This window comes from Periplaneta americana, chromosome 6 (assembly GCF_040183065.1).
Source record: "Periplaneta americana isolate PAMFEO1 chromosome 6, P.americana_PAMFEO1_priV1, whole genome shotgun sequence".
Taxonomy (NCBI): Eukaryota; Metazoa; Arthropoda; class Insecta; order Blattodea; family Blattidae; genus Periplaneta; species Periplaneta americana.
This window is the reverse complement of record NC_091122.1, coordinates 17850266-17963478: the sequence shown is the minus strand read 5'-3', so window position 1 is coordinate 17963478 and position 113213 is coordinate 17850266. Positions and strand designations below refer to the sequence as shown.

Genomic DNA, 113213 nt, shown 5'->3' with positions numbered 1-113213 from the left:
AGTTTTACCATAGTAATTAAAATTAAAGTAATTGTTAGTTATATTTTGTGTAATAATAGGGTCAGTGGTAGCCCAAACCCTTCAACCAGTATACGCCACTCAAGATAGAAACATCTAAAGGCTGGGCCTATGAGTTTTATGACGAGGAAGGTGAAAGAGGAGCACACCATTTTCCCGAGATAATCTACCTTATAATTTTTTGGAATGGGTCGTATAGGTGGACATACCACTTTTTTCTATGGCAGGTTCGAGTGGCAAATAAAATGTTTGAGCTATTCAACAAATAGTTCACTGTTGATGTAACCTGACTCAGAGCAAACAAATAACGATCCTGGAGGAGCACCAGCTGATAATGTAGGCTGCACTGTTTGACATTTAAAAATTATCATAGGTGGCACAAAATACAACACACACTTGTTATATTAACGCCCTTTTCACCACTTGATATTGCACCCACCTGATGCATTCCTCGTTGAGTTAAAATTTTTGGGGCCTTCTTTTGTACGGCTAGAATTGCTACAGTTGCTCATATCGCACCGGTGCGAATTAGGCACCTACAGGGTGGTGCGAATTGAGAAACTACGTCATAAGTTATTATTTCCTTCATTCTAGCCTATAATCACCACATGTTCGAAAATCCTACTAAGTTAAATGTTCTTTAACATTTCTTTAAACGAATAACATCTTAAGATTGTGGATTCCTTTGGATACAAATCCGTTATTTAATTACAAAATGTTAACTAAATATACATCCACCTGAGCGATTATATTAGATACGCTATCACCACGCTGCTGACACAAAGAAGTGGCAGAAATCAAGTGACATGGTGGAAGTTCATATGGTAGATTGTACAATACTACCAGATGTCACACTACAACAGTAACTTGTTTTAAACTAGCAGTGGTGCCATTTAGGAAGCGGTGCGATTTATGCTACTCTATCCTATATTTTGATGCGTAAATGAATCGTAATAGGCCTACTTAACAGTCTCATTATTGTTTATTTTGGTTCAAGGGTAATAGTTCTTTGGTCCAGGAATACTAAGATTCAAGGATAATGTTTTTGTTGGTCCAATGAAATATAGGCTATATCAATAGTAACATTATTCAAGCAATGAGGAAGATGTACAATCCTAACGAAATAATTTGATTGCCGATTACGTTGAGATTCTACCGAGCAACCTGATGCTGTGGGTCCTATAATGCGTATGCTACCTTTCTTCATTTCTGATGCTGAAAAAGTGGGTTTGGGCTAGGGTTCTCGATATTTTTTTTTAGAAAATACAGGAGACTAAGGAATCGACAAAATTTCACATAAGAAATTGATAAATTAGTCAGTGCAGTTACTAAAAACAACTTTATTATACACTTTGGCAGTTTGGCTCAAATTAAGAGTATTTTGAAACAGATTTTGCCTCGCGTAATAGTTTTTCATAATTTTTAACAAATTATTTAAAGACCCATACTATCCCCAGACTTCATCCCAACCTGTTTTATACTATTGAAGATGATAGATTAAATATCGGGCTGGTGAAGAACGTTTGTGAAATAAAAGAAGAATACGTGAGTGCCGCGAGAAAAATTCGCTGAAAAGTCTGAGTCATAGACGCGGTCTTAGGTGAGATTAGTAAAGTGTGTGTGTACATAGATCTATATACACATAGCTTACACATATAATATATATCATATATGGTATATAGGCCACTATTAAACGCTAGTATGTGTCATATTTACTGTATTTCCAGAGCCGTGTCCTTGGGATGATTTCTTTTTAATTTCAATCCTGAATACTTTTTTTTTTTTTTGTGGATTGGGTAAAATATCAAGCTTTCGGCATTATTTCACACACACGCGTACACACAGTTAATATATATAATTATACTCTAGTAGTAGTAACCAATAGTAACGCTGTTATGCGTTAACAAACAGCTGTATCTTCATACCCATTGAAAACTGGACACAAGTTTATATGAACTTTTTTACTCAGAATATTCCAGACTACTGATCTCTAAAATATTCCTCCTGAATCATTCTGTGTAAGTACAGCAGTGGCAAAAAAAACCGGACCGACCCTTGTAGCTGATTTCAGAGCCTTGTTCACTCCAGAGCACGATAGACTGGTACCGGTACTTAACTAAGTCTTTCATGGTTCGAATCCTGCCTGAAAAGGAAACTTTTTTGTTCCTTATTCAAATATATTCCCAATACTTTTCGATTGCAGCGATATTTTACTACATAATTAACTTATTATCACCCGAACATGAATTTTACCAGCAATCGAAAAGTACTGTTAACAATGTGTTGTTTTCTAATGCCAGGCGTTTGACAATAAAGTCATTTGATCTCTTGCACTCCAATATTTTTAAAAGATATTATCATGCTCAGCCACTGAAGCACAGATTTTGAGGTGTTCTGAATCCATTTCTTGGTTTGAGTTGCACAATGGGCAGTTAGGGGACTGATATATTCCAATTCTATGCAGGTTAACAATGTGTCACGTAAAGGTGCGTACACACTAAGCGAACGAACGACAAACGATTGCATTCGTTGATTGAAATCGGTACGTGTGTACGTCGCAACAAAGGCAAACCGATCGTTTGGTTTGCCTTCGGAAGTGATCCGTCGCTTGTCGGTACATCAAAGGAAGTTGGTATTCGTTGTGGACGGGATTTGCCACTAGCTTGTAGTTCGTAGCAGAACGCAGCACTTAGTTCAATTTCACTAACAGGATGTCGAAACTGGAGTGGACGGAAGGCGCTGTTATAAATCTTATTAATGCATATAGGGAGCAGGAAACTTCATGGAATCCCAAGCATCCTACTAACCACAATAAAGTAAGAAAACATGATGTTTGGGAACCTATTGGAAAGATGTTCAGCTGCAAGATAGGCGAGTCAAACACGTGCAAAATTTGAAAATTATTTTTGTTTATTTACTTTCAGTAGATATATGTTTTTTTTTTTTATTGTAGGGAGCAGAAGTCAAAAAGAAAATTGAATCCCTACTGACATCATTCCGGAGGGAAAGACAGAAGTCCACAAAAAGATATGAAATGGAGAGTGATGAAGTGTACGAGTCAACTTGGTTCGCGTATAAACATATGTCGTTCCTTTTGGACAAATTCACGCCCAGAAATAACAAAGTTCCAACATTGTGCACACAAAATAAATTATTGGCACTGAAAAGTGTCTTTTCGTAAGCATGATGCGCATACGACAAACACAGAGAAATCTCTCTTTTTACTATTTTAAGATAATTATTGTCAGTGAGGTATCCGTGTACTGAAAAAGTAATAACATTAAGTAATATTATTACTGTTCTGTTTCATAGAAGTAATAGTTAATAATATTATTTATTACTGTAAACGCTCGTATTATTACTAAAATAAATAACAATATTACTAAAGTGTTTCATAAAGCAGCAAAGGTAATTAAATTTATTAATAATATTAACGTTAGTTCCATGACTGTATTTTAAGTAATAGTTTAATAATTTGTAAAAAGTAAATGCCAATGTAGGGTTAGATTTTGAAGATAAAACCGTGAAAACATTTGAAATGGACAATTCTGACTCAAATAGTGATTAAGAGGGAGTGTTTGTCCAACGTCCAAGAAATTTTAGACAACGAATATCCTACAACCTTATGCAAGAAAGTTACGAATATAATGAAATAGTTGACCTTTCAATTCGAGAACTTTTCGCAAAAAACTCTGTTTCTTCAAGTTATTTTCACGTCTTTTCCCCATTTTAAAAAGCATCACAGACAAAATGAATTATTAACAAAGTCCCTCTCCATACTTACAAATACTTACAAACTGTCATAGGCGCCAATGTAGATGGACCAGGCTGAAATTGAAAACTATCTTATCTAATTGTAAAAGAGGAACAATTGGAAAGGGTGAAACCTAAATTAAATTCAATTACAGTATAGAACTGTTAGAAAGTAATTACTGTATATGTTACATTATTTTATGTTATTTGAATGATTGAACTTAACGTTTTTTCCCTCCTTTCTCGTCATTTTTTAAATTATAATAATTGTTCAGAAATATATGCCTATGGGACATTTACATCACAAAATACAGTAATATTAATATTTTCTGTACCTATTGAAATGTTTTTTCAATGTATACTTGTGACAACCTGAATCTATATACTCTTCACTAATTAACATTGTGAAGATCTGGGTGAGCCAAAATCTTTTGCAGACATATATCAACAAGTAGATCTATTACACATCACAATCTCTAATTAGAACATATTTGCATTTTGTATAGTCAGGTAACTTCTTGAACATACTACTTACAACATAATCAGCAATAAAAACCCATTAAGACAATTTCAGTATTTTTATTAATTTCGTCATAACATTAATCTTCTACAACATCCACACCTTCAAACTCAAACACGATATTTTCTAGGAACGACTTCACCGCGTAAGTACTTATGTCGTTATTGCATTCCTTATTTATTATTTTTTTTTTGTAAAAGAGTAATTTTTATGTGTATTTATTTACGCTTGCACCAATAAGTATTTGCGCAGTATTCCGAATTATAACGGAACTTGAAAATATCATACATAAGACGCTTTGCAGGGTCCACCAACCCTGTCGTTAACACTGTCCTTAAGGTTGGTACAATATTGTCATCAAAAGTTTTCACTGCTTAACATGTTCATATGGTACTTCTTTAGATAACGAGGTGCAAGTTTTACACACGCGCGCGCACACACATGCTTCTGTCACTGATACACTGTTTTTGTAATTGCAAACGTTACAACAGCAGAGACGTGAACAATTAGGAATGATAAATATCTGTTCATAATATTTTAGATTTATCATATTGTTTCTTTTACTCGTAAATCAACTGACTCAAATAACAGAAACAATAACTTCGAGTTGCAGTGATTTACAATCTTATCTGAAATAAATTGTCTCCCAAACCTTCACACATATTACGACTAAAAGCGGCTACACACGACCCAATCTGCAGGGTCCGATTTGCAGGGCGGTTGGGTCGGACGAATTGGTTCTGCTCTCCACACGACCCAACTTGCAGTAGGCTGATCCGCTCCGTTGTGAAAAGATATATCATGGCTCGTTCACTTTCCAAGTTTCAAAAAGTTGGAATTGCATTGAGTTTGTTGTTACAGAACGATGAACAGGTACTATATGAAGAAAATTTTTTCCGATTAAAAAAATATTTAGGCATATATATATGCCTAAATATTTTTAGTTATGAGGGAAACGCTTCATCACTGCACAGTGAACTCTCAACATTTTTAATCTTGAAAAAAAATATATATATATATATATATATATATATATATATATATATATATAAGAATAAATGAGAATAAAGTGTTTAGCAAAATATTTGGGGCTAAGAGGGATGAAGTTACAGGAGAATGGAGAAAGTTACACAACTGCATGCATTGTATTCTTCACCTGACATAATTAGGAACATTAAATCCAGACGTTTGAGATGGGCAGGGCATGTAGCACGTATGGGCGAATCCAGAAATTAACTTAGAAAGCATGCTGTAAATATTCAGATTGTCAATGTTAATACAGATAATACAATATAATATTTGTTTTTTCAGTCTTATGACAAATCAATTATTAAAACAATGACTTATATTTCATAACATGTAGTCATTGAGTTTTATACAAATAAGTTACGAACGTTTTCGCCCATTCAGGCATCTTCAAGTTCAGTGTACAATATCTCATTATTAAAGTTTAATAATGAGATATTGTACACTGAACCTGAAGATGCCTGAATGGGCTAAAACGTTCGTAACTTATTTGTATAAAACTCAATGACTACATGTTATGAAATATAAGTCATTGTTTTAATAATTGATTTGTCATAAGACTGAATAAAACAAATATTATATTGCATTATCTGAATCCAAAAATGCATATAAAGTGTTAGTTGGGAGGCCGGAGAGAAAAAGGCCTTTAGGGAGGCCGAGACGTAGATGGGAAGATAATATTAAAATGGATTTGAGGGAGGTGGGATTTGATGATAGAGACGATTTATCTTGCTCAGGATAGGGACCAATGGCGGGTTTAAGTGAGGGCGGCAATGAACCTCCGGGTTCCTTAAAAGCCAGTAAGTAAGTAAGCAGAAGGACAGTGTTTTATACATATTAATTTTCATTATTGTACAAGATACAGTAATGGAGGAAAAAAAAATGTTTAATATTTCCAAAATTTTACTGCTGTAAGCTGTACCTAACCTCTTAAAAATAAGAAAACATTTAAACTCTTCTCATATTTTCGACAAAGCATAGGTGTGCATATTGATAACGTTGATCCTATTGTGTTGGCATGCTGTGCACTACATAATTTGTATTTTTCGAGAAGAATTTATAAAGCCTGATTACGCATATCTCTGTTCAGATAATTTGCGTTTGAAATGTCCCATAAAAAAGGCATATCTTTATACAGTTCAAAAATATCCTTCCAGACTTTTCTCCTTTTCCTTCATTTCACGTGGCACTCACTGTCACTGCCCTCAGTTCTTCATAAACGCCACTTCTGCAAGCTGCAACTGACAAGAAATCGGCCCGATCGTGCTACACACGACCCAACTTGCAGGGTGTTGGAGTGGGGGAGTCAGCAGATTGGGTGGCTGCCCGAACCAACCACCCGACAAGAGGTTTGTTGTCTCTGCAAGCCTACACACCACCCGATCGGCAGGGTCCCTGCAAATCGGACCCTGCAGATTGGGTCGTGTGTAGCCGCTTTTACTCTGTTGTTGTTATTAAAGATAGTACTTCAAAACTTATTTCATTCAACAACTGTTAACAGAGAGAATAATATAAAGAGCTCCAGAGTGCAGACCAACTTGGTTATGTTTGTCAGCCTTAACCTCAAATCATCTGGTTACTGTACGTATTTTATGACTCGTGCAAAACGTTTATGAAACAGAATTTAGTCGGTTAATAAAATTGTTTTCATGACTGTAATACTATTACTTAATATTATTACTGTGTTTATGAAACAGGCCTGCACTTGCTATAATTATATTTTCGTCTGCCTTTGTAGCGGACAATCAGCGAATGTGAATGTTTTCTGACAATTTGTACGTCGCTTCAAACAGCGAACGAACAACGAAGTTTTGCTTCATCATTCTTTCGTTGTTCGTTCGCTAAGTGTGTACGCACCTTAAGACATTCGTTTCGTTTCACATGATAGTTACGATAATTGGCTGAGATGGCGTGCGAACAAGAAAGACACTGCCATCTATGATTTGAAAATGAAACTACAATATCTAGAACCAAGAAAATGGCTACGTCGGTTGGTGCGAATGGTTGGGAAGGTAATGATGACAGCTCAGCTAATTTCAATTATGTTGACTTTATTGTAAATAAATTACAATGTCATTTCATTTGTGCACTCTTAGTTATATGTGCAATTTTAGAAAGTCGAAGATACATGTTTAGAATTATATATATTCAATTTTAAGACGTAGTACCAAGCTGTTCATATAAGGAAAGTGTGTCCAAAGCAACATACTATCCTACTTCTGTCTGTGTGTAAATTGTATAGGAGCTGTACATTCTCCAAAAGTTTTCATATTGTCTCTATTTCAGATCTCCGAAAACAAGCTCGGCAGCTCGAGAATGAAATTGACCTAAAGCTTGTATCTTTCAGTAAACTGGGAACTGGACATGGAGGAGTGGGTTACAAATCTGACAGGTTGGTTTTAACCTGTGTTATAAATTTGTATGAGTGATGTGGTTCAGTATACTCCTCACTAATGTTTAGTGGAAAATAATGCGTGTTATAGCGTTAAGAATTGTACACTTAAAACCTGGGAGATACGTGACATTGCAATAAGGATTACACTGATACAAACAAAAATAGAAGCAGTGCGGTCAATGTAGAGTATCCACCGCCCACTGAACGAAGACACCGACGCACTTAGGTTAGGTTAGGTTAGTTTAGGCTTTTATTATCGCGTCAAGATGAAGGTAAAAGCGATTGAGTGTGATTTTTTGTTTTCTATGTTGGCAGTTCAAGTGCGTCGGTGTCTATTCCAAAATCGGCGGAAGTCGCTCAACGCTCGTTTCACCATTAATTTTTGGTCCTACGGAATATATCTTTACGGTTACAACTGTTATTAGAGGAGGAAAACCCGTCCTGGTACCGGGGATCGAACCCGGATCGTTGGTTGTACGTACCAAGTGCTCTAACCACTGAGCTACGCCGAAATTCAATCCACAGCACCGGATCGAATCCCCCTCGTCTAGTCTGTTTTAGAATTTTGAAATGAACTGAATGGAGATGAACCATGCACTCTGGCTGATATACCAGAGAGAGCAGATCCTGCAGACTGATCCTGCTTCACTGATAGACTGCTCACAGATTCACTCTACAGAACTCAGTAGTCTAGGCATTGCGTGGACTTGAAATAGCTACAGTATAATGAAAATGTAGATCAATAACTCAAAAGCATTCACTGTGTATTAGTGCAAAATGACATGGACATGAAACAAAATAAAAAGGATGTACTTGTTATAGTAGTAATAATAATAATAATAATAATATTATTATGTATTATTTCTCTGTGTTGCAGCCCGGACACTGTTCCATTGCTGAGTGGTGAGCACATGTTTGAAACAATGGCTTTGGAAATTGAACAGCTGTTAGCTAAGGTAAGAGAGCTTTTGAGTAGTTCTTGATGTTTGATTTATGAGCTATTGCCAGAACACCATATGTCACTTTGTTATAATAAAATTGTTGTTGTCTGGTCACGTGAATTAGAGACGATTCTTGACCTCATTAACAATTGTACTGCTCTTCACTGAACTTAGCACCATAGTTGAATAGAACATCACAGCTATTCGTGATTAACCCTTTCCAGCCCAATGATTCGGTATGGCATCATACATTTTACCTGCTCTGAGAATGCATGTAAAATGCCAAATGACTCCATATGTTATCATAGCCATATTCTTAGTTATTTTTTAATATAGCTGGCACCCCTGAAATCCCGAAACAAAACACTATCGGGCAGTGTTTCTCCTTATGTCAAAATATATATATTTTTTAAATTTTCAATTTAATTTGGGCTGGAAAGGGTTAAGCAATGTTACCTAATTGTAACCGTCTGGCATTAGTCTGGTAATTTAAATATTATATTCTCCCAGACAAAATACCGTAGCCTCAAAGAAGATGAATGTTTGTATAGATAGACCGTTATTTCCTGCACATACTCCTTCTAGGCCAGATTTAATCTTAACAGTGAGTGTCTTTGTTCCGGGGCCGGGTATCGATCCTGGGACCTCTGGCTGAACGCACCAGCGCCCTACCGACCGAACTACCCGGGAACTCCACCCAATACCATCTCAATTTTTCGCCTTATATCCACATACCTCAAGTGGGCTGATGAGATGCCAGAAACCCACATTGAGTGCACACAAATTCTGTGTGACTTGGAATTGTTGTTTTCTGTTTACATACCTACAGTAACGTATATATTATGCAAATCTAGCTTTCAGGCAAAGGTCCCGGGATCGATACCCGGCCCCAGAACAATTTTTCCCTTGAAATTATTCAAGTCTGCTTCACAGGGAGCTTTACCTGAAAGCCAGATTTGCATAGTGAGTGTCTTTGTTTTAATACCTCTTTTAACCCCTGTTAATCATAAATTAATAGCTTATGAGATCAACATTTGAGTCGATAAAGTTTCACAGACACATTCCTGACATGAGTCACATTACCTGCCCCATATGTTATCACGATTCAGCCTTTAAAAAGCTGTGAATTTAGATAGCTGTTTGGTCCTGGTTGTGTTGGATATTAACTTCGTTGTGCTAACTATACAAAACTAGTGTTTTACATATACAGTTTTATGTTTATATTACTATTAGTGATTCATTTTAGGAAGAAAATATTCCTGAGCAAACCAAGCACTTATGCAATTAATCAAGGAGTTCTTCGTTTTCAAGTGCTAAAAAGCCTGTACTAAGTTTACAAGATGGTATTCATTCTGTGGAAATATGTATTCTTCTGTCCAATTATCATATTCTGCACAAGATCAAACCATACATTTAGGTTAGGGCTGTCTCCAATATGCTCCGTGATTACGCACTAGTTTTGAGTGCCCCATATTTGGACATTGTGCTGGTTAACTTTCCCAGGTAAATGGAAAGTTGCTTCATCAGAAAACATAATATGACTAAAAAAATCTTAGTTTTCATTAATATGCTTTAGAATCAGAATTGCAAATTCTTTTGTGCAAAGATTTGTCTGGCTTGCTTTCTTGAACAATTTGTATCTTACAGGGGTGATTCTTATGTAACATAATTTTATCATCAACAGACAATCACCAGTGCCATCCACTTCAGTGACGAAAATATTTGAGTTGAACTTTCCAATAAAAACAATAAAAATTTCCTTGCACCTTTGGTCTTCCTTTGACAAACAATCAAAATCAAGGAAGTTCGAGAGGACCACTCTGTATATTGATAAATTTGCACCGTACAACTCATATGCTGTTCATAGAAAATTATTTGCAATTCGGGATTGAATGTATCTGCTTTTAATAGTTTAATATTAATGCAGTTGTCGGTGCTGAATGAGAGGCTGGGTGAGGTGTCCTCCACACAAGCAGCTCCACCCAGCTCGGCCTTGCAGCACACACTGCAGCGACATCGTGAGATCCTGCAGGACTACACACAGGAGTTCCGCAAGACACAGTCCAACTATCGGGCACGCAGGGAGAGGGAGGACCTCCTCAACACTGTCCGCAAAGATATTGAGTGAGTCATGATGTTAGATGGATCAAGGTCAGCAGGTGCCAGGCAAATCCTTTGAGGTTTTTGTTTAATAAAGTAGCTGAAGGGCTGTTTTTTCTGAGTACTCTAATTCCCCATGACATTCCCTCTGCAGCACATTTGAATTTTAAACAACAATTTTAATACTTTATCATGTCGTGGCACAGTACAGCTTTTGAAGTTGGAAAGGGATGTTAACTGCATAATTAGAGTTATAGTTATCTCATAACTTCTTATTGTCATCTGTAGTTAAAAGGCACAGTTAATAAGAAATGTAGTTGTAATTCTGTAATAGAAAATAGGGTGTTCACTCATCTGCAGAACCAGGAATATCGGGAAATATCAGGGAGTTTGGTAATTTTGGGGAAAGTAGGAAATGTGAGGGAATTCTGGAAAAAAATCCAGCCTCTTTATTCCGTCTCCTGTTAAATAATAATAATAATAATAATAATAATAATAATAATAATAATAATAATAATAATAGTAATAATAGTAATAATAATAATAATAGGGGGAAAAGAACTGGTCACCCTAATCCATTATCTCCTGGCTTAGTTACCTCATGAGTGATACCTTATTGATGTCATTTATGAGGTTCATGCCTGTCTTCGGACAGTTGACTAAATAACACCAATAATAATAATAATAATAATAATAATAATAAATGTTTTAACCACTTAATTCGGTGGATAACAATACATATGTTTTGTTAATATTCTAACTTCAAATAATTGAGGTAATTTTTGCTGCATTTCAACCCAAAGAGTAGCGAATACAATAGACATTATCATAAACATAGGTTTACCAGGCAATGCAATAATTTAAGAAGACTGCCATCCAATGAGGAAGGACTATTACATTGTATTAGCTTTGACTAAGGACGTTGGTTTTGTAGGTATACTAATAAATATGGCGGAGTGCATATTCACCAGCTTCAATTTTAACTGCTGTATTCTTGTTTGATACACTTCATATTCAAATCTATCTTCACTTCTCCGAAATGTTTGTTATATAATTTGTAAAGTTATTTTTATATATTGCTAACAGTTATTCTATTTACTGTGTATCAGTTTGCTATGCATAGGTATTTAATATGGGAAATCAATTACATTTTGTAAGTACTATCTTCTATGTATGTTTCACAGGAAAATTTTATAAGAAAAAATGTTAAAGGACTAACAATACATCGAAATGCACTAATAATTATTTTATTTTCTTAATATGTCCAGAGAAATTAATTAAATTAAATTATAAAATTTCAATCATGAAAATTTCTTCCTTAAAGAATTTGGACATTACAATCCTCATTTTTATACAAAGTTCAGGACAGTAACTCTCTTATTTGTTTAAATGCAATACAATATAATAGGTAACTTTACAATTAAATGAGAAAATCTTGTAAAACTGTATTGTTAGTGTAATTTCGGTGTGTTTATCTAATTTATTTTTATTATACTTGCAAAATACTAGTATAGCTGTGAATAATGTTGTGCATCAGATAAAAAGAAGAAAAGGCAAATTAAAATTGTAAATCTGTATATATTTTTAAATTCTGCCGTATAGTTTGGAACTTTCTAAGCTCTTCATTGAGTAATTTTAATTTTGTAATCTGAAGATGACCGAAACTAGTCACTAACTGAGATACATTACAAGCACAGTTTCAAATTAACACAGAAAAATTGTTTAAAAAACAAATTTACCAAATCTTTCGTAATTTTGTTTAATATACATTTCAAATCCTGCAGTTTCAACCTTTTTAAAAAAGTTCTTTTACATGTTTATAACATTACCACTTCAAACAACCAGATGTGGTATAAAAATTTCAAATTACAGTTACATACATGAAGGATAGTCAATTACTGAAATTCACAATGAAAGAAAATTAGAAATATTGGAGAGCAAAAGAGTCTGTGGTTTTATTGCCAAGAATTGAGCATTAATTAACAACAATAATGAAAGAAAAACAGTTTGAAGGGATGGAATCAGAAAATACAATTAATTGTTGGATCTCTTACAGAAATGTTCTCTCTTGCTCTTTCTTTCCCCCTCTCCCTTCCTCCCCACCTTTTGGGTAGGCTTAATTGAAAAAGTTATTTATCATGGTTTAGTTTTTCGTTGTAATCACAGTGATGTACTACAACTTCGGTTCTTTAACGTCATTTGAGGCCATAGGTTCTATTGTAGATTTATTTTTAATAATTATTCAAATAGCTTTGAACCAGTGTTTCAAATTTTTTCTAAAAAGTATTTTCATACATCAATTTATTAAATCATTTTAATGTTGCGAATGCTTCTCTTTGAAAGACACCGTGAACTGTAATCTCTAGACTACAAAGACATGTGTTATATTTTAAAATATTGCAATTATTCTTCCTCTTTATCGACCTCAGTCTGCAATTAACTGTAAATATTTTTGTTCGCAGCAACTACAAGTCTTCTTCAGGGTTGAACAGAAGGATGGATTTGTATTTAAAAGAGAATGAACATATCCGCAGGTAAGATACGTTGTCTACCTAATCGGCATGCCACAGCTTGAGGATTGCTTTCATTGTGATTTTTTCTTGTTATTCTTATGTTCTCACTGAAATAGACGAGGACAAAATCTGACAATACTAGACAAGTTGTAAACAGCAGACTTGATTTGAAGAATTAAAGTAGGCTACCATTTCCTCAACGTGATTATGTATTGACTTTGTCAGCAGAGCAAATACCTGGTATTATGATGCTACCCAAAAAAAAAAAAAAATAGATTGTCTCAAAAATAAGCATTTTCAACATTCCTGAAACCGAAAAAGTCCATGCATTCTGCCTGTCCATTCGCCCTGTTTACAGCAATTTTTTCTAAATTATAATACGGATTTTGTTTATATTTAGGATCTACGAGTTAATTTTAATTTATCTGGGAATGATGCAAATGAAATTTAATTTTTATAAAAAAATTAATTTCTCATCCACATGGCATTTCCAAATTATTTCTGCACTCCTGTATTTTGTCAGTAGTAGCATAAACAGTTAATTCAGATGTAATGTCTTCATTCCTTATGTTATGGTCTTGGAGAGTGTAGCTTATGACATCTTAGAAATTTCATTTCAGATGACTGAATTTTGTTCAAATCCTTTTGTGTAAGTACCCAGCTTTCAGATCCAAACAACGGCAATGGAATTGCTAATATTTGTAAAATTTAATTTGTCTCTCCTTTAATGTGCAAGAAACTAGACTGACGAAAAAATATTTAATTGCAAACCAAAAGGAAATAGAGACATAGGAAGAATGGAAGAGATTGGTCAACCAGTGAAACAAGAACAGATGCATTCACCCAAGCAGCCCCATCTTTGAGTGATAGGCTGAAACTGTAGCTCTTTTTGCCACCATAGGCATTGCACCATGGGAGCAAACTACATAGTACCATATATTGTTGAAGATGATGATGACGACGAATCATTAGATGACTGAAAGAAAGTAATAGTCTCTTAAACTTATACCTTAGATCATATATATAACAGATAACTCATCGCTGTGTTAAAATCGGCAGCACTTTGAAGAGAACAACCGCCAGGATCGCCACCCGTCTGCCGTAAACGAACACGAGATGGCAGTACAGCCGCTAATGCAATTCAAATGGGAATTATGACGTGACTTCTTATGTAACAACTAGTTGGCAGCGTAGTAAATTTGACTAAATTTGTTAACGTCAAAGCCTATAAGGCCGATCTATCTGTTACATATATGATCTAGGCTTATACTGTAGTAAATTAGCAATTACTTCTGCATCAAGAGTTACTGTAATATGAATTCATCTTGAGCGTCTAGAAAATAATTACAAACAAGCACTGCAAGAGTATATTTTGATGATGGTGGTGGTGGTGGTGATGGTGACGGTGATGGTGACGGTGACGAACCATATACAAATAGATATTTTATCTCAGTTTGTGCAAAATTAATGTACCTACATTTAAACCATAGGTACATTTTATAAATGGAATCAAATGTCTTACTTTTCGGATTATAAAAAATATTTTTGTTCAATCTCGAAAACGAAATGTTTATCTTCCTGTTTGGGTATACTACAGTAAATTATATGAAGAAGAACCTCATTTCGTCCCTGTTGTTCCAGATTACTTCTTGGTTTTGAAAGCTACTTTTATATATCTATCACCTTTGGCCAAACATCTGCATAGAATTGGAATATATCAGTCCCCTAACTGCCCATTATGCAACTCAAACCAAGAAATGGATTCGGAACACCTCAAAAATCTGTGCTTCAGTGGCTGACCATGATAATATCTTTGAAAAATATTGGAGTGCAAGAGATCAAAATGACTTTATTGTCAAACGCCTGGCATTAGAAAACAACAACAACAACATATTTATTACCACTAGAGAACTAGACTGATAATCCTATGGATCTGAATTCGATCCCTGGTATACCCCCAATTTATGACTTGTCTTGGGCAAGTTCGTGGTCCAGTTAACAAGTAGACTTTTTCTGGGTGCTCCGGTTCCTTGTGGCAACCCAATAAATCTCCATCACCTCATCTCATTGTTGGTATAGTATAGATCAGCCTCCTGTAGTACACCCTCGGAAACAACTCTGTTGGTAAATTGGTATGAATGAATGACGAACAGTGAAGTACACGCCATTAGTAAAAAAAAAAAAAAAAAAAGATCACATTCTTGCTGTGTCTGACATGACTTCAATTTTCTGTTGGTGTTATCAGCATATAGGTAATTAAGTATGAACACTTCGCATCTGTGCCTTTGATGTAGCCGGACTGATTTCAATTACCTTCAAGCCAGCTAAAGCGTGAGATTCTGCTTTCTCCCTAGAGTTGGCGCTGACATCACACCGGCTAGCAGTCGACACAGCGGAAATATAACACATAATTAATACATCTAGGTACATTATGTACTCAAATAAAATAAATCGTATCCATAAAATAATAAATCCGTCATTAACTGCAATGTCTAGACTCTAGAGTTTCTTTATAATGAGAGTTGAGACGTTGACCCCAACAACAATTAAAATATGTAATGATTTGATAGCACTGAAAATGGAAAAACAAAACTCTTATGAGAAGTAAAACCATATACCTATATTATATTATAATATACAAATATTAAACGAATTCGATACTTAATTTTATAATGTGTTATATTATTTTATAATATAATTTATTATATCTGAAATATAAAAATAATATTATTATAACTAGTTTGTCACTGAGAAGTAAGGAAAAGCTATTAACTTGAATTTATTTGAAGCAAAGCGTTACTGGATTATGCAATAAGGTAGGCGATGTTTGGATCCTGTGTCTCAACTCTATACTCAGTTATTATCTTAGCGTATGCTCGGTTACACTAACCTCTAGCGCTTGAAAGTGGAACCAAACACCAGCACACAGAGAAACAAAACACAGGAAAATTCGCTCAGTGTCCATTCTTTATAATCCCTATTTGCTGGTGTTATCTTCTCTAATAACCTTTAATGTTCCCACACTTTTCTTGGTAAGCAGCAAGTTCCATTTGTATTTTACTCCAGAGTGAGGGTTGCCATGTCCATCTTCATCTGTGAATCCACTGTTGTGGACTTTACCATTAATCCTATTCAGGACCCTCCATAATTACGATTTATGGAGAGAGGATGTTACTTATTCTCATACATTGACGTGAAGAACTTAGTAATGATGCTAGAAGATGATGATAAATTATGTATTTATAATAAAGTTTAAGAGAAGGTATAATAACAGAAGTTTTATAAAATATTTGAAATTATGAGCAAATATAATATCATTAATTTTTTCTGTTGGTATTACAGCTCCGACCGATTGCTGGATGAACAAATTAACATTGCCGTGGATACAAGAGACCATCTTGTGTCCCAGCGCCTCACATTCAAGAGATTACAAACCAAGATCAACGACATCTCCAACCGCTTCCCAGTTGTCAATAGCTTGCTCCAAAGAATCAACATTCGCAAACGAAGAGATTCTATCATCCTTGGCCTGGTCATAGGAGTGTGTACGATATTGCTTCTGATGTATGCGTTCCGTTAGTATTATTGACAGCCATGCTGGGGTCCAGGCTCTCAATAGGTGTGAAAGCCCATGAACTTCTGTCAGGTTGACAGAATTTGAGTTAATGTTATGTATTTAGATAATAAATACATTTTTATAGCAATATTACGTGAGAGTTATTTAATAATGATGGAAAATTGGTTCATAAATTGTGTTGAATGAGATGTGGGTAGAGAAAGGCATTCAACTATTAGCAACTTCTTTGTTTCCCTTCATATTTGTTATGTATAAGAGGTTGCTGTTGCGTAGTTTTACCAACAGATTGGACATTCAGAGGACTGTTATATGTAAATAATAATAATAATTTTGAAGTAAAAGTGTGGGGCAGATACTGCCTCAGGTAATTGGTAAGCAGACTATCATGAAGAGAAGAAAAGAATGAAATAGTTTCTCATCTTGACTCATGTTGTGGCAAGGTAGTAGCTAATGCAGAGTGGTTGGCTGTTCATATTTTTATAGAGTTTTTGAACAATTGTCTTGGTTCACCATCACCTGTGTGAAAATGTGGTTATACCACAGTCTAATATATACAGTCACGAAGCTTGAGTTGTGAGGATGCTAGGAACAATAGACTGTGCCGGTACTATTTTGCATTGTCTGTAATGAGGCGATATTAGCGATCCTAGCGGTTAGCAACTATCTATGGATGCATATTTACTACATATTGAGCTTCGTGACTGTATATACTAGACGGTGGTTATACAATCACATCTTCTATAATATTTAATCCTCACGGTGCTGTGGTCAGAGCTTCTGGCTACAGTTCATAAGGGCCTGGGTTCGATTCCCAGTGAGAGCACGGGTATTTTTCCTTAAAGGGGGTTGTTCCTGTGTTCGTCCTTGGTCTGGAATTTAGTTATGGTTAGATTTAAGACCTCTCCTGGCTCCATATAGTTATATTAGTTTTTCTCTCCTATCACTAGGGCAACATAACTCCGCCTTCCAGGTGCCCCAACCTCAGAAGTGTGTTACATGTAAGCCACTGCCAGGAGAGATGATCAGAAATGTCGATAGATAACCTGGTGGCATTAATTAATTAAAACAAATTTTCTAATTAGCTACAAATATTTAATAGTTAAAGTAATTAAGTTCGGTCATGTACAGAATTCTGTATGTTTACCAAATATGTTGCTTACAATCATTATGAGACGATCTCCAGATAGCTGCTTGTCACCTTGAAAATACTGGAAAAAAAAGTATTCTTAAAATATGATGTATATTGTGCAAAATTGAAATAAATAACAGACTAGTTGAAGACGTTACAAGTTTTGAATACCTGCGATTCAACATCTAATTTTTTTTTACTGGGTTATTTTATGACGCTGTATCAACATCTCAGGTTATTTAGCATCTGAATGAAATGAAGGTGATAATGCCGGTGAAATGAGTCTGGGGTCCAGCACCGAAAGTTACCCAGCATTTGCTCGTATTGGGTTGAGGGAAAACCCCGGAAAAAACCTCAACCAGGTAACTTGCCCTGACTGGGATTCGAACCCGGGCCACCTGGCCAGACGCGCTGACCGTTACATCACAGGTATGGACTCAACATCTCATACTGCTAGAAACAAAAATAAATTTTACATGATGACATCATGGATCTTGAAATACAATAAACCGTTAAAAAAAAAAAAGTGGCAAACAATATAACTGAACAGTGGATTTTATATTCATCTTGAAATTGTCATAATCATCATTTTTATTTATTTTATATAAATTTTATTGGGAAAGATATATGTAGATGATGTAGAATCTTTATTGAATCCTTGATTTGGTCCAGTATAGTATCATATAACCAAGTGAGAGGAATCTGCAAATCTTTTAAATATGTCTGTTAATTTTGAAACTCCTATCCTGCTACCAAATAGTAAATCAATGACTGTCCATCTGTCTAATGATAGGTTATATCATTATGAGAAATAGAGCAAACAGGGCTGGTAAATTGTTTTCTTCTCCTTGTCAACTTCAGTTGCTTGATTTAAATTTCCCTCAAAACGAATTGTTGGATCAATGACAAGCACTTTTTCTCACACTTGTTTATCACAATATCAGCTCTACTGAAAGACCCAGAACATAAAGGAACAATAAGAAGATTGTGAAATATGGATGATAAACTGTTCAAACTTGCAGATACGAGATTTATACATTCAGTCGCAGAGTACACTATTATGGATTAAAAAATAAATACAAATATTAATAGACCATCTGTTTGAGGAACTAGGTCAGTCTTCTTAATGTAACAGGAGGAAGCTGACAACATAAAGTCGACTGTAGTCTATTGCTGCCTCCTCCTAACAAATGAGTACTTTGATCTGTGTTCATTTTAGATACACTGCACTGCTACCAGTAGCCAAAAGTTGAAGTGTGGCCATTGTGTGTTGTACTTGACATTTTGAGAGGACGTAAACTTGTTTAAGTAACCAGGAAACTAAGAGTCAAAGAATTATTAAAAACTTCAGGCCCATTAAATCACCAACTTTAATTATCTCTTGCATTGTTTATTAAATGATCTCAAAATTTGAGAGGAAAATATTATTAAAGAGGTTAGACAATAACAGTGATGAATTTAGGAGACTTTGAAGCTGCAAAATTAGCAAAAAAAGTATTTACTTGTATGCTGAAGAATATGAAGAGTCCACTGCAAGAATGATGGATGTCACTTTCTTGTCGAAAATGAACCAAGACTGTCAATGCATAGCTTAAGACATATAGAATGTACATAGAGAGTTATATGGCATTAACACTGATAGTCATTGTCCAGTAATGATCGGAAAATCACAGTTAAACTTTGAGCGCTAAGCATTTCAAACTTTCAATAGCTTCTCCTGCAAAATGTATTCCAAATGACATCCATCATTCTTGCAGTGGACTCTTCATATGATGTAGTGTATTGGTCTGATAATGGAAACTCAAAACTGAAATACTTGACAACTGTCCAATTTGTTAGTAAAAGTTAGTCTATTATAGTATGAGACAAGCAAGGACATTTTCTATAAGTCAAAATATGGAAATAAATAAATTTTTTAAACTCAAATTCTGCTAACCTTTAACCCACTGAGGTCTCTTTTGATTATGTTCCTCCCTGGCATCGAACAAGACTGAATCATGTAAGGCATCTCTCACACTGAGTTTGAAAGAAACTAGTTTCATGAAACTAGTCAATAGGAATTGTGTTTTCATAAATCTGATGTAGTGCACATCACTGAGGAAATAACAAACATTTCACTTTTGTTTCATGAAAGTAAAATTTTAAGTGACTGAAGTGTTCGTTTTAAACAAATTTAGTTTTCCCTTCTAAGAAAAAGAGGCAGGGGATTTGTAGAATCCCTATAATTGCATGGAACGTTTAAGTAGTTGGTGGTTGTGTGATTTCAAATGATTTTAGGTCACCACCTGATGAGATTATATTAGTGCAATTGTAAAACAAAAAACTTTAACTTCTACTGATTATCACAATCAGTGCAAGAAAATAAATGCAGCATTCACTGCTCAAGCCACTAGTAATATCTTGACCACCATGTGCTTGGACGCGTCTGATGGCTGCTTGTACTGCCTGCTCATAAGGCCATTCTAACAATGCTTTCACTGAAATGATAGGTGGCAGCACCAAATATACTATGGTCTTCGTCAGTTTTTTTAAGAACAAAAATAATAACTTAATCTTACAAGTTCCATAAAAGTCTTACTAGTAGCTAATTTGCAATTTTAACTTGAAAACTGTTTTTAATTCTGTCACATTGCAGCTTTTGTAACTGAGCAACTCATTGAATAGAAAAAAAATTGTTGCTAGATGGCAGCTCTTAATGGTCAGTGAAGTCACTTGTGGATATAGGCATATTAGGTCATGTTACATGTTTGACTACTGAATGAACAGGCAGTATAAGCAGCCATTGGATGCATGGATGCGTTCAAGCAGGCAGTGATCGTGACTGTAATACATATAGATGATATTTAAACTTCATTTATATTTCCAATGATGGTATGCTGTGGGTTGCTAAGGAACAAGATGCGTAGATGTTACATATTTCCAGTACCATTTGATAATGGACATTTTTTCCAAATAAGTGCCCACTTAAATGTTCCATGTAAAAAAATGTACATCTGCATCTGCAGTGTAGTGGTTGAATAATGGGATTTTGTTCATTTCATTATATGAATATGAAGACAATCTGGTCTTCCAATGCCATTTTGGTGGAAGCCGTGGAGAAACATCTCTGTCAGAATTCTTACAGTTTGAAGAATATAGTATTCGAAATGTTACTCTTGCTAGAATATAGTATTCGAAATGTTACTCTTGCTACATAGAAGCAAATGTTGAAATAAATATTGTATTTGTGTATTTTGCAAACTATTAAATTGCAGTTAAAATTGATTATACTTGTTTGTGTATAAGAAACGTGTTATAAAGTATATAATTGAGAAAATCTGAACATGCAACTTTATTCTAGAAATACTTAAACTAAAACAGTTGTAAATACATCATTAAGAGAACGAAATATTCTTCAGAAAAAGGTAACATCCTTCAGATTAAATTTTATTGGTCTACAAATTGCTTTTGAGGAGATGTTGTTATCTAATAATAAATGGCAATAAAGCCATTAACTCTCTTGTTTTCCGATATAGTGTCACAAGGCTTAAAGATAATCTTGAGCGAAGTTTCAGAAATGAGGTTATGTTTCTCAGAATATTAAAGAAGAGTTTCAATAATGTGAGATAATATATGAAACTAGTTAAAGCTGTTTCATAAAACTAAATGTATGAAAGCAATTCCAACTGTGTCAGAGATGGCTAAGAATTAAGACTTTATCTGTAAGATATCCGAGTTTGAATTGATGCCAAGCAAATAACTATAAAACTGTCACCTGTCATTTTTTTCATCCCATAAAAATATTTATTATATACTTTCTCATTATACCAAGTGTAAAAAATAGGCTTCGAAATTTTTTGCGGAAATACAGTTTTCACCATCCATGATACCAAAAAAGTGACAGTTGATTCATCAAATCCCTGTAACTGCCTTAAAAATGTTTATGCTTTTCGCATGTGAGCATGGTGGGTACTATGAGGATGTTTGGGATTTGAAATTAAAGTTTGATATTTCTTTTCATTTCTTCACATTTAAATTTAATAAAGCAGAGCTTTCTCATTAACTGCTTCGTTATTGCTTTCCCATTCCATGAGGCCTAGTCTCGAGACAACAATGCAATTGCTAGTCGAAATGATTCACATATCATTATGAAGCCATTGAGTTGTTTGAAATTGTAATTAATAATAATAATAATAGTAATAACAATAATTCCACACTTTAAGTACCGGTACATTTCTATTTCTGTCTTTATACTTCCCACGTTTATTAATCATCCCTATTTGTATACGAATAATATTAAATTAAATTAAAATATAGTTGAATATTTCGTGAAGTTTTTGTTATTCTCGGCCTGAGTGTAACAGCACAGCTCTTATCACTTGCATGACATAGCATACTTGGATGACATCACTGTATTAACAACTGAAGGGAAAAAAGGATTACTTCTTACATTGGCCGAACCCATCAGTGGTTACAATACAACACAAATAACTTTTTTCTATATTTTCTGTTAAAAGATTGCGCCTTCTGTCAGCTAATATTCGTTTTTGTGTAAAAGATTGCTCCACTGGATTCGAAAGAACGAATAAAAGTGGAATAGGAATCATTTATTTTGTTTTGATTTCTCGAATTCATTGACGCTACGAGTTACATGATTCTGAAGGGGAAATATAGAGATTTCTCTTGCCTTTGGGAATCACGAAATGCTAGTGGAATAGGTAGCTTGAGTTTTTCAAATGTTTCCTGTAAAAGATCTCTTTTGTCTCATAATACAGTATATGGAAAGCCTAGTTCAGTGGCATTTACGAAAACATTAATGGAAGAAGGAAAAAAATTGTGCAAAATATGAAGAAAAAAATGAAGATTTTTATGAAATAAGAAAACTTTACCAAACATCATGAAGTATGATTTTTTGCGTTTATTGCAGTCTACAAATCGTGAACTGTGAAATCCTTGTTCCCATACTGTTAGCAGGCATGATTTAGAATGTGAAAATTCATATATATATTTTTTTGTCTGTCTTTGGCCTAATATCATTCGCAACATGGTAAGGGAATTGAATTGTTATGAAAGCATAATGAGTAAGTATATGTTGTTTTTGTAAAATTTGTTTTCCTTCACATGCTCGACTATTGTTAATCAACTAACAATTTTTCGCTCCACAGATATCTCTGTCTGAGACTACAATAATCTGTGATGCTTAAATCAGATCCTAGTCGAAAAACGTATTATTTGTCTTGTGTTAAATTTTATATTACCTTGTTAACATGTTTCAGCCTGCTATTGGCCATCTTCAGAATTTTACGTTTTCCGAAGTGATACAATGTTAAAAGTTGTGTAATCAAGATGTACAGATCCTAGTATTGATTCAGAGGTTCTGAAGTCAAAAAATGGCGGAACTGGAATGTTTTCAGGGACACGCAAAAGCAAAAGGTTGATATACATAGAGATTCATGTATCACTCCGAAACATACTCCGGGCCTCAGTGGGTTAAGTAATTGTCATATAATTTATCAGCTTCTTTATGTACGAGAGTCTGGGTTACATCACAGCATGGCGATTACTGTACTCTTTGGTGCTGATCTTGTGCAAAAGGCTGTATAACATACCATCAAGTTCAGAGAGCCTAACGATTCATATTTATGTTCTACCGGTCATTCCCAATGTATCATATTTGTATAACCGACAGCCCTATCTTCCCTGACGTCATTACCAGGGAATTCCTTTTTGTATGTAATCATGTGATTTACTTTTTGTATACACTTACATTTGAAATTTTTGGGATGCACCATTTTTAGATTAGAATTAAAATCTATTGTATAGTGGTCAAAGGTTGTTTCCTGGCACATCTGGTGTTCCTCTGAAGATAAGTAGATTGAAAATGAACTGTTTAGTATTGTATTACATTCATCACGTTTAGGAACAGTGCAGATGGTATTAATTGTTACATAATTAGTTGTCTGAACCTGTGGCTGCTTGTTATATATACAGGGTGTAGCAGGATAACCTCAACAACTCTTATAGAATTGATGTGATCAAAATAATTGTGTTAAGGCTGTGTCTCAAAGCTCAAGTCCATACTACACACTAGTGACCATAGACAAATAACAGTGACTAGCAACTAGGTGACTTGTAAACTATACACTAGAGAGCTTTGGAAATGTATGCTTGAAACATGGCCTTCTTCATAGATTATTTTTCTAAAAACCATGACATCACAGTGCAGCACTAAATTAAGAAGGCAGTGTCCTAATGCAGTTTCATTAGAGTTATATGGAAAAGATAAGGGCTTAATATTTAAAGTAATGTTTAAAACATTGTACAGAAGGTACTAACAATGTCAATGTTCAAAGTTAACGTGTTATTCTACATCATATTTGCATTAGTTCACTTCCAAAGCATTTTCAGATTTCATAACCCCAATTGCTGATGACGTATCCATGTTTGTTTAGTGAACAAGTCAACAATCAAGCAAGCATTTTCGTTGACTGGCTACTACGGACTTGATTGCTATGCATTATGTAGCTTCGGATCATGACTTCTGACGTCACATCCAGCTATTTAGTCAACAATCTAGTTCACTTCAGCTGAAAATGTAGCTTTGAGACATGGCCTAATATCTTACAAAGAATTCTTATGTTCAAAACGAAGCTTGTTAGGATCAGAAGGCTAAAATTTTGCATATGTTTGTCTTGAATAATGCTGTTTATTAAACATTGTAGGATGCAGTATCATTAAATTTCTTGATAGGGTCGTATATTTTGGCTACTTTTGAAGAGAAACAAGAATATCTCTTTGATATATACTTCGTTTTCTTTGAGTTGTTTTCTTCTAGTGGGTTTATCATAAATCCATATTTGAGTTTTTTTCCGACCTGACACTAAATAGATACATGGGATTGTATGAAACTAATCAATATAATACTGGACATCATCTTCTTTACCAGGGTACTTAAAAATGGTTTTATAGCAACTATGAACTTGCATATGAATATTCATTGATTCGTTTAAATTCTCAGGAGTAAAAAATGTCTCCATGGTATTTCACTGACTTCATATAACCACAGTCTAGTATATACAGTCACGAAGCTTGAGTTTTGAGAGTGCTAGGAACAATTGACTGTGCCGGTACTATATCGCATTATCTGTAATGAGGCGATATTAGTGATCCTAGTGCTTACCAACTATCTATGGATGCATATATACTACGTATTGAGCTTCATGACTGTATATACTAGACTGTGATGTAACTCAGAATTTTTAATGATGTTTTCTCTTTCCATATCCACACAAGGGGGTCATTAGTTATATACACAACTTGTATGTGCCTCTTCAGTATTCCTATGACAGTGCTTCACGAAAAGCATTTCCGAATTTCTTAAGATCTGTCACCGCTCCAAATCCAGTCTTTGTGAAAGGCCAGTAGAAGACTGTGTTCCAGTAGCAGATGTTGGAGATCACTTTTGGTCAAAGCATCACCAGGGATGGTTCACCTGTAACGCATCCCCCTTCAGTGTCAGAAATGCTTATAATTATTCATGTATCAAGTACTAACCATTATTAAATGTACCACAATTCATGATACTTTTTCAAAATGTAATGTTTTCGGTTTAGGTAATAGCAGTGAATGTTTTCAGAATTATCTGTAGCTAGGCATTGTCCAGATCGTGGCTTTCAGGCACTTTGTTGTTCTGTTCTGCTGGTGCTGGCAAAAGCCTACCAGTCCAGTAAAAATATACACACAAATTCCACAATTTGGGACATCTGGCCGAAATCTATGGCTGACCACTAGGATCCAGAATACAAACCAGAGGTTAAATTAAAAATATAATATGATTGCGAAGAGAATATGGAACAATGATGAATTTAAAAAAATAAAGTACAATTTGATTTCGGAGAAACATGAGATGAAAATACATTGAAGAGTAATGAAATGAAGTGAAAAAAAAAAAATTACATAGTATTATAAAGTGATTGTGTAAAATGGATAATGAATCTCTCAATACCATTAGACAAATTTTGTTAATGTCCTCAAGTTCCCCTAGCGCCAAAAAGAAGTCCTTTCACTTCCCATGTATTAATATTCATTTTGTATCTCTCACTGAAGTGAGGAATACATGGCTTGTAAATAGACCTCTTTTCATCGCTAACATTATTGGCTTGTTGATCATCCTCAAAACGGACAGTGGGGTCAAGAATGAGGCTTCTTTGATTCCGGCATCGATGGCTATAATGTCTGCTCTTCTCATTGACCCATTCGCAGCCAAGCAGTGCACTTCTTCGTAAACCTCCCACTTTGCCTTCCGAAGAGTGGTTGTGATGGAGCTTCTCACTTTATGATGGCGATTGTTCCTCAGTAGTTCTCCTTTAGGGCAATAACCCAAAACATGCCCAAGGGTTTCTACTTCACTGCATCCTGGATGACGACACTTTTAATCTTGAAAGGAACGACCTGGCACCGATCGTACTGCTGCGACGTTTGTGGACATCTTTATGGCATTGGTCCACTCTGAGGATGATATCCCTCTTCTATCAGTATTCAGTTTTTTTTTCCATAACAATTAACACTATCTTTTGTCGTTATGTTAATTTTGTATTTTTGTATATAGGCCTATGGTGTTCTCACATTTTAAGCAGAATGGATAGTTCTAATTCAATGCAGGCTCTGAACAGAAATAACTTTTCAAGGCCGACTGTTGATGAAAAAATTTAATTAAAATCTCCAGGTAGGCCGATTCGTGTGTTTTCTGTGGAAAAGCAAATTAGAAAAGAATGAAAGTCGTGGTTTCAAGAGGCAGCCCAAGTTGACAGATGCTTACAACAAGAATGACGGAATTTGCGGTTGTTTAAAAAGTAATTTTTCTGCTTTCCCTGTTTGTTGTTTGTGCCTAAGGCAAATGTTGATTGCTGGTGAACAGTGAAAGGTTTGAATGATATAAAACACTTAACACTAATTTTTTATTAGTTATATGATATTTTATTTCACACACCATGAGTGATGCCTTATTGGTGTCACTTATGAGATTCAAACCTGTCTTCAGACAGCTGACTAAACAACAGATAACATATGACTTAACAGTAAAGTGTAAAAAAACCTGAAGTGTCGTTGCATCATATGAACAGTGCAGTTGATTGTTGATTTGGGACATTCAATATTCCTTCTAATTTGAATTCATCGTGTAAAAAAAATATTAAACAGCACAAAATTGAAGTGAGTAAAAACAGGCATATTTTGAAATGGTTAATTTCTTGCATCAAGTTTTGTGATGTTTTTGAACTTGCCTTATGTGGGCATGATGAATCGGTGACTTCTTTGAATCCAGGAATTTAATTTAGAATCCACACTGTAAGATCCTATATTCCTATTTACTATATGAATTATGTCTGGACAGTAAAAAGATTCTTCAAAGTTGTATGTCTTACGATGTTACACCCTGTATTTTTACTGTAAAAACAGGTCAAAATAAATTTTACACTTTTTCTTGTCTTTGTAAATTAAAGGAAATATATACTTTTGTATCACAGTATCAGATCAGTCAAAAAATATACATTTCGTTTATGCAGCCATGGGTTTCTAAAATGTCCAATTTAAAATGTTTTTGTATGGTTATACATCTCCAAAGTTTATCTGATCACGCAAAATGGGTCCAGAAACATAGTAATACAGTATTTCTGTGTGTGGGAGTACCGTGGAATACACTGCATAGAGTACCTGGTTATAATGAACTGACTTGGCCAGTCACATTTGCAAGACGTACTTCCCATCCTCAGGGTAGAATCATTGATATTTTTCTCTGTAATTTGTTTGTATTAAGATAACATGTCAGTGAAAAAAAAAAAAAAAATATATATAATTGATCAATCTTAATCTTCTGTTTTCATGGTACCACGAATAGTGTCAAACTTTACAGAAAAAACCTTTAATGTCAAAACATTACAATTTTTCTCTCCTTGTAGATCGAGTATAGATGTTTCAAATCAAAATTATGTAAATTTGAGGGTTATATTAATTGATAGTTTATGAAAACGTGTTTGAATATTTATGAGAAGTTGTGAAGGAAAGTTCCTGAAATTTCCTACTGGTCCCATCTTGAGGGAAAAATAGGTAATTCAGTTGCTTTACACATTTTGTGTGTATGTGTGAGCGTGTAATTGTCTCCTAGAAATATGAAGAAATATAATATATCTACTCTTTAAGAATTTCTTCAAAAGGAAAGTTTGGTTTCCCTACCACAAAGGAATTCTTACTTCTTATCAGTGGTGTGGTGGTGGCAATATGATCTGGGTAGACTATTAAAAAAAATTTATATTTTTTTTTACATTATTTCATATAGCCTATCAATTTTGTTAGCTTGATGCCTAATAACATAGTATACAGTAAATACCAGTACTGCAATTTGAATTTACTACTTTTAGATATTATTATTATTATTATTATTATTATTATTATTATTATTATTATTATTATTATTATTATTATTATTATTATTATTATTATTATTATTATTTGTTTGAAATTAAGACAAGGTACTGGTACTCATATTTTCTTGTATACAGGATGTATCTATATATGTATCCATAAATGTGGGGTCGTATTCCTGACACCAAAACATAACAAAAAGTTCATATGAACATGGTCCCGCAAACCCTTCGTTGGGGAGTTATGAAAGGAATTTCCTGTAGTGACCTGATTATGTGATTCACCTCAAACTTGCATTTTTCCCCACTTTCTTCATTACAGTTGGTCATAACATTTGTTTTGTTTTGTCTGATTGCCTTTTGTTTTGTTTTGTGTTATTCACAGTAACATTCATCACATCACAAGATGTATTCAGTGAGAGAGATGACGGATATGCACTACAGTTATTGCCTAACAGATGGGAATATGGTAGCAGCACATCATTTCATCAAATCTGTAACACCCCAGGACATTAGCACAGAGTACGGCAAGGCATGGAACGCAGGCTCAGGGCATGCATCGGAGCAGGAAGTCACTTTGAGCAATTTTTGTAAATGTGTGTTGTTAAATGTATCACATGTACCATTACCAATAAACCCATAACTCCCTAATGAAGGGTTTGCGGACCCATGTTCATATGAACTTTTTGTTATGGTTTTGTGTCAGGAATACGCCCCCACATTTGTGGACACATATATATACATTCTGTATAAGCTCCAAATGGCGGTTTTTCTTCTCAGCAAAGATGTCAGTCACACGCTCCTTGAAGGTATGGTCACCACACATTTCACGTAATAGCTGTTTTTCAATTGCCTAAATACTGCCGGTTGTGACATCAATTGCAAGAGTTTAGAGGTCTCTGTGTATACGTCATCTAAGCTATTGTCCACCAAGTAACGCAAAAGCAGAGAGGGTGACAGATGCATTTCTGTATCTCCGTAAACATAATTGCTAGTTCACCCTGAAATTTTTCAGAATTGAAGAATGGGTACTATTTAGTCAATTGAACTAATTTCATTTTTGGAAATTGGGTGCTATATTGTGGATACAACTTTTCATTCACCAGTTCAACGAATTGAAGCTTGGGCAAATCCTGATATCTTGTTTCTAATTGAACAACTAGAGAGTCAAATATTTCAAAGGACAGGCATTGCAAATTTGATTTGTTAAATTCACTGAACATTAGTTTTCCAATCAGTTTCTTGCTTTTATTAATGCAATCGGTGGTGATGTCCTCTTCCCTCAGGTTCTGTATATTTAATATTGTGGATTTGATTTGATTTTGACAAACCAAAATATTTGAAGTAGTTTTGCATCGTAGCACATTAAACAAAATGTCAACAAAAATTAAGATCATTTTATATAATGAAGATAAACAAATTTAAGATCATCCAAGCGTCTTTTTAATCTAGTAGCACAGTTGAATGACTTTGGATTCCACGACTATCTGGATCATCAATAATTGCTCTAAATATTTCATGTAATTCTTCAAAATGTGTTATTGTCAACACAACTCTTAAATGAAAATTGCAATGTGTTGTATTTGCATGAGGCACCTGAAACTCTTTTCTGTTAAAAGAGCCGTGTGCTTAGATGATTTGCTGAAACTATGAAATGCCACAAGGTCATAAATGAATATGTGCACATCCTTAATGGTCTTAGAACCATGCAGTAACACAAGATTTAATTGATGCACGTAACAGTGTAGGAAGAGAGCATTCAGACAAACTTGCTTAATCAGCCCCTTGCACTCTTCACTTCTTGGCAGCCATTACAACAGCACCATCGTATGCTTGACTGACCAATTTCGAATTAATGTCCCATTCTTTCAAAACATTTAAAATTATTTCAGACAGACATTTAGCAGTTTTGCCTGTAGATACATAAAGAAAACCTATAAACCTCTCCCCTGCTCTGTCAGCTATGCAATATCAGAATATGATACTTAGCTGACTCTTGCATGAGACATCCAATGTTTCGTCTGCTTGCACAGATACAAAGCAAGCTTCTTTCATTTCTCTCTGAATCTGTTCATTTAGAGCTGATGTGATAATCTCAATCAGTTCATTCTGGGTGTCTGGCGAAGTGCGTTTGAAACAAGAAGAAGAAAAGTGGTCCTTCATAAATTCTTCTTCCTGTGCAGTATAGTCTAACAATTTAAAAAAATTGCCCATATTGTTTGATTCCGACCCTTCTTTGTGTCCCCTGAAAGCTAGTTCTTGTTTTCCTAAGAGAGCTACAGTTTGAACAAGACGACCTAATATTTTGCGATTAGCAGACACCTTTTCATAATGGCAGACAAACGTGCAATTTCAGATAAAACCCTACTCAGCAGTCGAAATGATTCCCTATTATGAATATGTCTTTTAGACGCTTCATGTTTGCATGCTTTCCTTTCAATATTCTTTATACTTGATATTCCACTTTCACTCCACTCTTTTTCTCTCCCAAACAATAGACATATAAATCAATACAATTTATTTTGAGTATGACTGCCGGTTAACCAATTAAATTTGTCATACCACGATGTTTGAAACATTCGCTTTTGTGTCTTCTCATGTAAGATAATGTCAGGTTTAGGAGTTGGTCTTTTACTTTTTAATTCGCACTTTCGTAAGACAGTGTCGAAAACGGCATTTTTAATAGTCAACCAAATCGATAGAATCGTCCATACTTCCAAAACAATTAAAATCAGAATATTTATTTAACACTTGTGCCACTGCAAACGACCACATTTAGTAACAGCACACGAAGCAGTCGAATCACTACTAAGCTTGGTCAGTGAGTGAGGGATATTGGCATATTCAGCCGTCCATTTCCCACCCCCATTGTCACTTCAAGAGAGCAGGCAGTTAAAGACTAAACCCTCAGAAAGAGCCCCCAGTCTCAGATACTGCGTCTTATGCTATTTATGGAAAACAACTGAACTCTGTCTTCCTTCAGCGGGCAGGTCAAAATTCAATGGGAAAAGCTATATAATTCACACTTGTATGAGAACTAGGACGGTTCCAGTTTATAATCGACTGTAGTACCACATCAAATAATTTGAAGACTCCCTAATCACATAGCACATGAGTTGGACACTCGTAGTTTTTTTATTTGTTTATTTATATTTTATTTTTTCTATCAGTTGACTTTTTCTGTAGACTCAATCTCAAAGTCTCCCCCGACACTATGCCACTGCTTCTTATACTGCAAGCAATTGAGGAAGAAAGGGGAGAAATTGTGAAATTTTATTTTTCACAACTTACGAGTTCTCCAGCATTAATGAAAGACAGTACAAGCTGTTGATACTGTGAAGCAAGAAATAGTATCATAAAGAAGTGTTACATTTCTTCCATTTGAAATAAATCAGTTTTTCACAACACGATACAAGTTATAGGCGACATTAAGTTATTTACAAATTTCACAGATATGTTATCTTAAAGTCTCATCTTTATGAACGTAGCTGTATTATTTCAGCTGTTGTTATAATCTTGCAGACAGAATGACGTGTAACTATTTTAGTTCAGTTCAGAGATTGGAATCTGCAGTTTTATGAATTAAAATTCTTGTTTTCGTGTATTGAAGACAATGACGACTAAGAAAGTGATGGATGGTGAATGTACTCCATCCACAACACTTTGTTAATGTGATAAATATATATATTATATAAATTACAGTGTATGATTTAAAACAGAATAAATAAATGTGACATTGGTAAACTGCGTTGTTCTTTAAAATAATTTTAAAAAACCTGTTAATTGCTTCTTTTTATTCGATTTTCGTATAAATATTGAACTGGTTTTCACCTTTGAAATTCGCCCCACCAAGACACAAAGCAAGAAGAAATCAGAAGCGCAAGACCTCACTAGAAGTTTGATAATGTCAAAGTTCCCGCCGGAACCAATCACTAAGGTATTGTGACAGCCACGTCGAGGCTCGATTACGCATCCCACAGAGGGCGGGGCGCGCGTGAGAAGACGGACGTAAGGGGAACGTCTGCATGCTGAGAGGACAAGGGGAGGTGCACTGTGGCGCGACGTAAGGGGAACGACGGCATGCTGGGCCGCTGCAGAGAGAGAGAGAGGGGGGGGGAAGTAAAGCAGTTGCGACTGAGGGAGAAATCCAGAGAAGTCGAGAGGCGCCATCTTCTCGGCATCTGTAGAAATTTCGAGCATCGTATTTTCTCGAAACTATGGTCTAGTGATAAATAGGAGACCCAAGTGAGCTGAGAGCTGTCGTTGCTAATTTTTGGACAGCAAGCCAGTCAGTCTTGTGTAGCAGTGAAGCCAGCTTTGAGACCGGAGTTCGACTTGAGTGTGTCCGCAGCTGTGGGAGCGTCCTGGTCAGTGGACTGTCGCCGGAAGTCCTGAGTTCGAGTGTAGTGGACCGCAGTTGGGGGACCTGAGTTCGAAGTTCAGTGGACTGTCTCTGAAGGTCTTGGTTTCGAGATACTGTGAACTTGAGTGACTGAGCTAGAAGAACTAGCCAAGGCAAACGAACTGTGAACTGAGAACTGACAGTTTTGTTTTGTAAATAGTGCTTTGTGAACATTAGTTGAGATTAGGAGTACATTGTTGTTCGCAATAATCCAAGTGAATTGTCATTGTCATCTGTGGAGTGCAATAACGAATACTGTGTTGATGTGTGGAGTGGAAATCCCATTGTTGACGGGAGTGTTTAAATTAAATTGTAGAAAGTGGTTATTGTTGTGAGAATAAAATTACATTATTGTTTTGAATTAAAAGTTACACACCACAATAGTTTAATTATTTAACGCAGTAAAGTTGTTAATTTAAAAAGTTTAACCATATTATTAGTAGCATAACAGAAAACTGATTAGTTGTTCCTCACCCATACTTTCCTCTTGAAGGAGATTATGTTAAGGAAAACAAGACAACTTCCACTCAATTTGATGTTTCATCCAGTGGCTTCTGGTGGATATTGACAAAGGTATGTTCTAATAGTTCACTGCATTTATTTAACTATTATGACATTATTACAAAAATATAATTAAATTTGTACATAAATTATATTTAAAAAATATGTTGCGTTATTGTACATCGTATCAACTGTTCTCTTATGATATGTATAAATGTTTATGAGATTTAAGGCTTCCAAGGCGATTATATTAGAAGAGTCTCTGGGTTGTGCAACTTGTATTGGGACTTTGTATCTTCAAAATTTGGAAACTACCTGCAGGTTCCATCTAATTTTGCATTTGGCCTACTTGCTGAAAACTTCATATTACATTCTTCAATATGTAGTTTAAATCTGTGATTGTCTTCTTATAAATTCTCAGCTCATTGCATGGTTGTCCACAGATACAAATACTGTCACGTAAGTGGTGATGTCGGTTTTGGAGCAAAATTTTAGTTGAAGTGTATTGTGCCAAGAAATTAATCTATTGTTCAAAATAAAGCCCATTACATTCTGTGGTCGTGAGCGAATTTTTTTAGCGAGGTTTGTTATCCTGCAATGGTGCCAGTTTCTGGTTTTTTATGCAAAGAATTCTGTGATATCCATTTCTACGGCTTCCAGCTTTTGGAAATTTCTACCATGCAGAAAGAGGGCCATGAATCGAAATTGATAGTAATCTGAAGGGACAAGATCAGGGCTATATGCTGGGTGTAGTAGCAGTTCGATTCCTCCCAATGGTTCTTCAAACGGTATGGAATCTCACATTGTCCTGTTGCAAGAGAATCCTATTTTGATTAATTTATTTCAGGTACCTCTTTCTCATTACTTCATGAAATCGTTCTAACTGTTAATAAAGATTCGCATGGACTGCACGTCCGTTTGGAACAAACGTCCAGTGAATCACACTTTCAAAATTCCACCAGACATATAAAATTACTTTGGGGCCGAACTGGGGGATCGAACCACTGTTTTGAGATGTCAGGGCTGCAGTAATATACCCATTTTTATCACATGTGTGACGATTCTCCTGATAATTCTATCATCTACTCTGCATTGAGCCTGTTCATAAGGTACAGATCTACAAATAAGCCTACTGAATGATTTTCTAAGCGGTTTAATGTGGCGAAGAAATGGATCTTTTGAAGTACAATGTTCTTCTGACACTCTACGAGTACCGTCCTGTAAATTTCACAGCAAACTTAAAAAGCCAACATTACGTATGTGGTGACCTAATAGAAATAAGCGTTCATAGACCTATGACAAAATTCGTTTATGCAAATCTGGCTTTCATGCAGATAATACATTCGTTACTGGAGGTACGTTAACAGAAGGCCACACTTTAAGTCACACAGGATTTGTGTGCACTCATAGTTGAGTTCTGGAGTCTTGTCAGCTCATTTGAGTTGTGTGGATACAAAGGAAAAATTGTGACGGTGTCGTGTATGGTTCCTGGGGTAGCTCAGTCGATAGAGTGTTCGTGTGCTAAGTGAAGGGTCTCAGGATCGATACCCGGCCCCGGAACAATTTTTCCTTGAAATTATTCAAAATTCGTTTATGGTGATGACGACAATGATAATAGAAAGAACGGAGAATTAGAAAAATTGATCAATGACATGAACAACTAGATGTCTGTAAGAGTAGTGAGTCAAAGACCTGACGGGTCAGCCACTCTGTTGTGTCCATTACGTCTGGGTCCTCTTGTTTGCATTCATTTGACTGAAGAGTTTACAATTTTGTGATTGTTACATTGTGTAAAATGTTTATTTGTAGTAACAATTCTTGGCGTTTACGACTTCACAGTTTAGAACTCAGCCTCGTTGTGGTAGTTGATTGGTTATACAGAATGTCTTGGAGAATGTCCACAACTTCATGGGCACAGCCCCAGCTTAGGGTCACTCCACTTCCACCATGTCCGTAGTTATGGATTACCTGGAAACATAAAACTGTTTGTAAACATTTGATGTAGTAAATAAAAGTTATATTTACTTAGAACATTTTCGAATTCACTTGAAGCAAAAAGTAACAATGTAACATTATAATCAGGACATCGAAGAAAATGAATGGGCAGATATCGTGACCTAAAAGGGAGGCAGTATTCCTTTTATTGGTCCACAATTGCTAGGGGTATAATAAATTAATTGACAAAAACCAGTAGAAAACATTGGTATATCTACTTATTTAATAAATGCAATAAAAAATCTGTACAGAAATTCTGTAGTACAAATAAAAACGGAGAACAATTATCACCAGGATTTTATGTGAATAAAGAATTACGTCTTTAAGGAAGTCGTTGTTTACTCCCGATTTTATTTAAAATCGTTTTAGAACAATTGGAAGATAGCAGCATGAGTGTTATGGTAGATACAATAATATATTCTATACCTCTACAATTTGCAGATGACCAGATCATACTGGCAATGTAGTGAACTAGAATTTATGAGTAGGAAATTAATCGAAGAATATTATCAATGGAGTTAAAATTTAATTTTCAAAAGTCAGAGTAGGCCTACATGGTAATTAGATGGAAAGAAACAAGAGTTCACCGAACAAGTAATAACTGCTTTACTGTTAATATTATGATAAATTACTTGGCAGACATCGATACTAGACAGCCAGGTAATTTACCATAATATTAACAGAGTAAAGCAATACAGTGATTATACAAGTGTTAAAAGAGTGTATCCAAGAATGAAAAAATAAGATTTAATTAGAGAAATACCTGCTGTGTATAAATTTAAAAAAATTGCTTCACATATATCATTCTAGTTAAACTATGTTATTACAATATGAGGAGTCTTTCAAATAATAAATGTTCTTAATTTGCCTTAAAAGTCTTCTCAGATTAGACCAGGATTTTATTTGTGTACTTTATCTACTTCGATGTGACATGAACAAATGTTACTGTTTTATACATGTAAATTATTTTATATGAATTTTAAATTTTGACAAGACTCGTAACATCTTTGATGTTCTGGTGGATGACAATAAATATTCTATTGAATATAAAATAGTTATTAAATCCTGTATTATAATTTTATCAGTTATGGAAGAAAATATACACAACATAGAAAATACATAAAGAAGAGAAAAACTACTATATCACATTTCAATGTTGTCCTATGGGATAAACAGATAAAAAAGGGACAAAATTAAATCTACAAGTCTATACCGATAGTCGAAAGCACAGCTTTATATGCATCAGAATTTTGGCAGTTAAACTGTGTTTATAAACACAAACTGTTGGCAATGGAAATGGATTATTTGCACCATTTAGCTCGAATATCACGAAAAGATATGCTTCGAAATACTATTATAGGACAAAAAATGCAGGTTAAAAATGATATTCTGTAGAACATTACAACAAAAATCTACCCTAATATGGTGTGGACATTTAATGCTAATGAATGAGAAGAGAATTCCTAAATTGCATTTGACTGGATTCCGTCAAGAAGGATAAAAGGAAGACCTAGAGAGACATAAAAGAGGATAATTTTAGAAGCTATGCAAGAAACCCAAGAGAAAATCAGTGGACGGACTGAACAGAATGGTCTTTAGCATTTCGAGCCTAAATTATAGTTGTGAAAATTCAGGATAGGATTACTTTTTTAATTAAACACTTTATCCAAAGTTTATTTTCATCTGGATTTAATTTTGTTAAATGTATAAAGGCTGAGCAAAACATTACATTTTTATTTTGAATGAGTAATACGTTTGATCAGTGAATAAAGATGAGTATTTTTCCTGGACCAGATAATAAAATTGTACCAGTACTTTCCATTGTAGAAAAAAAAATAAGCAAATGAAAGGCAAGTAGACCTATTTTCCATGAAATTATTACTTCACGTACGCCTGTGTACAACTGGCCTTGATTTCTCGCACCATTACAGCAATTTTCAGTTACTCACCTGTATTCTACAGTCCTTTCAAAATTTTTATAAGGAAAACGAAATTACCCCATTACTGAAAATGTAATTGGAGGTGCAGTGTAATTATTTAAGTTGTGTCATGTAATTAATTGAGTTTATGTATAATTAAGCTGATATGTAATTAATTAAGATGATACGTAACTTAGTTGATATGTAAATGAATTAAGATGATATGTAATTAATTAAGATGATATATAATTAAGTTGGTATGTAATTAATTAAGATTATATATAATTAAGTTGGTATGTAATTAATTAAGGTGATATGTAATTACTTAATTGGTAATAGTTGGGTGAAACAGAAATACTTATAAGTTAGATACTTTTGCTTATCGTAGGCGTTATTATAGAATAGTTTTTATTTATAGCCCTAGGTTTATTGCATCTACTATTTATAGATTTACGTTTATTTTCTTTTATTTCATTTACGTTTATTTTATCTTATTTCATGTAATTATAATTATTGTATATTATATATCACTACCACCGGGTGTATACCCAATTGTAGTGTTAATAAATACATACATACATACAAACCTGTTCCAAACACAGTCTTTATCCACTACAAATTCCATTTGGACTCATCAGGTTTTTAATTCATATCAATGATATGGAAAGCAGACTCTGTTAGCTCTTTGACTACATTAAAATTTGACATTCACAAAATAATTTAAATCTAATGAAACTGTAGCTTACTTTAAATGCAATAATATCAATAATATCTATATAGTGTTACATGTAGGTCTACCTGTAATGTATTTCCATATTTGTCTGTTATAATCTCTCGTTCCAGGCGAACTTTGGGTCGGCTGGGGCGGAGACCTGCCCATTCGTTCACCACTACAGCTTCCTAGAACATAACAATAACGTATTCTAATATTAAATTATTATTAATTTTGCATCTGAAATGAAGTTAAATAGTTTTTCATGTATTAACCCTAATATTAAAACGGTTTTTATGTTAGCTTACAAGCGATATCCATTTCTCTCCTTAAATATCAGCTAATAAATGTGAAAATAAATAATAAATTTAGGAATGCAGTTATAGTGTCAGACTCCAAAGCAGCCATTCTATCAATCATCTCCAAACATACACCTTCATCTCAAACAGCACAAATAACTAAAATGCTCTCTCAATTAATATCACTCAATAAAAGAATTGTATTCCAATGGATACCATCCCATTGTGGAATCCTGGGAAACGAGAATGCGGATGCTTTAGCAAAGAAGGGCAGCACTGCTACTTACAGACCAGTTACTAAATCTACGTATTACTCTGTGAAGAGATTTATTAAATCTACATACTTAGACTTCAACAAACAAAATTTGATAACTCAATCCCAAGGGAAAAAATGGAACTCTCTGCATCAAAATCCACAGTTAATTTCCGATTTACCATGAAAATCGTCTGTAGCTGCATTTAGATTGGCAACAGGCCATGATTGTTTGGCCAAACACCTGCATAGAATTGGAATATATCAGTCCCCTAACTGCCCATTGTGCAACTCAAACCAAGAAATGGATTCGGAACACCTCAAAATCTGAGCTTCAGTGGCTGGTCATGATAATATCTTTGAAAAATATTGGAGTGCAAGAGGTCAAATGACTTTATTGTCAAACGCCTGGCATTAGAAAACAACAACAACATAAATGTGAAAATAAGGAAATACCTTTAATCCGGGGATGAGATCACAGCATCCTTTGTGTATGGAAATGGAATCAGCGGGATCTGGCTTCGTATTCCAGTTCCCCTCTTGCAGGGTACCGCCCAAAATTACAGAGTCCTCACTGAAATGAGACAATAATAATGTTCATATTGTGAAGAAATATGCAGTCAAATGTGTATACCCTATTCATGCCGCTAAAAAAAAAATTGATTCTGACACCTTCTATGAAGGTGAAAAAGAGAACTTCCAGCATGTAACTTCCTTGTCCTCTTAGTATGTTACAGTACCTTTGTTTATCAGATGTAAAACCTGTGTCCAACATTTACATTTTACTTCTAGGTGCAAAATGAGTTTGTCCCACTTTTTTCCCCTTGATTTCAAAAGGTTTGTAACTTATTCTTATGCTGCCTATGTAAAACGTTGAATTTCTAGCATTGGAAATAACGATCCCACTGTTACTAATATGTACGGTACCATATTTCTTTTTTATTTAGCTGTGTCTGCATATGAGGTAGGTATTCGTATGTTAATTGTATGGTTTAAGTGGATGTGTGTAATTAATTTTGTGCGAGATCATGCGTATTTGCTTGGTTTCCGTACAAAACCAATCCGTGGAAAGTCTAAAATTCCACATTCAGTATTCCCAACTTAACACACATAACAATTTCCCTCTTCTTACCGCTTAAGTGACATATTGATTTTACTGCTTTAGGCTATTAACATATTATTTTTAGAGACGTTCAATATAGTAATAATTATAAATTGGAAACTTACCACTGCAATTTCACCTAAATTGTACTGTTAATTATTGTTTTTAAATATTTGCAAAAATTAAGTAAACTCTACAACTCCACTAAAGTTACTGCATTCGTGATGCAAGTAACATTAAGGAAGCCGTGAAAAAATCAACAAGATTCCAGACTCATCATAGACTGGGGGAAAAAAAAGACAGACGTATATCACGGTACAGAAAACATTTTAAAGCAACAATGTTGAAGAGATATTTTTATTTTGCAAATTTGCCGTCATTGAACAGAAACCAAGATGGAGATTTCATTGCAACTAATTAGAAATTCCTCTTTCAGGTATGTAATAAACGATCTTCGCACAAAATTATGTACGATACACGAGCGGTATGTTTTCTTTCAATTCTCGGAAATTAAAAAAGCTCAACTACGTTTCGCTTTTTCACGAGCAGTATGTTTTCTTTCAATTCTCGGAAATTAAAAAAGCTCAACTACGTCTCGCTTTTTCAAACTTTTCCTCGAACATGAAAACTTCAACATAACGCTCTTGTAACGCATATTATTATTACACAAATTCACAATACGGTATTATAACCATGACATGTTTTTACCAAAATTGTTAAAAAAATTGCGAAAGTAGGCCAAAGACCGTCTCAATTATGAATACTGTTTGACTACGAGTTTCTTTGATTACTTCTCTATTGTTCCCTCTTAGCAACTAGATTACACTGGACCTTTACCCTTTGTTCGCGCCATTCTTCGAAGTACATTCATCTCTCCATGTCTTATCTGAAACGGTATTTCATTGGAGTAGACCTACTCTCATGATAGTAAAAATATATCACGTGTCCGCAATTGACCTTGGGGAACCAGAACAATTTAATGCTGTATACTTGCTTTTATCTGTTTTTAATTAATGTGACGTGCACTGTTATCTAGTACTGAGTACTACAGTACTAGATTGCACAAAATTACACAACTATAGATAAGGATAAAACAGACAGAAACAAGTCCAGTCTAAAGGCTGTTTTCTCCTTATCGCAATATCTGTCATAAAAGGCAATGTTACAAAACATAATTAATCTTAAAAATGTTAATAAACAAGTCTGTAGCCTTATATAACATCATTGTTATTTCGTGTCAACAAATTCGTCTGTTTTTATTCCCATGTAATTATACTTTATGTTTGCTATATAAAGAAATAATTGAATTCTTTTATTGTCAACAGTCATATTTCAGATTTCTAATTGTCATCAGAATATAGTATTTTGTATTTTATATGTATGTAACTGAAATGATTGACTTTTCTATAACTTTCCAATTGTTTACTTATGCGATTTGCTATGAAAAGTCTATAATTTGGATTTGTTTCTAGATATTTCTAACTTCTATTTCAAAGCAATACTATACAATAGTTGTAAGGACATTCGTAATTCATGTTATGAGCTGCAAGAATTACTTAGGTTAAGTCATGCGAGCTGAAAAATAAATAAAATTTGAAGATGTGTTTTAAATTAGATACCGATACTGGAAAGTAAAGTAAGTCTAGGAACTTACTTTGGTATAATGTAACTTCCATCTTCTTTTTCTTGTGACACCACATGGAACAACCAAGGGGCTTTCACCTGTATATGAAAATGCAAAGAAGTTGAGTTTACTATTAAAAAATCTCTATCTATAATAGTAGCATTCATGTCTGGCTCAATTTACAAATATTTAATATCATACTTTTAATTACAGAATCATAAATATAACAATTTATATCAATTTATGGATCTTCTTTTATTCCTCCAGTTTGAGGTGGTAGTATTTATTGCTTTCCTTACTCGATTAAATCTACTAGTATTAGGTTTCAATTTTTATATTTTAGTACTTCTATTGCGTGTAGGATTTTTACTTCTTCATTTTCTCAGTAATCTATCACCTTCATCAATGATAGATAAGTAAATAAATGAATAAATAAATAAAATGAATGAATGAATGAATGAATGAATGAATGAATGAATGAATGAATGAATGAATGAATGAATGAAAAGTAAAGAAGTTGTTGTTTAGTCAACTGTCTGAAGACAGATTTGAATCTAATAAGTGATACCAATAAGGCATCACTCATGAGGCAACTAAGCCAATAACTAAGTAAGTAAATAAGTACTGATCATTAAATAATAGAGAAATAACTAAGTAAATAAGTAAGAAAGTAAGTACCAGTAAGTAAATAAATAAATAAATAGTTTTTTGGTTCTACAGAATTATCTGTTATGGTTACTACTGGTTATTAATGGAGAAAAAATTCGCTCCAACACTGGGGATCGAAGCTGGGACCCTCATTTCTCTGCACTGGGCACTCTAACCACTGAGCTATTCGCCAACAGTGTCTCGTATATACTGTGGAGTCCCAGCCACCAACGTCACTCCTTGTGTAATGACAATTGACTTAATATATGTGTCAATATACCCAGTATATATGTCGAACATGGAGCCTTTGGGCCCCTTCTCCCTACGAGAGAGAAAGAAAAAGCCACTAAGAGAAAGTACCAAATTATAAAGATTCGATCTGGTGCTGGTGATTGAGCCTTGGTGTAGTTCAGTGGTTAAAGCACTCAGTGCGTAGAACTGAGGGTTCCAAGTTTGATCCCTGGTGCCAGAGAAAATTTTTCTCAATAAAAAATAAAGAATAATTCATTAAAAATAACATAAGTGATAAATAAAAATAGTCCATGCACTCCAATTTCAGAAGCAATGCTACATCGTCTTAGGATAAGACACTGAGCCACTCACCCTGAGCACCTGTCCCCTCACAGGCCGCACCAAATTGTCCCCTACGAGGTTACGCGCCTGTAGTCCACTGCAGTTGACGATGACGTCAAATTGCTGGTTGAACAGGTCCTGCAGGCTATCTATCTTGCGCTTTACAATTTTCCCTCCCCTCTGCTTGAACTTCTTTGTCAGGTAGGGAAGGAATCGAGCCGGCTCAAGTGTGAACGAGATGAAGTGTATTCCACCCCTGCAGTACATTACCAATTTATGTTCCTTCTCTGACTAACGTGTTCTCTATCCTCTACAGTTTTGTCTCAAGTGGAGACACAATAAGGTTTCGTGAAGTGGGGGCAGTATACTGCCAATACTACATAAAGCAACACAGGATGCATACAAGAATAAATATAATTTCTGCAGAAGTAACTATCTCTCACTATCATAAATAAAAATGTCACCCACGACTAATACTTAATGGAGGAAAACTACAAACAGGACTTAATTTCAGGGGGCTCAGTTCCGGAACATCTCACCAATGATGAAAAAAAAAAAAAAAAACAATATCAGTTGTAAACAGTGTTACAATCTCAAGTGTCGAATGTGAGAGATAGTTTTCCTCAATGGACCTGATAATTGCCCCTATAAGAGTGTCTCTTCACTTAAAAATCCTGTGTGATTTACTCTTTATAATACTCTTTATAAACTTGTAGGACCTCCAACCTATAAGGTTTGCAAAATTGTGGTTCCAAGGAGACTTCGCTCTGGACACTAAATCCAAAGAACGAACATAGAAAGAATATATGAAGACAAATATGTGTTATGGAAATATTTTTCATGAACTTTATATCATATGAAGAGTTCGCGGGAAAAACGATGAATATCACAGTTTTCTTAAGGTTGTTGTCATTATCTAATTCAATGGATCACTACGAAATTTAATGTTATTCTTATGAAAAATGGTAAAAAGGAGAATTATCACCACGAATACAGTAATCCTTTCCTTTATTTTCTATAGAAACAGCACTACATCTTGCAGTTATAGACTCAATTAGAGCATTATCTAATCCTTAACAGAAATGTGACATTCATCGTTTTTCCCGCGAACTCTTCATATGCTATTGTGTATGTAACATGTATGTTAATATCTCCTGGTCCTTGTTGTGTAACAATGAGTATTTTATACCGGTAGCTTATGTAAATCTTAAATGCTTAATAATTTAAAGGAAAAATTGTTCCGGGGCCGGGTATCAATTCCGGGACCCTTCGCTTAGCATACGAACGCTCTACCGACTGAGCTACCCCAGGAACTATACACGACACCGTCACAATTTTTCCTTTTATATCCATACAACTCACATGAGCTGACAAGACGCCAGAACTCAACTATGAGTGCACACAAATTCTGGGTGTGACTTAAATTGTGGCTTTCTGTTAACGTACCTCCAGTAACGAATGTATTATACAAATCTGGCTTTTAGGTAGTAGCTCCCTGTAAAGCAGGTTTGAATAATTTAAAGGAAAAATTGTTCTGGGGCCGGGTATCGATCCCAGGACCCTTCGCTTAGCGCGTGATCGCTCTACCGACTGAGCTACCCCAGGAACTATATACGACACTGTCACAATTTTTCCTTTTATATCCACACAACTCACATGAGCTGACAAGACGCCAGAACTCAACTATGAGTGCAGACAAATACTGTTTAAATGCTTAATGTTTCAAATTCCATAAAATATAGACATTGATTAACTATTAAGTTATTTAAATCAAATAAATGACTTGGTTTGTTAACATTTAAATTCTGGTGTCATTTAATTGAGAGATTACATAAATCGGGTGTGCTATTTCTTATATGCCTAATGCAGAATAGTGGATCTCAAAGTAACAATGGCTCACGAAATTGAATCTGGATTTGTACGTGAATGAAGAAAGATTAATAGGAATTGAGTGACTTGAAAGTTACGATCCATGTGACAAATATTTTCAAATGGATACGCCTCGTACTTGAATACTCACGTGATTTTGGATTTGTTCCCATAGCACATTTTCTGGGCTTGGTCCCTGTCAAGAATCTGGTATGCAACCGGGACCTTGGTCCACTCAGGTTGCTCCTTGTCTGCCCCTCCAGGTTTCTCTGTCAGCTGGTACTTCGGGATCAGTGACACTCCGATCTCACCAGCATCTGTATCTTGCCACAGCTTCTGCATGTATGAGTACGTTTTACTGGACCAGCGTCTGCAACACCACGTCATTAACAGTAGAGAAACACAGCAAACAATGCCATCTTTCTCTCCCTCTATCCTCTATCTTTCCCTGCTTTCTCTGCCTTCCTGTCTCTGTTTGTCTCTCTCTGTCGCACGCACGCACACACACACACACACAATATATTTTTTTCTCTTGCAGTCATGGCCACTCCAGAAACTGGTTTTATCGACTGATAAACCTCATCGCATTTCTGCTTGTATACGCTCACTTTCAGTCCCGCGCTGTAGCGTCGTGGTCTAAGGCATCCTGCCTAGGACTCGCGTTACGGAATGCGTGCTGGTTCGAGTCCTCATGAGGAAGAAATTTTCTCATGAAATTTTGGCCAGTATATGGGACCGGTGCCCACCCAGCATCGTGATGCACTTGGGGAGCTACGATAGGTAGTGAAATTGGGTTGCGAAAGCCAGCTATAATGGCTGGGAGGATCATCGTGCTAACCACACGATACCTCCATTCTGGTTGGATGATTGTCCACCTCTGCTTCGGCATGTGAGCATGAGGCCAGCGGTCGGCTGGTCGGTCTAGGCCCTTCACAGGCTGTAGTGCCACGGATTATTATTATTATTGTTATTATTATTATTATTATTATTATTATTATTATTATTATTATGCTCACCTTCATGTTCACTGCATTGGTTGGACGTAAGTTCTTCCTTCATTCCATTTCTTTCAGGGTCTTCCCTGATTTCGATGTCCTTTGGGATTATAAAAATGGCTCTGCTCAAAGATTCTTCCTTCTGGCAACCTTTCTACAAGTTCCAGCCATTTTTTTCGTATTTCTATTAATTTTTTTGTATATGGGACCTATTAGTAATATCTGTATGATATCTTCATTTCTAGTGGGGTCTAGTATAGTTTATCCTTTCACAGATCTCAAATATTTCATTTCTGCAATTTGCATTTTGTTTTTATCAGAGGCTTTAACTGTCCACATCTTGCTTGCATAATAATATCTACTATTGTTTTGTAGAATTTCATTTACGTTTCTTGGCGTGTTTTGCAATCTTAATGTCTTTCTTAAGGTTATCAATTTTATTTCATAGTGAGTACCGGTACTATCTTGTATCATAGAACTTATTCGAATTGATGTCCATCTGTAGGCATATATTGACATCGTTTAGTGAAATTTACATTGACTTGCAAAAGTTCTAGAGCGGAGTGGGATTTGGACATGAACCCCTTGACTTATAAGCTCAACGCACAAGCACTGATCCACCATGAGTCGGACGTGGTAAGATTTTTTTTTTTACCTAACATCAATCTTGTTTTTATTTTTCTTTACAATTCTATGGGTGGCCGGGTAGCTCAGTTGGTAGAACAGCTGGCTACGGACTGGAAGGTCCGGGGTTCGATCCCAGATGGTGACAGGATTTTTCTCGTTGCCAAACTTTCAGAACGGCCCCAAGGTTCACTCAGCCTCCTATAAAATTGAGTACCAGGTCTTTCCCGGGGGTAAAAGGCGGTCAGAGTGTGGTGCCGACCACACCACCTCATTCTAGTGCCGAGGTCATGGAAAGCATGGGGCTCTACCTCCCCAAGTGCCATCATGCCATGTGACGGGGATACCTTTATTTTCTTTTTTTTTTTTACAATTCTATATCAATTGTGTTTGCTATTAGTCATCCCAAGTACTTAAATTAACTTTTTCGTATTCTTGCTCATTTAGTACAATTACTTTTTTCTTCCATTTTGACTCTTGCGTACACTACTTTTAACACTTGAATATAAATAATTGATTAACTAGCGGACTCACTCTTGTTAATTATGTAAATTTGTGCGGCTTACAGCTGTTTCGATGCTTCATCACACCATCCTCAGAGCCTACTAGATCCCGGCGTCATCTCGAACTTCTCTGCCTGTTATGTGGATGTGTTTGATTGTTGAAAGGTGTTGAAAAGTGGAGTCAAATAGTGTGTGTGTACTGAAATTGATCTGTGTGTTGAGAATTTGATCAGGGTGTGTTTTAGTGTGTTTGTATATTTCGTATTGTTCTAGTGTGTTGAGTTTTTTGTTCTTGGGTTGTATGTGTAGGATTTCCATACATACAATAACATAAATGCGGACATGGAAATCCTACACATACAACCCAAGAACCAAAAACTCAACACACTAGAACAATACGAAATATACAAACATACTAAAACACACCCCGATCAAATTCTCAACACACAGATCAATTTCAGTACACACACACTATTTGACTCCACTTTTCAACACCTTTCAACAATCAAACGCACCCACATAACAGGCAGAGAAGTTCGAGATGACGCCGGAATCTAGTAGGCTCTGAGGATGGTGTGATGAAGCACCGAAACAGCTGTAAGCCGCACAAACTTACATAATTAACACGAGTAAGACCGCTAGTTAATCAATTATTTACTTTTTTCTGTTATTTTCCTATTGTTCTGGCGTTCTCACTTCATCTTTTTTCCTTCTACTTCTTTCGTTTTTTGTTGTAATTATCTATTTCTCACCTTCTTTTTTCTTGTCTCATTTCCTTTTTCCTTCCTTTTTGTGTATTGTTTTCCTTCCTTCTTATTCTTTCTTTTTGTCACCTACACTCTTTTCATTTCTCATTCGTGTTCCTTTTTTATTTCTTTCCTCTTCTCTTTTTTAATTTTTTTCTCGTATATTAAAAATTCAGGTATTATTTACATGACTCCTCATAGCTAAAAGAGAATGTGGGTTGAACGTGCTTACAAGATGTCGCTCTGTGGAGTGTCCTTGAGGCAGTGTGGCTTCCAGAGTCCTGCCGAGCCATCGCCTGTGGTGTGAGGGCTGAACTGCTCGGAGATAAGTGTGATCTGCAGTCCTGGGATCTTCTCCTGCATCAGCACAGCTGTAGTAAGTCCCACTACTCCCGCCCCAATCACAGCGACATGTGGAGACATGTTGAAGGATACACTAACCTGGAACCTGGTCTGCTGAAATAAATTGTATGAGTTCAGTTGATACTTCAGGTTATATTAGCTCACTTTTTTTTTTAATATATTTATGATAATAACTTTCATGTGTTAAATGTAAACTAAGTTTGTAAAGTTTGTAACTTTTTTTTATGAGTCCTAAAAATTAAATTAAATTAATTTTTGAAACATTAACTTTCTCTTGAAAGTAATTTGATATAATGGCTGCCTGATAAGTAAAATAGCATGAAAAATGTATATATTTCAAAATAAATGAGTTTCCATAGTAATCCGTAAGTGGAATATCAAATTCAAGGGTTTAAATAAATTAAAACATCTGTCATGGAGAAAAATATGAGTGAAAGTTACTTCAAGGGTTGTAATAAATAGAACCGATTAAACAGGTAGACAAATTTAAATATTTAGGAACTACAGTCACTAAAGCTGGAAATGGATCTGCCGATGTTAAGATACATATTGAACAGACAAGAAAGATCCGGATCCTTGAATCCAATATGGTGAGACAACAACATATCAAGAAAGACTAAAATGCCGATACATATAGGCAAATTCTTGGTTGAGACTATCCTTTATTACAATAGCGAAATATTGACTGTGAATGTAGAATGCAAAAGAAAACTCTTAGATGGATTACTTAAGTGAAAAAGAATTAGGAATGAAGAAATAAGGAGACGAATGAAAGCAGAGAAGACTGTTATATATAGAACTGAAAAAAGGAATTGAATTGGTTTGAACACCTCATGAGGTCATATCAACAATGATGGCCTAAAAGAATGTTTCAATTTTTGCTAGCTAGACTAAGAGTATGTGGCAGACCAATAAGATCATGGCATCAGAGAGTCATTTCTGCCAAAGAACTGAAAGAGAAAGATTCTCTATGTCGAGAGAGGTTGAGATTAGTAACGGTAATATGGCAGCAGGTGTAATATTTCTGTTACTATTGATACTAAATATAATCCATTTTTAATTACTGATATTTCCCAATTTTATTGATTTCGTGATCGAATTTAAATTCGAAACTGCTATTGTTGATTGTAATCTGTAAGTTTTGCAGGCTGCAGAGGCAGGTGTTCTCCCTAAAATTTATTCTTCTTATTCATTTCATTATTGGAACAGTAGGTATGTTAGATTGCTTGAACCATCAGATATAATTATCTTGAAAAGATCTATTGGAAATCATCTTTTCTAACCGACTTTTTTTTTTTTTTTTCGTATGTTTAAAATCCATCTAGAGATGTGCACAATGACACAAAAGCCACAAACCAAAAATATTTCGAACTATACTTCACTACTTGTATTCTTTATAAATATTGTATGCATCAATGGGCACAGTAGAAGATAATGGAAATAGGAATAGTAATGTTGAATTGTATCTTGTAAGGAACTGACTTTTTTAGTCATTTTCTATATTACTCGATGCTACAATAACACACTAATGAAGACAAAAAATACAATACAAATCAAGCACAAATGAACAAAAATTATAATAATTTTAAAAGAAACATATTGTTAGGCAATTGCTACTAATGAAAGTATGAGAAATCGTAATAGCAAAATTTGATTATAGTATACTGATACAGTTATTTGTATTTATAAATGTATATTTTATATACGACATTATAATATGTATTCATATTTCTAAATAGATATTCACAAACTCTTCGAAAACTTGAAAAATTTATGCTTTTAGTATGATAATATTTTTACAGGAAGTATGTATATGTACCGTACACTTACACAGAAAGGTAGAGATTTTGTATTATTTCAGGAATACACACCAGCTAACCATTGGAAATATATCTGAGTGGAAGGAGGCAATTTAAGTGTTAGAGCAAGTGTCATCTGCTATGCCAGGTCTGTCTCAGGATTGGCTCCCAGTGCAGACACTGCACTGAGATAGGAACCTTAACTCACATTCTGGGATTTTGCCAACACGGAACTCTCATTCGGATTACAACTCACCATGCAGTACAAGAAAGTGTTCTTTCATTCTACGAGGTTCACCAAGAAGTGCACTGCCTGAAGATGGAAGAGCAGACTGAAGGCTTTAGACTTTCCTTTGGATCACGGGGAACAATTGCAAAATTCTCAGTTGAATGTTTTAAGATTTCAAGTCTTTTGGAATAATTCCTTTAAAAACTTTGAAACTTATTGCTGTAGACATAATTAAATATTCTGTTCACATTTTACAAAATCACATGTATTCTTAAGTGACTTTATATAGCACAGGTAGCTGATTATAAATTATCAATAAACTTACCCTCTTTAAAAAATAATACAATTGTTATTTATTTATCTATTTAAGGGGAAGTAGAGCATGGGAAGTTCAGACGTTTTTTATTGCATTTTTGGTCCAAAGAAAATACGTACCAGTACTCGTATTTTATGAAAATACTGCCATGTCTCACTGAAGTATAGCACCTTAAATATTAAACTTCATTTGCACAAAAAAAAAAAATCTTTTATAAATTTGACGATTTTCACTTCCAAAATCACATGAACTTTCCGTGAGCTAGTATAATCTTTATTTAATTTGTTGTGTCCTTTAGTAACCTTTAGTGAAGGGTAACATTCTTGTGGGATATATATCTTAATAAAGTTTCTTGGTTATTGTATATATGCCATAATTGTTATGCTATCTTTCAATATTGCACACAGTTTCATAATTTTATAAAGAGGAAGTTAAATAACTAACCATCCATATATCTGATATTGGTATATGTAGAAATTCAGACATTACATGGCGAAAAAATTTACGAGTTTTTAAAGAACAAAATAAAATTTATTTCTCATACCTCTAACACTTGATGTGTTCACACTCCGTCTTGATACTTACTGTCAGTGCACTGAATGGTTGTTCAACTTCTAAGAAGTATTTGTAACAGCAGCTGATACGATATGATGTAATGTGATCCATGCACAGAGAGCTATCAACAAGTATGCAAGTTCAAGAAATTAACGTAAACATATTTGGTTGTCATGACTCCATGTTTATTTAACTTAACAGTATTAATCTTAAGCCAATATCCTGTTTTAACTAGTTTCTTTTTAGTACTTAATTATGAATAACTCTCAAGTTATGTGAACACTAACCGTTCAGTAAGCTAAACTTGGCCATCAGATGCGAAGTCAAGGTCAGTGCTGATAAAAAAAAAGAGTAAAGAGCGGAGGCTTTAACAAACATAAATTTTTCTTTTCTATCTGATAACTATTGGGTAATTTGTACTGATAAGACTTGAACATCGATTTCTCAATTTGACAGGCTAGAGTAATAAAATATAAATGTAATTTAAATAAAAAATAACTCATAGGGCTATCTCTTTCTTGCAGTATACTGTCATTGTATAGCCTATTGATTTTTACCGGTACTTAAATATAAATTTAATTTATTATTTATGTTACACAGTTATTTTTATGATAATGTTATAATTTAAAATGTAATTATGGAAACTAGATTTGAAATTGATTCATTTTATGTGTTAACTCTTATATAGTAATAGTTGTTACTGCCAATCAATTACATAATTGATTAAGTACATTAAAATAGTGATTAACTAAGAATTATTGAACAGCACATCAAATTAAATATCGTCACAATCAGCAGTAGCAGCAATTTTTTAAATGGAGGGGGGTATTTGTGTGGACAGAACTGCATTAAGATGCAACCCTTCTTTCTTCTGCTTCACACCACTGAAGTTTTTATGGGAGCAGATTGTTGTATGTATGTATTTATTTACACTGCAAGTGGGCAAGCACCCGGCGGAAGTGGTATACACGATATAAACAATACAAAATAAAATTTTAATACGAAATAAAATTTGAATACAAAATAAAATTTGATACAAAATAAAATTTTAATACAAAATAAAATTTTAATACAAAATAAAATTTTAATACAAAATAAAATTTATACAAAATAAAATTTAAATACAAAATAAAATTTATACAAAATCTATATATATAATTTGAACTGGTAATGGAAATTACGGGAAATCAGCTGGACGGATTTTAATAAATGACCCCTCATTTTGAAGCTTGGAACTCAAAGTTTTTCGGAAAAATATTAGTTTTCAGTGAAATGTCAATTTTTAAACATAATTTTCCTACTTTTCAAAATCCATTTGTCGTCAGTTTTGAGAACTAGCTAATAGCATTCGCGGCCGACTTGATATTCCCTTCGCTTTTTCGTAAAGGAGAAGCGAAGCGAGCATCAAGTCGGATGTGTTGCATTTCAGAATAAAACAAAACACACACTACAGTAAACAATATTACACCAAGGCCATGATCTGCAAGAATGCTGACATATTTAGAGCTCAAATTAAATTGGTTATTAAAAACTTAACTTACTAAAAATAATTTGCAGGTTCGATTCTGTGGTGTGTAATTTTCTGGGTACAGCTGTGTATTGGATATTGAAAACTACAAAACTTGAGGTGGTTTGATGACATTATTACCATTAGAAATGAAATATTATTGTAGTTAATGCCATGATGTGGCTATTTTTCATTAATTATACATATTAATGCTATATTGATGATATGAAAGTGAAACGTTTTGGGGTTATATAAGTAGATGTAGAGAATAACTTAAATTAGATTTTGATTTCTATATTTTACTGAGTGGTGGCTATATAGTATATGTTACTGAAAGCTATAATACTTACGTAAGATAATAATATTATTAAAAATCGAATATTTTTATAATTATTAATCAAGTGGGGTTGGGTCTTTTTCATATGTTCAATGGCGGTGTGGTGTAGATATTTATATGCGTGGTTCTCTTCAGTATTGGCTCGAGAGAAAGTATCTTTCATTGTTATGGAAACAAATAACTTTCCGAATGTCTGGTATTCTTCATTGAAAATAAATCTGAAAAATGTTTATTTGAACGTCTAATGAACTTAGTTTTGCAGCATTTGCTGCACAAGCCACTAGTAAAATTTAATGATAAAGGAAAATGTTTCAGATATTAAAATCAATCCTGATAGCATGATTCATTTACTATTTGCATAAAAAAAAAGAGAGAGAGAAGATCAATTTCAAAGAAGATTGAACACATTAGAACATTAATATTGCCGGTTTATGCACAGCAAAAAGAGAAGCTGTGAAATGACTACGGTACTAAGGAAAAGCTGTGAACTAAATACACACAGTAGTAATTGGTACTAACTATTGGATAAATTATGTTGGAATTGTTCTGAAACAAGATCTAGCTGTACAATATATTATAAAAAGTTTGCGTGGAGTGGGAGGGAACAGAAGGTTGGACAGGGGGTCTCTTCGGGTGGGCACTAACCCATCGAAGGCCCTCCGCACTTCTGGCACACTTTTTCACGATCATCACCATCATCATCTATTTTTAAGGATTGGACACTTTGATCTATTCTATCTCCACTATTGTGTGGATTTTAAATAAATATTAAACAAGTACGGTAGCGATGTTTCTTGGTAATGTGGGCAACATAGTGCAGAGATACTACTTAGAAAATAAAGGACAAACATAAGACAAAAAACGCGCATTCGTTTCTTATTGAAATAAAAAAACTCTCCCCTTCTTTGTGTGAAACTGACGTCATATTTGCTGTATCTAGAGTTATAAACACTATAGCAGTGGACTCAATTTATATACAGGCCCATTTGTATTGGAATATATACTGTAATACGTTTCTCTCTTTAGAATTAAAATGTAATAAATGGGAATTGAGGAAAACTTGACAAACACATATGATGATGGATGAGTGGAACAGAGAAAAATTTTCTCTGGTACCAGGATTTGAACCCGGGTTTTCAGCTGTATGTGCTGATGCTCTAAGCCACACCAGATTCTCATCCCAATGTTGGTTTGAATCCTCTCAGTTTAAGTTCCACCTCTTGGGTTCCCTCTAGTGGCCTACCCTCATGCACTGCGTCATAGATGTATGACAGTGGCACAATGTTCACACATGTGCAGAGGTGTACTTGTTATGAGTGACTAAGTGGCCGGGATCCGACGGAATAAGCGCTATCTTAAATCACAAATCCGGCGTATATAGTCACGAAGTTCAATACGTAGGGAATATGCATTCAAAGATAGTTGAACTTTAATTGCTAGCCACTAGGATCGCTACTATCGCCTCATCACAGACAATGCGAAATAGTACCGGCACAGTCTATTGTTCCTAGTACTCTCAGTTGCTAACCGCTTGGAGCGCTGTATCGCGAGACATGCAAAACATCACCTCAAGCTTCGTGACTGTATGATATTAGACTGTAATAATACGATAAGATTTTATCTTTGTACGCCAGTGCACAAATTGTGACGAGGACATTAATTTATTAAACATATTGCAAAAAAAAAAAAACTTTTAAAATCATGTCAAATGATTTACCCAGAAATAGTACAAGGATATTTTTGAAATGGTTTTGTTATAGAAGCTTCTGCGAGACTTGTCGTTGTACTATGTTGGCTACATTGTTAAAAAAAAAAAAAAAAAAAAGAGACACGATTATATGTTATGGATGTTGTAGTGAGTGCTGTGCAGTGTGTGTTTTGTGTTATGTGTATGCATTTCGTGTTTTCGCCATGAAAAGTAGCCTTTCATAATGGCCGCTCTACTAAAGAAAAGAGCTCTTGCTGAGTACAGCCAGGTTATTCAGGTATGTTTGGATGAAGTACTGATCGTCATTGCTATAGAATGACTTAACCTCGAAAAATTCATAACCTCACTTATGAATTTATGATTGAAATAGAGAGTTGATTTGAAGGTGAATATATGACTGTAATGTAATAATGTAAAAAGAAATTCTTGTCACTGGAAAGCGTCTTTTCATAAACATAGTGATGCACATTCGACAACATGGGCAAATATATTAAATGTTGCTAATATTTATAGAAAACCCATACTTGATATTTATGTTATTAGGAGCAGCCGAAACCTCTGAAGAAATTACGCCTTGTAAAGAAGCTAATTCCTGGTAGTTCAGCTGCAGCATATGTAGGACTACTAGAAAAGAGTAAAACAAGTAATGATGCATTGCAAGTACTTCTCAGAATATCAGATTCACTTAAGTTTCAGGTACCGTAGAGATTTTCTGTTGAATTTATTAGCGTGTAGTCAATATGGATTGCGCAAGTTGGTTTGAAGAGCTTTCAGAAATAAATGTTACAGGAAGAAGATTTGGCCGATGTCATTAAGAAATTAGCTGAACATTTTCAGCAAGAAAATGAATCCGCTGTTCGTGCAAAAATTTTATCTCTGTTTGGAGATATTGGAAAAGAATCTGGAGCCGATATACAGGTAATTTACATAATATTTATTCAGAAGCCAGAAATACACAGCTTAAATTTTAGATAAAGAACTTTTAACTTCCAGTGCATCCTTCAGTAGGTAGTTTCTTCCTAGCCAGTGACCAGCAAATTTATTTTTCTCTTAATCAGTTTCAGCATTATTCTTTCTTTACCCACTTTTTCTAGCACAGCTTCATTTCTTATTTTGTGTATTTCACATTCTCCATTCTTTTCCAAATCCACATTTCAAATGCTTCCAGTCGCTTCTTTTCACTTCGTCGTAATGTCCATATTTCTGCCCCACACAAAACACTTCACTAGTCTCTTCCTTATTTATTTTTTCAGAGGTCTGTAGAAGATGCTCCTTTTTCTATTAAAAACTTCCTTTGCCATTGCTATCCTCCTTTTGACTTCTGACAGCAGCTCATGTTATTGTTTATAGTACATCCCAAGTATTTGAAGCTGTCCACTTGCTCTACTGCCTCATTTAGAATTCGTAAGTGTACCTTCTTTATTTTTCTTCCGATGACCATGGTCTTCATCTTGTTTTTATTTATCTTCATCCCATACTGCTTACAGCTGTCATTTAGCTTCAGTAACATATCCCTTAATATGATCTCATCTTCTTCTAACAACGCCGTATCATCAGCAAATCTTATGCACTTTATTTCTCCTACCATCACCCCTCCCATGTTATGAAAATATTTCTTCATTAAATCCTGCAAGTAGGTGATGAAGGACATCTTTGTCGTGACTTACTCCTTTCTTTTGATTTGGTTCTCTTTGGTCAGACTTCATGATTCAGCACCATGCAATAGTATGCCTTCTGGTTTGGATTATTATTGTTATATGTAATATAAGTTTCAGCTGGCATAGCAGTCCAATGTCTAGGGCGTTTGAATCATAATCCTGTGGACCTCGGTTTAATCTCCTGATTTATGACTTGTGTTGGGTAAGCCCATTGTCAGGTAACATGGGTTTTCTTCGGGAGTTTTGGTTCCTCTGTGACATCCCAACAAATCTCCATCATCATCTCATCTCATTACTAGTGTAGAGTAGACCAGTCTTCTTGTAATAAATTAGATGATAGCTGTTTCTGAATAGCTTAAAAACTCTGTTTGCATCATATAACCTATTTAGGAACATATTTCCTGTCATTGCAAAATATCAAGATATGAATTAAAGATTCGTACTTTTGTCAGATAAACAATTTTACTGTGTTAAATTGAAACTAATATAGTATTTTACGTTGATTAGTGATTAGTTTCGTCTTAATATCTGCCATCTTCAGATTTATAGTCTAGAACTGTGAAGATAGTGGCTAGAAGCCAGAACTGGTCACTAGTCACGGTAAAATACGACATTAGTTTCAAATTAACACAGTGCGAATCAGTAGTAATGTTAAAAGTGTATAATCAAGATGTATACATGAATTAATCGTCTATCTTTGTACTAACTTAATGAACTTTGTTTGTTATTCAGTCCAATTTTTCTAGTTTTAATACGAGTATAGTTTAACATACTCGTACAACATTGTTTTTGAGCATTAATTGTCTGACAAGGAAACTCTTAATAAGTCCACTTGGAAACCTCTGCTCAAATTGCGCATATTGTTAAATCTTACAACAGATAGACATATACAATAAATTAGCTCGTACTAAGGGAAGAGTGTAAGCATCAAAGGTTGTAAGCGTACAGAACAAACTTTTTCAGAAGAGACAAAAAACATTTTTCTCCATCTATATCTATGATTGCGTACATCAGACGTCTCCAAAAGCGTACCCACGAGTAAGCCCCTGAACGGAACCGAAGCCAGTACGTAATGAGCGCGCTCCGCCTCACCCATCCCCACCTGTACTGTACTCAATGTTTATAAGCAAACGAAGAGCAGTGGCGGACTGCCATTATCATTGTGTTGGTCGGAGTGTTACACCGTGTCTTCTAATCATGGACATAGTACATTCAAGGATGAAAGGGAAGAGAAATTTTTTTGAGTTAGTGGGGAGAATGTGAAATGCTTAATTTGTTCGAAAATTCCTAAGGGTGTGTTAAAATTCAACATGCGACGACAATGCTCGACCCTTCACAAAGAATATCATACAATTACAGGCATGTTGGACATGTGAAAATAATTTATTTTGGGGCTATCTGTATAACTGTTGGTTATACATAATAGTCAGTATATTACAATATTACAATACATTTACCCTCAGTTCCGCATGACAACATATAGTTTTTCTTTTAATTTTAGGTGAAATGCGTAGGCCTACAAATATTTTGATAAATATAAAACAAGAAAATACAAACACAAATCACATACGTGTCCTCAGTCTTAAACAAAAAAAGCTTCTTGCTAGCTATGTCCTAGCTTGAAATATTGGAAAATCAATGAAGCCCTTTACAGAAGCATCATTGTAAAATCGTGCTTAGACCTACAGGACGTTACTAAAATATTGTGTCCAGAACAAAGTCAAAGTTTAAGAAAATTAAAGTTTTTCCAATTACAGTTCAGAGAAGGAATTTCAAGATTGTAAATATAATTGAATCTGAAGTCGAAACCACAATTAACCAATTTGTAGCTTACTCACTTGAATTGGACAGATAGAAATGACAAAGCTCTCCTAGCCATTTTCATCCGAGGAGTTAATGAACATTTTACTGTGACTGAATGTCTTCTAGATGTAATTAAAAATACAACTGGAGAAGATCTTTTCCAGGCACTGAAAGGCACCATAGAACAGAAGAGGTTGAATTTGCAATGACTGTGTCAATAGCAACAGATGGGGCTCCAGCTTCATAGTATGTCAAAATAATATACAAACGTATGATATTTCTTATTCTTTTGATGTTATTATTTGTAAATATAAGGAGACCGTTGCCGCGATCCCCCACTGATCGCTCCCATCTGTTGAGGTACAAGTCTCTTCCCCTTGTCTAGCCTTACATCACACTGTGTTTGGGGGGGCAGCATTGAGAGCACGAATGTCGATACACTTTTTGGAGACCTCTGGCGGTACATTATCTAGGGTCTATTTCCATTTTGAATTCCAAAATATGACTTTTGTAGATTATTTGGCTTCACACATATATAATCAGTTTTGACAACCGCTTAAAAAACTATAAAAGTGACTCTTACAATCTCTGTTGTTTACACTCTAGAATTGAAAACCTTCCCAGAAAAAGGATGTAACATCAAATTAATGAAATGTGTGACTTAAGTGGAAAAAGTAATTTTGAAGCATTCTTTTATATTATAACAATAAATGATTGCATCCAATAGCTGAATAAATTTGAATCCTTGATTAGTCAAATGGTTCTGCTTGCTTACTTACTTACTTTCTTTAAGAAACCCGCAGGTTCATTGCCGCCCTCACATAAACCTGCCATCGGTCCCTATCCTCTGCAAGATTAATCCAGTCTCTACAATCATATCCCACCTCCTTCAAATCCATTTTAATATTATCCTCCCATCTATGTCTCGGCCTTCCCAAAGGTCTTTTTCTCCTCATTCTCCCAACTAACACTCTATATGCATTTCTGGATTCGCCCATACTTGCTATGTCTGTTCTGCTAGTAGCTAAATATATGCCTAACGAAATATGCCACTGAAATTTTTTCCTTTCCCCTGAAATGATGTACAGTATTATAGATTTTTGGTTACACCTTTGTTCTGGAGAGGTCTTCAATCGTAAAGCTCGAAATTAAAGCTTGGATGAAATATGTTGTTGTTGTTTTCTAATGTCAGGCGTTTGACAATAAAGTCATTTGACCTCTTGCACTCCAATATTTTTCAAAGATATTATCATGACCAGCCACTGAAGCACAGATTTTGAGGTGTGCCGAATCCATTTCTTGGTTTGAGTTGCACAATGGGCAGTTAGGGGACTGATATATTCCAATTCTATGCAGGTGTTTGGCCAAACAATCATGGCCTGTTGCCAATCTAAATGCAGCTACAGACGATTTTCGTGATAAATCGGGAATTAACTGTGGATTTTGATGCAGAGAGTTCCATTTTTTCCCTTGGGATTGTGTTATCAAATTTTGTTTGTTAAAGTCTAAGTATGTAGATTTAATAAATCTTTTCACAGAGTAATACGTAGATTTAGTAACAGGTCTGTAAGTAGCAGTGCTGCCCTTCTTTGCTAAAGCATCCGCATTCTTGTTTCCCAGGATTCCACAATGGGATGGTATCCATTGGAATACAATTCTTTTACTGAGTGATATTAATTGAGAGAGCATTTTAGTTATTTCTGCTGTTTGAGATGAAGGTGTGTGTTTAGAGACTATTGATAGAATAGCTGCTTTGGAGTCTGACAATATAACTGCATTCTTAAATTTATTGATGTGGCATAGAAGATTCCTGAGACATTCACTTATTGCAATGATTTCACCATCAAAACTTGTTGTTCCATATCCAAGAGATCTATAAAGTGAGAAGAGACAGCACGTAACACCTGCACCGGCCCCTTGTTCTCTGGAGATCAAGGATCCTTTGGTGTATAAATGAGGCAGTTTTGTGGAGGGTACCTAATATTAATTATCTCTAAAGACAATTGTTTCAGTATTTCAGTGTTTACTTCTGATTTCAGTATTTCTTCTGTTAAATTTAGATTATATTCTATATTTAATAGAGTTAAAGGGTTTGGTTTTAATTTGTAAGTTTTCTTTTAAATACGGGATATTGATTTTCTGTTTTAATTCTTGAACAATGGATATGAAACTTTTTTGAGTTTTCAATCTACAGAGAGGACTGTATGAATGCCAATTGTTTCCTGGTAACATGACTATATTAACAGTTCATTTGTAAGTATAAAGCTAACTTCCACTGTCTCATGTTTTTTTCCCCCTAAATCAGAGTATAATAGAAGAGACTGTTCAGTTACTGAAGAAAGAAGAATCCCACAAAGTGATAGCTCAGGGAATATCAGCACTCCTGAGGCTGGGGAAGTTGTTACCTGACAATGTGACAGTGCACCAGAAGCTTGTGCTCGTTGCTAAGCAGGTAAACGAAAGTATCTTGACATTAACCACTTGCTGTCGGTATTTATGCAATGGACAAGTTAGACTTTTTGTTATGTGTTCGAGTCTGTGATTGACTACACTGTCACCAATTGATCTAGCTCCCACGTAAAAGTGTGTAAAAATATACTTTATGAAAAGAAGTGACGCATATTTGAAAGGTTCAGAACCATAGTGGGCCAAGCACCATTTACTAAAACTGTAGAAAACAAGGGTTAAAATGACGTTATTACCATAATTCAATGGAAACGTATAGCAAGTAATATAAAGTATACACATTAAAACTAAATGATATGTCAATCTTCATTAAACTGTGGTATTCACTTAACTTTAACCCTTGCTTTCTTCGTTTTTAATAAATGGTGCTTGGCCCACTATGGCTCTGAACCCTTCATTTCTGTGGCCGGGAGGAAAAAAGTCTTAAGTCAATTTTTTGTGAAAATGAGATTTTTAGATATTCTGAAAGCGGAAACAATTCTCTACAATCTGATAAAATGGCTAAAGTCAAATAAGACTCCTGACTGGATTTATAGAGCATTAACTTACCAAATGTCCTAAGTACTTTTTGAATCGAGCATACACAGAATAAAGGACTTAAGAATATTTAATACTTTATTCCTTACAAACCATCACATGTTTACTTTCCATGCTTCCCTATTAAAAAAGTCTAATTTGTATTTTAGGCAATTTATCACATACTGATGCCCTTTCTTTTTAATACTTTAAGCACCAGGGTAAACAGTCCTATAATTGTTTAAGACCTATTTTGCATTCCTAATAATTTACATTTCTCATTTACTTTGACATGAAAAAGGTCTTATGTTTAAATAGTCCCTTTTACTCAGTTTGAGTTCTAGTCTTAAAAGGGCTTAAGTGCGGCTATTTTTGGAAATAATCGAGAAAATTGTTAAATGAGCAACATTACCTATTTTAGAAGAAATATAAACAAATAGTATCCAGGAAAAACCTCTTAATTAAAAAGCTCTATAATTCATATCAATTTCAATCTTTCTACTGCTCTCCTGAAAAGTATAAAATTTTTACTTAAGACCTTTTTCCTCCCGGCCACAGATTTGTAAATGAAGGTTTGAAGATTCAATTAGTGTAAATTGTTTTGTATTTTTTTATTTGTGGTAGATGTTATATTCCTAGAGAATACATTTTTTAGTAGTGTGTGTTTTAATTTAATTTTAGTGATTATTTTTCAAATAACGAATATAAAAAAAAATCTTTTTAGAATGTCTTTAGAGTTAATCAAAACGAAGTCCATCCAGTCGGAGTTAACTGTTTTCCTATTGACTCATAGTAGCAGAGTGCAGTACAGCAATGCATTTAAAAATTGTTCTTTTCTTGCTGGTGCTCCACCTGTTCCATTTCACGTGAAATGACAAGTCCCAAACAAAAGTTCTGCTTCCTCCCCATCCTCCCAATAGTTGGAAAATAGAGGAAGAACATGCCAAAGCAGTTTGGCTACCTCCATAATTATTCATACTAAAGTCGAATTTTACAGTGAACTGTATTTGTGCTCACTTTTGTGGTTTTGTCTCTTTCAGTACCTGACAGACACAAGTCACTATGTAAAGTGCAAATGCCTGGAACTGATTGGAGAGTTGCTGCCTGTGGGTGGACCATCGGAAAGCAATGCACAGTCCATGATGAGGTACGTGGGAGACTACACCCACAGTGAAGATGCCCGTGTTCGAAGTGCTGCCTTCAGAACAATGGTGAGCTGACCTTTCAAAACGTCGAAATTGAATTTCTTAGAAAATTTTGTCTATATGATCATACTACCATATCAATGAAGTGTAGACCTTTTAAGGTAGTTTTTGAAGCTATCCTTGCTATATAAAAACATAAATGAAGGATGGGGTAAATTTTTTATGTGGGCCACTTAGAGTGACCAGCTCTGCCGTATTTTTTGGTAACTCCCATATTTGAGCTAATTTTTTTTAGATCCTCTTGACTCCCATATTGATCTGAACCTCCTATATATTTTTTGATTGCTAGTTTTTAAAAGTAATAATAATAATAATAATAATGATGATGATGATGATGATGATGATGATGATGATGATGATGATGATAATTACTTACTGGCTTTTAAGGAACCCGGAGGTTCATTGCCGCCCTCACATAAGCCCGCCGTTGGTCCCTATCCTGAGCAAAATGAATCCATTCTCTATCATCATATCCCACCTCCCTCAAATCCATTTTAATATTATCTTCCCATCTACGTCTTGGCCTCTCTAAAGGTCTTTTTCCCTCCGGCCTCCCAACTAACACACATTATATGGATTTCTGGATTCACCCATACGTGCTACATGCCTGCCCATCTCAAACGTCTGGATTTAATGTTTCTAATTATGTCAGGTGAAGAATACAATGCGTGCAGTTCTGTGTTGTGTAACTTTCTCCATTCTCCTGTAACTTCATCCCTCTTAGCCTCAAATATTTTCCCAAGAACCTTATTCTCAAACACCCTTAATCTCTGTTCCTCTCTCAAAGTGAGAGTCCAAGTTTCACAACTATACAGAACAACCGGTAATATAACTGTTTTATAAATTCTAACTTCCAGATTTTTTGACAGCAGACTGGATGATAAAAGTTTCTCAACCGAATAATAACAGGCATTTCCCATATTTATTCTGTGTTTAATTTCCTCCCGAGTATCATTTATATTTGTTACTGTTGCTCCCAGATATTTGAACTTCTCCACCTCTTTAAAAGATAAATTTCCAATTTTTATATTTCCATTTCGTACAATATTCTGGTCACGAGACATAATCATATACTTTGTCTTTTCGGGGTTTACTTCCAAACCTATCTCTTTACTTGCTTCCAGTAAATTTCCTGTGTTTTTCCTAATTGTTTGTGGATTTTCTCCTAACATATTTACATCATCCGCATAGACAAGCAGCTGATGTAACCCGTTCAATTCCAAATCCTCTCTGTTATCCTGGACTTTTCTAATGGCATACTCTAGAGCAAAGTTAAAAAGTAAAGGTGATAGTGCATCTCCTTGCTTTAGCCCACAGTGAATTGGAAACACATCTGACAGAAACTGACCTATACGAACTCTGCTGTACGTTTCACTGAGACACATTTTAATTAATCAAACTAGTTTCTTGGGAATACCAAATTCAATAAGAATATCATATAAAACTTCTCTCTTAACCGAGTCATATGCCTTTTTGAAATCTATGAATAACTGATGCACTGTACCCTTATACTCCCATTTTTTCTCCATTATCTGTCGAATACAAAATATCTGGTCAATAGTTGATCTATTACGCCTAAAACCACATTGATGATCCCCAGTAATTTCATCTACATATGGAGTTAATCTTCTCAAAAGAATATTGAACAAAATTTTGTACGACGTCAACAAAAGTGATATTCCTCGAAAGTTACTACAGTTAGTCTTGTCCCCCTTCTTAAAGATAGGTACGATAATGGACTCCTTCCATAATAATAATAATAATAATAATAATAATAATAATAATAATAATAATAATAATAATAATAATAATAATACTCGCCAAATGCAATATACTATTTAGATATAAACTGTCAGTAACATCGATAATATTGTAAATACCAAACAACACAATTCTGTTTCGATGACCCTGTAATCTTTGGTGCAACTGTATGAACATATGATTGTAAAGATTTTTTTTTTCAGTTTGCATAGCAAGATACAAGATGCAGCATCCTGTTGACAAATATAGATAAGTTAAAACTAAGTTGTTTGTTGTTCAGTCAACTGTCCGAAGACAGGTCTGAACCTCACAAGTAATACTAATAAGGCACCACCTATGAGGCAACTAGGCCTAGAGATAATGGGGTAGAATGGCCAGTTCTTCTCCTCCATTGCATACATCGCCAACTAGCTACATATTACACTAATCAGACTTCAGATACATACAAAAAATTGTTCTTCCTCTGACACATATCGTCAAGTGAGATTTACTGTCTGATAATATATGTACATATCAGTCAGAACCTTAATCAGCGGTATTAAAACTAAGAAACATGAATATTTTAAAATATTATTGTACTCAGTATTGTGACCCAAATCATATTTGTAATATAATTAAATGTATAGTTTTATCTTATAAATATAAACCATTTCATCAATGAATCCTGACTTCACATCCCAAAAAATTGCACTAAAATTTGTCTTGATCAAGTCTCCCATATTTTTGTGATCAGAAATGAAAGAAAGGCATGAAAAGGATTTCGTTGAAAACACTATAATGAAATTACACTGACTGGGGGAGGGAAAGAGAGAGAGAATGCCTCACTTGATAAAAATTTAATTATCATAAATGAACGCATTATAGGATGAGTGTTACTGTGTTTCAGCATTTTTCTCCTGCCCTTGAATTATAAAGAGAAGATTGTAATCAACTCTTGAATATTTGTCGGTTTGTTTGAGTCGCTTTCTTGTTAGAATATTTTTATAAACCACTAATATTTCCTGTCACTTTTAGATACTAATTTTAATAAATAAAAATACATACCAATAATATTAGAATTGATTACAATATAAAACCGTCTATAACTATTACATGTAAAATTTTACAAATTTAATTACATCCACTTAAACAGTACCATTTATAAACGAAGTCAGATATCTTGTTTTGGAATTATAAAAAATGCGTTTTGTGTGCAATCCACATAACGAAAATTTATTTTGTTGTTTGGATAGAAAGTTAAATGATTAGGCATACTTTTATGCACTTCTTTTGAATAATAGTTGAAGAATTTCATCTGGAACATAATAAAGAAACTAAAGTATTGCACATATGATGAGTTAGCTTGTGTTCTTTTGTAGCTGACAGTTCATGAACGGGGTTTGAAACTGGATTCATCTGTGTACTCAGAAGTGTGTCTTGCACTCAAAGATGATTACGAGATTGTAAGACAGGTGGCACTGAAGCTGGTTTGGATACTTGGGCAGACTTACCCTGAAAAGTGAGTAGTTCTTTTTTTCGGTATATTTCGAAAAGAAATCAGATTCATTACATGCTATTAGACATATTACACGCTAAGCAAAAGCCAACAGATGACTTGGACAATGGTTGCATTTCGTATCTGTCCTCACAGTGACAGGTGATAAAGGTTACTTTTGTAATTACAGGCTAAATAAAGTAATTTCATTGTTGCGGAAGTCTGTCATGTGATTTTACGGAATATTTTAAGTTTTGCTGGTACAGTGTACCTCTCTAAGGATTATAGGAGGGGGTACAATGATAATCGAAACTCCATTATAATAATAAAATACCGGTAATAGATAATTGTGTTATAGTATATGGATATCTAGAAGGTGAGCTGATGCAGATAAACAGAATGTACAAATTTATTTAAAAAATGAACAATAAATCATGGCTCTTTTGTGTTACATGATTTTAATAGTTAGTGCTATGTTTTACGAAGGTACGCAGTCTTATTGAATTGATCAATATCTTATTCATATAATGTATTACTTTTAAATAATGTATTGATCGATCAGCGCATTTAGCGCTGTACAAATCATTTCTAAATAAAATATAAATACAATACATGATACTGAATTGAGGGCACCCTAGATTGGGCTCCTCAATGAACAAAAATAATTGTTAATAAATAATTATTTACATAGGTTGGTGTGATGATAAATTTTGATTATAATACGAGGTCCATTGGAAGTCGGCTCTTGATTCTGGTGGGAAATGTGGACTTTCTTCTGAGAGAGTAGTGGATGGCGCCTGGAACATTTTCTAGGTTGTTATAGAACTTCTTAGCTTGTGAATGAATAAACTGTTTGATTGTGTCAATACCAGTTTCTCTGTGTAGTTGGCTGTTACGGACAAACCAAGGAGAATTGAGTGAAATTCGTAGGACTTAATTTTGAAATGACTGGATGTGTTTAATTTCACTTATTCCAGCTCCTCCCCAGACAGGACAGGCGTAAAGCAGTAGAGGTCGTAATAGAGATGTGTAAAGTAGCATGCAATTTTGTAGCTTTAGAGATGATTTCTTGTTGAGGAGCGGATATAATTTAGTGAGTCTTGAGTAGGCCAATTTAAGTTTGTTGTTGATGTGATATTTCCATGATAGACAGCGATCTAAGTGCACTCCAAGATATTTTACAGCTCCATCCTTTGGTTTCCACGGTATCACGTTGGTTGAAAGATTTATGCATGGAGGATTAGCAGGACGACACAAAGTAAATATCATTGCTTCACATTTATTGTAGTTCAATGCGATGCGCCAATTTTCAAGCCAAGGGCATATGATGTTTAAGGCTTCCTGAAGGTGATTTGAGGCTATGTTAATGTTGCGATGGGTTGCATAAATAGCTGTATCGTCTGCATGCATAGCAATTTGTGCAGTTGGTGTTGCAGAGATGTCCGAAGTATATACATTGAATAATATCGGACCTAAGATAGAACCTTGTGGAACGCCAGCACTAATGGATATTATGTATTGAATTTCATGTCCAGTTCTATCACATTGGCTGAGAGTGATGAGGAGATTCGATTAATAGATGATGCCTTTGGCAAAGTCTGCCTGATGATCAATGACCTGTCCATGAAGGTCCGCACTTTGGCAGCGCAGTTCCTTGGTACAATGACCCTTGTGAGTCCCAAGTTCCTTCAACAGACTTTGGACAAGAAGTTGATGTCCAACATGAGGGTAAGTTCGTGTAAAAATTCTAGCACATTCAGACACCACATGATAGTAAACTAAATGAATACAAACATAACTAGGGTAGGAGCCTGCATTCTCTTGCGTAATTTTTAGTTACAATAAAATGTTCTATACTGTTTTCGCTGAAAGAAAAATCCGAATGTAAACATAAGCACGTGGCTGTCATACCAGTGATTGGCTCCCAGTCGAAACACTCACATGACGCAGGAAAATATAGTTCGTATTTGGAAACCACAATCTTGTATTATTTGAAAATAAAAAATTGAATTCTAGTTGTTAAATACGATGAAATATTTAACTTCACTCATATGTAAAATGCTATGTAAAAGAAAAGCTACTTTTATATGTTGTTATGTACTATGAACGCGGATGAATACCAACAGTAATACCGAGGTAGTCTGTTCTTGTAACAAGCTGGCGTCACTTGAGTTCGTACCGTAGTTCACGTAAGCACGTGGTACTGAAGTATGGCTTCTGTACCCTCAACTGTCCATTGTGAAGACATAAGACTTAAAAAATAATTTAATTACTGTAATTATAAAGTAAATGTTTCCTAAGCAAATGAATGCATAGTAGTGAGGTTAGGCCTACTTGACGAGTAACGGGAAATGTTTAACATGAAACAGAATGTACAACAGTAGGCGGGAACACGTACTGAGAATCTATGGCGCCAAACAGTGGCCAATGATGCCTCACTTCAGTCATGTGCTGCTGTTTACATTAGGATTTTTCTTACAGCGAAAAGATTATAGTTATACTGTTTTCGCTGTAAGAAAAATCCTAATGTAAACACAAGCATGTGGCTGTCATACCCGTGATTGGCTCACAGTCGAAACACTCACACGACGCAGGAAAATATAGTCCGTATTTGGAAAGTATTATTTGAAAATAAAAAATTGAATTCTAGTTGTTAAATACAATGAAACATATAACTTCACTCATATGTAAAACACTATGTAAAAGAAAAGCTACTTTTATATTTTGTTATGTACTATGAACGCGGATGAATACAAACAGTAATACCGAGGTAGTCTGTTCTTGTAACAAGCTGGCGTCCCTTGAGCTTGTCGTTCATGTTAGCTCGTGGTACTGAAGTATGGCTTCTGCATCCTCAGTGTGTGTGGTTATTAAACATAAGAGTGGAAACCCTCACAAAAGCGGAGAAAAACAAATAGTCTTAAATATATATAATAAGTTATGAGAGTATTAATTAGAGTAATTATAAAGTAAATATTTCCTAAACAAATGAATGCATAGTAATGAGGTTAGGCCTACTTGACGAGTAATGGGAAATGTTTAACATGAAACAGAATGTACAGCAGTAGGGGGGGACATGTACTGAGAATCTATGGTGCCAAATAGTGGCCAATGAAGCCTCACTTCAGTCACGTACTATTGTTTATATTAGGATTTTTCTTACAGCGAAAAGATTATAGCTAATGGCGATTAATTGTTTATTTGTTCTTCCTGTTGTTAGGATTTAGTCCACACAAAGTAAAAGGTGTTGATTGTTTAAAATTTCATTTTTGGTGCATATGGTGCAATTTGTTACTGTTGTGTCTTCAATCTATTATGAGCACCCTATTATTAACAAATCCTTTTCGTATTTATACAGACGAAGTTCTAGGATGATAGCAAAATCAGTTGGGAACCATTTTTAAAACATTCCTCCATAATGTGAAGACTCACAGGTTAGGTTACTCGTTTGTTTTATCACATATTAAATGTTCATCACTAGAATAGTTATTTCGAAATTGCTTAATTCATTGTCACTCAAATTTTTTATTATTCACCATAGTAAAATTTTTCCACGGCATGGCGCGTCCTCAGGTTGCGGATCTAGGAGACGGCCTCCAGATATGGAGGGTAGCTGTGAATATATTGAATAAGCAGTCGCGGACAGCCAATGAGGGGTGGTCCTCCAGCTTGGGGTTGGGCGAAGGGCTAACAACCCTTCACTGTAAAAAACAGCTTGTTACGAATCCTTCAAATAAGCCTCGGAATGGGACTGATTCTCTGGCACGACCAATGTAGCACGTATGGGCGAATCCAGAAATGCATATAGAGTGTTAGTTGGGAGGCTGGAGGGAAAAAGACCTTTAGGGAGGCCGAGACGTAGATGGGAAGATAATATTAAAATGGATTTGAGGAAGGTGGGATATGATGATAGAGAATGGATTAATTTTGCTCAGGATAGGGACCAATGGCTGGCTTATGTGAGGGCGGCAATGAACCTCCGGGTTCCTTAAAAGCCAGTAAGTAAGTAAGTAAGTAAAATTTTTATTCCATTGTGCTCTTAAGCTTAATGGAAATAAGTTACTTTGTGTTTTGAAGGCACATGCAGTTTCAAACTCAAAAGATAATTCTTTAATTCAAAACCATGTAGATCTGTATTCCATAACTGTAGCAAGATATGCATTTCGTAACACTGAAATTTCTCAAACAGCCACATCAGATTTATTTAACCTGAATATATATTTTCAGTTTTAAATTTATTTAGATTTATTTATCTAATATTCCATATGCATTCTAGTGCCTTGTATACTTTCACATAGTCATACAGTACTTTTGTTAGTTCATCATGGAATGTGTATGTTTGCGTATTCTTCTAGTCTTTTTGATAATGTATGTTTATGTATTAAAAAAGTCACTGGCAGTAAATGAAAAAGTTCCAAGTAATTTATTAAGTGTTTGTAATAGTTATTTGGTCCCACCTATTTCAAAGTAGGTTTTGTATATGCATGTCATTATTCTTTTTTTTTTGTATTTTTTGGCCATACAGCCATTATCATAATCTTCTGACAGAAAGTGGGAGAAAGAAACAAGGGAATTTACAGGTAACTTAGTATACAGGACGTGATTGTTGCAGAAAAAATGCTCAGCACATGAACGTGCATGGGAGTCAGTTACTTCAGGAGAGTGGGCAAGTGGCAAGAAATGGGCTGATGACGCCCCCAGGGAGCTCGTGGATGCAGACTCAGTGAGTCTCATGAGCAGTGGGTCATGTGGGGCCTTCGTACATGGTCTAGAAGACGAGTATCAAGGTAAATTATCAGTCGAAATTTAGAACTATTTGACAAAAAAATGTTTACTGACAGAGTGCATCTTGTTTGATAATATTGGCACATTTTATTAAATGTTTTGCCCTCTTGTCTTGGTGTAGAATTTTCTCTTTCTAACTACTGAATAAATATTGTTTTATTTTATTTTCATGAGTGTACAACATTTTATTACATCTCTGCAAGATCCTGAAAATGATGTTGTAGCAAGGGATATATTTGACTTTATTTTCTTTCTCGAAAAGTTGTTGTTGTTTTCTAATGCCAGGCGTTTGACAATAAAGTCATCTGACCTCTTGCACTCCAATATTTTTCGAAGATATTATCATGGCCAGCCACTGAAGCACAGATTTTGAGGTGTTCCGAATCCATTTCTTGTTTTGAGTTGCACAATGGGCCGTTAGGGGACTGATATATTCCAATTCTATGCAGGTGTTTGGCCAAACAATCATGGCCTGTTACCAATCTAAATGCAGCTACAGACGATTTTCGTGGTAAATCGGGAATTAACTGTGGATTGTGATGCAGAGAGTTCCATTTTTTCCCTTGAGATTGTGTTATCAAATTTTGTTTGTTGAAGTCTAAGTATGTAGATTTAATAAATCTTTTCACAGAGTAATACGTAGATTTAGTAACAGGTCTGTAAGTAGCATTCTCGTTTCCCAGGATTCCACAATGGGATGGTATCCATTGGAATACAATTCTTTTATTGAGTGATATTAATTGAGAGAGCATTTTAGTTATTTCTGCTGTGTGAGATGAAGGTGTGTGTTTAGAGACTATAGATAGAATAGCTGCTTTGGAGTCTGACAGTATAACTGCATTCTTAAATGTATTGATGTGGCATAGATGATTCCTGAGACTTTCACTTATTGCAATGATTTCTCCATCGAAACTTGTTGTTCCATACCCAAGAGATCTATAAAGTGAGAAGAGACAGCACGTAACACCTGCACCGGCACCTTGTTCTCTGGAGATCAAGGATCCCTCAGTGTATAAATGAAGCCAGTTTTGTGGATGGTATCTAATATTAATTGTCTCTAAAGACAATTGTTTTAGTATTTCAGTGTTTACTTCTGATTTCAGTATTTCTTCTGTTAAATTTAGATTATATTCTATATTTAATCTATATGTTTAAAAGTGTAAAAAGAAACCCAACAAATTTTAGTGGAAAAATTAAAGCTTCCTTCATTTCCTCAGAAGGAACAGACCATTTGGCTGAAGTCTTCTACATTGCGACCTCAAGTTTATTGCAATAACTAACCCCTGTGGAAAGAAGGAGTGAGATAAATGAGTCTATACAGTTCATGTTGGTGTAACTAGATTATGCAAGGTGGTTGCATTCATTTGATACAACTTGTGTGGTAATGTTTTTATGTAGGTACATAGTAAACATATACATTGTTGTCCTTCATTTTTCTTGTAGAGGTTCGCAATGCGTCTGTGGATTCACTTTGCTCCTTGTCTCTAAACAACCCTCAGTTCGCACAGATGTCGCTTGATTTCCTGGTCGACATGTTCAACGATGAGATAGAAGATGTCAGATTGAAAGCCATTGACAGTTTGACGAAGATCAGCAAGTACACAGTGCTCAGAGAGGACCAACTAGAGACCATTCTGGGGGCTCTTAAGGTAATTTGTTACTAGGTTAAGACTAATCAGCTCTCTGAAGAGTGTTATGTTCTAATAACTTTAAGATTCCTCATGAGCAGCAGTATACTTGTTCCTGCCACTACACTTCATCCATTTAGATATCTTATAAAGTCAGTTAGCATATATAACAGTTTCCAGTAATAGCATCACCATTATAATTATCACCACCATCTTAACTACAACTGCTGTCACCAACTCCACTTTCATCATCACCTGTTTTACTGGTGCCACCAGCACTCCAACTGCCACTACTATCACCATCTTTGCTGACACCGTTAACATAAATTTCAATGTTCCCAACTTTGCCATTACCCCTATTAGCAACCCTTCTATCAGTATCAGTACCAATACTGTCCTTACTACCACCTCCACTGTCTCTATCATCATCAGTGCCAATGTTGCCCCTACTGCCAACCCAACTAACACCACTCACCACCCGCGCTTACTACCACCACCTCTTCTACAATGATCCATCGCTATTCCCACTATCAAACCCGTCACCACCATCCCCAGTATCATCCATCCTCACTGCCAGCACAATCCCAAATAGGAACACTTTTCCCGTCTGCCACCATCAACCCTAACATTACTATCACTTCCATCACTATCACCACTACCATCCTCATTGTCACCACCATGTTTATACACCACTCATCTCTACTGCCACCATCAAATTTACAAATTTAATACTAGTACCACAATAACTGCTGACACAGCCACTACCACCACTATGTCTGCTGCTGCTGCAGCAGTGTCTTTGACAACCACTACAGTAACCACTTTCACTGCCGTCTCTTTCACCACTTCCACAACCACCACATACGAGGCCTGTCTAAAATGTATCCGACCTTAAATTTTCCCGCGCAAAGTAGTGATTCTAAGGCAGTGCCACTGTGCACGGTGGAAGGAGGAACCGTAATGCGCATGCTTGAATTTTTTCACCGCATTCGCTTGTGCCAGTCACTGGCTGGTGGTCGCCAAGTAAGGTGCTGTTCTAAGTGTTTGTCGGATTTAGTTTTCTCGCAAGATGACTGAACGAATTGAGCAAAGATACTGCATCAAATTTTGTCAAAAGCTTGGTGATTCTCAAAGTCATACAATTCGTAAGATTCAGCAGGTGTTTGGGGAAGATGCGATGGGTGTAACACAAATTAAGGAGTGGTTCAACCGATTCAAAGATGGCCGCACATCAGCGGAGAGTGAGCAGCATTGTGGCAGGCCCCAAACTGCTCGGAGTGCAGCTGTTGTTGAGAGGGTGCGAAATTTGGTGATGGCAGATCGTAGTTTGACCGTGTGGGAGATTGCCGAAGAGGTTGGAGTGAGTAAAGATTCTGCACATGCAATTTTGCGTGATGATTTGAACATGAACTGAGTGGCTGCGAAATTCGTGCCCAAGTTGTTGTCCCCGGAACAAAAAGACCTCCGTCGTGACGTTGCACAGGACCTTCTGGACACCGCCAACACTGATCCTGGGTTTCTGAACACCGTGATAACTGGAGATGAGTCATGGGTGTATGGGTACGACCCAGGAACAAAAAGACAGTCGTCGCAATGGAAGCATCCCGAGTCTCCAAGGCCGAAGAAAGCGTGGCAGGTGCGAAGCAAAATCAAGGTGATGCTGACTGTTTTCTTTGATGTCCGTGGAATTGTGCATCACGAATACGCACCGGAAGGACAAACGGTGAGAAAGGAGTACTATCACGATGTTCTCCGGCGACTCCGTGATGCAGTTCTGCGCAAAAGACCAGACATGTGGACGGCGAACAACTGGCACTTGCATCACGACAACACCCCCGCACATTCATCCCAATTGATCCACACTTTCTTGGCCAAACATGGAATTACAACCGTTCGCCAACCTCCCTACTCTCCAGACCTGGCTCCTTGCGACTTCCGGTTGTTTCCAAAATTGAAGACACCACTGAAAGGATCCCATTTTGAGAGTAGAGAAGAGATAATGCAGAACGCGACGACGGAGCTGAACACCATTCCAAAAGAAGACTTCCAGAGATGTTTCCGGCAGTGGAAGGATCGGTGGGCTAAATGTATGCAAGCACAAGGGGCCTACTTTGAAGGGGATTAGGGTCCCAACCCCGTCAGGTATTTGAAATATTTTTTCTGGCTAAAGGTCGGATACTTTTTAGACAGGCCTTGTACATCAATAATTGGACTTTTTGACCCATAGAATCCTCATTGTTTTAAGATTTTAAGCGGACACTAGACATGGAACTCCCTTTAGATGCATTCAGCATGTGTGAGATTACCATTCAAGGACAAACTGAAGACATGAGACTCCTCTAGTTCACCTCTGTTTGGGGTTTGTTACTTCCTTAGTGTAATTTATGTTGTAGCATAGAATTGCACTACTCTAGCTGTAGTATGGAGAGTTTAATTGTCCAAAAACTAACAACCATAATATTAGTAATTATTAAATCTTATTTATTACCTGTTGACAGGACTTCTCAATTGATGTTCGAGAAGGTCTGCACAAGATGCTGTCAGCATGTCGACTGTCAAGCAAAGGCTGTCTGCAGATGTGTGTAGAGAGTCTACTGGATAACCTGAAGAAGTATCCAATGGTAAGAAGAAATAAGTTTACTCAGGGTTAAACATGTCTGGTTCAATTGAAACTCATGTAAATATGTGTAATGGACTCAAATTCCATTTTATATCCAGTTTTTTTAAATGAGTACCATGTTACTAGTTTGGGTTACATTGGGCTTGCAGATTCTGAATATGAATAAAATCCATCACATAATTCAGAAAGAATCTGTATTCACTGACAGATGATGTGCTAAAAACCCTGTTTCAACATCAGAGAAGCTACAATCATGTATTTTTAGGGACATATTCAAAATTTCTCTTTGGTTGAAGAAGATCACAGTACTTCCTGAATTTTTATTACCTTCAATTTTTTTCTAACATCTTTCGTGAGCCTAACTGTTAGTACAGTTGTGTAGTTTTATAACTGTGCTACTCTTTCTAATCAAGTGTATTCATTCTTCTTTTTTTAACATAATAGATTGTATTTCACTTGAGTGTGGACTGGACTGAAACTCGTAAATTTTAATACATTCAATTTCCAAATTCCTAAGATTAAGATTTGTTTTCATTCCACAGATTCTTTGTATTATACCGATGGCTAAGAAGTAATACCACAGTCTAGTATATGCAGTCACGAAGCTCAGTACGTAGTAAATATACATCCATAGATAGTTGCTAACCACTAGGATCGCTAATATCGCCTCATTACAGACAAGTGAAATAGTACCGGCACAGTCTATTGTTCCTAGCACCTTCACAACTCAAGCTTCGTGACTGTATATACTAGACTGTGGTGATACCTTGTATCTGTGAATTTGCAGGTGAATCAGAAAACTGTTTTAAAAATTAATTTCTCTCAAAATAGACAAACTGTTTATATATGTTTCTGCTTTGCAAGATATTCTACTCGAGGATTTAATATTAGTTAACTTTCCAATTTTGTGAACATAATAATAATAATAATAATAATAATAATAATAATAATAATAATAATAATAATAACAACAATAACAATAACAATAATAATTTATTTTTATTCATTTACTTATATTTAGTGTGCTGTACAACAGCCAGAGGCCAATTACAGTTCAGCACAAACAATGTAACAAAAACATTAGCAATAATTTACAATAAAAGTACAAAGAAATAATTAAATTATTACAAATGAAATAATGGAATCATATAAAATAATATTACAAAGATATACAAGATTATAATACGACAATAATGACAATGAATGGACGGGATAAAATGGATGACTAAACTACATAGCATAATGAGCGAGAATAATATTAAAATACATATTTAAACAAAAGATATAAATGAAAACTGATATAAAACTTCAAAATATATACTACACATTAAATGGATCCAAGCTTGATCCATGGAGATTAGCATATTTTATACATCTGCAGACCGGAGAGAGAGATTTAGAACTTCTATTGTAAAACATTTTATGATATCTTAAACCCTTAGCAGGAATACGAAGACTGATATTGCTTAGGAATAATAATAATAATAATAATAATAATAATAATAATAATAATAATAATAATAAACGTAGTTATTCAAAATAATAATATAGTTAAACTAAATCTAAATTACTATTTCTGTAGATATGAGATATCACTTAGCCATCAATATAGAATCCTGTAAATATGGTACATACGCTTGTATCAAACTTAAACATCTACCTAATGGTCCAATAGAGGAATAGTGGAACATTCCTTTCCTAAACATTGTACTGTAGAGGAAATTTTATTATAAAGCAAATGCCCAATTATATGTGCCTGGGTCATTGAGTTTGCCAGTTTTCTGACTGGAATTCTTCCTTTTTTTAATTTTGTTAAAAAAGAAGAGAGAGGCAATGGAGCATGAAAAGTGCTGTTGTGAATGGAGCTTAGAATGTTTTATTCTGAGGATATTCCATCCTTTCACACCCTTTACCCATGCTGGTCCAAATCACCTCTGCTGAGAGGTAATTAAAGTTTGCTGTACAATTAAAAGAAATAACATCAATATAAATCCCTTGTTGAATGTCCTCTGCCCGCCACACATGTTAATTTAAGAACATAGTTGTGTGTAAAGAAAACCTGTAAGCTCAGATGGTAGTGAGTTGGAAACGAAACCTGAGGCTTTTTTCAGGCGTGAGTTGGTATCCGTTTGTGCTGATTATCTGGTTGGGTTTTTTTCCCCCTGAGGTTTTCCCCCAACTATAAGGCAAATGACAGGTAATATCATAGCGAATCCTTGGACTTCAATTACACCGACAAGTATAATAAGTCTTCAGGCTACAGTGTGCTTGGAACAGAGAGAGTGTGAGGAAAAAGAGAGAAAGAATGCAATTATTGGCAATTTGAGAGAGAATAAAATTGGACGATTATTTCATGAAAGCAAAATGGAAGTAAAGTGTCATAGTGCAATGTGTTCTGCACTTCATAGTATTTATGCCATCTACGTAAATGTTTAATTTTCTAAAAAATTACTTGTTTTTGATTATTGGTCTGTTTCCTTTATCTGCACAGATTTAGATCCCTGTTAACGTGGATAGTCGGAAGTTTGCAGTAAAAAACAAATTATTTTATAAATAATAATAAATAATATATTAGTTGTAACTTCAATACATACTAAATTCTCCCCTATCCTTATCCCCTTCATTGCTTAAGTTGTTGATTTGTATTATAAACGTCTTTCAAACTTGTGTTAAATCCGTTTTAGGATGACTTACAAAAAAATTGAAGTACTAGTATATTATTTTCTGCAAAAAGGATATTGTAATCAAACCAAGTTCCTTCCCCCCTAATTAAGGATCATAGAATCTGCTTAAAGAATAAAAAATATATTGCATATTCCCCCATTCCATAAAATCAAACAAAACTCCTCTGATTTTAATTAATGTTGATTAATGTGTTTTCTTTTCTTATTGCTTGTCTCTCAGGATCGCAGATCAACGTGGCGCTGTCTGCAGAAGATTGGGCAAGCTCATCCAGAACTTACACTCCCACTTGTTCCAGAACTTCTGGCAATTCATCCCTTTTTTGACACTCCTGAACCTGATGTGGAGGATCCAGCCTGTATCCTTATTGTCTAGTTATATAAACAGTCAATATACTTTGCTGAAACAGAACTCACGGGTAATAGAAATTTTCATGAAATTAGCGCTTCTCTCTCTCTCTCTTTTTTCTACGAGGAGATTTTCTCTAAAAGTATTTTGGTTTGTCTTTCAATTGCTATTCTGCCATTCCTTTGTCACTGCCCTACTTCTGACTCTGAAATTTAAGAGCTCGTTATGTACTGTAAACAATTATCTTTGTGTCAGTAAATTGACAATCATGTTTTTGACGTCTTTTGGATAAAAACATCATCAAATCTGAAAAAAATTGAGATCTAGAATACATAAATAATACAAAAAACCATTAGAAGTGCTTGATAATTTCAGTAGAAAATCCTAGAAATACTAACTAAAGTCATAGAAACCTAGTTTTCATGCAAAGGTACTCTGGGGGCTTAAGTTTTAAATTTAGATGAATGCAAAGGATTAATATTACAAGTCCTTTTTGTTGGTATTCATTCATTCATTCATTCATTCATTCATTTATTTTATTTTATTCCATAGATCTTACATGAGCAATGAAGCTTTAAGATGTGGAACAAGTCAAAATTTTACAATATTACAATTACAATTTGAAATGAATGTAGATCACTTGAAGACCTGTGAAGCATTAAGATCAGAAGAAACTACAGTTCAAAAGTATTGGAAAGCACGACTGCTAATGGCTTCATTGCCAATTGCAAGGCACTAGACAACAACAACAATAATTACAAATTTTTATAATTTTATAATTTAGTAATTTTGTACAATTTTTACAATTTTGTGCAATTTTTTACAATATTTTGGCGAGATGTAGTGAGATGAGGTGAGGTCCGAGGATTCGTCAAAATATTACCCGGCATTTGCCTTTCGGTTTGGGGAAAACCTCGGAAAAACCCAACTAGGTAATCAAATCAAAGGGGGGTAATCTAATCAAAGATTTATATTACTGTCAACATTACCTCCCTTCTGTTCCCTCATATGTATCCGAGTTCTGTTTTCTGTGAGCATATTTTGTTCATAAGGTTCCTGAATTTACAGCTAGAGATAATTCTGCATAAATAAACCCATTTCTGCTCCTTATCACTATATTAGGTATATTTTATATTACAGATTTATTTGTATTTATTTGATGATTTTAGAATACTATTTCTTGTTCATCTGTGTGAGTTATTTTTTCTGCATTTATTTGTCAGATGATTGTATTTCATATGAGAGGTCAGTTGATTTCCTGACATGAACACAGACATCTGCATTTTGATCCTCGTGTTTAATTCAGCCCAGCACTGCCCCACCATGTTGCAGCTGTTCGAGGAGCACACTCTCAAGCACTACTCCTACCTGCGTGACACCATGCCCAACTTGGTGCCAGCCCTTAGGGTGAGTGCTTATAAGGTTGAGATTATGTACTTGTTTCTAAGCTTTGGTGTACATATTTTCTTATATGTGCTATAAAACATCTTTCCACATACAATGGCCAATAATGTCCCTGCAACTGTACTTGGTCCTTGGTTTTGAGCCACTGTGGAGTGAAATGATTTTATCCCATTTTCCTAAACAACTTGGGGTCCAGTGCCGAAAGTTACCCAGCATTTGCTCTTAATAGGTTGACGGAAAATTCAACCAGACAACTTGTCCCAACCAGGATTCGATCCAAGGCCCCACTAAGTTTCTCAGCCAGACATGCTGTCCACTACTCCAAAGTGGTGAACATATTATATTTCCTGTGTGTTATTCCCCAATAAATTGACTTGTAAAACTGGATATGAAAAAATTCATGTGTGTCATTCCCCAATAAACTGATGTGAAACTGGGTTTGTAAAACCTCTATGCATTAGTTCAGGAAAAATTTCTGTTCAGATAGACAGACAGGCAGCATGATAGAATCATATTTCCTGTATCAGGGATGCTGAAAACGTTTCTCGAAGATTTGTAAATAGATGTTTTGCAGTGTGACAATACTACTTGTTTCTTTATGCTCGACCATGTCGAAATGTAGTAATTATACACCTGGTAGCAGCCCTATAATGCATGTCATTAAAGTACACCTATTCATTAAAGTTCAGGTATTCAATTATTCTTGGATATGCAATCAAAAGACGAGGGAAACGTCACGGAGGCTGGAAATCCAATACTGTCACAGAAGGTTATGTTCTGTTACTATAATAATTAGCGTTAATTGTAAATAATATTCAAATAAATTCAATTTGTCATCTCGTTTTTCAATTCTAAATCAATTTCCAGGTTATATCAAAATTAGTTCACGTTATTCTCTAGATTATTTCAAGGTCAATGACATTATTGTTCCTCGGAAAAAATCAATACTTTCGCGTCTGCGCACATCTCACAATTTACGAGCTATGCACAAGGTCACTTCCCCTCTTGAGTCAGATACGAATAAAATGAGTACTTCTGAATAATTTCAAGTTAGAAATATGGTCTAGCATAAAAAGTCGTATGAAACTTGCCTATAATGGTAATTAAGACGCTCGTATGAAAATTATGAAACTTGCTTGCGCTCGTTTCATAAACAAACATACTCGCGTCTTAATTACTATCATTATAGGCTCGTTGCATAATGTACTATTATGCTTCAGCCAATGAGAAAGGATAAGGAGTGTGTAGGGTATTTTCAGCTAGGATATGATATTCATATCACACTCCCTATAACTCAGTTATCACTCATCCCTGTTTTTATTACTTTCCAACAGCTCAGTGGCTCCAGACGATCTGCAGATCTGGTGTCAGTGGAGACTGGCACGGCCCAGTTTCTGGATTCGATGCTGGCCCGTGTGGAGGCGGCCCCCAACCCACGGATAAGGGAGGAGTTGCTGGAGGCTGCACAGAGGGACTTGAACAGATTAGCTACGATCGACAGTGCAGTGGCAGGGGCGGCCCAGTTCTCAGCGCTGTACATCGGCAGCCAGCTGCTGATAGGCAAGCTGCTGTCCAACAGGCTGTGGGCTAATCCGTCCACACTCGCCACACAGCAGGGCAACATCATCCGCAACTCCATCACTCAACTGCTGCAGCACTGCCTCAAGTACATTCCTTGTGACACTCTGCATGAAATGTTGTGTCATCATAAATCTATATGAATTACACTTTTTATTCCTACACAACATGCTATGTAAACACCTGAAATGATAGGTGATGCATTTGTTTGTATCTACTGCCTTACTGGTAATTTAAAAAGGGATCAATACTGGGAAGCAAAGCATTGAATGGATAAGTGAAGTTCTATTCAGTGTACCCATCAGTTGGATGTAAATACAATTAAACCCTCTTTTACACTTTTCAAGGGACTCTGAAAAATGGTGTAAATTGAGGAAAATTGTAAATTATAGGAATTGGTTTATGCATACTAGAAGAGTAAGGATACAATATTCAGTACATATAGAATAATTTGTAATTAATGCTTGGAGCTTTTATAACACACAGGACTATATTAAATATTATAATTATTACATATTTAATTTAGAAAAGGTAAATTATTGTACATACTATTTTAATCACTTTAAAATCTCTATCACACATTTCAAAATGAAACGTGACAGTAGTCCTTTTTCCAAAAGAAGTGTGGTATTTTTCACTGTTTACATTTCTTAAGTCTCAAGTTTTCTATTTGCTTCTCTAGTTCATATATAATTTATAAAAAATTGAATCATCTCCTTTTGTAGCAGAAAGATACCTCCTCACTGTCTCTGATGCTACAAATGAATAAGTAAATAAATAAATAAATAAATAAAAGGTGGTTAGGATAGGATACGTGATTACAATTTTTTTATACTTGAATCTGCGTAATTTCACTGTATTCATAACAAAATTTATGTTGGTAGTCTTAATTTTATGTTCCAATTTTTCACATGGACACCCTTTTTTTTTTTTTCATTTGGCGAAAATAATGTTAAGCGCGGAAAATTTGAAATTACGACAGCATAAATAAGGGAGAAAATGTATAATAATAATAATAATAATAATGATGATGATGATGATGATGATGATGATTATGATGACGATGATGATGATGATAATGATAATGATAATAATAGGAAAACTGAAGTGAACAAGAAAATGCGTTGTAAATGATGGGAAAACATTAATTGCAGGAATGTAAAAGCAGGGTTCCACTGTATTATTAAAATTGACTTCTTTTCAGTTATCTCCACATTGTGTTCCTTGGTAAATGTTGGCTTAAGAGAAATATAAATTTCATGCAGACATTTATAATGTTAAAATCCATCTGCAGGCTGCAGCACTTGTTTGTGGGGCTGAAGGAGGAGGACCTGGCAGCTGTGAAGCAGTTCAAACTGAAGGCCCTGGCCCTTCAACTTGTGTACATCGTGAGGGCCAGCAACTCATCAGCCCTGGCGCTGTGTGAGCACTTTCTGGAGCAAGTGGAGGATACACAAAGGTTCGTATGATAATTAAGTGTAAGGCTGCACTGCAATGATTTATTTGTACAGAAAATCTGTCTTGTGACCATTAAATTAAGATGATATACATACATTAAGGCCCGTATGCACAGTCAATGCCAAGCTAGTCTCAAGACTGCTCCAAGACCAAGAATAGGTCAAGACTGGTCTCAAACTCGCCTGTGCATACGGGCTTAAATCATTTACTGTACATTTTAATAAAAATATTAAATTGGGTTGCACATAAAAATAAGACATTTCACTCGATTTATAAATTGTACTATTTAGGTAACTAATTTTGTGCAAAGAAGCGTTTACAGTTGCAGGATAAAGCTTTAAAGTACAGTGCCATAAATCAATTAGGTAACCTAACTACTTTTGATTTAGTAACATTTCTTAGAAAGAATTTTAACAGTTTCCATAATTTGAACTAGTAAGTTTTTGTGTCATTTATTCATGAATGAAGTCCCATGAAAGTGAAGCTATTTAGGTCTATTTATAAAGAAAATTCATCTTAAAATTTCAAGATTTCGGTGTTATTTTAAAATTATATGCAAGTTGTATAATCTGGTTTAAACATGATAATAGTGGCATAGGCAGCAGTTTCAACATCAGTTTCAGATTTTACAATTTATATTGTAACCCAGTAGCTCAGTTGATAGAACAACTGGCTATGGACTGAAAGGTCTTGAGTTGAGTGGTGAGGATATTTTCTCGTTGCCAAAACTTTCAAGAATCCTGAGATTCATTCAGCCTCAGGTCTTTCTCAGGATTAGGCAATCAGAATATGGTGCTGACCTCATTCTAGAAAGCAGCTGTACCTTCATGCCCCTCAAGCACCTTCATGGTGTATATAGGGTGTTTCAGAAAAACTTCGACAAACCTTGGAGGCATGTTCCTCGCACCAAAACAGGAAAAAAGGTTCATATAAACATATGTCCGAAAATCCTTAATTTTTTAGTTATTAATGAAAGAACATAATGAAACATCTGTTAGATACTGTCAGCTTGGTAGCAAGTGTTGCAACTTTAATCAATTCCAAAACTCTTAACAAACGTTCAAGATGTTCTCTTGCTTCCACACACGCATGCACTAGTGGGATCATGGACCCTTGGCAACACATAGCCATCTAGGATACAATGGGTGCATCAGCAGACTTGTATCAATAACGTCATTCGATTATCTAACAAAATGATACAAACTTAAGTTGTTGGATTGTATCTCAAAACGCGTTGAATGTGAACTTTCATTGTTATGAGTTTCTGAATTGATTAACGTTGCAACACTTGCTAGCAAGCTGACAATATCTAACAGAGTTTTCATTATGTTCTTTCATTAATAACTAAAAAACTAAAGATTTTCGGACATGTATGAACTTTTTTTTCTTGTTTTGGTGTGAGAAACATTCCCACAAGGTTTGTCAAAATATTTCTGAAACACCATGTATAGGGTTATCTTTGCCTTTTTCAATTCGTATAGATTTCAATACACATCTGTCTTTCATTTGTTGACAAAATGGCGGAACAAAATGTGCCATTGAAAAAAAAAAGACAGAAATTATGAAAATATTACTTAAAAATACATTATTGTTAAGATTTCGTGGATAAAACAACAAATATTGCTGGAATTCGTTAAAAACTTGTATTATTTTTTTTTTCACATTGTGAATTGCAAAGATCTAACTGGACTGTACTGAAAAATAGGAAAACTATCAGTGCAAACCAACATTCTAGCTTTTTATAAATAATACTTTTTTTCTTTTAAATATTCCGAATCTTTGGTTCTCTCTTCTTTTTTCACTTTGCATAACAATACTTGCAGATATAGTACACTGTTTGAAGTGATCTGTTTCATGATGCAGGTACTTAAGCGAGCAGGGTCTACAGCCGGAACCCTTTACTGCATCAGTTTTCAAGGAGATGGGCCAGCTGGAGGATACGAAACCAGGACCTGTAGCACGGAGTCTTCTGCCCCTTCTTCAGGTGTCGTCGCCTGCACCTCCCCCACGCCCCAACATTGCAGTAAGTGCTTTCCATGTTTATTTTCCATCTGAGAAGTCTTGATAATGAATGCATACAAAATCACTTTGAGTAGAAAAATGTAAAATATTTAACTTAAATTGTGAAATAATAGTCCATTATACAACGAGTCTATAATGATAATAATTAAGACGCGAGGATGTTTATGAAATGAGCGCAAGCGAGTTTCATAATTTTCATACGAGCGTCTTAATTACCATTATAGGCAAGTTTCATACAACTTTTTATGCTCGACCATATTTCTAACTTGAAATTATTCATAAGTATTCATGTTACTCTTATGTGACTGGGGAGCGAACTGACCTTGTGCAATCTCGTAAATTGTGAGATGTATGCAGACGCGAAAGTATTGATTTTTTCCGGGCAACGAATGTCGACGACCTTGATATAATCTAGAGAGTAAGATAAACGTTAAGCTTGATATAACCTTGAAATTGAATTCGACATTGAAAAACGAGATGACAAATTGAGTTTATTTGAATATTATTTAGAATTAACGCTAATTATTATAGTAACAGAACATAACCTTCTGCGACAGTATTGGATTTCCAGCCTGCGTGACATTTTGCTAGTTGCCTTTCGATTGCATATCCGAGAATAATCGATACTTGCGCTTTCATATTGCTACAATGGTGTTTTCTGATTGGTAGAACACCTGAACTTTAATGAATAGGTGTACTTTAATGAGGTCCATTAAAGGGCTGCTACCGGGTGTATAATTACTACATTTCGGCATGATCGAGTGTAAAAGAATTTAGATACATATTAAACTTACCATGTATACCGTATATACGTGGATATTCCACACATATTGTTTCCTGAATTTATATATAGGTACATTAATTTAATAATGGAAATTCCACGAAAATATGCAGTGGCAACACTCATTCAGAGCCATGATTGTCACAATAAATATTTGCACAAGATTTAATGTTCTGATAAAAAATATCACTTACTATCTGCAGGTACGGATGTCGACGGCTGTCATCACAGAACCAACAGGAGAGGTCGATGCAGCACTCAAGTTCACAGCTGGTCTGGTAGTAGGCGTGCCCCTCGACGCAGAAGTATGCAATGTGCGCAACACTGCCACTCTGCGTGTCAAGGTTAAGTACCCTGATCAGCAGACACAGCTGATTGTGCCAAAGCGCTCTGACTTCCGCCCCATGCTCCTCTCAGACTCGGAGGGAAACAACGTGACAAGCGACACATCCGACACCGACTTCAGACTGCTCACAACAGTGCTGGTGTCCCACCAAGTGTGGACCGAGGCTTGCACCATCGATGTCAGCCTGGCGCTGGACCTGACTGATGTGGAAAGTGGGCTGGGGTTGGGGACAGGATTGACAGGCAGGAAGGGCGGTGCTGCAGGCATCGCAAAGACAGATGGCGACCCCTGTGTTATAGACCTCTGCAAGCCTGTGAAGGTATATGTCTCGCCAAAACCAGTCAAACGAGGAATTTAGAAAATGAAGAATAAATTGTTATTCCATGTAAGATTGCAGGTTGTGCATTACTTCATTAAATATCATGTCGTACAAGTTCGGCCCTGATGTAAAGAAAGGGAAGGTGTAATTGCCTGTCTCCTATTTCAGCATTACAGACCAATGTGCGTGTATATGCTTGGTGTACACTCACTAGATATACAATGCTCCTATTTTTGTTCTCAAGTATTATTGAAGCTGGAGGAATTAAGTAAGGCTGAAATCAAAAATGATATAACGTACTTGTAGCTTTTAGGCACAAGAGTATTAAATGATATGAGATTCCACAATAACATTTTTTGCATAAAAACACCATCACAGTGTTAAGTCTTAAAATATATCTACTTCGTAGTGCATGAAGCACAACCAATCTTATTGGGCTGAAACTTGATTCATTCATTCCCCTACATACAGACTTAAATATGAAACCAAAGAAATAGTGTCTGTATGGTGTTGCAAGTTACATTTTACTTCTTGTAGTCCACACCTGTGGAGTAACAGTCAGCGCGTCTGGCTGCGAAACCAGGTGGCCCAGGTTCGAATCCCGGTCAGGGCAAGTTACCTGGTTGAGGTTTTCCGGGGTTTTCCCTCAACCCAATACGAGCAAATGCTGGGTAACTTTCGGTGCTGGACCCCGGACTCATTTCACCGGCATTATCACCATGTCATTCAGACGCTAAATAACCTAGATGTTGATACAGCGTTGTAAAATAACCCAATTAAAAAAAAAAACTTCTTGTAAACTTTTAATCCAGATCTTGGCTCTCTTCTGACAAAGGAAAAATTTTACAGTCCATACAAAAGAAACCAAATGACCTGGAAATGTACAAAAACTTTCCCAGACATGTTCAAACATTTTTAACAAGAGCCAGAACAGGTCACATTGTCACTCAATTGTACCTACACCGATTTCATCTTTCTGATACTCCTAATTGTCTATGGTATAATAATCATGATGAAGATCTGGAACACATTCTTTTATACTGTCCATCCATAAACCACAAGAGAAGTAAATTAAAATCATCAGTACCAGATGCAGAAGACACAGCCCTGCAGTGTATGTTGACTACACCCCAACTCTGGCTACAAGTAACAGGCATCTATAATGAACACCGATCAAAATACCCCTCATTTCTCATGAAAAACAAAAACAGAATAGACTTATAGTGGACTTTATGTTGTCAGCAAACAACTGAATACATTAAGAAGATTGATTGATTAATCCAAACTTTAATACAAAATTGTTTTCCATTTCAACAAAATTACGCAATTCCTGTCAGCAAAATTCAATCACGAAGTTTTTATATGACAAGCTCTCACTGGACACACAACAATTAATTGAAAAATGATGACAAATCTTGAATTATAATAGTTCATCATTACTTGACATCAAGCTTTGAAAAAGAGAGGATCAGGGTAAAAGACGTTTTACATGCTCAGTATCAGTCAGAAGAATTTTATTTTATTCCATCACATTTGTACTAAGCTACTTTTGTATTTGTATCAACAAACATTTTAATAAAGCTGTACATTTGTTTCGAAGAGACTAATTAATTTTAGATTTCATATATGGCAAATGGCTTCATTGTCAAGTGCCTAAGTATTTGACCAATAATGATAAATTTCATATTTCTTCTTCTATGGACATACGATTAGCCAAATGTCTAAATGAATGACTTTCCGCTGATAATCTGGTTGAATTTGTAATGGGCAAAGACTGTTTGGTAGTAGGTTTTTGCGGAGTGCTCCTGTTTCCTCTGTTGGGATTCCACCATTACTCCATCATCGTAGTGGTGCATTGCAGATCACCTCCTATGATGCACTAAAGGCTATGACAGCAGAAAGTCTACAATTACGATGAATCACTACTAGAGGGGGACACTTGAGTGAATGACATGTCAGGTACTTGCCATCAGTGGCGTAGTGTCAATGTAAGCTAAAAAGCTCAGCTTCCCCAGTTAATAATAATTTCATAATAAACCTGCAGTCTATGGACAAAATTATTTATTAATTTTAATAGAATTTATATTTACGCGTTAAATATTGTGATGCAGCAGCTCAGGATGATTTGTGATGCAGCAGTAAACAAGAGGCCTGCACACACCAGCTTCCAAGCAGACTGGTTTCTCACACTCATTCTTCTGTGTAACCCACCCTGCAGATTTTCCATCCCTTTCTAACTAAACTGCCCTGGTCGCAAGGCTCGCAAGAAGCTAGCTTTGACATTTAAAATAAGTAGTTTCCGAGTTATCCCTTTTCGTCAGTTGTGTTCAGTTGAAGTGTTAGTGTGCATTGTGGCTGATATAATAAATAATGAGTGAAATAACAGTTCTTGACACCAATTTACTTGAATTTTTTAGGACAATTGTATTATCAAGACTGACTTACAAACAAAAGTGTGATCTAAAAAACAAATGACCGACTCCCTTGCTGTCAATGAAGGACACAACCAAAAGACAGATGGATACTTACGTAATGATACTAATACTGCATCTATTGACCGTTAATATTGTGATTTCTCTAAGTATGACAGGGAGTGAGCTAATGTTATACGTAAATGTGTCTATTTGTTAGAGATATGTGTAAACCGTGAAATCATTATTTTACTACGTACCATTTGAGGTCAAGCCTTATTGGTGTTACGAGGTTCCAACCAATCTTCGACTGCTGACTTAACATTGACTACTATTTAATTTAAAACTATATTTTTGTAATACGTTTTCTCATATTGCATGAAAGACAACTTGAATTAGCTTCCCCTGCTCAAAATTTCATGCTACGCCACTGCTTGCCATTGGGGGAAGGGGGGAAAAAAACTTATTTGTCATAATTTGCTTTAAATTCATGTGCTTTCGCCAGAAGAGCTTCTACTTTTTCTTTCCTAATCACAGGAATTTGCAACTTAAGAGCTGTTGAATGGAATGCTCTTTTATAAGGCTGACAAAAGCAATTTGTTCTCCTTCATCTCTACCGATTCTGTGACACAATCTGTCAATTTCGCGAGTTTTTAAACTAGCTTAACCTAATTAAACAAATGATTTCTCATCTACAAGTACAGTATTTCCATAATTCACTGAGCAATACAAGGTGGAAAGAATCAAATCATTTTGAAAAAATATGAAAGACTACAGAGGGATAGTAAAAACTATACCTGCATAATATTACGTTATAGCGAAAGCATCCGATTTATACATGGGAAACAAAGTAAGTACTTCTACTTTGACCTTTTGCTGTAATCAAAGCAAGAAAGTAATATTCCAAGTTTATGCATGCCATTTATTGTTTTCTTTTATTTATTCCTCTCAATTATTTTATCACTGCAGATTCAAATTAAATTGTTATTAATAAATTACCATTATCAGAAATACAACAGAGAATTTGCCAACTCTCTGAGAAAATTTATAACTCTAAATGGTTTGTGGTACAGATCTGTAATTTATTCATTTATTTTGAAGAGATGGCACATAAACGTTTCTGCTAGACCAAAATTCATAGAAAACCTTTGTCGTTACTAGAGGATTGAAAGAATTATTCACTATCAATGACTGAAAAACAAAATAGCTGTCACAGTTTGACTTTATATTAATTGCTTTTTACACAAACAAACAGGATTGTTTTGTGAATGAAATAGTGTTTTTATTTTTATGCAGACATTTTTAACATACTTTCAGAAATTTCACAAGTATCCCAAGTTTACAATAATTCCATACATTCAGTAAAAGATATGAAACTATGCATTTACAATTTCCCACTGAAGTATTCTAGAAACACTTTTTTTTTAACCCTAGACAAATTATAGCATGAATTGCAACTGCCTTTCTCTTGAATGTTTCTTAAATACAATACACACAACTTCATAAACACACAAAGTAGAAAAAATGTTTCTTCACTGTGAAAGTAATAGAGAGATAAATTTTTATATTTATTGGAATAGAATTTACATAAATTATGAACAGTTGGCTAATAGTTCTTTTGTGGAGCTATTTATTTAATTAAAGCTGAAATCCAAATAATATTTCTGGAGAAACTCCAGAACAATATACAATACTGGTACACGAACTGCATGTTACAAACAACAGGAAGTGACGATTATGATAAAAAAAATTACATAATCTCATTTAACAACCAAAGTCGTTCATTGGTAGAAAGAAACTTATATTTAGATAAAGAGAATTGAATTAATGTGAAAACATTACTATAGAGATGGAAAAACCACAGTTTTCCTAATTATCAGAATTTTTTTATGCTACTCAGTTCTCTTTACTTAGTCGAGATATTTTAGAGTTGGCATTAAATATTTGAGCAGGGCGTTACATAACATGAAATAAAATTTACATGTGGTTTTCAGATTACATCAGTCATGTTTCGCTTTTCTGTTCTCTTTTTTTTTTTTTTATTTCAAATATCACTTGCACTTTCACAGTATAATGATAATTGGTAGTTTATGTTTTGAAGATTAGCGATAGTTTACATTGCATTGTTTTCTAATCACAATACTTCGTACAATTCATCAGAGAAAATGCAAGTACTGTAAGAGAATATGAAACTTTTTGTTCTGTACATCTTTCTAAGTATACACAAATTCTGGAAACTCCTAAGCAGTCGCACAGTTCAAGTATTTAAACTATTTAGTATGTATACAAGTAAGAAACAGCATTTTGCTATGTTTACTGAAAACATATTAAGTATATTTAATACATATTGATGTATACAGATGTGGAGAGTCAAAAATAATAGGAGTCATCAAAACTTGGATAAAATGAGGTATGTTCTATTTTATATCTACAGTTTAAAATATGAAATAACTTCAAAACTGCTCAAAATACAAGAAATTTAAACTAGAATTCTGGATTTCCCACATTATAAATTTTTGCGGAATTTTTTACTTGGCACAGAACACGATTTTCTTGTAAATAATGATACAGACTGGAGATTTTTGTGTCATAATTAACTCTAAAAATGATTTATACAGAACACATCAGTGCTTATGAAGTTCTAGCAACCAGCAAGGCTCCCACTGAAGTATTGGAATGCAAAACGAACATGACTTGTTATACTAGAACATTTGAAGGTAACTACAAACGGCTTAAGCCTGTAAGAATAATATAATTTATTTTTAAGTGAAGGAGGGTTTCCTTTCACAGTAAAATAAATAAGAATGTGGAAATTGTTTTGAGAGTTTTAAAAACATGTCTGAATGTCAGGGGATTACATACACAAGCTACGTTTGTTACTCAATGTCCTTTGTCTTCTTTTGTTATAAAACAGATAAATTAATCTCATTAACTTCGAAATTTATTATTTTGTTTAGTTTTTTAATATTGTATGTGTAAGTACAGAGGGTAATTCATCAAATTTCAATTGACACAGAGCTTAATCTTGAAGTAACTTTAAGTGAAAAAGTTCATATGAAGGTGAACCTGATTCCAGATATTCATGCAGTTATTTTCCATTTTGAGAAGTAAACCATTTTGTTTCAAACACATCTGCGCCTACACACCTTATCAAGTGTAGCCAGACCAAACATGGACAGCTAAACTATCTTATGTAGGAATGTTACTATGTTACTGTTTCATGGTCAGTTTAGGCAAAAGTTGGCCTATTTTGGAGAAAAAAAATAGTCCTGCATTTTATTCAATATATGACACTTTTCATTAATTAATTATAAATGCCAGATAACCAAAAATACTTGACTCATTTTCACAGCCTTTTAAGTTACATTTTTGTGCCAACTGTGTTACCTGTTTCTAGGCTGCAGTCATAAAATTATTGGGTTTTTCTCCTTATCAAAGTAAGCTACGTCTAAACCTGTTACACTATTACTTTGGTACGCAAAGATGGTAGATACGGTGAGAAGGAAAATAGCAACAGTGCGGCAATTTCAGGAAGACTGTAAAAAAAAAAAATCTGATTCAAAATCGGGGAGGAAGGAGAAAGTAAAAAAAAAAAGTGTGATTAATAGGATAGAATACATAGGACAGAACATGAAGACAATGATGGTATTTTGTAATTTTATCACAACCTGAGTTATCCTTGAGGACCACACCCCCTTCTCTATTGTAAGAGTGACCAAGATTATCTCTACATTGTTGAAGTTTAATTAACTGAAAATTGTATAAGGTTAACATATGAAGAGTCCACTGCAAGAATGATGGATGTCATTTGGAATACATTTTGCAGGAGAAGCAATTGAAAGTTTGAAATGCTTAGCGCTCAAAGCTTAACTGTGATTTTCCAATCATAACTGGACAACGACTATCAGTGTTAATGCCATATAACTCTGTACGTACATTCTATATGTCTTAAGCTATGCATTGACAGTCTTGGTTCATTTTCGACAAGAAAGTGACATCCATCATTCTTGCAGTGGACTCTTCATATACATGCAGAAATTATTGAAGGGTTGATTTTATGCAAATCTATGTTGAATAATAATAATTGTTAAATTTATTTAATGTGTGCAGTTTTATCTGAAAATACTGCTGAATTACTATAAAATATAGTCAAGATGGTATTAGAGTTTTTTTTACACAGTTTGAAAAATATTAAAACGATACCGGTATGGTAAAAATAACATGGTTGTTATCAGAAAATGAAACACTTGCTCTTCGAAAGCCAAATAATATAATGCTTGAATAAATTTATAGGAATTATAGAAATGATGTGAGATATTTTCTGCTTGTGGATTGTGTAGGTATGATTTTGTGTCTGGCAGTTCTACTGCAATCAATTCACTTTCCAGTCCTGATAAACTACGAGGAAAACAACAGCTTGGCTTGCGTCACTTGTTTATAGTTCTGTTTAATACTCGTGACTAGAGTAGAAGACGACTTCGAGCTGTATAACAGACAAGAAGGGAGTATGCAGACTTGATTAATCATTATGCAGTCCTAACTTTGTCTTCTCAGCTGATTCTTTCCTTAAGAATTTGCAGTCATCAATCAGGAATCTGAAATAAACCAAATATTTATTTATAAACTGGTGAATTTAGGACTTGCATCACGCACGTGTGGTTGTAATATGGAGGAAATGAAGAGGGAACTAGAAGAGCAGATGAAAACGTGAAGAAGGACGAATCGAAGAAGAGATGGAGGAGTTGAGGAATGAAGAACTTGAAGGAACAGCTTTCAGAGGAAGAACTGAGAAAAAAGAGTGGACGAGGGGAAGGAGAAGTTGAAAAAGAAAGCTAAAAAGAAACTGAGGGAGAAAGTTGAAAGAAAAGCTGAAGAAAAAACGGAGGAGCTGAGGAAGGAAGAGCTGAAAGAAAAGTTGAGGAAGGAAAAGTGGAGAAAGGATCTAAGGAAGAGCTGAAAGAGAAGCTGAAGAAAGGAGAAACTGAGGAAGAAAGAGCTGAAAAATATGAAGAATTGAAGGAAAGATTTATAGATTGGGGAAGAAGGAGCTGTCCACACCTGTGGAGTAACGGTCAATGCATCTGGCTGCGAAACCAGGTGGCCCGGGTTCGATTCCTGGTCAGGCCAAGTTACCTGGTTGAGGTTTTTTCCGGGGTTTTCCCTCAACCCAATACGAGCAAATGCTAGGTAACTTTCGGTGCTGGACCCCGGATTCATTTCACCGGCATTATCACCATTTCATTCAGATGCTAAATAACGTGAGATGTTGATACAGCGTCGTAAAATAACCCAATTAAAAAAAAAAAAGGAGCTGAAGAGAAGATGAAAGAACTGAGGAAGGAGGAGATGAAGAAAAAAGCTGAAAGGGAAACTGAGGAAAGAAAAGCAGATGTGAAAAAATGGAGTATCTGAGGAAGAACTGAAGGAGAACTGAGCAGGGAAGAAGTGGTGATTATGAAGCTGAAGAAGGAGAGAAGGAGCTAAGGAAGATGAACAGAACCAGAATGAGAAGAGGAGAAGGAGAAGCTTAAAGATGGAGAGCTGAATAAAGTGGAAAAGATTAATAGAATCGGAAAAAGAGAAAGATAAGAAAATGGTAAAACTGAAGAAAGAGGAGACAAAGATGGAAAATAGGAACAAACTCAGAAGAAAAAGGAGAAAGAAATGAATAATAGTAAGGCATCACTCTTTCACAAACGTGGAGACATATTCCAAAACCAGGAGTGTTGACATACCGATAAAATATAAATGGTAATCCTGCTGTGGCGAGGTGCCAGAGTGAGTGAGCGTCGACGAGCCATAGGAGGGGTGGAAAGTCCATAACTTCGAACAGCATACACACCCCCACCAGGGCCACGAACAGAGCACAACGCCAAACGTAGGGCTGACTTTTTCGATAATACAAACACCATATGAACCAGCCCATTGCATTTGCAATACCTGAAAAATACAGTAACATATTACTGAAAACAGAAAGTAAGCATTATCAAGGCACAGCACTACTATACACGAGTTACAGGAGCATCATATCAATTCCAGACACTGCATTTTGCTATTTGTTCTGTGAGGCAATTGTCATGGGAATCTCATGGAGTTGGTCTCCTGGGGAATACAGTGCAGTTCACTAGTTTTCTAATGCCACTGCATCATGAGGAGGGTGTCTGTGAATTATAAAGAAAAAACCTGATTCAAGGTCATCTGTTCACAAAAAATTCCAATTAAATTAAGTAGGATTTGAACTGTGATTCTCATTTGCAATTCCAGTACCAGTAATTATCAAGACATCTTGAAATAAGGAACATATATTAATTTTAATTTAGTAGTCTGACCCAATATTTTGGGTTTGCCCTCCGACACAGAATACCTCACAATAAAATTTAAAATGAAAAATTATATAAACAGGTTTTAGATAAAAGTGAATAAGACATAAGAAAAAAAAATGGAACCAAGTGTAATTTAAATTGAATGTACACCATAAAGATGCTGACGAAATATTGCTACAGAAAATTTTATTATGGTGGTGACGATGGCATCTTGAAGATCTCTCATCAGCTTGTATTTTTCCCTTCACTTTACAAAGGTTTTCGGGATGGTGTCTCTCGCTCTGAAGAAGAGACCGGTAACTGTGTTGTATTTCGCCGATAGGTACTGAATCGTGGGCTCATAAATTTTCTTTTTCTCTTCGTTCACTTCAGATGGTTGAGTGGCTGAGATTTCAAATCTGATGGTAGGATCAATTATTTCGGCTGTCTGTTTATTCCTATTTATAGCTATGATATCGATCCTACAATTGCTTCCACCATCAGCAATACAATGAACTTCCTCGTGAACGTCTAGATTTTTGGATCAAAGTGCATCTGCGATCATAGATGTGTATCTACCCTTAAATGAATATAGTAAAAGTCTGTTCACTGTTGTCTGCTAAAGAAAATTTTGTAGTTTAAGGTTGTATCATAGTCAAGGCGTAATTAAAAGGTATGTCAAAACTTTGAGGAAACATATCTCATGGCTAGAGGATGAAAATGTTATATGAACATAGGTCTGGAAATTCTTTATTTCCTCGTTAGAGGTCTTTTTCTCTTTCATCTCGCATTCATGCTTCCAGGTTTTGAAGTCTTAACATATGCAAAAAAACTTGCACTCTGCTTAGCAGCAAACATATTTCTTTTTGATATCAACAGGCCCTGAATTCCATTGGCACGGTTAAAATTCATTAAGATTTCTGCCGGAAAACATTTAAAACAGCTGAAACTAATAATGGTGTGTGGATAAGCTTCAGGGCTTCTACCGCGTTGTCTTGGTGTTATTGGCTGACGTTTCGACCGCTGTGTTGTGGCCATCTTCAGAGCAGTTGTTGGATAAGGAAATAGTCTGCCAATACTTATATATATAGTAGTCTCGATGGGGGGGGAGTACTTGCTGTGATAGGTCGTAGGTTCTTCTTCTGGCATCTGATTGGTCCTACGTGGTCCAATCCGGTTGAGGTCTGTATGAAGGGGAGTATTCATGTTAAATACTGGCCCTCATAAGGTCCGAAAGAGTGACCTTGATACCGTGCCTGATGTCCAGATGAGGGACGGCACCGCGTACATGTGGAGACCTGGTTTCTCATTCCTAAGTATGATCTTGGAATAGGCTTCCCCATGAGTTGCTGAGTTGTAACCCCTCGTCCTTGTTGATGTTGTTGGGATGTTGTTTGATGTGGAAGGCAGACTATTTCCTTATCCAACAACTGCTCTGAAGATGGCCACAACACAGCGGTCGAAACGTCAGCCAATAACACCAAGACAACGCGGTAGAAGCCCTGAAGCTTATCCACACACCACGTACAGCAGCCGCGGAAGCCAACGCGAACACTGAAACTAATAATACTTACCCACAACTATATTAGCTTGCATGTTGTATCCATAGTCGAAGTTAACAAGTGCCAGATATGTGACGTGATGGACAAAGAAGCCGATACAGAGGAAACTTAACAGCACTGTGAGGAACAGACTCTTTCCGTTCAGTAACCTGCAATATAAAACACGAGCAATGCTGTATGACATGAATGGTCAAATAGAAACACTGAAATAGCATATAAGAGTTTAAAAAATTGAAAGATAATCTGTACTGTCCGAACCATCTACATATATAATTTGAACTTGTAATGGAAATTACGGGAAAACGGCTGAACAGATTTTAATAAATGACCCCTTATTTTGAAGCTTGGAACTCAAAGTTTTTCAGAAAAATAGTAGTTTTCAGTGAAATGTCAATTTTTCAACATAATTTTCCTATTTTCCAAAATCTATCTGTCGTCAGTTTTGAGAACTAGCTAATTGCATCTCAGAATAAAACAAACCACGCACTACAGTAAACAATATTACACGAAGGCCATGATCTGCAAGAATGCTGACATATTTAGAGCTCAAATCAAATTGGTTATTAAAAACTTAACTTACTAAAAATAATTTACAGGTTCGATTCTGTGGTGTGTAATTTTCTGGGTACAGCTGTGTATTGGATATTAAAAACTACAAAACTTGAGGTGGTTTGATGACATTATTACCATTAGAAATGAAATATTATTATAGTTAATGCCATGATGTAACTATTTTTCATTAATTATACATATTTATGCTATATTGATGATATGAAAGTGAAACGTTTTGGGGTTATATAAGTAGATGTAGAGAATAACTTAAACTAGATTTTGATTTCTATATGTTACTGAGTGGCGGCTATATAGTATATATAGTATATGTTACTGAAAGCTATAAAACTTACGTAAGATAATAATATTATTAAACATCAAATATTTTTGTAGCTATTAATCAAGTGGAGTTGGATCTTTTTCGTATATTTAATGGCGGTGTGGTGTAGATATTTATATGCGTGGTTCTCTTCAGTATTGGCTCAAGAGAGAGTATGTTTCATTATTATGGAAGCAAATAACTTTCCGAATGTCTGGTATTCCTCATTGAAAATAAATCTGAAAAATGTTTATTTGAACGTCTAATGAACTTAGTTTGCAGCATTTGCTGCACAAGCCACTAATCTACATAGAAAGCCAGAGCCTTGGGTCGGCAACACTGTAAATATCCAGCGGAGACCTACAATTCAAAAGCATGTGTTTGTGTTAAAGTCGATTTCCAATGTAAATGAATTTTATAACATAAGTATGTCTCGATGAAATTATGTTCGCGGTCGTACCAAACGTTAATTGTTTATATATTACAAACTAAGTGGATATTCATCGCAGGAAGGCGGAGCATCAGGTCTCCATCAGGACTGGATGCTGTGCTGAATCGATTCAGTGACACCATGCAGTGAATCATGCGCTTGAAGAGCAATCCTAAATGGACTTCAGCAATTATTCCAACATAAGGAGGTTGCACAATAAGCCTAAGGTGCAGTGCTTACCTGCGTGCCCTCCTCCGAGAAAAAAAAAGTGCCTATTGGCGATAAAAACAAGACAATAAATGAAAGTAAAATGCCTAGTGTTTGGCAACTTCTGGAATGGCTCTGGAATCCACCCAGCTTGCCATAAAGTTCAATATCAGAACTTTTCTGGGGATAAAAGATTGTTGGAATGTGATGTTATTCACATCGGCTCTTAGTGTTGAAGTTAAACAGTAAGGGAGTTCTATCTTGGACACGTAACACCATCCCTCGAAATGTTGTCCTGGCTCCGTCTAGAAGATCGTAGGAAAATCCACTGTCTTTCCCTTCTCTTTCACATACTGCATTTCTCCACTCCTGTCTATCTTGCGTCTCCTTTTCAAAATTTATCCACCCATCATAACCTAGACACACGATCACAACGCTCCTCAATATTATCCATTCCCTCCCACCGAACATCCTCATATTCATCTTCTTTCACTGTGGCTGTTCCTCGACTTTGGAATTCCCTACCGAGTAATGTCAGGGACTGTCAGACATCAAACCAATTTAAGAATAGGCTAACGAAATATTTTTCTAACAATTCTTGTTAACAATAATAGCTGTTTCAGGTTTCTCAATGTTTAATGGTTATATATATCACAGATAAATATCTAAATTATCTCATTATTATTATTATTATTATTATTATTATTATTATTATTCTTTGGCACTACGGCCCTTGTAATCTAGCCTTGGCCTCCCTTAGGATCTTGGTCCATTCCTGTCCAACCAGAGCCTTCTGCCTCCATCTTCTCACGCCTAGAGTCCTTAAATCGTCCTCCACTCCATCCAACCATCTTAGTTTCTGTCTGCCAATATTGCGCCTGCCTTCTGGTTTTGTGTTTAGAATCTTTTTTGGTATTCTCTGATCATTCATCCTGATTACATGTCCTAACCATTCCAACCTACGGGCTTTGATTTCAGCAACAATATCTGGAGATTTATATTGAGTTTTCAGTTCTGTATTATATCTAATTCTCCAGTGCCCATTCTCATATTTAGGACCATAGATTTTTCTTAGAATTTTCCTTTCCCATGTCATCAGTTGTTCCATTTTCTTCGACAGAGTCCAAGTTTCACTGCCATAAAGCACAATTGGTCTTACGACTGTTTTATATAATGTAAGTTTTGCTTTTTTACTTATGCATCTTGCTCTCAAAGTTTTGTTAAGGGCTCTCAGGCATCTATTTCCTCCAGCAATTTTTTGCCTCATATCCACATCTGCAGTGTTTTGTTGGGTAATTAGAACTCCTAGATATTTAAAAGAATCTACTTCCTCATATTTCTGTCCATTTATTATAATATCTTTATTACAAATGCCACTTGGTCTTATGTTTCTCATATATTTGGTTTTCTCTTTATTAATTTTTAACCCCATGTGCTCTGCTTCTATTTGAATTTGGTTTACTATTTCATTTAGCACTCCAAGAGATCTACTCATGACCACAATATCATCCGCATAGGCCATGCACTGTCTGGTCCTATTATTATTATTATTATTATTATTATTATTATTATAACTATATCTTACCAGTGTTTATTATTGTCACACTAACATTACTTATCCAACTTTCATTATTTACTTTCATGTTGTTTTATGGTCTAGATATTAATGTAACAACTATGTAAGCAATTGTATTCAATTAGAATTGAGAAGAGAAGGCCTGCTGGCCTTAGCTCTGCCAGATTAAATAAATTATTATTATTATTATTATTGTTATTATTATTATTATTATTATTATTATTATTATAACTATTTCTTACCAATGTTTATTATTGTTACACTAACATTACTTATCCAACTTTCATTATTTACTTTCATGTTGTTTTATGATCTAGATATTAATGTAATAACTATGTAAGCAATTGTATTCAATTAGAATTAGAGTCTGGCTGGGCGGAAGAGAAGGCCTGCTGGCCTTAGCTCTGCCAGATTAAATAAATAAATAAATAAATAATAATAATAATAATTATAATTATTATTATTATTATTATTATTATTATTATTATTATTATTATTATTATTATCTTTTCCTCTTCTATGCATCAGTAGTATATACATAAACATTTTAACGTTGGTTGTAGGTCTATTATTTTGTTATTTAGTACTCCTTTGTGTTGGGAAATATAACGAAAGGGGGAAACAAATTTGTTCCAGATACCTAATAACCATTGCATAGAACGAAAATAATACAGTTGAAAATGCAGAGAAATAATCCATCATCTCCGTAAATGGTGTATCCCTTATGTGAAACACTGTTGACCACACCCAGCAGTTCAGACACACCTGTAAACAAAAGGAAACAGCATATCAAGAGATTAATATACAAAAGATTTAAAACTACATATCGTACAGAAGTAGCAAACAGAACTTACTAATGCATAGACTTGCCAAAACCAGTACATGGGACTAGTCTTTCGAACTTCTCTTCTAAACTGCTTCAACATAACAAAATGGGTGATAAAGTTGAATATGGAAAAGAGGAAGGAAGCAGGCTCCTGGATTCCAAAGACTCTTATGAACGGCCACTGAAATGTAAAGATTAGAGATGAGACTTCTTGTTTTATTGAAATTAAACAGTATGTGTAAAGTAACTTCAGCTATATTTTTTAAATTTATTCATATAATATTTCTGTGAAGTCATTATTTACTGTTATATATTTTGTACAACACAATGCAGACAACAATCACTGTCTATAATCAGTACAGCAAAAGAAAATGCCTGAGGTTTAAACATGTGTTGGCATTCTGTGTAAATCAGCCTCACGTAGCGAAGTTTTCCATTGCACTCATTTCCATAATTAGATTTAAACTTGTAAATTTTTTTAATGATAGGGAACAAGTTATTATCTACAGTTTGTAATGGCACATGACATACATCATACGAGCACAGTCTAGTACATACAGTCACGAAGCTCAATACGTAGGGAATATGCATCCAATAACAGTTGAACTTTAGTTGCTAACTACCAGGATCACTACTATCGCACAGTCTATTGTTTCTAATACTCTCAGTTGCCAACCGCTTGGAGCAGTGTATCGTGAGAAATGCAAAAAATCACCTCAAGCTTCGTGACTGTATGTACTAGACCAGGCCTGCACAAACAGCACTCAACAAGTGTGCTTGGAGCGGTGTTTATCGCTCGCCGAAACCGAGAAGAAGATATGTCAGAATGACATAGACTTGCTATAGGTAGAGGAGAGGGAAACGACCACTCAGTTATCTGTTGGAGTGCAGTGTGTAGGCCTATTCTCAGTAACTGTTTCACGTTGCTTACCTACTGCTACAGTACAGTATGGGGGAATCTAAAAGACAGAACATAACATTTAACGATTTACAGCTCGAACTTATTGATCTTCAATGTGACCTAAGGGCTAAAGATCGTTTGAATAATACTACTAGCCTGGTTGAGTTTTACAAGACTAAACATTAGCAATAATATCCACGACTACACAGGCTGGCTGTGAAAATGATTGCTATTTTTGGCTCAACATTTGTATTTGTGAGCAACTGTTTTCTATAATCAACTTTAATAAAGGCAGACATCGAACATCTGTAACTGATGTTTCATTACGATCAGTAGGCTACTGTTCCTTTCAGCTGCCAACAGCACAAAACCTCGTTTTCATGTACTGATAAATAAATATATAACAAAATGATATTGTAAATTTAAGTAGCTATAGAATTTCTATTACTTCTGTAAAATAAATATTTCTTTATTAATTAATAATAGTCCAAGATAGTTTTGCAAACACTGAACAGGAATTCATTTCATAAGCACTCGTAATAGCACTTCTTTTTGTGTATATTTTGTACGAGATCACCCCTTCTTCCAGTCCACCCTTTTACAGAGCGCAGCTAATATCTGCATTCCACTCATGAGCTGTGAGCCGGCTCGGAGAGCGCAAACCTTGTGCAGGCCTGTACTAGACTGTGATACAAGTATCTACTTCAGAAGTGTGTCCATGAGGTACTTACAAAAGAGCTGGCAACTATGCCCATTTCCATGACAGTCTAAAATAATGCAGTGGGGTTATTGGTTCTAAGAATAAGCTGCTGGATTTTCCATTAACTGTTGTTGACTGAAACAGGTACAGCGAGAGAGGGCAATGTGGAAACCACATGCTAAGGAGTTGGCAGGCACTTTCTCTCATTGTACGAAGAAGGTCTATTAAATTATTTATATTCTACAATACCTCTGATTGATGTTATGGCTGATACGTACACCTATTATCGGGCAGTACATCTCACTTGACGATATGTGTCAGAGGAAGAACAATTTGTATACATCTGAAGTCTGATTAGTGTAATATCGTGGGTGCTCATGTAGAGGGGGTTAAGTCAAATTGTAAGGTTTGTAAACTTCTCTCCTTTGGTACTGAACAAAACCCCTTTGTCACAAAATCTGGAGCACTGTAACTGCATCATAAATGGAAGAATTACTTAACCCCTTCAACATAAGAGAAAAGTAATTGTGAATAGTTCAAATCTAAACTTATTCCAGTTAGTCAATTCATACTTAACCCCCTTTACACGAGCACCCGCGAATTATGTTACTAGTCAGTGATGTACGCAATGGAGGTGAAAAGGAACTGGCCACCTTACCCCATTAACTCCTGGCTTAGTTGCCTCACGAGTGATGGCTTATTGGTGTCACTTGTGAGGTTCAGATCTGTCTTTGGACAGTTGACTAAACACGTATTCTACAAAAAATCCCCTGATCAAGGAAATGGAGTGTGTAATTTAACTACCAGTAAATCTTTTTTTTTCCTTTTTTTGGCGTAAGAAATTAAAGTAAAATATTCTGCTTTGCGAAATGAGTGACAAATTGATTCCATTGGTGAAGAAGTGTTCTGTTTTGTTAATCCACTATTTGCAAGTATTTCAATCACAGAGATAATACTGATTAAAGTTAGATTAGGTAAAACAATACCTTTCCATGGAACTGTGGGATAGCCCAGTTTCTGTTAGTAAAAGCTTCTACTGTTTTCCACATACAGTCATAACGACATTCATCTTGGCAAGTCCATTTTGTTAACTGAAGGTACAAAGGTTGAACTTGAGCACCAAATGACGAATGAAAATGTACTCCATCTAGAAATATAAACAATAATAAACATTTTTGGTATAATGTAAAGTCCATTTTAACACATGTGTGAAGAGGCATATTAGCCTCATGGTATACATAATCGGTATTTAGTTGACACGGACTTCGGCATACTCCAAATTTGGTAATTATTTATTTTAGCAATACCGTACTTGTCTCTTGTTTACGGAAATAATTGAACAAGTGATGAACGACATATTAAATAACAGAATATATGAACATTGTGAATGGTCAGTGAAAGTAAATAGAAACTGTTTTGTTTTTAATTGCGAAAAAAGAACAACAAAAGAATCGAAGAGCTAAAACAGTTTAAATAACCAGTTGGAAAAGAAAATTAGTGACTTAGAAGATAGCCAGAGGAAGAAGGATTTGTTAATTTTCGGTCTAAACAAGTTATTGTTTTCTAATGCCAGGCATTTGGCAATAAAGTCATTTGACCTCTTGCACAATTTTGAGTAGATAAATTAATTAGTTTTTTAAATGAAGGTGAGAGTACTGGGGTTCTGTAAGAAGGGAGAGCTACTGAGTAACAACAGACACCATCATGCCCGTACAGCAATTGCCAACCTGCTAAGAAACAGAGGATGGGAAGTACATGAGGAGATTCATTGTGTGTCTGAAGATGATTCCCACAGAAGAGTCGATATAATTGCCATCAATAGAAGAACCCAGAAAGCGATGGTCTTAAACCCTACAATTTGCTTTGAATGAGACACAAATCAAGCACTGCAGATTAATGATGACAAGCGAGCTAAATATGTACCTTGTCTTCCATACCTCAGTGAAAAATATGGCATTTCGCTTTACAACTGGGATGTTGCAGGGTTACTATTTGGAGCGAGGGGTTGTTTACCAAAATTTACATGTAATATTCTTAAATCCTTTAAAATTCCCTTTTATGAGCTTCAGAAGATTGTAATGGAAATTCTGAAGGCCTCTCTTCAAATTTTACACTATCATCTATATATTAACACGTAAATTTTTGTTTTAATGTACAAATCTAATCCATATTTTACCCGTTTCATTTCCCTTTATCTTTTATGTTTGTTAATTCCGGATCCCAGTGGTCAACCTCACTTGAGGACGGATGATTTTAAATCTTAGTAGTTAGTTGGAAGTAGATAAAGGGTTAGAAAACAGTCAAGAGAAAAACAAACTGTTAAAGTGCAAAGTAATGACTAGTGATAAGAGTTATAGAGAAAGATAATATGAGACTATTTAAAAATAAAAGAAAATTAGAAGAATGAATACACAGTATATAGTAAAATAATTAGATTTATATTACTAGATGATTATGAAAAGTAGAACTGGAAAATAAATATTACTTAGGAGAGAAATATGAGATAAGTTTATGATTGGTATAAAGCAGTGACTAGGCATAAAAAATCTTCATTTCAAGGGCAGGAAGGGAGGCATAAATGTGACATTTGAGTAATAAGAGAGAATAAAACTGTAGTTATGAAATTGAGGTATAACAGTACTGTTATTGCAAGTTATCTTGAACTTCCTGAGCGGGGACAGAGGGGCAGAGGGAAGGAAGAGCGTAACATGAGTGTAGCCAACTGAGTTGTTTGCGCATGCTCCGCATCATAATCTCTTGTCAAGAAACATAGAACTATTTCCTTCACTGCATACCAGTAGGGTCAACATGAAGTAGCAACCACAATCGTGAAATCACACCACCGTCGAGAAAAAGTAACACTGTTATTCACAGCGGAGAAAGAGACATTATCGCAAATATAATAATTAAGTGTTACGAGGAGGAAAAATTAAACGTTTGCTGGAACTTCTTGATAAGGAATATGAGAGAGCGGCTACGAAACCATGTTGTCCAATCAAAACCGGAGTGTCGTGAGATGATGATGTCTGTATTGAACCAAGGTCTTTTAAAGTAGAGAGCCGTAAAGTGAAAGAAAAGAGTCACGTTACCCGAGGAAGGGCTGTCTTGCCGTGCCGTTACGTACATGCCGTACCGAGCAGTTCGAAAGACAGACTTAGGGGATGTAAGGTTCAAGATAACTTGCAATAACAGTATGTTTCACAAGAAAGCGTTTATACACACACACACAGAATTGTGTAAAATATTATAGTCCACCAAAAAGCAAGTTGAGGAAGTGTGATTGATAGGTTTGAGGGCGAGCATAACTTCCGGAAAGTAAGGTACAGTCCACAGCATAGCTCGATGAAAACCACACGGCAAGAAGCAGAGAAATAGCGCATACGAACGGTATCGCTAAAGTAAATAATTACGTCGAATTTGACTTGTCAAAATTAGGAAAGAAACATACTGATGTTGTCGTGTATAGTTCCTGGGGTAGCTCAGTCGGTAGAGCATTCATGCGCTAAGCGAAGGCTCCCGGAACAATTTTTTTCTTCAAATTATTCAAGATTCTCACCTTTCGTACAATTTGCTGTCGAACACTTTTCAAGACACGCTCTATAATACGGAGACCGATCTCCTATAGATGCATGCGTGTTTGTTATGACTACACCTATTATTACAAATATTTCTAATATCATATTTGATGTCTGCATCTTTTATTATAATGACTAGCAGAACACTCGTTACTACACAATTCCGAGCTGAATTTGAAGGTTAGGTGTCCTTCGATAACCTAGAACATTAACGAAATAACAACATACTGTAATAAATGTTATTACAGTAGGTTTATGTCACGATTAAGTATCAACACGTTAAATTCTATTAATTATTTGAAATTAACTCTCTGCTTTGACGTAAAATTACTCCGACGTCTACTCTTCTTTTCATCAAACAAATACATAATTTGGGGCGAAAGATAACGTAGCAGTTACTTTGTAACAGTTACTTAATTGTAACGGTTACAGAAATAACTTGGACACGAAATAACTAGTTACTCGCTATTACACTGTTACATTTGCATGGAACTTCAGCAAAAGAAACTAGTTACAGTGACGTCATTACGTAGTGTTCAATCTGTCCACAAGATAGCGAGGCAGTGCTAATGTGTTCCGCCATCTGGTTATAAAAATATCAACTATGTCCGTTCCCGAGAGCAGAGCACTGAAAGCACGGTTTCGATCAGAGCCGAAAGTCTGATATTTCACAATATTATTATTAAATCTGTAAGAAAATTTATTATAAGGGGCTATACTCTTCATAAAATATTTCCACCCGAAGTGGAATGTGTATCTGCAAGTAAACCATCACAAAAAATTAGTCATGATGAATAAATCAATTTCATTTATTATAATATATCATAAGCTATTGATGTCCTTCGTAATGATATAAATTTTTCAAATATTTAAAGTAAACGAATATTGCATGATTTATCGCATTAGGGCCTTACTCATTTCGTGGGTGGATTTAGCCTATCAATATGGGGGGGGGGGTAAGAAAATTGTATTTATATAGGTACCGATACCGATTTCATGATTTATTATAACTGCATTGCATTTTGTCTATATTATATGCTAATATTAATAATTATGGATATATGTATGTTATATATAACATTACACGTAGCTAGTTATAAAAGTAACAAAACGTATTACATTATTGTGTAGTGTGTACCGCAGTGAGTGGAATGTGGATGTCTGTTTCACACAGAAATTTCAGTGTGTTTGTTACGAGTGTTGAAATCTTCATTACTGTCCTTTCTGTTAATGTTTTTACTTTTGAAGTTCAATCAGTCCAATATTTATGGTATTTCTGCTACAAATGTATTTGTCAACGTTTTCAATCATTTTTACAATGTAAGTTATTTAGCATTCAAATATAACTTGCGCTCTTATGTGACTGCTATTTTGTCTCCGGAGGAAATTGTAACCGTTAGTTATAACCGTTATTTATAACAACCAATCAAGTAACGGAGACAGTTATAACAGTTACAAGAAAATAACCGCTTGTCACATCCCTATTTGGTAGCATTGTCATGCAGGTTCACCATCCCTCATCTAATATTCCTTAAGTAAATAAAAGAATAGGGAGAAACTTGTGGACGTTACAATTTACATGTAAACATTATAAATAATAAAGAAATATTTACTATTTTGTTTAATATGGCAATTGTGAAACGTTTTCATTTTTAGCTTACATATTTAAAAATGTTCAGTTTAGGAGCTTCATTTTCATGTATTGGCAGACTCACAAATGCCGATATGCATGTTAACCAATCATCGCACATGAAATTATTATTTCCTGACAGAATGTCGATTTTGTTTTGAAATGATTCAAAATGTTGCATTTATCACAAATAAGTGAGTGTTACTATTTATATAATATAGCAAGAAGGACTATCGTTACAACTAGTTTCTCAATTTAGTGTCTTTGTTATGACAGGTCTTTCTGTTTTGTGTTGGCTATACTGAGCTGGCGGGTTGTTGTCTAGTAGCGCGTGGTTGTGAAGTTCGCTGCTGTTAATTTCATTGGTGATTATTGATAAGATTATCTAAAATAATTACGAATATGGCATTAAGAGTGGTCCAGAAAGTGATGCAGAAGGCAGGATGACTGTGTGTTATTCAAGTTGCAGAAGTTAACAATTATTTACTCAGGTGAGAATATTTGTTTATAGTAGTAATTTTGGAGTGCATATGCGCAATCATGGATTTTATTTTAATTTTGAGAGAAAAGCCATATGACAGATACCTGTACTTAAAGTTACATAAACATACAATGACACTGAACAAATAATAGTTCGAGATTCAATATTTACATAATTCAGCACAGTAAAGATAAATGATGGACGTTGTAAGCATTCTTCGTGCTACATGCAATGTATATGGAATATCTTTAACATTGCGTGAAAATGTTACGGTTTGTCCAGTGACAGTTTTATATTCAGTATAGTCTTAAGTGTAGGCTTCGTGCTGTGTTGACTAGGCCTACATGTCATAGCATGGGACAGCCCCACCACGTGTCGTCTTCGTCTATTAGATAAAAAAAAAAAACAGATATTTGTATCAACAAAAGCCGCCGTAAATAAGTGTTCGATAGATCGGCCTACTAATCAGTTCACAATGGACAATGATTAAAAACAATTATGTGACAATTTAAAAGAAAAAAAAAGAACAATAAATGACTTAAAATGTGTCTCCTCAGGGGGGACGTGTAATTAGTGGCATTAGTGCGCTGGAAGAGGTAAAAGTTGACCATTAAACCTGTTTTGTTAAATTTTTAGATAACGTATAATTTACTGTTTTGGGAAAGTATTGATAGGCCTATTAACATCCATGTATTAACCCTTAAATTGGCAAAACTTCATTTCTCACACTAGTTTATTAAACCGTGTCGGACTGTAAAGAAAACGACTATCGCAATGTCCATATTTTATATGTTGTACAATATTATAGTATTGTGTAATTTTAGTTATTTAATTTTCCTACCAATTTTTTCTGTTCTACTAAAATTATAGCATATATTAACCTGTTGTATCCTATAGGATACTTTGTGAATTTAAGGGTTAAATCCGAGAGTACAATAACTTATAACATGAGATCAGACCGACAAGTAAATAATTAGGACTCAGAATTATATCACAGTTATAGAAGGATATAATAGGCTATAGCTTATGTTCCAATTTTAGAAGATTAACTGACCAGAAAATGATGAAAGTTGAAGAATTTATTGTTAGGCATTAACATACTAGGGCTATACCAGCATTAAAATCAGGAATGTGATGTTCACAAAGCATATAAATTTGTATAAAGACGCGTTGAAACAAAATTATGCTTATCTTTATCAGAAGCATTTATTATTATCCTTGTTGTTGTGGTAGTGGTTACTGTTGTTAGGAATATGTGGTTTTCCTCAGAGTACAGTCATTTCTCTTTCTGTAGGTCTATTGATCTCAGTTCATATACTGTATTCTGTCTTCATATTTCCTCATCTACAGCCAGTACGTCTCACTTGACGATAGGTATCAGAGGAAGAACAATATTGTTTGTATATATCTCAAGTCTGATTGGTGAAATATGTTACTAGTCAGTAATGTATGCAATAGAGGAGGAAAGGAACTGGACACCCTACCCAAATATCTCCGGGCTTAGTTGCCTCATGAGTGATGCCTTATTGGTGTCACTTATAAGGTTCCAACCTGTCTTTAGACTGTAACCTAGTAAATAGGCTCCTTGTTGTGGTTTTTGCATGAAATCGCTGTACTCATACCACATTAATTATTGTTCTTCTATTTCTCTTTAAAATGACTTCTTTGATTTTGTAATTGTATTATAAACTAATTTTATTCATAATTTTCTCCTCTATACAATTTGAGTATTAGCTTAGGGAATGGTAAAAAAAAACACACCGAAGAGTGGGATAAATAATGTTCAGTATTACAGTTTAATAATTACAGGCCACCGAAGTTGATATTGAGAAGAAGTCCATATATGAACCTTGTCTGCCGTATCTTTCTCAAAAGTACAACGTCCCTCTTAAACAATGGTCCGTCATTGGTTTGCTGTTTGGCAGTAGAGGTTCAATCACAAAATTCACATGGAATTATCTTAAGGAACTTCACATTCCTTTTGATTATGTAATGTCTATTCTTATAAATATTATCAAGGATTCTCTTTAAATATTACATCATCATCTCTATTTCAATTAATCAACTTATATTTGCCTTCAGCAATTAACTTTCTTTTTTCTTTAATGTATCACATCACATTATTGTACATGTTTATTGTATTCAGGACCCTTGTGGTCACTCAAAATTCTTTGAGCTGATGTCTATAATTTAGAAATTTATTATTATGTAAAGTCTTTTAGAAATCAGTCACAATTTTTCATTCAGTAGGCCTATATAAAATTCTACAAAGCTAAACCCCAACTGTTGAGACAATCAGTCATCATTGTGTCGATATTTGTGACAAAAGTATAACCTTGAAACAACTGAGTGTTATAGATTATATTTACTAGAATATAAAACTCACGAGAATTTTGCTTGAAGCAAGTAAAGAGATAGGTTTGGAAATAAATCCGAAAAGACAAAGTAAGTGTATGATTATGTCTCGTGACCAGAATATTGTATGGAATGGAAATATAAAAACTGGAAATTTTTTCTTCGAAGAGGTGGAAAAATTTAAATATCTTGGAGCACAATAACAAAATATGTAAATGACACTCGGGAGGAAATTAAATGCAGAATAAATATGGGAAATGCCTGTTATTATTCCATTGGGAAGCTTTTGTCATCAAGTCTAGGCCTACTCTAAAAAATGCTGAAAGTTAGAATTTATAAAAAAGTTATATTACCAGTTGTTCTGTATGGTTGTGAAACTTAGACTCTCACTTTGAGAGAGGAACAGAGCTTAGGAAAATATTTGGGGCTAAGAGGGATGAAGTTACAGGAGAGTGGAGAAAGTTACACAATGCAGAACTGCAAACATTGTATTCTTCACCTGACATAATTAGGAACATTAAATCCAGACGTTTGAGATTTGCAGGGCATGTAGCACGTATGGGTGAATCCAGAAATACATAAGTTATTATAGAGTATTAGTTGGGAGGCCGGAGGAAAAGACTTTTGGGGAGACCGAGACATAGATGGAAGGATAATATTAAAATGGATTTGAGAGAGGTGGGATATGATTGTAGAGACTGGATTAATCTTGCTGGGGATAGGGACCGATGGTGGGCTTATGTGAGGGCGGCAGTGAACCTCCAGGTTCCTTAAAAGCCATAAGTAAGTAAGTAAGAATATGAAACTATTACGTTTCTATCACCTGCATGGATCAAGCATAAATGGCCCCATTGACAAATTATAACCAAGAGTAAAGACTTTCTCTGCAATAACACGACCTTTATACCAGTATCTTAAACATCGGAAATATTTTGACTTTATATAGACTGATTAACTGTTTCATCCAAAGAAGCAAATATATAAAACATTAGAGTAAATTTTAAATTCGAAGAAGTTACAAAGGGGCTACACAACAGCATGCAAGCAGACCATATACTGATAAAGTGATAACCATCACTCTGTCCACGAGATATACAGCATAACTCTAGGTAGAAAAGTAGGAGAAGTTAGATGCTTGTCATAATTAGACACCTCCTTAAAAAGTTTGAATGTAGGTTCTACACAAGGGAGTTCTTGGGGGCTTGTGAGAGAAATTTTTCTCCAGATATTGTGTGTTAAGGCTGGTTCACAGTAAACTGGAAACTAGAATTGGAACGAAAACGGTAAAATTGTTAAAATGTGTACATTTAAATGTGAGCATTCACAATTAACGAAAAACTTACCGGAGCCCAGGATCGGGAACGGAGAGTTGGCTAGGTTTCAACTTTGGCGTTCACGTTTCCGATCACAGCCCACTAGATTCATTCTATTACCATCTAAAAGCTATTTTGTCGTTATATATTTTGTAGCAAGAAGACCGTGACATAACCTATGCATTATTTTGTTCTGTGCTGTGCATCATGGAGCAAGTTTTATTTGATGAGATTCTAATATTGAGTGTTGAGGAAAATCCTCACGTTTATGATAAGCGGCGCGCCTCGTATAAAGATGAGAAAATGAAGGAGAATATGTGGCTTTCAATAGCTCCTGCATCTTTGAACACTGATCGTAAGTGAATCATATTTTATTACCGTATTGGTTGTATTACACACTACATATTCATGCTTCAATTCAATAACTACTGTTGTGTTCATTTTTGTTCTATTACAAATGTTTCTTCTCTAATTATTTTACATTATGGTAGACTTAAAATAGGTAGTGATAATAAAGATGCATGGGCATATTTATAGTACCGTATCTAATGAAATGTTTCAGTTGAAATTTCGAAGTTGGTTAACCTGTGTTTATGTTGGCTGCCTTGTACTCATGAGAGAACGCCATTGGTCAATTATACACAAATAACATCAGAATGCGTAATATCGACTTTACATATCGTTATTGACATGCATATCGATATACATAGTCGTCTACGTTCTCGGTTTATTGTGAATCAAAAATTTTCATATTCATGTCCTCTGCTTCTCGTTTTCATTCTGGTTCTCGTTTCCGGTTTATTGTGAACCAGCCTTTAGTTTTTCCAATGCACGAGAATTGTGCTTATAGTTTCCATTTTCTCATCTAGAAAGGACTCACTACTTTTTAGTCTCATCTCGACCATACAACCTATTTTGATCCCAGGAGACACTTGAAGTTGATCATTCCATCTAGTTACCAGTTGTCTTCTCGTTCTTATCCACTGGCACGTAATTATAAACGATTTTGAAGATTCTCGTTTCTGTCATCCTTTCTATGTGGTCATGCCAGATTATTTTAACAACTAGGCCAATGTATATATTAATTAAGATTGAAAATATCCAGTTTCTTGTACTGCTATTCCTCTTTTGGACCATTTGGGTTTAGCCTGGAAGTGATCTGAAGAAGAATCTCACTTCAAATGATTTAATTTTTTTCTTTTTGACTTCTTTTTAAGATCCAGTTCTCGCATCCATATACCAAGACAATCCTATTGCTATAATTTTTTTGGAGTTTAAGCTGGATGCTTATCATCTCTTGTTGTCTCAGTGCTGCAGTTACGATTTGAAATTTATGTAGGCCTACTACGGTTTATTGTTTATTCAGCAGTAAGATATATTGAGCTATATAGTTAAAGTTTGTTATCTGTTACATTGTCTTTTTGTTTATCATCCTACTACTTTTTGTTTTATTTACAATTCTGTATATCGTCCTATTGCAAATTGCGATTTATCAGAAAATTTTCTATGACATTTTCTTTGTATGTATGTATGTATTTATTCACACTGCAATGGGTATATACCCGGTGGCAGTGGTAACTAATTACACTCAATAATGACAATAATAAACACAATTAATAAAAAATACAATTAATAATAATACTAATAATTACTACTACTACTACTACTACTACTACTACTACTACTAATAATAATAATAATAATATTAATAACAATAACAGGGAATATCCTAAATTAAATGAAGCACGATCACTTAAAATAACATTTAAAGTAAATCTAATTTGTATCTTAAACCTAAGTTCGAACTAAAACCCACGAGTATGATATGTTCATATCTGCACAAAGTATCTTTCAACACTACACTCATTTCGCTGGCAACTCACTCACTGTACTGGAACTACGACACATTTCACTGATTCTATCCTGATTTCACAAACACTTCAAAAAACATTTCACTGTTCAAATACTTTGCACTGCCACTATAAACTATAAAGCTTCACTGACAGGAACACGTTTCACTTACACAACACCACTGACACTACACACTTCACTGACACAACATAATTATTCACTGATACAACACTTCAATAACAAAATATCAATTACACCCTTTAAATACTGTGTATAATTACCCTCTATTAGTGAAGTCCTTAAGCCTATTTTTAAATACATTTTTGGTTGTTGGTAAAGCCTTTAGTAAGTGTGGAGGCAAAGCATTCCAGTCCCTGATAGTACGATTGAGAAAAGAAAACTTTCCAGTGTCCGTCCTCTGTCTTCTTTCCCTCAATTTATATGAGTGGTCGTTCCTTATATATATATATATATATATATATATATATATATATAATTGCTTACTTTAATGTATATCATACTCTTGGCATGAACACATTCAAGAACTGATTGTTACCAACTGAACTTGTTTTTCGCATTTTATCTTAACTTACATAGATTTTCCTTATACTGGTATAGGAGAATTTAATTACTGAAATGTGTACTGCATGTTTTGCAGTTAGTATTTTATTGACAAAAGATATTCGGCTGTTTCACTGATAGAACAATAATTGTTGTTGCTGATACATGGCCTGATTGTGGACTGTTGTATAGCTTCAAAGTGGCTCGTTATTTGTGTAGGAAGCAGGGTTATGGCGCCAGAATGAGAAGCTATTACTGGTGGAGTCATGGTCTGGATTGGTGAAAGTATACAGATTCTGACCTTGTAAAAATTTAATAAACAATGGTATAAATGTTAAAAATTTCATGTTCTTTATGAGTAGGAATGTTTGCGAAATGAGGTTGCCAGGCCCAGACAAAATAAAATCACTATTAAGACGTAATATCATGCACAATTTTTTAGACAACAGTTGTGTTATATATTTTTAAAAATTATACAAAACGTTTCGAATTTTATATCAGCACTGTAAGTTGTTAAAAGAGTTGACAGAAGATGCAAGTTCTACGTTTAACAACATAATGGTTGCAGACCGTCATTGCTAAAAGTAGGCCATGCATTGTTTGTCAACTCTTTGGCTGCCAACTTTCACCGAATTTATATTCTCCCATCTTCAGAGTGGTTTTTGTGTGATGAAAGTGGCTCTCTCATGAACAAAGAACATTTTGCCAAATGTGCAAAATTAAGTGATTGTGGTCAGAACTTAACAACATTGTATTGGGAAGCAAGATGGTGAATGGCAATATGTCAAGTGTCTGGACATTAAAATAGTAATAATAATAATAATAATAATAATAATAATAATAATAATAATAGCAGTGG

General features: G+C 35.0%; 4 protein-coding genes across 6 annotated transcripts; 2 read left to right on the top strand and 2 right to left on the bottom strand.

Annotated features, from left to right (window-relative positions):
* Window positions 1-7192: 7192 nt before the first annotated feature.
* Gos28 (golgi SNAP receptor complex member Gos28) lies at window positions 7193-17066 on the top strand. The gene is made up of 6 exons (XM_069827629.1): window positions 7193-7329; window positions 7604-7709; window positions 8590-8668; window positions 10581-10777; window positions 13216-13287; window positions 16609-17066. The coding sequence occupies exons 1-6, from the start codon at window positions 7296-7298 to the stop codon at window positions 16844-16846; spliced, it is 726 nt and encodes a 241-aa protein (XP_069683730.1). The 5' UTR covers window positions 7193-7295; the 3' UTR covers window positions 16847-17066.
* Window positions 17067-31663: 14597 nt separating this feature from the next.
* Window positions 31664-50665, bottom strand: Daao2 (D-amino acid oxidase 2). 3 transcript variants are annotated; one of them, XM_069827626.1, is made up of 8 exons: window positions 50427-50665; window positions 47367-47590; window positions 44418-44636; window positions 42428-42653; window positions 41207-41274; window positions 38907-39024; window positions 37985-38086; window positions 31664-35240 (listed from the first exon to the last, which is right to left on the bottom strand). In XM_069827626.1, the coding sequence occupies exons 1-8, from the start codon at window positions 50505-50507 to the stop codon at window positions 35106-35108; spliced, it is 1173 nt and encodes a 390-aa protein (XP_069683727.1). In that variant the 5' UTR covers window positions 50508-50665; the 3' UTR covers window positions 31664-35105. The 3 variants fall into 3 exon arrangements, with proteins under 3 accessions (XP_069683727.1, XP_069683728.1, XP_069683729.1); XM_069827627.1 differs by having other exon boundaries at window positions 50386-50524; XM_069827628.1 differs by lacking the exon at window positions 50427-50665 and adding an exon at window positions 50386-50422 and having other exon boundaries at window positions 47367-47587.
* A 3383-nt stretch (window positions 50666-54048) lies between these two features.
* IntS4 (integrator complex subunit 4) lies at window positions 54049-86405 on the top strand. Its single transcript, XM_069827624.1, has 16 exons — window positions 54049-54225; window positions 54492-54644; window positions 54738-54866; window positions 59715-59861; window positions 61432-61602; window positions 64716-64855; window positions 66367-66559; window positions 69444-69618; window positions 71060-71265; window positions 73743-73865; window positions 76769-76904; window positions 78168-78301; window positions 79633-79964; window positions 81171-81335; window positions 83198-83357; window positions 84341-86405. Exons 1-16 carry the CDS (start codon window positions 54172-54174, stop codon window positions 84839-84841), a joined length of 2919 nt encoding a protein of 972 aa, XP_069683725.1. The 5' UTR covers window positions 54049-54171; the 3' UTR covers window positions 84842-86405.
* A 2814-nt stretch (window positions 86406-89219) lies between these two features.
* On the bottom strand, window positions 89220-104579 carry PGAP3 (Per1-like protein PGAP3). The gene is made up of 8 exons (XM_069827625.1): window positions 104472-104579; window positions 104145-104363; window positions 101575-101735; window positions 99016-99168; window positions 98802-98926; window positions 95090-95226; window positions 92949-93153; window positions 89220-91808 (listed from the first exon to the last, which is right to left on the bottom strand). The coding sequence occupies exons 2-8, from the start codon at window positions 104281-104283 to the stop codon at window positions 91733-91735; spliced, it is 996 nt and encodes a 331-aa protein (XP_069683726.1). The 5' UTR covers window positions 104284-104363; window positions 104472-104579; the 3' UTR covers window positions 89220-91732.
* Between the last annotated feature and the right edge of the window lie 8634 nt (window positions 104580-113213).

Coding starts and splice junctions, on each gene's coding strand:
- Gos28 (XM_069827629.1), top strand. CDS start 7,296: ATGGCTACGTCGGTTGGTGCGAATGGTTGGGAAG. Junction 8,669..10,580: donor TTGAACAGCTGTTAGCTAAG/GTAAGAGAGCTT, acceptor ATATTAATGCAG/TTGTCGGTGCTGAATGAGAG. Junction 10,778..13,215: donor ACTGTCCGCAAAGATATTGA/GTGAGTCATGAT, acceptor TTTTGTTCGCAG/CAACTACAAGTCTTCTTCAG.
- PGAP3 (XM_069827625.1), bottom strand. CDS start 104,283: ATGCAGACATCAAATATGATATTAGAAATATTTGTAATAATAGGTGTA. Junction 101,736..104,144: donor GACAGCAAATTGTACGAAAG/GTGAGAATCTTG, acceptor TTATATTTCTAG/ATGGAGTACATTTTCATTCG. Junction 91,809..92,948: donor TTACCATTTATATTTTATCG/GTATGTCAACAC, acceptor GGTTTATTTCAG/ATTCCTGATTGATGACTGCA.
- IntS4 (XM_069827624.1), top strand. CDS start 54,172: ATGGCCGCTCTACTAAAGAAAAGAGCTCTTGCTGAGTACAGCCAGGTT. Junction 54,226..54,491: donor AGTACAGCCAGGTTATTCAG/GTATGTTTGGAT, acceptor TTATGTTATTAG/GAGCAGCCGAAACCTCTGAA. Junction 71,266..73,742: donor CCATTCTGGGGGCTCTTAAG/GTAATTTGTTAC, acceptor ACCTGTTGACAG/GACTTCTCAATTGATGTTCG.
- Daao2 (XM_069827626.1), bottom strand. CDS start 50,507: ATGGATCACATTACATCATATCGTATCAGCTGCTGTTACAAATACTTC. Junction 39,025..41,206: donor GGAAGTTACATTATACCAAA/GTAAGTTCCTAG, acceptor GTCTCATTTCAG/TGAGGACTCTGTAATTTTGG. Junction 38,087..38,906: donor ATCTCATCCCCGGATTAAAG/GTATTTCCTTAT, acceptor GTTATGTTCTAG/GAAGCTGTAGTGGTGAACGA.